This window comes from Eubalaena glacialis, chromosome 2 (genome assembly GCF_028564815.1).
Source record: "Eubalaena glacialis isolate mEubGla1 chromosome 2, mEubGla1.1.hap2.+ XY, whole genome shotgun sequence".
Lineage (NCBI taxonomy): Eukaryota > Metazoa > Chordata > Mammalia > Artiodactyla > Balaenidae > Eubalaena > Eubalaena glacialis.
In genome coordinates, this window is record NC_083717.1 from 98,093,455 (window position 1) to 98,237,633 (window position 144,179).

Sequence of the window (144,179 nt, forward strand, 5' to 3'; positions counted from 1 at the left end):
CATTAGTTTCTTTTATAAGTCTGTGAGTGTCTTTTTCTGTGGAAATATGTCCATTTGTAGCAATCTTAGGATAACAGGTATAAATGATATCATAGGATATCTGTCATTCCCTTTTGACTTACTTAACCTGATATGATTATTTCTAGGCTCATCTGTAGTCCTGAAAACGGCATTTTTCATTTTTTTCCCGAGGCTACTATTCCATTTAGTGTGTATACCACTTCTTCTTTGTCCATTCATCTGTTTATGGACCTTTTTTTTTGCTTCCACGTCTTGGCTATTTCAGTAATGCTGCAGTGCACATTTGCCTGCCTCTGTCTTTCCGATTCTGGTGGTCTTAGGTTACAGGCCCAAAAGGTGCCCTGCCGCGTCATATGGTAGCTCAATTTTTACCTTTTAAAGCAGCTCCATTCAGTTTTTGTTAGTGCTCTTACCACTTTACATCCCACCAGCAGCTACAAGGTACACAGTTCTCTAAAATCCCTTCAGCATTTACAGTTTGTAGACTTTTTGCTGATGGTCATTTGACTGGTGTGAGCTGAAACCTTTTTGGAGGTTGGATTTGCATGTGACTAATAATTCCTTATACTGACCTTTAGGCATGTGCTTTTTATTCTTTTCCTTTTTTTTTTTTAAAGAGTGAGTACAACTTCCCTCTTCATATTGACTTCTTCAAAAACTTGTCAAAGAAAACTTGAATTTTCTTGCCTATTCCCTACCCCAGGGCATGTTTTGAGGGCAGGTGTCATTTACAGCCCTGCAGTCCTTGTGACTATTAAGCAACCATTAGCACTGGGTTTAAAGCTGCTGTTGTGGGAAACAGCCACAAGGCGGCAGCATTATTACGTTCTCACCTCTTGTTACTAGGGCAACAGAGTCTTCCTGGAGGTAGTGTTCCGAGGTTGTAAATTAGAGAGGAGTGTGCTGGGATAAGCCCCCAGAAGTTTATGTCTCCTTACTTATGTTTGTTTTTTAAATTTAATTTCTCTTTCTTATCGGAGTAAATTCGATTAGAGTGTTGTGATTGTCTGGCTGTACAGAATGTGCTCAATGACTCATACATATGTCTGTTCATCTTCGGATCCTGTTACCATGTAATTTTTTACAGAATGTTGAGTAGACCTCCCTTGGTATTTGGCAGGTGTTTCGTGATTATATATTTTATATGTATTGGTGATTATATAATTCATAGAGTTTATATGTTATATGTTTATATACATTTAACATACATTAGTATATGTATGTTAGCCCCATAGTCCTAATTTATCCATCCTCCCACCTTTCATTTTGGCGAACCATTCGTTTGTTTTATAAGTCTGTGAGTGTCTTTTTCTGTGGAAATATGTTCATTGGTAGAAATCTTAGGATAACATGTATAAATGATATCATAGGATATTTGTTATTCCCTTTTGAATAACTTAACCTAATATGATTATTTCTAGGCTCATCTGTAGTCCTGAAAACGGCACTGTTCATTTTTTTCTGAGGCTACTAGTCCATTCGGTACGTATACCACTTCTTCTTTGTCCATTTACCTGATGATGGACATTTTGTTTGTATCCATGTCTTAGCTATTGTAAATACTGCTGCAATACACGATTTTCCATCCCGTGTCTTTCTGATTCTGGCTTTCACAAGTGACAGGCCCAATAGTGGGCCTTCCGGATCATATGGTGACTCAATTTTTACCTTTAAACGCACTGCCATTCTGTTCCTATTATTGGCTGTTACCAGTTTACATCCCACTTAGACCGAGAGGTTACACTATTCTCCACAACTTCTTCAACATCTATTGTTTGTTGACTTTTTGCTGATGGTCATTGTGACTGGTGTTAGGTGATACCTTTGTGTAGATTGGATTTGCATGCGTCTAATAATTCCTGATGTTTTGCATTTCTCAGTGTCCTTTTCATTTTTTTTAAGATTGAGCTGAACTTACAACTTCAAATTGCCTTCTTGAAAAATTTACCGCGTTTGGATTTTTATGGCCATTCCCTACCCCAGGACATTTTTTGAGGGCATGAGTCATTTACAGCCCTGCCGTCCTTGTGAATATTAGTGACCATTAGCAGTAGATTTAAAGCTGCTCTTTGAGGAAACGGCCTTAGGGTGGCAGCATTTCTAAGTTGCCAACTCTGCTTGCTAGGGAAACAGAACCTTGCTGCAAGTTGTGCTTTGAGGTTGCAGATTAGAGTGGAATGTGCCAGGACAAACCCCGATAAGTTTTAGCCTCCTTAATTCTTGTTTGTGTCTTTAAGTTGTAGTTTTTATCAGAGCAAATTTGATTGAAAAATGTCTTTTGTTCTAGGTGTACAGAATCTTGTTCATTTACACATATACATATATCTATTGATCTTTGGGTCCTTTTCCATGTCGGTTATTACAGAGTGTTGAGTAGACCACTCTTGGTATTCCATAGGTCTTTGGGGATTATATTTTTTATATGTATTAGTATATGTGTGTTAACCCCAATATCCTGATTTCTCCATTCCTCACACCATTTCTTTGGCTTAACCATAAGTTGTCTTCTCATTCTGAGATTGTCTTTCTCTATGGAAATATGTTCATTTTTATGAATTTTCAGATAACATACGGGATATCATAGGACATTTGTCTTTCGCATTCTGACTTACTTCACGTTGTGTGATTATCTCTAGGCTCATCTGTGGTGCTGCATATGCCATTCTTTTATTTTTTTCGTGACTGATATTCCATTCTGTCCATATACCACTTCTTCTCTGTCCATTCATCTGTTTATGGACCTTCTTTTGGCTTCCATGTCGTGGCTATTTCAATATTGCTGCAGTGCACATTTGCCTGCCTCTGTCTTTCCGATTCTGGTGGTCTTAGGTTATAGGCCCAAAAGGTGCCCTGCCGCATCATATGGTAGCTCAATTTTTACCTTTTAAAGCAGCTCCATTCAGTTTTCGTTAGTGCTGTTACCAATTACATCCCACCAGCAGCTAGAAGGTACACAGTTCTCTAAAACCCCTTCAGCATTTCTAGTTTGTAGACTGTTTGCTGATGGTCATTTGACTGGTGTGAGCTGAAACCTTTTTGGAGGTTGGATTTGTATGTGGCTAATAATTCCTTGTACTGAGCTTTAGGCATGTCCATTTTTTTGTTTTCCTTTATTTTTTTAAAGTGTGAGTACAACTTCCCTCTTCATGTTGACTTCTTGAAAGATTTGTCATGTGTTGAATTTTCTTGCCTATTCCCTACCCCAGGGCATTTTTTGAGGGCAGATGCCATTTACAGCCCTGAGTCCTTGTGACTATTAAGCAACCATTAGCACTGGGTTTAAAGCTGCTGTTGTGGGAAACACCCACTAGGCGGCAGCATCATTACGTTCTCAACTCTTGTTATTAGGGCACCAGAGTCTTCCTGGACGTAGTGTTCCGAGGTTGTAAATTAGAGGGGAATGTGCTGGGACAAGCCCCCAGAAGTTTATGTCTCCTTACTTATGTTTGTTTTTTAAATTTAATTTCTCTTTCTTATCGGAGTAAATTCGATTAGAGTGTTGTGATTGTCTGGCTGTACAGAATGTGCTCAATGATTCATACATATGTCTGTTCATCTTCGGATCCTGTTACCATGTAATTTTTTACAGAATGTTGAGTAGACCTCCCTTGGTATTTGGCAGGTGTTTCGTGATTATATATTTTATATGTATTGGTGATTATATAATTCATAGAGTTTATATGTTATATGTTTATATACATTTAACATACATTAGTATATGTATGTTAGCCCCATAGTCCTAATTTATCCATCCTCCCACCTTTCATTTTGGCGAACCATTCGTTTGTTTTATAAGTCTGTGAGTGTCTTTTTCTGTGGAAATATGTTCATTGGTAGAAATCTTAGGATAACATGTATAAATGATATCATAGGATATTTGTTATTCCCTTTTGAATAACTTAACCTAATATGATTATTTCTAGGCTCATCTGTAGTCCTGAAAACGGCACTGTTCATTTTTTTCTGAGGCTACTAGTCCATTCGGTACGTATACCACTTCTTCTTTGTCCATTTACCTGATGATGGACATTTTGTTTGTATCCATGTCTTAGCTATTGTAAATACTGCTGCAATACACGATTTTCCATCCCGTGTCTTTCTGATTCTGGCTTTCACAAGTGACAGGCCCAATAGTGGGCCTTCCGGATCATATGGTGACTCAATTTTTACCTTTAAACGCACTGCCATTCTGTTCCTATTATTGGCTGTTACCAGTTTACATCCCACTTAGACCGAGAGGTTACACTATTCTCCACAACTTCTTCAACATCTATTGTTTGTTGACTTTTTGCTGATGGTCATTGTGACTGGTGTTAGGTGATACCTTTGTGTAGATTGGATTTGCATGCGTCTAATAATTCCTGATGTTTTGCATTTCTCAGTGTCCTTTTCATTTTTTTTAAGATTGAGCGGAACTTACAACTTCAAATCGCCTTCTTGAAAAATTTACCGCGTTTGGATTTTTATGGCCATTCCCGACCCCAGGACGTTTTTTGAGGGCATGAGTCATTTACAGCCCTGCCGTCCTTGTGAATATTAGTGACCATTAGCAGTAGATTTAAAGCTGCTCTTTGAGGAAACGGCCTTAGGGTGGCAGCATTTCTAAGTTGCCAACTCTGCTTGCTAGGGAAACAGAACCTTGCTGCAAGTTGTGCTTTGAGGTTGCAGAGTAGAGTGGAATGTGCCAGGACAAACCCCCATAAGTTTTAGCCTCCTTAATTCTTGTTTGTGTCTTTAAGTTGTAGTTTTTATCAGAGCAAATTTGATTGAAAAATGTCTTTTGTTCTAGGTGTACAGAATCTTGTTCATTTACACATATACATATATCTATTGATCTTTGGGTCCTTTTCCATGTCGGTTATTACAGAGTGTTGAGTAGACCACTCTTGGTATTCCATAGGTCTTTGGGGATTATATTTTTTATATGTATTAGTATATGTGTGTTAACCCCAATATCCTGATTTATCCATTCCTCACACCATTTCTTTGGCTTAACCATAAGTTGTCTTCTCATTCTGAGATTGTCTTTCTCTATGGAAATATGTTCATTTTTATGAATTTTCAGATAACATACGGGATATCATAGGACATTTGTCTTTCGCATTCTGACTTACTTCACGTTGTGTGATTATCTCTAGGCTCATCTGTGGTGCTGCATATGCCATTCTTTTATTTTTTTCGTGACTGATATTCCATTCTGTCCATATACCACTTCTTCTCTGTCCATTCATCTGTTTATGGACCTTCTTTTGGCTTCCATGTCGTGGCTATTTCAATATTGCTGCAGTGCACATTTGCCTGCCTCTGTCTTTCCGATTCTGGTGGTCTTAGGTTATAGGCCCAAAAGGTGCCCTGCCGCATCATATGGTAGCTCAATTTTTACCTTTTAAAGCAGCTCCATTCAGTTTTCGTTAGTGCTGTTACCAATTACATCCCACCAGCAGCTAGAAGGTACACAGTTCTCTAAAACCCCTTCAGCATTTCTAGTTTGTAGACGGTTTGCTGATGGTCATTTGACTGGTGTGAGCTGAAACCTTTTTGGAGGTTGGATTTGTATGTGGCTAATAATTCCTTGTACTGAGCTTTAGGCATGTCCATTTTTTTGTTTTCCTTTATTTTTTTAAAGTGTGAGTACAACTTCCCTCTTCATGTTGACTTCTTGAAAGATTTGTCATGTGTTGAATTTTCTTGCCTATTCCCTACCCCAGGGCATTTTTTGAGGGCAGATGCCATTTACAGCCCTGAGTCCTTGTGACTATTAAGCAACCATTAGCACTGGGTTTAAAGCTGCTGTTGTGGGAAACACCCACTAGGCGGCAGCATCATTACGTTCTCAACTCTTGTTATTAGGGCACCAGAGTCTTCCTGGACGTAGTGTTCCGAGGTTGTAAATTAGAGGGGAATGTGCTGGGACAAGCCCCCAGAAGTTTATGTCTCCTTACTTATGTTTGTTTTTTAAATTTAATTTCTCTTTCTTATCGGAGTAAATTCGATTAGAGTGTTGTGATTGTCTGGCTGTACAGAATGTGCTCAATGATTCATACATATGTCTGTTCATCTTCGGATCCTGTTACCATGTAATTTTTTACAGAATGTTGAGTAGACCTCCCTTGGTATTTGGCAGGTGTTTCGTGATTATATATTTTATATGTATTGGTGATTATATAATTCATAGAGTTTATATGTTATATGTTTATATACATTTAACATACATTAGTATATGTATGTTAGCCCCATAGTCCTAATTTATCCATCCTCCCACCTTTCATTTTGGCGAACCATTCGTTTGTTTTATAAGTCTGTGAGTGTCTTTTTCTGTGGAAATATGTTCATTGGTAGAAATCTTAGGATAACATGTATAAATGATATCATAGGATATTTGTTATTCCCTTTTGAATAACTTAACCTAATATGATTATTTCTAGGCTCATCTGTAGTCCTGAAAACGGCACTGTTCATTTTTTTCTGAGGCTACTAGTCCATTCGGTACGTATACCACTTCTTCTTTGTCCATTTACCTGATGATGGACATTTTGTTTGTATCCATGTCTTAGCTATTGTAAATACTGCTGCAATACACAATTTTCCATCCCGTGTCTTTCTGATTCTGGCTTTCACAAGTGACAGGCCCAATAGTGGGCCTTCCGGATCATATGGTGACTCAATTTTTACCTTTAAACGCACTGCCATTCTGTTCCTATTATTGGCTGTTACCAGTTTACATCCCACTTAGACCGAGAGGTTACACTATTCTCCACAACTTCTTCAACATCTATTGTTTGTTGACTTTTTGCTGATGGTCATTGTGACTGGTGTTAGGTGATACCTTTGTGTAGATTGGATTTGCATGCGTCTAATAATTCCTGATGTTTTGCATTTCTCAGTGTCCTTTTCATTTTTTTTAAGATTGAGCGGAACTTACAACTTCAAATCGCCTTCTTGAAAAATTTACCGCGTTTGGATTTTTATGGCCATTCCCGACCCCAGGACGTTTTTTGAGGGCATGAGTCATTTACAGCCCTGCCGTCCTTGTGAATATTAGTGACCATTAGCAGTAGATTTAAAGCTGCTCTTTGAGGAAACGGCCTTAGGGTGGCAGCATTTCTAAGTTGCCAACTCTGCTTGCTAGGGAAACAGAACCTTGCTGCAAGTTGTGCTTTGAGGTTGCAGAGTAGAGTGGAATGTGCCAGGACAAACCCCGATAAGTTTTAGCCTCCTTAATTCTTGTTTGTGTCTTTAAGTTGTAGTTTTTATCAGAGCAAATTTGATTGAAAAATGTCTTTTGTTCTAGGTGTACAGAATCTTGTTCATTTACACATATACATATATCTATTGATCTTTGGGTCCTTTTCCATGTCGGTTATTACAGAGTGTTGAGTAGACCACTCTTGGTATTCCATAGGTCTTTGGGGATTATATTTTTTATATGTATTAGTATATGTGTGTTAACCCCAATATCCTGATTTATCCATTCCTCACACCATTTCTTTGGCTTAACCATAAGTTGTCTTCTCATTCTGAGATTGTCTTTCTCTATGGAAATATGTTCATTTTTATGAATTTTCAGATAACATACGGGATATCATAGGACATTTGTCTTTCGCATTCTGACTTACTTCACGTTGTGTGATTATCTCTAGGCTCATCTGTGGTGCTGCATATGCCATTCTTTTATTTTTTTCGTGACTGATATTCCATTCTGTCCATATACCACTTCTTCTCTGTCCATTCATCTGTTTATGGACCTTCTTTTGGCTTCCATGTCGTGGCTATTTCAATATTGCTGCAGTGCACATTTGCCTGCCTCTGTCTTTCCGACTCTGGTGGTCTTAGGTTATAGGCCCAAAAGGTGCCCTGCCGCATCATATCGTAGCTCAATTTTTACCTTTTAAAGCAGCTCCATTCAGTTTTCGTTAGTGCTGTTACCAATTACATCCCACCAGCAGCTAGAAGGTACACAGTTCTCTAAAACCCCTTCAGCATTTCTAGTTTGTAGACTGTTTGCTGATGGTCATTTGACTGGTGTGAGCTGAAACCTTTTTGGAGGTTGGATTTGTATGTGGCTAATAAATAATTCCTTGTACTGAGCTTTAGGCATGTCCATTTTTTTGTTTTCCTTTATTTTTTTAAAGTGTGAGTACAACTTCCCTCTTCATGTTGACTTCTTGAAAGATTTGTCATGTGTTGAATTTTCTTGCCTATTCCCTACCCCAGGGCATTTTTTAAGGGCAGAGGCCATTTACAGCCCTGAGTCCTTGTGACTATTAAGCAACCATTAGCACTGGGTTTAAAGCTGCTGTTGTGGGAAACACCCACTAGGCGGCAGCATCATTACGTTCTCAACTCTTGTTATTAGGGCACCAGAGTCTTCCTGGACGTAGTGTTCCGAGGTTGTAAATTAGAGGGGAGTGTGCTGGGACAAGCCCCCAGAAGTTTATGTCTCCTTACTTCTGTTTGTTTTTTAATTAAATTTCTGTTTCTTATCGGAGAATATTGGATTAGAGTGTTGTGATTGTCTGGCTGTACAGAATCTGCTCAATGATTCATACATATGTCTGTTCATGTTCGGATTCTGTTACCATGTGTCTTATTACAGAATGTTGAGTAGACCTCACATGGTATTTGGTAGGTGTTTTGTCATTATATATTTTATATGTATTGGTGATTATATAATTCGTAGAGTTTATATGTTATATGTTTATATACATTTAACATACATTAGTATATGTATGTTAGCCCCATAATCCTAATTTATCCATCCTCACACCTTTCATTTTGGTTAACCATTAGTTTCTTTTATAAGTCTGTGAGTGTCTTTTTCTGTGGAAATATGTCCATTTGTAGCAATCTTAGGATAACAGGTATAAATGATATCATAGGATATCTGTCATTCCCTTTTGACTTACTTAACCTGATATGATTATTTCTAGGCTCATCTGTAGTCCTGAAAACGGCATTTTTCATTTTTTTCCCGAGGCTACTATTCCATTTAGTCCGTATACCACTTCTTCTTTGTCCATTCATCTGTTTATGGACCTTTTTTTTTGCTTCCACGTCTTGGCTATTTCAGTAATGCTGCAGTGCACATTTGCCTGCCTCTGTCTTTCCGATTCTGGTGGTCTTAGGTTACAGGCCCAAAAGGTGCCCTGCCGCGTCATATGGTAGCTCAATTTTTACCTTTTAAAGCAGCTCCATTCAGTTTTTGTTAGTGCTCTTACCACTTTACATCCCACCAGCAGCTACAAGGTACACAGTTCTCTAAAATCCCTTCAGCATTTACAGTTTGTAGACTTTTTGCTGATGGTCATTTGACTGGTGTGAGCTGAAACCTTTTTGGAGGTTGGATTTGCATGTGACTAATAATTCCTTATACTGAGCTTTAGGCATGTGCTTTTTATTCTTTTCCTTTTTTTTTTTTAAAGAGTGAGTACAACTTCCCTCTTCATATTGACTTCTTCAAAAACTTGTCAAAGAAAACTTGAATTTTCTTGCCTATTCCCTACCCCAGGGCATGTTTTGAGGGCAGGTGTCATTTACAGCCCTGCAGTCCTTGTGACTATTAAGCAACCATTAGCACTGGGTTTAAAGCTGCTGTTGTGGGAAACAGCCACAAGGCGGCAGCATTATTACGTTCTCACCTCTTGTTACTAGGGCAACAGAGTCTTCCTGGAGGTAGTGTTCCGAGGTTGTAAATTAGAGAGGAGTGTGCTGGGATAAGCCCCCAGAAGTTTATGTCTCCTTACTTATGTTTGTTTTTTAAATTTAATTTCTCTTTCTTATCGGAGTAAATTCGATTAGAGTGTTGTGATTGTCTGGCTGTACAGAATGTGCTCAATGACTCATACATATGTCTGTTCATCTTCGGATCCTGTTACCATGTAATTTTTTACAGAATGTTGAGTAGACCTCCCTTGGTATTTGGCAGGTGTTTCGTGATTATATATTTTATATGTATTGGTGATTATATAATTCATAGAGTTTATATGTTATATGTTTATATACATTTAACATACATTAGTATATGTATGTTAGCCCCATAGTCCTAATTTATCCATCCTCCCACCTTTCATTTTGGCGAACCATTCGTTTGTTTTATAAGTCTGTGAGTGTCTTTTTCTGTGGAAATATGTTCATTGGTAGAAATCTTAGGATAACATGTATAAATGATATCATAGGATATTTGTTATTCCCTTTTGAATAACTTAACCTAATATGATTATTTCTAGGCTCATCTGTAGTCCTGAAAACGGCACTGTTCATTTTTTTCTGAGGCTACTAGTCCATTCGGTACGTATACCACTTCTTCTTTGTCCATTTACCTGATGATGGACATTTTGTTTGTATCCATGTCTTAGCTATTGTAAATACTGCTGCAATACACGATTTTCCATCCCGTGTCTTTCTGATTCTGGCTTTCACAAGTGACAGGCCCAATAGTGGGCCTTCCGGATCATATGGTGACTCAATTTTTACCTTTAAACGCACTGCCATTCTGTTCCTATTATTGGCTGTTACCAGTTTACATCCCACTTAGACCGAGAGGTTACACTATTCTCCACAACTTCTTCAACATCTATTGTTTGTTGACTTTTTGCTGATGGTCATTGTGACTGGTGTTAGGTGATACCTTTGTGTAGATTGGATTTGCATGCGTCTAATAATTCCTGATGTTTTGCATTTCTCAGTGTCCTTTTCATTTTTTTTAAGATTGAGCTGAACTTACAACTTCAAATCGCCTTCTTGAAAAATTTACCGCGTTTGGATTTTTATGGCCATTCCCGACCCCAGGACATTTTTTGAGGGCATGAGTCATTTACAGCCCTGCCGTCCTTGTGAATATTAGTGACCATTAGCAGTAGATTTAAAGCTGCTCTTTGAGGAAACGGCCTTAGGGTGGCAGCATTTCTAAGTTGCCAACTCTGCTTGCTAGGGAAACAGAACCTTGCTGCAAGTTGTGCTTTGAGGTTGCAGAGTAGAGTGGAATGTGCCAGGACAAACCCCCATAAGTTTTAGCCTCCTTAATTCTTGTTTGTGTCTTTAAGTTGTAGTTTTTATCAGAGCAAATTTGATTGAAAAATGTCTTTTGTTCTAGGTGTACAGAATCTTGTTCATTTACACATATACATATATCTATTGATCTTTGGGTCCTTTTCCATGTCGGTTATTACAGAGTGTTGAGTAGACCACTCTTGGTATTCCATAGGTCTTTGGGGATTATATTTTTTATATGTATTAGTATATGTGTGTTAACCCCAATATCCTGATTTATCCATTCCTCACACCATTTCTTTGGCTTAACCATAAGTTGTCTTCTCATTCTGAGATTGTCTTTCTCTATGGAAATATGTTCATTTTTATGAATTTTCAGATAACATACGGGATATCATAGGACATTTGTCTTTCGCATTCTGACTTACTTCACGTTGTGTGATTATCTCTAGGCTCATCTGTGGTGCTGCATATGCCATTCTTTTATTTTTTTCGTGACTGATATTCCATTCTGTCCATATACCACTTCTTCTCTGTCCATTCATCTGTTTATGGACCTTGTTTTGGCTTCCATGTCGTGGCTATTTCAATATTGCTGCAGTGCACATTTGCCTGCCTCTGTCTTTCCGATTCTGGTGGTCTTAGGTTATAGGCCCAAAAGGTGCCCTGCCGCATCATATGGTAGCTCAATTTTTACCTTTTAAAGCAGCTGCATTCAGTTTTCGTTAGTGCTGTTACCAATTACATCCCACCAGCAGCTAGAAGGTACACAGTTCTCTAAAACCCCTTCAGCATTTCTAGTTTGTAGACTGTTTGCTGATGGTCATTTGACTGGTGTGAGCTGAAACCTTTTTGGAGGTTGGATTTGTATGTGGCTAATAAATAATTCCTTGTACTGAGCTTTAGGCATGTCCATTTTTTTGTTTTCCTTTATTTTTTTAAAGTGTGAGTACAACTTCCCTCTTCATGTTGACTTCTTGAAAGATTTGTCATGTGTTGAATTTTCTTGCCTATTCCCTACCCCAGGGCATTTTTTGAGGGCAGATGCCATTTACAGCCCTGAGTCCTTGTGACTATTAAGCAACCATTAGCACTGGGTTTAAAGCTGCTGTTGTGGGAAACACCCACTAGGCGGCAGCATCATTACGTTCTCAACTCTTGTTATTAGGGCACCAGAGTCTTCCTGGACGTAGTGTTCCGAGGTTGTAATTTAGAGGGGAGTGTGCTGGGACAAGCCCCCAGAAGTTTATGTCTCCTTACTTCTGTTTGTTTCTTAATTTAATTTCTGTTTCTTATCGGAGAATATTGGATTAGAGTGTTGTGATTGTCTGGCTGTACAGAATCTGCTCAATGATTCATACATATGTCTGTTCATGTTCGGATTCTGTTACCATGTGTCTTATTACAGAATGTTGAGTAGACCTCGCATGGTATTTGGTAGGTGTTTTGTCATTATATATTTTATATGTATTGGTGATTATATAATTCATAGAGTTTATATGTTATATGTTTATATACATTTAACATACATTAGTATATGTATGTTAGCCCCATAATCCTAATTTATCCATCCTCCCACCTTTCATTTTGGTTAACCATTAGTTTCTTTTATAAGTCTGTGAGTGTCTTTTTCTGTGGAAATATGTCCATTTGTAGCAATCTTAGGATAACAGGTATAAATGATATCATAGGATATCTGTCATTCCCTTTTGACTTACTTAACCTGATATGATTATTTCTAGGCTCATCTGTAGTCCTGAAAACGGCATTTTTCATTTTTTTCCCGAGGCTACTATTCCATTTAGTCCGTATACCACTTCTTCTTTGTCCATTCATCTGTTTATGGACCTTTTTTTTTGCTTCCACGTCTTGGCTATTTCAGTAATGCTGCAGTGCACATTTGCCTGCCTCTGTCTTTCCGATTCTGGTGGTCTTAGGTTACAGGCCCAAAAGGTGCCCTGCCGCGTCATATGGTAGCTCAATTTTTACCTTTTAAAGCAGCTCCATTCAGTTTTCGTTAGTGCTCTTACCACTTTACATCCCACCAGCAGCTACAAGGTACACGGTTCTCTAAAATCCCTTCAGCATTTACAGTTTGTAGACTTTTTGCTGATGGTCATTTGACTGGTGTGAGCTGAAACCTTTTTGGAGGTTGGATTTGCATGTGACTAATAATTCCTTATACTGAGCTTTAGGCATGTGCTTTTTATTCTTTTCCTTTTTTTTTTTAAAGAGTGAGTACAACTTCCCTCTTCATATTGACTTCTTCAAAAACTTGTCAAAGAAAACTTGAATTTTCTTGCCTATTCCCTACCCCAGGGCATGTTTTGAGGGCAGGTGTCATTTACAGCCCTGCAGTCCTTGTGACTATTAAGCAACCATTAGCACTGGGTTTAAAGCTGCTGTTGTGGGAAACAGCCACAAGGCGGCAGCATTATTACGTTCTCACCTCTTGTTACTAGGGCAACAGAGTCTTCCTGGAGGTAGTGTTCCGAGGTTGTAAATTAGAGAGGAGTGTGCTGGGATAAGCCCCCAGAAGTTTATGTCTCCTTACTTATGTTTGTTTTTTAAATTTAATTTCTCTTTCTTATCGGAGTAAATTCGATTAGAGTGTTGTGATTGTCTGGCTGTACAGAATGTGCTCAGTGACTCATACATATGTCTGTTCATCTTCGGATCCTGTTACCATGTAATTTTTTACAGAATGTTGAGTAGACCTCCCTTGGTATTTGGCAGGTGTTTCGTGATTATATATTTTATATGTATTGGTGATTATATAATTCATAGAGTTTATATGTTATATGTTTATATACATTTAACATACATTAGTATATGTATGTTAGCCCCATAGTCCTAATTTATCCATCCTCCCACCTTTCATTTTGGCGAACCATTCGTTTGTTTTATAAGTCTGTGAGTGTCTTTTTCTGTGGAAATATGTTCATTGGTAGAAATCTTAGGATAACATGTATAAATGATATCATAGGATATTTGTTATTCCCTTTTGAATAACTTAACCTAATATGATTATTTCTAGGCTCATCTGTAGTCCTGAAAACGGCACTGTTCATTTTTTTCTGAGGCTACTAGTCCATTCGGTACGTATACCACTTCTTCTTTGTCCATTTACCTGATGATGGACATTTTGTTTGTATCCATGTCTTAGCTATTGTAAATACTGCTGCAATACACGATTTTCCATCCCGTGTCTTTCTGATTCTGGCTTTCACAAGTGACAGGCCCAATAGTGGGCCTTCCGGATCATATGGTGACTCAATTTTTACCTTTAAACGCACTGCCATTCTGTTCCTATTATTGGCTGTTACCAGTTTACATCCCACTTAGACCGAGAGGTTACGCTATTCTCCACAACTTCTTCAACATCTATTGTTTGTTGACTTTTTGCTGATGGTCATTGTGACTGGTGTTAGGTGATACCTTTGTGTAGATTGGATTTGCATGCGTCTAATAATTCCTGATGTTTTGCATTTCTCAGTGTCCTTTTCATTTTTTTTAAGATTGAGCGGAACTTACAACTTCAAATCGCCTTCTTGAAAAATTTACCGCGTTTGGATTTTTATGGCCATTCCCGACCCCAGGACGTTTTTTGAGGGCATGAGTCATTTACAGCCCTGCCGTCCTTGTGAATATTAGTGACCATTAGCAGTAGATTTAAAGCTGCTCTTTGAGGAAACGGCCTTAGGGTGGCAGCATTTCTAAGTTGCCAACTCTGCTTGCTCGGGAAACAGAACCTTGCTGCAAGTTGTGCTTTGAGGTTGCAGAGTAGAGTGGAATGTGCCAGGACAAACCCCCATAAGTTTTAGCCTCCTTAATTCTTGTTTGTGTCTTTAAGTTGTAGTTTTTATCAGAGCAAATTTGATTGAAAAATGTCTTTTGTTCTAGGTGTACAGAATCTTGTTCATTTACACATATACATATATCTATTGATCTTTGGGTCCTTTTCCATGTCGGTGATTACAGAGTGTTGAGTAGACCACTCTTGGTATTCCATAGGTCTTTGGGGATTATATTTTTTATATGTATTAGTATATGTGTGTTAACCCCAATATCCTGATTTATCCATTCCTCACACCATTTCTTTGGCTTAACCATAAGTTGTCTTCTCATTCTGAGATTGTCTTTCTCTATGGAAATATGTTCATTTTTATGAATTTTCAGATAACATACGGGATATCATAGGACATTTGTCTTTCGCATTCTGACTTACTTCACGTTGTGTGATTATCTCTAGGCTCATCTGTGGTGCTGCATATGCCATTCTTTTATTTTTTTCGTGACTGATATTCCATTCTGTCCATATACCACTTCTTCTCTGTCCATTCATCTGTTTATGGACCTTCTTTTGGCTTCCATGTCGTGGCTATTTCAATATTGCTGCAGTGCACATTTGCCTGCCTCTGTCTTTCCGACTCTGGTGGTCTTAGGTTATAGGCCCAAAAGGTGCCCTGCCGCATCATATGGTAGCTCAATTTTTACCTTTTAAAGCAGCTCCATTCAGTTTTCGTTAGTGCTGTTCCCAATTACATCCCACCAGCAGCTAGAAGGTACACAGTTCTCTAAAACCCCTTCAGCATTTCTAGTTTGTAGACTGTTTGCTGATGGTCATTTGACTGGTGTGAGCTGAAACCTTTTTGGAGGTTGGATTTGTATGTGGCTAATAAATAATTCCTTGTACTGAGCTTTAGGCATGTCCATTTTTTTGTTTTCCTTTATTTTTTTAAAGTGTGAGTACAACTTCCCTCTTCATGTTGACTTCTTGAAAGATTTGTCATGTGTTGAATTTTCTTGCCTATTCCCTACCCCAGGGCATTTTTTGAGGGCAGATGCCATTTACAGCCCTGAGTCCTTGTGACTATTAAGCAACCATTAGCACTGGGTTTAAAGCCGCTGTTGTGGGAAACACCCACTAGGCGGCAGCATCATTACGTTCTCAACTCTTGTTATTAGGGCACCAGAGTCTTCCTGGACGTAGTGTTCCGAGGTTGTAAATTAGAGGGGAGTGTGCTGGGACAAGCCCCCAGAAGTTTATGTCTCCTTACTTCTGTTTGTTTCTTAATTTAATTTCTGTTTCTTATCGGAGAATATTGGATTAGAGTGTTGTGATTGTCTGGCTGTACAGAATCTGCTCAATGATTCATACATATGTCTGTTCATGTTCGGATTCTGTTACCATGTGTCTTATTACAGAATGTTGAGTAGACCTCGCATGGTATTTGGTAGGTGTTTTGTCATTATATATTTTATATGTATTGGTGATTATATAATTCATAGAGTTTATATGTTATATGTTTATATACATTTAACATACATTAGTATATGTATGTTAGCCCCATAATCCTAATTTATCCATCCTCCCACCTTTCATTTTGGTTAACCATTAGTTTCTTTTATAAGTCTGTGAGTGTCTTTTTCTGTGGAAATATGTCCATTTGTAGCAATCTTAGGATAACAGGTATAAATGATATCATAGGATATCTGTCATTCCCTTTTGACTTACTTAACCTGATATGATTATTTCTAGGCTCATCTGTAGTCCTGAAAACGGCATTTTTCATTTTTTTCCCGAGGCTACTATTCCATTTAGTCCGTATACCACTTCTTCTTTGTCCATTCATCTGTTTATGGACCTTTTTTTTTGCTTCCACGTCTTGGCTATTTCAGTAATGCTGCAGTGCACATTTGCCTGCCTCTGTCTTTCCGATTCTGGTGGTCTTAGGTTACAGGCCCAAAAGGTGCCCTGCCGCGTCATATGGTAGCTCAATTTTTACCTTTTAAAGCAGCTCCATTCAGTTTTCGTTAGTGCTCTTACCACTTTACATCCCACCAGCAGCTACAAGGTACACGGTTCTCTAAAATCCCTTCAGCATTTACAGTTTGTAGACTTTTTGCTGATGGTCATTTGACTGGTGTGAGCTGAAACCTTTTTGGAGGTTGGATTTGCATGTGACTAATAATTCCTTATACTGAGCTTTAGGCATGTGCTTTTTATTCTTTTCCTTTTTTTTTTTTAAACAGTGAGTACAACTTCCCTCTTCATATTGACTTCTTCAAAAACTTGTCAAAGAAAACTTGAATTTTCTTGCCTATTCCCTACCCCAGGGCATGTTTTGAGGGCAGGTGTCATTTACAGCCCTGCAGTCCTTGTGACTATTAAGCAACCATTAGCACTGGGTTTAAAGCTGCTGTTGTGGGAAACAGCCACAAGGCGGCAGCATTATTACGTTCTCACCTCTTGTTACTAGGGCAACAGAGTCTTCCTGGAGGTAGTGTTCCGAGGTTGTAAATTAGAGAGGAGTGTGCTGGGATAAGCCCCCAGAAGTTTATGTCTCCTTACTTATGTTTGTTTTTTAAATTTAATTTCTCTTTCTTATCGGAGTAAATTCGATTAGAGTGTTGTGATTGTCTGGCTGTACAGAATGTGCTCAATGACTCATACATATGTCTGTTCATCTTCGGATCCTGTTACCATGTAATTTTTTACAGAATGTTGAGTAGACCTCCCTTGGTATTTGGCAGGTGTTTCGTGATTATATATTTTATATGTATTGGTGATTATATAATTCATAGAGTTTATATGTTATATGTTTATATACATTTAACATACATTAGTATATGTATGTTAGCCCCATAGTCCTAATTTGTCCATCCTCCCACCTTTCATTTTGGCGAACCATTCGTTTGTTTTATAAGTCTGTGAGTGTCTTTTTCTGTGGAAATATGTTCATTGGTAGAAATCTTAGGATAACATGTATAAATGATATCATAGGATATTTGTTATTCCCTTTTGAATAACTTAACCTAATATGATTATTTCTAGGCTCATCTGTAGTCCTGAAAACGGCACTGTTCATTTTTTTCTGAGGCTACTAGTCCATTCGGTACGTATACCACTTCTTCTTTGTCCATTTACCTGATGATGGACATTTTGTTTGTATCCATGTCTTAGCTATTGTAAATACTGCTGCAATACACGATTTTCCATCCCGTGTCTTTCTGATTCTGGCTTTCACAAGTGACAGGCCCAATAGTGGGCCTTCCGGATCATATGGTGACTCAATTTTTACCTTTAAACGCACTGCCATTCTGTTCCTATTATTGGCTGTTACCAGTTTACATCCCACTTAGACCGAGAGGTTACGCTATTCTCCACAACTTCTTCAACATCTATTGTTTGTTGACTTTTTGCTGATGGTCATTGTGACTGGTGTTAGGTGATACCTTTGTGTAGATTGGATTTGCATGCGTCTAATAATTCCTGATGTTTTGCATTTCTCAGTGTCCTTTTCATTTTTTTTAAGATTGAGCGGAACTTACAACTTCAAATCGCCTTCTTGAAAAATTTACCGCGTTTGGATTTTTATGGCCATTCCCGACCCCAGGACGTTTTTGGAGGGCATGAGTCATTTACAGCCCTGCCGTCCTTGTGAATATTAGTGACCATTAGCAGTAGATTTAAAGCTGCTCTTTGAGGAAACGGCCTTAGGGTGGCAGCATTTCTAAGTTGCCAACTCTGCTTGCTAGGGAAACAGAACCTTGCTGCAAGTTGTGCTTTGAGGTTGCAGAGTAGAGTGGAATGTGCCAGGACAAACCCCCATAAGTTTTAGCCTCCTTAATTCTTGTTTGTGTCTTTAAGTTGTAGTTTTTATCAGAGCAAATTTGATTGAAAAATGTCTTTTGTTCTAGGTGTACAGAATCTTGTTCATTTACACATATACATATATCTATTGATCTTTGGGTCCTTTTCCATGTCGGTGATTACAGAGTGTTGAGTAGACCACTCTTGGTATTCCATAGGTCTTTGGGGATTATATTTTTTATATGTAATAGTATATGTGTGTTAACCCCAATATCCTGATTTATCCATTCCTCACACCATTTCTTTGGCTTAACCATAAGTTGTCTTCTCATTCTGAGATTGTCTTTCTCTATGGAAATATGTTCATTTTTATGAATTTTCAGATAACATACGGGATATCATAGGACATTTGTCTTTCGCATTCTGACTTACTTCACGTTGTGTGATTATCTCTAGGCTCATCTGTGGTGCTGCATATGCCATTCTTTTATTTTTTTCGTGACTGATATTCCATTCTGTCCATATACCACTTCTTCTCTGTCCATTCATCTGTTTATGGACCTTCTTTTGGCTTCCATGTCGTGGCTATTTCAATATTGCTGCAGTGCACATTTGCCTGCCTCTGTCTTGCCGACTCTGGTGGTCTTAGGTTATAGGCCCAAAAGGTGCCCTGCCGCATCATATCGTAGCTCAATTTTTACCTTTTAAAGCAGCTCCATTCAGTTTTCGTTAGTGCTGTTCCCAATTACATCCCACCAGCAGCTAGAAGGTACACAGTTCTCTAAAACCCCTTCAGCATTTCTAGTTTGTAGACTGTTTGCTGATGGTCATTTGACTGGTGTGAGCTGAAACCTTTTTGGAGGTTGGATTTGTATGTGGCTAATAAATAATTCCTTGTACTGAGCTTTAGGCATGTCCATTTTTTGTTTTCCTTTATTTTTTTAAAGTGTGAGTACAACTTCCCTCTTCATGTTGACTTCTTGAAAGATTTGTCATGTGTTGAATTTTCTTGCCTATTCCCTACCCCAGGGCATTTTTTGAGGGCAGATGCCATTTACAGCCCTGAGTCCTTGTGACTATTAAGCAACCATTAGCACTGGGTTTAAAGCTGCTGTTGTGGGAAACACCCACTAGGCGGCAGCATCATTACGTTCTCAACTCTTGTTATTAGGGCACCAGAGTCTTCCTGGACGTAGTGTTCCGAGGTTGTAAATTAGAGGGGAGTGTGCTGGGACAAGCCCCCAGAAGTTTATGTCTCCTTACTTCTGTTTGTTTCTTAATTTAATTTCTGTTTCTTATCGGAGAATATTGGATTAGAGTGTTGTGATTGTCTGGCTGTACAGAATCTGCTCAATGATTCATACATATGTCTGTTCATGTTCGGATTCTGTTACCATGTGTCTTATTACAGAATGTTGAGTAGACCTCGCATGGTATTTGGTAGGTGTTTTGTCATTATATATTTTATATGTATTGGTGATTATATAATTCATAGAGTTTATATGTTATACGTTTATATACATTTAACATACATTAGTATATGTATGTTAGCCCCATAATCCTAATTTATCCATCCTCCCACCTTTCATTTTGGTTAACCATTAGTTTCTTTTATAAGTCTGTGAGTGTCTTTTTCTGTGGAAATATGTCCATTTGTAGCAATCTTAGGATAACAGGTATAAATGATATCATAGGATATCTGTCATTCCCTTTTGACTTACTTAACCTGATATGATTATTTCTAGGCTCATCTGTAGTCCTGAAAACGGCATTTTTCATTTTTTTCCCGAGGCTACTATTCCATTTAGTCCGTATACCACTTCTTCTTTGTCCATTCATCTGTTTATGGACCTTTTTTTTTGCTTCCACGTCTTGGCTATTTCAGTAATGCTGCAGTGCACATTTGCCTGCCTCTGTCTTTCCGATTCTGGTGGTCTTAGGTTACAGGCCCAAAAGGTGCCCTGCCGCGTCATATGGTAGCTCAATTTTTACCTTTTAAAGCAGCTCCATTCAGTTTTCGTTAGTGCTCTTACCACTTTACATCCCACCAGCAGCTACAAGGTACACGGTTCTCTAAAATCCCTTCAGCATTTACAGTTTGTAGACTTTTTGCTGATGGTCATTTGACTGGTGTGAGCTGAAACCTTTTTGGAGGTTGGATTTGCATGTGACTAATAATTCCTTATACTGAGCTTTAGGCATGTGCTTTTTATTCTTTTCCTTTTTTTTTTTTAAAGAGTGAGTACAACTTCCCTCTTCATATTGACTTCTTCAAAAACTTGTCAAAGAAAACTTGAATTTTCTTGCCTATTCCCTACCCCAGGGCATGTTTTGAGGGCAGGTGTCATTTACAGCCCTGCAGTCCTTGTGACTATTAAGCAACCATTAGCACTGGGTTTAAAGCTGCTGTTGTGGGAAACAGCCACAAGGCGGCAGCATTATTACGTTCTCACCTCTTGTTACTAGGGCAACAGAGTCTTCCTGGAGGTAGTGTTCCGAGGTTGTAAATTAGAGAGGAGTGTGCTGGGATAAGCCCCCAGAAGTTTATGTCTCCTTACTTATGTTTGTTTTTTAAATTTAATTTCTCTTTCTTATCGGAGTAAATTCGATTAGAGTGTTGTGATTGTCTGGCTGTACAGAATGTGCTCAATGACTCATACATATGTCTGTTCATCTTCGGATCCTGTTACCATGTAATTTTTTACAGAATGTTGAGTAGACCTCCCTTGGTATTTGGCAGGTGTTTCGTGATTATATATTTTATATGTATTGGTGATTATATAATTCATAGAGTTTATATGTTATATGTTTATATACATTTAACATACATTATTATATGTATGTTAGCCCCATAGTCCTAATTTGTCCATCCTCCCACCTTTCATTTTGGCGAACCATTCGTTTGTTTTATAAGTCTGTGAGTGTCTTTTTCTGTGGAAATATGTTCATTGGTAGAAATCTTAGGATAACATGTATAAATGATATCATAGGATATTTGTTATTCCCTTTTGAATAACTTAACCTAATATGATTATTTCTAGGCTCATCTGTAGTCCTGAAAACGGCACTGTTCATTTTTTTCTGAGGCTACTAGTCCATTCGGTACGTATACCACTTCTTCTTTGTCCATTTACCTGATGATGGACATTTTGTTTGTATCCATGTCTTAGCTATTGTAAATACTGCTGCAATACACGATTTTCCATCCCGTGTCTTTCTGATTCTGGCTTTCACAAGTGACAGGCCCAATAGTGGGCCTTCCGGATCATATGGTGACTCAATTTTTACCTTTAAACGCACTGCCATTCTGTTCCTATTATTGGCTGTTACCAGTTTACATCCCACTTAGACCGAGAGGTTACGCTATTCTCCACAACTTCTTCAACATCTATTGTTTGTTGACTTTTTGCTGATGGTCATTGTGACTGGTGTTAGGTGATACCTTTGTGTAGATTGGATTTGCATGCGTCTAATAATTCCTGATGTTTTGCATTTCTCAGTGTCCTTTTCATTTTTTTTAAGATTGAGCGGAACTTACAACTTCAAATCGCCTTCTTGAAAAATTTACCGCGTTTGGATTTTTATGGCCATTCCCGACCCCAGGACGTTTTTTGAGGGCATGAGTCATTTACAGCCCTGCCGTCCTTGTGAATATTAGTGACCATTAGCAGTAGATTTAAAGCTGCTCTTTGAGGAAACGGCCTTAGGGTGGCAGCATTTCTAAGTTGCCAACTCTGCTTGCTAGGGAAACAGAACCTTGCTGCAAGTTGTGCTTTGAGGTTGCAGAGTAGAGTGGAATGTGCCAGGACAAACCCCCATAAGTTTTAGCCTCCTTAATTCTTGTTTGTGTCTTTAAGTTGTAGTTTTTATCAGAGCAAATTTGATTGAAAAATGTCTTTTGTTCTAGGTGTACAGAATCTTGTTCATTTACACATATACATATATCTATTGATCTTTGGGTCCTTTTCCATGTCGGTGATTACAGAGTGTTGAGTAGACCACTCTTGGTATTCCATAGGTCTTTGGGGATTATATTTTTTATATGTATTAGTATATGTGTGTTAACCCCAATATCCTGATTTATCCATTCCTCACACCATTTCTTTGGCTTAACCATAAGTTGTCTTCTCATTCTGAGATTGTCTTTCTCTATGGAAATATGTTCATTTTTATGAATTTTCAGATAACATACGGGATATCATAGGACATTTGTCTTTCGCATTCTGACTTACTTCACGTTGTGTGATTATCTCTAGGCTCATCTGTGGTGCTGCATATGCCATTCTTTTATTTTTTTCGTGACTGATATTCCATTCTGTCCATATACCACTTCTTCTCCTGTCCATTCATCTGTTTATGGACCTTCTTTTGGCTTCCATGTCGTGGCTATTTCAATATTGCTGCAGTGCACATTTGCCTGCCTCTGTCTTTCCGACTCTGGTGGTCTTAGGTTATAGGCCCAAAAGGTGCCCTGCCGCATCATATCGTAGCTCAATTTTTACCTTTTAAAGCAGCTCCATTCAGTTTTCGTTAGTGCTGTTCCCAATTACATCCCACCAGCAGCTAGAAGGTACACAGTTCTCTAAAACCCCTTCAGCATTTCTAGTTTGTAGACTGTTTGCTGATGGTCATTTGACTGGTGTGAGCTGAAACCTTTTTGGAGGTTGGATTTGTATGTGGCTAATAAATAATTCCTTGTACTGAGCTTTAGGCATGTCCATTTTTTTGTTTTCCTTTATTTTTTTAAAGTGTGAGTACAACTTCCCTCTTCATGTTGACTTCTTGAAAGATTTGTCATGTGTTGAATTTTCTTGCCTATTCCCTACCCCAGGGCATTTTTTGAGGGCAGATGCCATTTACAGCCCTGAGTCCTTGTGACTATTAAGCAACCATTAGCACTGGGTTTAAAGCTGCTGTTGTGGGAAACACCCACTAGGCGGCAGCATCATTACGTTCTCAACTCTTGTTATTAGGGCACCAGAGTCTTCCTGGACGTAGTGTTCCGAGGTTGTAAATTAGAGGGGAGTGTGCTGGGATAAGCCCCCAGAAGTTTATGTCTCCTTACTTCTGTTTGTTTCTTAATTTAATTTCTGTTTCTTATCGGAGAATATTGGATTAGAGTGTTGTGATTGTCTGGCTGTACAGAATCTGCTCAATGATTCATACATATGTCTGTTCACGTTCGGATTCTGTTACCATGTGTCTTATTACAGAATGTTGAGTAGACCTCGCATGGTATTTGGTAGGTGTTTTGTCATTATATATTTTATATGTATTGGTGATTATATAATTCATAGAGTTTATATGTTATATGTTTATATACATTTAACATACATTAGTATATGTATGTTAGCCCCATAATCCTAATTTATCCATCCTCCCACCTTTCATTTTGGTTAACCATTAGTTTCTTTTATAAGTCTGTGAGTGTCTTTTTCTGTGGAAATATGTCCATTTGTAGCAATCTTAGGATAACAGGTATAAATGATATCATAGGATATCTGTCATTCCCTTTTGACTTACTTAACCTGATATGATTATTTCTAGGCTCATCTGTAGTCCTGAAAACGGCATTTTTCATTTTTTTCCCGAGGCTACTATTCCATTTAGTCCGTATACCACTTCTTCTTTGTCCATTCATCTGTTTATGGACCTTTTTTTTTGCTTCCACGTCTTGGCTATTTCAGTAATGCTGCAGTGCACATTTGCCTGCCTCTGTCTTTCCGATTCTGGTGGTCTTAGGTTACAGGCCCAAAAGGTGCCCTGCCGCGTCATATGGTAGCTCAATTTTTACCTTTTAAAGCAGCTCCATTCAGTTTTCGTTAGTGCTCTTACCACTTTACATCCCACCAGCAGCTACAAGGTACACGGTTCTCTAAAATCCCTTCAGCATTTACAGTTTGTAGACTTTTTGCTGATGGTCATTTGACTGGTGTGAGCTGAAACCTTTTTGGAGGTTGGATTTGCATGTGACTAATAATTCCTTATACTGAGCTTTAGGCATGTGCTTTTTATTCTTTTCCTTTTTTTTTTTTAAAGAGTGAGTACAACTTCCCTCTTCATATTGACTTCTTCAAAAACTTGTCAAAGAAAACTTGAATTTTCTTGCCTATTCCCTACCCCAGGGCATGTTTTGAGGGCAGGTGTCATTTACAGCCCTGCAGTCCTTGTGACTATTAAGCAACCATTAGCACTGGGTTTAAAGCTGCTGTTGTGGGAAACAGCCACAAGGCGGCAGCATTATTACGTTCTCACCTCTTGTTACTAGGGCAACAGAGTCTTCCTGGAGGTAGTGTTCCGAGGTTGTAAATTAGAGAGGAGTGTGCTGGGATAAGCCCCCAGAAGTTTATGTCTCCTTACTTATGTTTGTTTTTTAAATTTAATTTCTCTTTCTTATCGGAGTAAATTCGATTAGAGTGTTGTGATTGTCTGGCTGTACAGAATGTGCTCAATGACTCATACATATGTCTGTTCATCTTCGGATCCTGTTACCATGTAATTTTTTACAGAATGTTGAGTAGACCTCCCTTGGTATTTGGCAGGTGTTTCGTGATTATATATTTTATATGTATTGGTGATTATATAATTCATAGAGTTTATATGTTATATGTTTATATACATTTAACATACATTAGTATATGTATGTTAGCCCCATAGTCCTAATTTGTCCATCCTCCCACCTTTCATTTTGGCGAACCATTCGTTTGTTTTATAAGTCTGTGAGTGTCTTTTTCTGTGGAAATATGTTCATTGGTAGAAATCTTAGGATAACATGTATAAATGATATCATAGGATATTTGTTATTCCCTTTTGAATAACTTAACCTAATATGATTATTTCTAGGCTCATCTGTAGTCCTGAAAACGGCACTGTTCATTTTTTTCTGAGGCTACTAGTCCATTCGGTACGTATACCACTTCTTCTTTGTCCATTTACCTGATGATGGACATTTTGTTTGTATCCATGTCTTAGCTATTGTAAATACTGCTGCAATACACGATTTTCCATCCCGTGTCTTTCTGATTCTGGCTTTCACAAGTGACAGGCCCAATAGTGGGCCTTCCGGATCATATGGTGACTCAATTTTTACCTTTAAACGCACTGCCATTCTGTTCCTATTATTGGCTGTTACCAGTTTACATCCCACTTAGACCGAGAGGTTACGCTATTCTCCACAACTTCTTCAACATCTATTGTTTGTTGACTTTTTGCTGATGGTCATTGTGACTGGTGTTAGGTGATACCTTTGTGTAGATTGGATTTGCATGCGTCTAATAATTCCTGATGTTTTGCATTTCTCAGTGTCCTTTTCATTTTTTTAAGATTGAGCGGAACTTACAACTTCAAATCGCCTTCTTGAAAAATTTACCGCGTTTGGATTTTTATGGCCATTCCCGACCCCAGGACGTTTTTTGAGGGCATGAGTCATTTACAGCCCTGCCGTCCTTGTGAATATTAGTGACCATTAGCAGTAGATTTAAAGCTGCTCTTTGAGGAAACGGCCTTAGGGTGGCAGCATTTCTAAGTTGCCAACTCTGCTTGCTAGGGAAACAGAACCTTGCTGCAAGTTGTGCTTTGAGGTTGCAGAGTAGAGTGGAATGTGCCAGGACAAACCCCCATAAGTTTTAGCCTCCTTAATTCTTGTTTGTGTCTTTAAGTTGTAGTTTTTATCAGAGCAAATTTGATTGAAAAATGTCTTTTGTTCTAGGTGTACAGAATCTTGTTCATTTACACATATACATATATCTATTGATCTTTGGGTCCTTTTCCATGTCGGTGATTACAGAGTGTTGAGTAGACCACTCTTGGTATTCCATAGGTCTTTGGGGATTATATTTTTTATATGTATTAGTATATGTGTGTTAACCCCAATATCCTGATTTATCCATTCCTCACACCATTTCTTTGGCTTAACCATAAGTTGTCTTCTCATTCTGAGATTGTCTTTCTCTATGGAAATATGTTCATTTTTATGAATTTTCAGATAACATAAGGGATATCATAGGACATTTGTCTTTCGCATTCTGACTTACTTCACGTTGTGTGATTATCTCTAGGCTCATCTGTGGTGCTGCATATGCCATTCTTTTATTTTTTTCGTGACTGATATTCCATTCTGTCCATATACCACTTCTTCTCTGTCCATTCATCTGTTTATGGACCTTCTTTTGGCTTCCATGTCGTGGCTATTTCAATATTGCTGCAGTGCACATTTGCCTGCCTCTGTCTTTCCGACTCTGGTGGTCTTAGGTTATAGGCCCAAAAGGTGCCCAGCCGCATCATATCGTAGCTCAATTTTTACCTTTTAAAGCAGCTCCATTCAGTTTTCGTTAGTGCTGTTCCCAATTACATCCCACCAGCAGCTAGAAGGTACACAGTTCTCTAAAACCCCTTCAGCATTTCTAGTTTGTAGACTGTTTGCTGATGGTCATTTGACTGGTGTGAGCTGAAACCTTTTTGGAGGTTGGATTTGTATGTGGCTAATAAATAATTCCTTGTACTGAGCTTTAGGCATGTCCATTTTTTTGTTTTCCTTTATTTTTTTAAAGTGTGAGTACAACTTCCCTCTTCATGTTGACTTCTTGAAAGATTTGTCATGTGTTGAATTTTCTTGCCTATTCCCTACCCCAGGGCATTTTTTGAGGGCAGATGCCATTTACAGCCCTGAGTCCTTGTGACTATTAAGCAACCATTAGCACTGGGTTTAAAGCTGCTGTTGTGGGAAACACCCACTAGGCGGCAGCATCATTACGTTCTCAACTCTTGTTATTAGGGCACCAGAGTCTTCCTGGACGTAGTGTTCCGAGGTTGTAAATTAGAGGGGAGTGTGCTGGGACAAGCCCCCAGAAGTTTATGTCTCCTTACTTCTGTTTGTTTCTTAATTTAATTTCTGTTTCTTATCGGAGAATATTGGATTAGAGTGTTGTGATTGTCTGGCTGTACAGAATCTGCTCAATGATTCATACATATGTCTGTTCATGTTCGGATTCTGTTACCATGTGTCTTATTACAGAATGTTGAGTAGACCTCGCATGGTATTTGGTAGGTGTTTTGTCATTATATATTTTATATGTATTGGTGATTATATAATTCATAGAGTTTATATGTTATATGTTTATATACATTTAACATACATTAGTATATGTATGTTAGCCCCATAATCCTAATTTATCCATCCTCCCACCTTTCATTTTGGTTAACCATTAGTTTCTTTTATAAGTCTGTGAGTGTCTTTTTCTGTGGAAATATGTCCATTTGTAGCAATCTTAGGATAACAGGTATAAATGATATCATAGGATATCTGTCATTCCCTTTTGACTTACTTAACCTGATATGATTATTTCTAGGCTCATCTGTAGTCCTGAAAACGGCATTTTTCATTTTTTTCCCGAGGCTACTATTCCATTTAGTCCGTATACCACTTCTTCTTTGTCCATTCATCTGTTTATGGACCTTTTTTTTTGCTTCCACGTCTTGGCTATTTCAGTAATGCTGCAGTGCACATTTGCCTGCCTCTGTCTTTCCGATTCTGGTGGTCTTAGGTTACAGGCCCAAAAGGTGCCCTGCCGCGTCATATGGTAGCTCAATTTTTACCTTTTAAAGCAGCTCCATTCAGTTTTCGTTAGTGCTCTTACCACTTTACATCCCACCAGCAGCTACAAGGTACACGGTTCTCTAAAATCCCTTCAGCATTTACAGTTTGTAGACTTTTTGCTGATGGTCATTTGACTGGTGTGAGCTGAAACCTTTTTGGAGATTGGATTTGCATGTGACTAATAATTCCTTATACTGAGCTTTAGGCATGTGCTTTTTATTCTTTTCCTTTTTTTTTTTTTAAAGAGTGAGTACAACTTCCCTCTTCATATTGACTTCTTCAAAAACTTGTCAAAGAAAACTTGAATTTTCTTGCCTATTCCCTACCCCAGGGCATGTTTTGAGGGCAGGTGTCATTTACAGCCCTGCAGTCCTTGTGACTATTAAGCAACCATTAGCACTGGGTTTAAAGCTGCTGTTGTGGGAAACAGCCACAAGGCGGCAGCATTATTACGTTCTCACCTCTTGTTACTAGGGCAACAGAGTCTTCCTGGAGGTAGTGTTCCGAGGTTGTAAATTAGAGAGGAGTGTGCTGGGATAAGCCCCCAGAAGTTTATGTCTCCTTACTTATGTTTGTTTTTTAAATTTAATTTCTCTTTCTTATCGGAGTAAATTCGATTAGAGTGTTGTGATTGTCTGGCTGTACAGAATGTGCTCAATGACTCATACATATGTCTGTTCATCTTCGGATCCTGTTACCATGTAATTTTTTACAGAATGTTGAGTAGACCTCCCTTGGTATTTGGCAGGTGTTTCGTGATTATATATTTTATATGTATTGGTGATTATATAATTCATAGAGTTTATACGTTATATGTTTATATACATTTAACATACATTAGTATATGTATGTTAGCCCCATAGTCCTAATTTATCCATCCTCCCACCTTTCATTTTGGCGAACCATTCGTTTGTTTTATAAGTCTGTGAGTGTCTTTTTCTGTGGAAATATGTTCATTGGTAGAAATCTTAGGATAACATGTATAAATGATATCATAGGATATTTGTTATTCCCTTTTGAATAACTTAACCTAATATGATTATTTCTAGGCTCATCTGTAGTCCTGAAAACGGCACTGTTCATTTTTTTCTGAGGCTACTAGTCCATTCGGTACGTATACCACTTCTTCTTTGTCCATTTACCTGATGATGGACATTTTGTTTGTATCCATGTCTTAGCTATTGTAAATACTGCTGCAATACACGATTTTCCATCCCGTGTCTTTCTGATTCTGGCTTTCACAAGTGACAGGCCCAATAGTGGGCCTTCCGGATCATATGGTGACTCAATTTTTACCTTTAAACGCACTGCCATTCTGTTCCTATTATTGGCTGTTACCAGTTTACATCCCACTTAGACCGAGAGGTTACGCTATTCTCCACAACTTCTTCAACATCTATTGTTTGTTGACTTTTTGCTGATGGTCATTGTGACTGGTGTTAGGTGATACCTTTGTGTAGATTGGATTTGCATGCGTCTAATAATTCCTGATGTTTTGCATTTCTCAGTGTCCTTTTCATTTTTTTTAAGATTGAGCGGAACTTACAACTTCAAATCGCCTTCTTGAAAAATTTACCGCGTTTGGATTTTTATGGCCATTCCCGACCCCAGGACGTTTTTTGAGGGCATGAGTCATTTACAGCCCTGCCGTCCTTGTGAATATTAGTGACCATTAGCAGTAGATTTAAAGCTGCTCTTTGAGGAAACGGCCTTAGGGTGGCAGCATTTCTAAGTTGCCAACTCTGCTTGCTAGGGAAACAGAACCTTGCTGCAAGTTGTGCTTTGAGGTTGCAGAGTAGAGTGGAATGTGCCAGGACAAACCCCCATAAGTTTTAGCCTCCTTAATTCTTGTTTGTGTCTTTAAGTTGTAGTTTTTATCAGAGCAAATTTGATTGAAAAATGTCTTTTGTTCTAGGTGTACAGAATCTTGTTCATTTACACATATACATATATCTATTGATCTTTGGGTCCTTTTCCATGTCGGTGATTACAGAGTGTTGAGTAGACCACTCTTGGTATTCCATAGGTCTTTGGGGATTATATTTTTTATATGTATTAGTATATGTGTGTTAACCCCAATATCCTGATTTATCCATTCCTCACACCATTTCTTTGGCTTAACCATAAGTTGTCTTCTCATTCTGAGATTGTCTTTCTCTATGGAAATATGTTCATTTTTATGAATTTTCAGATAACATACGGGATATCATAGGACATTTGTCTTTCGCATTCTGACTTACTTCACGTTGTGTGATTATCTCTAGGCTCATCTGTGGTGCTGCATATGCCATTCTTTTAATTTTTTCTTGACTGATATTCCATTCTGTCCATATACCACTTCTTCTCTGTCCATTCATCTGTTTATGGACCTTCTTTTGGCTTCCATGTCGTGGCTATTTCAATATTGCTGCAGTGCACATTTGCCTGCCTCTGTCTTTCCGACTCTGGTGGTCTTAGGTTATAGGCCCAAAAGGTGCCCAGCCGCATCATATCGTAGCTCAATTTTTACTTTTTAAAGCAGCTCCATTCAGTTTTCGTTAGTGCTGTTCCCAATTACATCCCACCAGCAGCTAGAAGGTACACAGTTCTCTAAAACCCCTTCAGCATTTCTAGTTTGTAGACTGTTTGCTGATGGTCATTTGACTGGTGTGAGCTGAAACCTTTTTGGAGGTTGGATTTGTATGTGGCTAATAAATAATTCCTTGTACTGAGCTTTAGGCATGTCCATTTTTTTGTTTTCCTTTATTTTTTTAAAGTGTGAGTACAACTTCCCTCTTCATGTTGACTTCTTGAAAGATTTGTCATGTGTTGAATTTTCTTGCCTATTCCCTACCCCAGGGCATTTTTTGAGGGCAGATGCCATTTACAGCCCTGAGTCCTTGTGACTATTAAGCAACCATTAGCACTGGGTTTAAAGCTGCTGTTGTGGGAAACACCCACTAGGCGGCAGCATCATTACGTTCTCAACTCTTGTTATTAGGGCACCAGAGTCTTCCTGGACGTAGTGTTCCGAGGTTGTAAATTAGAGGGGAGTGTGCTGGGACAAGCCCCCAGAAGTTTATGTCTCCTTACTTCTGTTTGTTTCTTAATTTAATTTCTGTTTCTTATCGGAGAATATTGGATTAGAGTGTTGTGATTGTCTGGCTGTACAGAATCTGCTCAATGATTCATACATATGTCTGTTCACGTTCGGATTCTGTTACCATGTGTCTTATTACAGAATGTTGAGTAGACCTCGCATGGTATTTGGTAGGTGTTTTGTCATTATATATTTTATATGTATTGGTGATTATATAATTCATAGAGTTTATATGTTATATGTTTATATACATTTAACATACATTAGTATATGTATGTTAGCCCCATAATCCTAATTTATCCATCCTCCCACCTTTCATTTTGGTTAACCATTAGTTTCTTTTATAAGTCTGTGAGTGTCTTTTTCTGTGGAAATATGTCCATTTGTAGCAATCTTAGGATAACAGGTATAAATGATATCATAGGATATCTGTCATTCCCTTTTGACTTACTTAACCTGATATGATTATTTCTAGGCTCATCTGTAGTCCTGAAAACGGCATTTTTCATTTTTTTCCCGAGGCTACTATTCCATTTAGTCCGTATACCACTTCTTCTTTGTCCATTCATCTGTTTATGGACCTTTTTTTTTGCTTCCACGTCTTGGCTATTTCAGTAATGCTGCAGTGCACATTTGCCTGCCTCTGTCTTTCCGATTCTGGTGGTCTTAGGTTACAGGCCCAAAAGGTGCCCTGCCGCGTCATATGGTAGCTCAATTTTTACCTTTTAAAGCAGCTCCATTCAGTTTTCGTTAGTGCTCTTACCACTTTACATCCCACCAGCAGCTACAAGGTACACGGTTCTCTAAAATCCCTTCAGCATTTACAGTTTGTAGACTTTTTGCTGATGGTCATTTGACTGGTGTGAGCTGAAACCTTTTTGGAGGTTGGATTTGCATGTGACTAATAATTCCTTATACTGAGCTTTAGGCATGTGCTTTTTATTCTTTTCCTTTTTTTTTTTTTAAAGAGTGAGTACAACTTCCCTCTTCATATTGACTTCTTCAAAAACTTGTCAAAGAAAACTTGAATTTTCTTGCCTATTCCCTACCCCAGGGCATGTTTTGAGGGCAGGTGTCATTTACAGCCCTGCAGTCCTTGTGACTATTAAGCAACCATTAGCACTGGGTTTAAAGCTGCTGTTGTGGGAAACAGCCACAAGGCGGCAGCATTATTACGTTCTCACCTCTTGTTACTAGGGCAACAGAGTCTTCCTGGAGGTAGTGTTCCGAGGTTGTAAATTAGAGAGGAGTGTGCTGGGATAAGCCCCCAGAAGTTTATGTCTCCTTACTTATGTTTGTTTTTTAAATTTAATTTCTCTTTCTTATCGGAGTAAATTCGATTAGAGTGTTGTGATTGTCTGGCTGTACAGAATGTGCTCAATGACTCATACATATGTCTGTTCATCTTCGGATCCTGTTACCATGTAATTTTTTACAGAATGTTGAGTAGACCTCCCTTGGTATTTGGCAGGTGTTTCGTGATTATATATTTTATATGTATTGGTGATTATATAATTCATAGAGTTTATACGTTATATGTTTATATACATTTAACATACATTAGTATATGTATGTTAGCCCCATAGTCCTAATTTATCCATCCTCCCACCTTTCATTTTGGCGAACCATTCGTTTGTTTTATAAGTCTGTGAGTGTCTTTTTCTGTGGAAATATGTTCATTGGTAGAAATCTTAGGATAACATGTATAAATGATATCATAGGATATTTGTTATTCCCTTTTGAATAACTTAACCTAATATGATTATTTCTAGGCTCATCTGTAGTCCTGAAAACGGCACTGTTCATTTTTTTCTGAGGCTACTAGTCCATTCGGTACGTATACCACTTCTTCTTTGTCCATTTACCTGATGATGGACATTTTGTTTGTATCCATGTCTTAGCTATTGTAAATACTGCTGCAATACACGATTTTCCATCCCGTGTCTTTCTGATTCTGGCTTTCACAAGTGACAGGCCCAATAGTGGGCCTTCCGGATCATATGGTGACTCAATTTTTACCTTTAAACGCACTGCCATTCTGTTCCTATTATTGGCTGTTACCAGTTTACATCCCACTTAGACCGAGAGGTTACGCTATTCTCCACAACTTCTTCAACATCTATTGTTTGTTGACTTTTTGCTGATGGTCATTGTGACTGGTGTTAGGTGATACCTTTGTGTAGATTGGATTTGCATGCGTCTAATAATTCCTGATGTTTTGCATTTCTCAGTGTCCTTTTCATTTTTTTTAAGATTGAGCGGAACTTACAACTTCAAATCGCCTTCTTGAAAAATTTACCGCGTTTGGATTTTTATGGCCATTCCCGACCCCAGGACGTTTTTTGAGGGCATGAGTCATTTACAGCCCTGCCGTCCTTGTGAATATTAGTGACCATTAGCAGTAGATTTAAAGCTGCTCTTTGAGGAAACGGCCTTAGGGTGGCAGCATTTCTAAGTTGCCAACTCTGCTTGCTAGGGAAACAGAACCTTGCTGCAAGTTGTGCTTTGAGGTTGCAGAGTAGAGTGGAATGTGCCAGGACAAACCCCCATAAGTTTTAGCCTCCTTAATTCTTGTTTGTGTCTTTAAGTTGTAGTTTTTATCAGAGCAAATTTGATTGAAAAATGTCTTTTGTTCTAGGTGTACAGAATCTTGTTCATTTACACATATACATATATCTATTGATCTTTGGGTCCTTTTCCATGTCGGTGATTACAGAGTGTTGAGTAGACCACTCTTGGTATTCCATAGGTCTTTGGGGATTATATTTTTTATATGTATTAGTATATGTGTGTTAACCCCAATATCCTGATTTATCCATTCCTCACACCATTTCTTTGGCTTAACCATAAGTTGTCTTCTCATTCTGAGATTGTCTTTCTCTATGGAAATATGTTCATTTTTATGAATTTTCAGATAACATACGGGATATCATAGGACATTTGTCTTTCGCATTCTGACTTACTTCACGTTGTGTGATTATCTCTAGGCTCATCTGTGGTGCTGCATATGCCATTCTTTTATTTTTTTCGTGACTGATATTCCATTCTGTCCATATACCACTTCTTCTCTGTCCATTCATCTGTTTATGGACCTTCTTTTGGCTTCCATGTCGTGGCTATTTCAATATTGCTGCAGTGCACATTTGCCTGCCTCTGTCTTGCCGACTCTGGTGGTCTTAGGTTATAGGCCCAAAAGGTGCCCAGCCGCATCATATCGTAGCTCAATTTTTACCTTTTAAAGCAGCTCCATTCAGTTTTCGTTAGTGCTGTTCCCAATTACATCCCACCAGCAGCTAGAAGGTACACAGTTCTCTAAAACCCCTTCAGCATTTCTAGTTTGTAGACTGTTTGCTGATGGTCATTTGACTGGTGTGAGCTGAAACCTTTTTGGAGGTTGGATTTGTATGTGGCTAATAAATAATTCCTTGTACTGAGCTTTAGGCATGTCCATTTTTTTGTTTTCCTTTATTTTTTTAAAGTGTGAGTACAACTTCCCTCTTCATGTTGACTTCTTGAAAGATTTGTCATGTGTTGAATTTTCTTGCCTATTCCCTACCCCAGGGCATTTTTTGAGGGCAGATGCCATTTACAGCCCTGAGTCCTTGTGACTATTAAGCAACCATTAGCACTGGGTTTAAAGCTGCTGTTGTGGGAAACACCCACTAGGCGGCAGCATCATTACGTTCTCAACTCTTGTTATTAGGGCACCAGAGTCTTCCTGGACGTAGTGTTCCGAGGTTGTAAATTAGAGGGGAGTGTGCTGGGACAAGCCCCCAGAAGTTTATGTCTCCTTACTTCTGTTTGTTTCTTAATTTAATTTCTGTTTCTTATCGGAGAATATTGGATTAGAGTGTTGTGATTGTCTGGCTGTACAGAATCTGCTCAATGATTCATACATATGTCTGTTCACGTTCGGATTCTGTTACCATGTGTCTTATTACAGAATGTTGAGTAGACCTCGCATGGTATTTGGTAGGTGTTTTGTCATTATATATTTTATATGTATTGGTGATTATATAATTCATAGAGTTTATATGTTATATGTTTATATACATTTAACATACATTAGTATATGTATGTTAGCCCCATAATCCTAATTTATCCATCCTCCCACCTTTCATTTTGGTTAACCATTAGTTTCTTTTATAAGTCTGTGAGTGTCTTTTTCTGTGGAAATATGTCCATTTGTAGCAATCTTAGGATAACAGGCATAAATGATATCATAGGATATCTGTCATTCCCTTTTGCCTTACTTAACCTGATATGATTATTTCTAGGCTCATCTGTAGTCCTGAAAACGGCATTTTTCATTTTTTTCCCGAGGCTACTATTCCATTTAGTCCGTATACCACTTCTTCTTTGTCCATTCATCTGTTTATGGACCTTTTTTTTTGCTTCCACGTCTTGGCTATTTCAGTAATGCTGCAGTGCACATTTGCCTGCCTCTGTCTTTCCGATTCTGGTGGTCTTAGGTTACAGGCCCAAAAGGTGCCCTGCCGCGTCATATGGTAGCTCAATTTTTACCTTTTAAAGCAGCTCCATTCAGTTTTCGTTAGTGCTCTTACCACTTTACATCCCACCAGCAGCTACAAGGTACACGGTTCTCTAAAATCCCTTCAGCATTTACAGTTTGTAGACTTTTTGCTGATGGTCATTTGACTGGTGTGAGCTGAAACCTTTTTGGAGGTTGGATTTGCATGTGACTAATAATTCCTTATACTGAGCTTTAGGCATGTGCTTTTTATTCTTTTCCTTTTTTTTTTTTAAAGAGTGAGTACAACTTCCCTCTTCATATTGACTTCTTCAAAAACTTGTCAAAGAAAACTTGAATTTTCTTGCCTATTCCCTACCCCAGGGCATGTTTTCAGGGCAGGTGTCATTTACAGCCCTGCAGTCCTTGTGACTATTAAGCAACCATTAGCACTGGGTTTAAAGCTGCTGTTGTGGGAAACAGCCACAAGGCGGCAGCATTATTACGTTCTCACCTCTTGTTACTAGGGCAACAGAGTCTTCCTGGAGGTAGTGTTCCGAGGTTGTAAATTAGAGAGGAGTGTGCTGGGATAAGCCCCCAGAAGTTTATGTCTCCTTACTTATGTTTGTTTTTTAAATTTAATTTCTCTTTCTTATCGGAGTAAATTCGATTAGAGTGTTGTGATTGTCTGGCTGTACAGAATGTGCTCAATGACTCATACATATGTCTGTTCATCTTCGGATCCTGTTACCATGTAATTTTTTACAGAATGTTGAGTAGACCTCCCTTGGTATTTGGCAGGTGTTTCGTGATTATATATTTTATATGTATTGGTGATTATATAATTCATAGAGTTTATATGTTATATGTTTATATACATTTAACATACATTAGTATATGTATGTTAGCCCCATAGTCCTAATTTGTCCATCCTCCCACCTTTCATTTTGGCGAACCATTCGTTTGTTTTATAAGTCTGTGAGTGTCTTTTTCTGTGGAAATATGTTCATTGGTAGAAATCTTAGGATAACATGTATAAATGATATCATAGGATATTTGTTATTCCCTTTTGAATAACTTAACCTAATATGATTATTTCTAGGCTCATCTGTAGTCCTGAAAACGGCACTGTTCATTTTTTTCTGAGGCTACTAGTCCATTCGGTACGTATACCACTTCTTCTTTGTCCATTTACCTGATGATGGACATTTTGTTTGTATCCATGTCTTAGCTATTGTAAATACTGCTGCAATACACGATTTTCCATCCCGTGTCTTTCTGATTCTGGCTTTCACAAGTGACAGGCCCAATAGTGGGCCTTCCGGATCATATGGTGACTCAATTTTTACCTTTAAACGCACTGCCATTCTGTTCCTATTATTGGCTGTTATCAGTTTACATCCCACTTAGACCGAGAGGTTACGCTATTCTCCACAACTTCTTCAACATCTATTGTTTGTTGACTTTTTGCTGATGGTCATTGTGACTGGTGTTAGGTGATACCTTTGTGTAGATTGGATTTGCATGCGTCTAATAATTCCTGATGTTTTGCATTTCTCAGTGTCCTTTTCATTTTTTTTAAGATTGAGCGGAACTTACAACTTCAAATCGCCTTCTTGAAAAATTTACCGCGTTTGGATTTTTATGGCCATTCCCGACCCCAGGACGTTTTTTGAGGGCATGAGTCATTTACAGCCCTGCCGTCCTTGTGAATATTAGTGACCATTAGCAGTAGATTTAAAGCTGCTCTTTGAGGAAACGGCCTTAGGGTGGCAGCATTTCTAAGTTGCCAACTCTGCTTGCTAGGGAAACAGAACCTTGCTGCAAGTTGTGCTTTGAGGTTGCAGAGTAGAGTGGAATGTGCCAGGACAAACCCCCATAAGTTTTAGCCTCCTTAATTCTTGTTTGTGTCTTTAAGTTGTAGTTTTTATCAGAGCAAATTTGATTGAAAAATGTCTTTTGTTCTAGGTGTACAGAATCTTGTTCATTTACACATATACATATATCTATTGATCTTTGGGTCCTTTTCCATGTCGGTGATTACAGAGTGTTGAGTAGACCACTCTTGGTATTCCATAGGTCTTTGGGGATTATATTTTTTATATGTATTAGTATATGTGTGTTAACCCCAATATCCTGATTTATCCATTCCTCACACCATTTCTTTGGCTTAACCATAAGTTGTCTTCTCATTCTGAGATTGTCTTTCTCTATGGAAATATGTTCATTTTTATGAATTTTCAGATAACATACGGGATATCATAGGACATTTGTCTTTCGCATTCTGACTTACTTCACGTTGTGTGATTATCTCTAGGCTCATCTGTGGTGCTGCATATGCCATTCTTTTATTTTTTTCGTGACTGATATTCCATTCTGTCCATATACCACTTCTTCTCTGTCCATTCATCTGTTTATGGACCTTCTTTTGGCTTCCATGTCGTGGCTATTTCAATATTGCTGCAGTGCACATTTGCCTGCCTCTGTCTTTCCGACTCTGGTGGTCTTAGGTTATAGGCCCAAAAGGTGCCCTGCCGCATCATATCGTAGCTCAATTTTTACCTTTTAAAGCAGCTCCATTCAGTTTTCGTTAGTGCTGTTCCCAATTACATCCCACCAGCAGCTAGAAGGTACACAGTTCTCTAAAACCCCTTCAGCATTTCTAGTTTGTAGACTGTTTGCTGATGGTCATTTGACTGGTGTGAGCTGAAACCTTTTTGGAGGTTGGATTTGTATGTGGCTAATAAATAATTCCTTGTACTGAGCTTTAGGCATGTCCATTTTTTTGTTTTCCTTTATTTTTTTAAAGTGTGAGTACAACTTCCCTCTTCATGTTGACTTCTTGAAAGATTTGTCATGTGTTGAATTTTCTTGCCTATTCCCTACCCCAGGGCATTTTTTGAGGGCAGATGCCATTTACAGCCCTGAGTCCTTGTGACTATTAAGCAACCATTAGCACTGGGTTTAAAGCTGCTGTTGTGGGAAACACCCACTAGGCGGCAGCATCATTACGTTCTCAACTCTTGTTATTAGGGCACCAGAGTCTTCCTGGACGTAGTGTTCCGAGGTTGTAAATTAGAGGGGAGTGTGCTGGGACAAGCCCCCAGAAGTTTATGTCTCCTTACTTCTGTTTGTTTCTTAATTTAATTTCTGTTTCTTATCGGAGAATATTGGATTAGAGTGTTGTGATTGTCTGGCTGTACAGAATCTGCTCAATGATTCATACATATGTCTGTTCACGTTCGGATTCTGTTACCATGTGTCTTATTACAGAATGTTGAGTAGACCTCGCATGGTATTTGGTAGGTGTTTTGTCATTATATATTTTATATGTATTGGTGATTATATAATTCATAGAGTTTATATGTTATATGTTTATATACATTTAACATACATTAGTATATGTATGTTAGCCCCATAATCCTAATTTATCCATCCTCCCACCTTTCATTTTGGTTAACCATTAGTTTCTTTTATAAGTCTGTGAGTGTCTTTTTCTGTGGAAATATGTCCATTTGTAGCAATCTTAGGATAACAGGTATAAATGATATCATAGGATATCTGTCATTCCCTTTTGACTTACTTAACCTGATATGATTATTTCTAGGCTCATCTGTAGTCCTGAAAACGGCATTTTTCATTTTTTTCCCGAGGCTACTATTCCATTTAGTCCGTATACCACTTCTTCTTTGTCCATTCATCTGTTTATGGACCTTTTTTTTTGCTTCCACGTCTTGGCTATTTCAGTAATGCTGCAGTGCACATTTGCCTGCCTCTGTCTTTCCGATTCTGGTGGTCTTAGGTTACAGGCCCAAAAGGTGCCCTGCCGCGTCATATGGTAGCTCAATTTTTACCTTTTAAAGCAGCTCCATTCAGTTTTCGTTAGTGCTCTTACCACTTTACATCCCACCAGCAGCTACAAGGTACACGGTTCTCTAAAATCCCTTCAGCATTTACAGTTTGTAGACTTTTTGCTGATGGTCATTTGACTGGTGTGAGCTGAAACCTTTTTGGAGGTTGGATTTGCATGTGACTAATAATTCCTTATACTGAGCTTTAGGCACGTGCTTTTTATTCTTTTCCTTTTTTTTTTTTTAAAGAGTGAGTACAACTTCCCTCTTCATATTGACTTCTTCAAAAACTTGTCAAAGAAAACTTGAATTTTCTTGCCTATTCCCTACCCCAGGGCATGTTTTGAGGGCAGGTGTCATTTACAGCCCTGCAGTCCTTGTGACTATTAAGCAACCATTAGCACTGGGTTTAAAGCTGCTGTTGTGGGAAACAGCCACAAGGCGGCAGCATTATTACGTTCTCACCTCTTGTTACTAGGGCAACAGAGTCTTCCTGGAGGTAGTGTTCCGAGGTTGTAAATTAGAGAGGAGTGTGCTGGGATAAGCCCCCAGAAGTTTATGTCTCCTTACTTATGTTTGTTTTTTAAATTTAATTTCTCTTTCTTATCGGAGTAAATTCGATTAGAGTGTTGTGATTGTCTGGCTGTACAGAATGTGCTCAATGACTCATACATATGTCTGTTCATCTTCGGATCCTGTTACCATGTAATTTTTTACAGAATGTTGAGTAGACCTCCCTTGGTATTTGGCAGGTGTTTCGTGATTATATATTTTATATGTATTGGTGATTATATAATTCATAGAGTTTATATGTTATATGTTTATATACATTTAACATACATTAGTATATGTATGTTAGCCCCATAGTCCTAATTTATCCATCCTCCCACCTTTCATTTTGGCGAACCATTCGTTTGTTTTATAAGTCTGTGAGTGTCTTTTTCTGTGGAAATATGTTCATTGGTAGAAATCTTAGGATAACATGTATAAATGATATCATAGGATATTTGTTATTCCCTTTTGAATAACTTAACCTAATATGATTATTTCTAGGCTCATCTGTAGTCCTGAAAACGGCACTGTTCATTTTTTTCTGAGGCTACTAGTCCATTCGGTACGTATACCACTTCTTCTTTGTCCATTTACCTGATGATGGACATTTTGTTTGTATCCATGTCTTAGCTATTGTAAATACTGCTGCAATACACGATTTTCCATCCCGTGTCTTTCTGATTCTGGCTTTCACAAGTGACAGGCCCAATAGTGGGCCTTCCGGATCATATGGTGACTCAATTTTTACCTTTAAACGCACTGCCATTCTGTTCCTATTATTGGCTGTTACCAGTTTACATCCCACTTAGACCGAGAGGTTACGCTATTCTCCACAACTTCTTCAACATCTATTGTTTGTTGACTTTTTGCTGATGGTCATTGTGACTGGTGTTAGGTGATACCTTTGTGTAGATTGGATTTGCATGCGTCTAATAATTCCTGATGTTTTGCATTTCTCAGTGTCCTTTTCATTTTTTTTAAGATTGAGCGGAACTTACAACTTCAAATCGCCTTGTTGAAAAATTTACCGCGTTTGGATTTTTATGGCCATTCCCGACCCCAGGACGTTTTTTGAGGGCATGAGTCATTTACAGCCCTGCCGTCCTTGTGAATATTAGTGACCATTAGCAGTAGATTTAAAGCTGCTCTTTGAGGAAACGGCCTTAGGGTGGCAGCATTTCTAAGTTGCCAACTCTGCTTGCTAGGGAAACAGAACCTTGCTGCAAGTTGTGCTTTGAGGTTGCAGAGTAGAGTGGAATGTGCCAGGACAAACCCCCATAAGTTTTAGCCTCCTTAATTCTTGTTTGTGTCTTTAAGTTGTAGTTTTTATCAGAGCAAATTTGATTGAAAAATGTCTTTTGTTCTAGGTGTACAGAATCTTGTTCATTTACACATATACATATATCTATTGATCTTTGGGTCCTTTTCCATGTCGGTGATTACAGAGTGTTGAGTAGACCACTCTTGGTATTCCATAGGTCTTTGGGGATTATATTTTTTATATGTATTAGTATATGTGTGTTAACCCCAATATCCTGATTTATCCATTCCTCACACCATTTCTTTGGCTTAACCATAAGTTGTCTTCTCATTCTGAGATTGTCTTTCTCTATGGAAATATGTTCATTTTTATGAATTTTCAGATAACATACGGGATATCATAGGACATTTGTCTTTCGCATTCTGACTTACTTCACGTTGTGTGATTATCTCTAGGCTCATCTGTGGTGCTGCATATGCCATTCTTTTATTTTTTTCGTGACTGATATTCCATTCTGTCCATATACCACTTCTTCTCTGTCCATTCATCTGTTTATGGACCTTCTTTTGGCTTCCATGTCGTGGCTATTTCAATATTGCTGCAGTGCACATTTGCCTGCCTCTGTCTTTCCGACTCTGGTGGTCTTAGGTTATAGGCCCAAAAGGTGCCCTGCCGCATCATATCGTAGCTCAATTTTTACCTTTTAAAGCAGCTCCATTCAGTTTTCGTTAGTGCTGTTCCCAATTACATCCCACCAGCAGCTAGAAGGTACACAGTTCTCTAAAACCCCTTCAGCATTTCTAGTTTGTAGACTGTTTGCTGATGGTCATTTGACTGGTGTGAGCTGAAACCTTTTTGGAGGTTGGATTTGTATGTGGCTAATAAATAATTCCTTGTACTGAGCTTTAGGCATGTCCATTTTTTTGTTTTCCTTTATTTTTTTAAAGTGTGAGTACAACTTCCCTCTTCATGTTGACTTCTTGAAAGATTTGTCATGTGTTGAATTTTCTTGCCTATTCCCTACCCCAGGGCATTTTTTGAGGGCAGATGCCATTTACAGCCCTGAGTCCTTGTGACTATTAAGCAACCATTAGCACTGGGTTTAAAGCTGCTGTTGTGGGAAACACCCACTAGGCGGCAGCATCATTACGTTCTCAACTCTTGTTATTAGGGCACCAGAGTCTTCCTGGACGTAGTGTTCCGAGGTTGTAAATTAGAGGGGAGTGTGCTGGGACAAGCCCCCAGAAGTTTATGTCTCCTTACTTCTGTTTGTTTCTTAATTTAATTTCTGTTTCTTATCAGAGAATATTGGATTAGAGTGTTGTGATTGTCTGGCTGTACAGAATCTGCTCAATGATTCATACATATGTCTGTTCACGTTCGGATTCTGTTACCATGTGTCTTATTACAGAATGTTGAGTAGACCTCGCATGGTATTTGGTAGGTGTTTTGTCATTATATATTTTATATGTATTGGTGATTATATAATTCATAGAGTTTATATGTTATATGTTTATATACATTTAACATACATTAGTATATGTATGTTAGCCCCATAATCCTAATTTATCCATCCTCCCACCTTTCATTTTGGTTAACCATTAGTTTCTTTTATAAGTCTGTGAGTGTCTTTTTCTGTGGAAATATGTCCATTTGTAGCAATCTTAGGATAACAGGTATAAATGATATCATAGGATATCTGTCATTCCCTTTTGACTTACTTAACCTGATATGATTATTTCTAGGCTCATCTGTAGTCCTGAAAACGGCATTTTTCATTTTTTTCCCGAGGCTACTATTCCATTTAGTCCGTATACCACTTCTTCTTTGTCCATTCATCTGTTTATGGACCTTTTTTTTTGCTTCCACGTCTTGGCTATTTCAGTAATGCTGCAGTGCACATTTGCCTGCCTCTGTCTTTCCGATTCTGGTGGTCTTAGGTTACAGGCCCAAAAGGTGCCCTGCCGCGTCATATGGTAGCTCAATTTTTACCTTTTAAAGCAGCTCCATTCAGTTTTCGTTAGTGCTCTTACCACTTTACATCCCACCAGCAGCTACAAGGTACACGGTTCTCTAAAATCCCTTCAGCATTTACAGTTTGTAGACTTTTTGCTGATGGTCATTTGACTGGTGTGAGCTGAAACCTTTTTGGAGGTTGGATTTGCATGTGACTAATAATTCCTTATACTGAGCTTTAGGCATGTGCTTTTTATTCTTTTCCTTTTTTTTTTTTAAAGAGTGAGTACAACTTCCCTCTTCATATTGACTTCTTCAAAAACTTGTCAAAGAAAACTTGAATTTTCTTGCCTATTCCCTACCCCAGGGCATGTTTTGAGGGCAGGTGTCATTTACAGCCCTGCAGTCCTTGTGACTATTAAGCAACCATTAGCACTGGGTTTAAAGCTGCTGTTGTGGGAAACAGCCACAAGGCGGCAGCATTATTACGTTCTCACCTCTTGTTACTAGGGCAACAGAGTCTTCCTGGAGGTAGTGTTCCGAGGTTGTAAATTAGAGAGGAGTGTGCTGGGATAAGCCCCCAGAAGTTTATGTCTCCTTACTTATGTTTGTTTTTTAAATTTAATTTCTCTTTCTTATCGGAGTAAATTCGATTAGAGTGTTGTGATTGTCTGGCTGTACAGAATGTGCTCAATGACTCATACATATGTCTGTTCATCTTCGGATCCTGTTACCATGTAATTTTTTACAGAATGTTGAGTAGACCTCCCTTGGTATTTGGCAGGTGTTTCGTGATTATATATTTTATATGTATTGGTGATTATATAATTCATAGAGTTTATATGTTATATGTTTATATACATTTAACATACATTAGTATATGTATGTTAGCCCCATAGTCCTAATTTATCCATCCTCCCACCTTTCATTTTGGCGAACCATTCGTTTGTTTTATAAGTCTGTGAGTGTCTTTTTCTGTGGAAATATGTTCATTGGTAGAAATCTTAGGATAACATGTATAAATGATATCATAGGATATTTGTTATTCCCTTTTGAATAACTTAAGCTAATATGATTATTTCTAGGCTCATCTGTAGTCCTGAAAACGGCACTGTTCATTTTTTTCTGAGGCTACTAGTCCATTCGGTACGTATACCACTTCTTCTTTGTCCATTTACCTGATGATGGACATTTTGTTTGTATCCATGTCTTAGCTATTGTAAATACTGCTGCAATACACGATTTTCCATCCCGTGTCTTTCTGATTCTGGCTTTCACAAGTGACAGGCCCAATAGTGGGCCTTCCGGATCATATGGTGACTCAATTTTTACCTTTAAACGCACTGCCATTCTGTTCCTATTATTGGCTGTTACCAGTTTACATCCCACTTAGACCGAGAGGTTACGCTATTCTCCACAACTTCTTCAACATCTATTGTTTGTTGACTTTTTGCTGATGGTCATTGTGACTGGTGTTAGGTGATACCTTTGTGTAGATTGGATTTGCATGCGTCTAATAATTCCTGATGTTTTGCATTTCTCAGTGTCCTTTTCATTTTTTTTAAGATTGAGCGGAACTTACAACTTCAAATCGCCTTCTTGAAAAATTTACCGCGTTTGGATTTTTATGGCCATTCCCGACCCCAGGACGTTTTTTGAGGGCATGAGTCATTTACAGCCCTGCCGTCCTTGTGAATATTAGTGACCATTAGCAGTAGATTTAAAGCTGCTCTTTGAGGAAACGGCCTTAGGGTGGCAGCATTTCTAAGTTGCCAACTCTGCTTGCTAGGGAAACAGAACCTTGCTGCAAGTTGTGCTTTGAGGTTGCAGAGTAGAGTGGAATGTGCCAGGACAAACCCCCATAAGTTTTAGCCTCCTTAATTCTTGTTTGTGTCTTTAAGTTGTAGTTTTTATCAGAGCAAATTTGATTGAAAAATGTCTTTTGTTCTAGGTGTACAGAATCTTGTTCATTTACACATATACATATATCTATTGATCTTTGGGTCCTTTTCCATGTCGGTGATTACAGAGTGTTGAGTAGACCACTCTTGGTATTCCATAGGTCTTTGGGGATTATATTTTTTATATGTATTAGTATATGTGTGTTAACCCCAATATCCTGATTTATCCATTCCTCACACCATTTCTTTGGCTTAACCATAAGTTGTCTTCTCATTCTGAGATTGTCTTTCTCTATGGAAATATGTTCATTTTTATGAATTTTCAGATAACATACGGGATATCATAGGACATTTGTCTTTCGCATTCTGACTTACTTCACGTTGTGTGATTATCTCTAGGCTCATCTGTGGTGCTGCATATGCCATTCTTTTATTTTTTTCGTGACTGATATTCCATTCTGTCCATATACCACTTCTTCTCTGTCCATTCATCTGTTTATGGACCTTCTTTTGGCTTCCATGTCGTGGCTATTTCAATATTGCTGCAGTGCACATTTGCCTGCCTCTGTCTTTCCGACTCTGGTGGTCTTAGGTTATAGGCCCAAAAGGTGCCCTGCCGCATCATATCGTAGCTCAATTTTTACCTTTTAAAGCAGCTCCATTCAGTTTTCGTTAGTGCTGTTCCCAATTACATCCCACCAGCAGCTAGAAGGTACACAGTTCTCTAAAACCCCTTCAGCATTTCTAGTTTGTAGACTGTTTGCTGATGGTCATTTGACTGGTGTGAGCTGAAACCTTTTTGGAGGTTGGATTTGTATGTGGCTAATAAATAATTCCTTGTACTGAGCTTTAGGCATGTCCATTTTTTTGTTTTCCTTTATTTTTTTAAAGTGTGAGTACAACTTCCCTCTTCATGTTGACTTCTTGAAAGATTTGTCATGTGTTGAATTTTCTTGCCTATTCCCTACCCCAGGGCATTTTTTGAGGGCAGATGCCATTTACAGCCCTGAGTCCTTGTGACTATTAAGCAACCATTAGCACTGGGTTTAAAGCTGCTGTTGTGGGAAACACCCACTAGGCGGCAGCATCATTACGTTCTCAACTCTTGTTATTAGGGCACCAGAGTCTTCCTGGACGTAGTGTTCCGAGGTTGTAAATTAGAGGGGAGTGTGCTGGGACAAGCCCCCAGAAGTTTATGTCTCCTTACTTCTGTTTGTTTCTTAATTTAATTTCTGTTTCTTATCGGAGAATATTGGATTAGAGTGTTGTGATTGTCTGGCTGTACAGAATCTGCTCAATGATTCATACATATGTCTGTTCATGTTCGGATTCTGTTACCATGTGTCTTATTACAGAATGTTGAGTAGACCTCGCATGGTATTTGGTAGGTGTTTTGTCATTATATATTTTATATGTATTGGTGATTATATAATTCATAGAGTTTATATGTTATATGTTTATATACATTTAACATACATTAGTATATGTATGTTAGCCCCATAATCCTAATTTATCCATCCTCCCACCTTTCATTTTGGTTAACCATTAGTTTCTTTTATAAGTCTGTGAGTGTCTTTTTCTGTGGAAATATGTCCATTTGTAGCAATCTTAGGATAACAGGTATAAATGATATCATAGGATATCTGTCATTCCCTTTTGACTTACTTAACCTGATATGATTATTTCTAGGCTCATCTGTAGTCCTGAAAACGGCATTTTTCATTTTTTTCCCGAGGCTACTATTCCATTTAGTCCGTATACCACTTCTTCTTTGTCCATTCATCTGTTTATGGACCTTTTTTTTTGCTTCCACGTCTTGGCTATTTCAGTAATGCTGCAGTGCACATTTGCCTGCCTCTGTCTTTCCGATTCTGGTGGTCTTAGGTTACAGGCCCAAAAGGTGCCCTGCCGCGTCATATGGTAGCTCAATTTTTACCTTTTAAAGCAGCTCCATTCAGTTTTCGTTAGTGCTCTTACCACTTTACATCCCACCAGCAGCTACAAGGTACACGGTTCTCTAAAATCCCTTCAGCATTTACAGTTTGTAGACTTTTTGCTGATGGTCATTTGACTGGTGTGAGCTGAAACCTTTTTGGAGGTTGGATTTGCATGTGACTAATAATTCCTTATACTGAGCTTTAGGCACGTGCTTTTTATTCTTTTCCTTTTTTTTTTTTTTAAAGAGTGAGTACAACTTCCCTCTTCATATTGACTTCTTCAAAAACTTGTCAAAGAAAACTTGAATTTTCTTGCCTATTCCCTACCCCAGGGCATGTTTTGAGGGCAGGTGTCATTTACAGCCCTGCAGTCCTTGTGACTATTAAGCAACCATTAGCACTGGGTTTAAAGCTGCTGTTGTGGGAAACAGCCACAAGGCGGCAGCATTATTACGTTCTCACCTCTTGTTACTAGGGCAACAGAGTCTTCCTGGAGGTAGTGTTCCGAGGTTGTAAATTAGAGAGGAGTGTGCTGGGATAAGCCCCCAGAAGTTTATGTCTCCTTACTTATGTTTGTTTTTTAAATTTAATTTCTCTTTCTTATCGGAGTAAATTCGATTAGAGTGTTGTGATTGTCTGGCTGTACAGAATGTGCTCAATGACTCATACATATGTCTGTTCATCTTCGGATCCTGTTACCATGTAATTTTTTACAGAATGTTGAGTAGACCTCCCTTGGTATTTGGCAGGTGTTTCGTGATTATATATTTTATATGTATTGGTGATTATATAATTCATAGAGTTTATATGTTATATGTTTATATACATTTAACATACATTAGTATATGTATGTTAGCCCCATAGTCCTAATTTATCCATCCTCCCACCTTTCATTTTGGCGAACCATTCGTTTGTTTTATAAGTCTGTGAGTGTCTTTTTCTGTGGAAATATGTTCATTGGTAGAAATCTTAGGATAACATGTATAAATGATATCATAGGATATTTGTTATTCCCTTTTGAATAACTTAAGCTAATATGATTATTTCTAGGCTCATCTGTAGTCCTGAAAACGGCACTGTTCATTTTTTTCTGAGGCTACTAGTCCATTCGGTACGTATACCACTTCTTCTTTGTCCATTTACCTGATGATGGACATTTTGTTTGTATCCATGTCTTAGCTATTGTAAATACTGCTGCAATACACGATTTTCCATCCCGTGTCTTTCTGATTCTGGCTTTCACAAGTGACAGGCCCAATAGTGGGCCTTCCGGATCATATGGTGACTCAATTTTTACCTTTAAACGCACTGCCATTCTGTTCCTATTATTGGCTGTTACCAGTTTACATCCCACTTAGACCGAGAGGTTACGCTATTCTCCACAACTTCTTCAACATCTATTGTTTGTTGACTTTTTGCTGATGGTCATTGTGACTGGTGTTAGGTGATACCTTTGTGTAGATTGGATTTGCATGCGTCTAATAATTCCTGATGTTTTGCATTTCTCAGTGTCCTTTTCATTTTTTTTAAGATTGAGCGGAACTTACAACTTCAAATCGCCTTCTTGAAAAATTTACCGCGTTTGGATTTTTATGGCCATTCCCGACCCCAGGACGTTTTTTGAGGGCATGAGTCATTTACAGCCCTGCCGTCCTTGTGAATATTAGTGACCATTAGCAGTAGATTTAAAGCTGCTCTTTGAGGAAACGGCCTTAGGGTGGCAGCATTTCTAAGTTGCCAACTCTGCTTGCTAGGGAAACAGAACCTTGCTGCAAGTTGTGCTTTGAGGTTGCAGAGTAGAGTGGAATGTGCCAGGACAAACCCCCATAAGTTTTAGCCTCCTTAATTCTTGTTTGTGTCTTTAAGTTGTAGTTTTTATCAGAGCAAATTTGATTGAAAAATGTCTTTTGTTCTAGGTGTACAGAATCTTGTTCATTTACACATATACATATATCTATTGATCTTTGGGTCCTTTTCCATGTCGGTGATTACAGAGTGTTGAGTAGACCACTCTTGGTATTCCATAGGTCTTTGGGGATTATATTTTTTATATGTATTAGTATATGTGTGTTAACCCCAATATCCTGATTTATCCATTCCTCACACCATTTCTTTGGCTTAACCATAAGTTGTCTTCTCATTCTGAGATTGTCTTTCTCTATGGAAATATGTTCATTTTTATGAATTTTCAGATAACATACGGGATATCATAGGACATTTGTCTTTCGCATTCTGACTTACTTCACGTTGTGTGATTATCTCTAGGCTCATCTGTGGTGCTGCATATGCCATTCTTTTATTTTTTTCGTGACTGATATTCCATTCTGTCCATATACCACTTCTTCTCTGTCCATTCATCTGTTTATGGACCTTCTTTTGGCTTCCATGTCGTGGCTATTTCAATATTGCTGCAGTGCACATTTGCCTGCCTCTGTCTTTCCGACTCTGGTGGTCTTAGGTTATAGGCCCAAAAGGTGCCCTGCCGCATCATATCGTAGCTCAATTTTTACCTTTTAAAGCAGCTCCATTCAGTTTTCGTTAGTGCTGTTCCCAATTACATCCCACCAGCAGCTAGAAGGTACACAGTTCTCTAAAACCCCTTCAGCATTTCTAGTTTGTAGACTGTTTGCTGATGGTCATTTGACTGGTGTGAGCTGAAACCTTTTTGGAGGTTGGATTTGTATGTGGCTAATAAATAATTCCTTGTACTGAGCTTTAGGCATGTCCATTTTTTTGTTTTCCTTTATTTTTTTAAAGTGTGAGTACAACTTCCCTCTTCATGTTGACTTCTTGAAAGATTTGTCATGTGTTGAATTTTCTTGCCTATTCCCTACCCCAGGGCATTTTTTGAGGGCAGATGCCATTTACAGCCCTGAGTCCTTGTGACTATTAAGCAACCATTAGCACTGGGTTTAAAGCTGCTGTTGTGGGAAACACCCACTAGGCGGCAGCATCATTACGTTCTCAACTCTTGTTATTAGGGCACCAGAGTCTTCCTGGACGTAGTGTTCCGAGGTTGTAAATTAGAGGGGAGTGTGCTGGGACAAGCCCCCAGAAGTTTATGTCTCCTTACTTCTGTTTGTTTCTTAATTTAATTTCTGTTTCTTATCGGAGAATATTGGATTAGAGTGTTGTGATTGTCTGGCTGTACAGAATCTGCTCAATGATTCATACATATGTCTGTTCACGTTCGGATTCTGTTACCATGTGTCTTATTACAGAATGTTGAGTAGACCTCGCATGGTATTTGGTAGGTGTTTTGTCATTATATATTTTATATGTATTGGTGATTATATAATTCATAGAGTTTATATGTTATATGTTTATATACATTTAACATACATTAGTATATGTATGTTAGCCCCATAATCCTAATTTATCCATCCTCCCACCTTTCATTTTGGTTAACCATTAGTTTCTTTTATAAGTCTGTGAGTGTCTTTTTCTGTGGAAATATGTCCATTTGTAGCAATCTTAGGATAACAGGTATAAATGATATCATAGGATATCTGTCATTCCCTTTTGACTTACTTAACCTGATATGATTATTTCTAGGCTCATCTGTAGTCCTGAAAACGGCATTTTTCATTTTTTTCCCGAGGCTACTATTCCATTTAGTCCGTATACCACTTCTTCTTTGTCCATTCATCTGTTTATGGACCTTTTTTTTTGCTTCCACGTCTTGGCTATTTCAGTAATGCTGCAGTGCACATTTGCCTGCCTCTGTCTTTCCGATTCTGGTGGTCTTAGGTTACAGGCCCAAAAGGTGCCCTGCCGCGTCATATGGTAGCTCAATTTTTACCTTTTAAAGCAGCTCCATTCAGTTTTCGTTAGTGCTCTTACCACTTTACATCCCACCAGCAGCTACAAGGTACACGGTTCTCTAAAATCCCTTCAGCATTTACAGTTTGTAGACTTTTTGCTGATGGTCATTTGACTGGTGTGAGCTGAAACCTTTTTGGAGGTTGGATTTGCATGTGACTAATAATTCCTTATACTGAGCTTTAGGCACGTGCTTTTTATTCTTTTCCTTTTTTTTTTTTAAAGAGTGAGTACAACTTCCCTCTTCATATTGACTTCTTCAAAAACTTGTCAAAGAAAACTTGAATTTTCTTGCCTATTCCCTACCCCAGGGCATGTTTTGAGGGCAGGTGTCATTTACAGCCCTGCAGTCCTTGTGACTATTAAGCAACCATTAGCACTGGGTTTAAAGCTGCTGTTGTGGGAAACAGCCACAAGGCGGCAGCATTATTACGTTCTCACCTCTTGTTACTAGGGCAACAGAGTCTTCCTGGAGGTAGTGTTCCGAGGTTGTAAATTAGAGAGGAGTGTGCTGGGATAAGCCCCCAGAAGTTTATGTCTCCTTACTTATGTTTGTTTTTTAAATTTAATTTCTCTTTCTTATCGGAGTAAATTCGATTAGAGTGTTGTGATTGTCTGGCTGTACAGAATGTGCTCAATGACTCATACATATGTCTGTTCATCTTCGGATCCTGTTACCATGTAATTTTTTACAGAATGTTGAGTAGACCTCCCTTGGTATTTGGCAGGTGTTTCGTGATTATATATTTTATATGTATTGGTGATTATATAATTCATAGAGTTTATATGTTATATGTTTATATACATTTAACATACATTAGTATATGTATGTTAGCCCCATAGTCCTAATTTATCCATCCTCCCACCTTTCATTTTGGCGAACCATTCGTTTGTTTTATAAGTCTGTGAGTGTCTTTTTCTGTGGAAATATGTTCATTGGTAGAAATCTTAGGATAACATGTATAAATGATATCATAGGATATTTGTTATTCCCTTTTGAATAACTTAACCTAATATGATTATTTCTAGGCTCATCTGTAGTCCTGAAAACGGCACTGTTCATTTTTTTCTGAGGCTACTAGTCCATTCGGTACGTATACCACTTCTTCTTTGTCCATTTACCTGATGATGGACATTTTGTTTGTATCCATGTCTTAGCTATTGTAAATACTGCTGCAATACACGATTTTCCATCCCGTGTCTTTCTGATTCTGGCTTTCACAAGTGACAGGCCCAATAGTGGGCCTTCCGGATCATATGGTGACTCAATTTTTACCTTTAAACGCACTGCCATTCTGTTCCTATTATTGGCTGTTACCAGTTTACATCCCACTTAGACCGAGAGGTTACGCTATTCTCCACAACTTCTTCAACATCTATTGTTTGTTGACTTTTTGCTGATGGTCATTGTGACTGGTGTTAGGTGATACCTTTGTGTAGATTGGATTTGCATGCGTCTAATAATTCCTGATGTTTTGCATTTCTCAGTGTCCTTTTCATTTTTTTTAAGATTGAGCGGAACTTACAACTTCAAATCGCCTTCTTGAAAAATTTACCGCGTTTGGATTTTTATGGCCATTCCCGACCCCAGGACGTTTTTTGAGGGCATGAGTCATTTACAGCCCTGCCGTCCTTGTGAATATTAGTGACCATTAGCAGTAGATTTAAAGCTGCTCTTTGAGGAAACGGCCTTAGGGTGGCAGCATTTCTAAGTTGCCAACTCTGCTTGCTAGGGAAACAGAACCTTGCTGCAAGTTGTGCTTTGAGGTTGCAGAGTAGAGTGGAATGTGCCAGGACAAACCCCCATAAGTTTTAGCCTCCTTAATTCTTGTTTGTGTCTTTAAGTTGTAGTTTTTATCAGAGCAAATTTGATTGAAAAATGTCTTTTGTTCTAGGTGTACAGAATCTTGTTCATTTACACATATACATATATCTATTGATCTTTGGGTCCTTTTCCATGTCGGTGATTACAGAGTGTTGAGTAGACCACTCTTGGTATTCCATAGGTCTTTGGGGATTATATTTTTTATATGTATTAGTATATGTGTGTTAACCCCAATATCCTGATTTATCCATTCCTCACACCATTTCTTTGGCTTAACCATAAGTTGTCTTCTCATTCTGAGATTGTCTTTCTCTATGGAAATATGTTCATTTTTATGAATTTTCAGATAACATACGGGATATCATAGGACATTTGTCTTTCGCATTCTGACTTACTTCACGTTGTGTGATTATCTCTAGGCTCATCTGTGGTGCTGCATATGCCATTCTTTTATTTTTTTCGTGACTGATATTCCATTCTGTCCATATACCACTTCTTCTCTGTCCATTCATCTGTTTATGGACCTTCTTTTGGCTTCCATGTCGTGGCTATTTCAATATTGCTGCAGTGCACATTTGCCTGCCTCTGTCTTTCCGACTCTGGTGGTCTTAGGTTATAGGCCCAAAAGGTGCCCTGCCGCATCATATCGTAGCTCAATTTTTACCTTTTAAAGCAGCTCCATTCAGTTTTCGTTAGTGCTGTTCCCAATTACATCCCACCAGCAGCTAGAAGGTACACAGTTCTCTAAAACCCCTTCAGCATTTCTAGTTTGTAGACTGTTTGCTGATGGTCATTTGACTGGTGTGAGCTGAAACCTTTTTGGAGGTTGGATTTGTATGTGGCTAATAAATAATTCCTTGTACTGAGCTTTAGGCATGTCCATTTTTTTGTTTTCCTTTATTTTTTTAAAGTGTGAGTACAACTTCCCTCTTCATGTTGACTTCTTGAAAGATTTGTCATGTGTTGAATTTTCTTGCCTATTCCCTACCCCAGGGCATTTTTTGAGGGCAGATGCCATTTACAGCCCTGAGTCCTTGTGACTATTAAGCAACCATTAGCACTGGGTTTAAAGCTGCTGTTGTGGGAAACACCCACTAGGCGGCAGCATCATTACGTTCTCAACTCTTGTTATTAGGGCACCAGAGTCTTCCTGGACGTAGTGTTCCGAGGTTGTAAATTAGAGGGGAGTGTGCTGGGACAAGCCCCCAGAAGTTTATGTCTCCTTACTTCTGTTTGTTTCTTAATTTAATTTCTGTTTCTTATCGGAGAATATTGGATTAGAGTGTTGTGATTGTCTGGCTGTACAGAATCTGCTCAATGATTCATACATATGTCTGTTCATGTTCGGATTCTGTTACCATGTGTCTTATTACAGAATGTTGAGTAGACCTCGCATGGTATTTGGTAGGTGTTTTGTCATTATATATTTTATATGTATTGGTGATTATATAATTCATAGAGTTTATATGTTATATGTTTATATACATTTAACATACATTAGTATATGTATGTTAGCCCCATAATCCTAATTTATCCATCCTCCCACCTTTCATTTTGGTTAACCATTAGTTTCTTTTATAAGTCTGTGAGTGTCTTTTTCTGTGGAAATATGTCCATTTGTAGCAATCTTAGGATAACAGGTATAAATGATATCATAGGATATCTGTCATTCCCTTTTGACTTACTTAACCTGATATGATTATTTCTAGGCTCATCTGTAGTCCTGAAAACGGCATTTTTCATTTTTTTCCCGAGGCTACTATTCCATTTAGTCCGTATACCACTTCTTCTTTGTCCATTCATCTGTTTATGGACCTTTTTTTTTGCTTCCACGTCTTGGCTATTTCAGTAATGCTGCAGTGCACATTTGCCTGCCTCTGTCTTTCCGATTCTGGTGGTCTTAGGTTACAGGCCCAAAAGGTGCCCTGCCGCGTCATATGGTAGCTCAATTTTTACCTTTTAAAGCAGCTCCATTCAGTTTTCATTAGTGCTCTTACCACTTTACATCCCACCAGCAGCTACAAGGTACACGGTTCTCTAAAATCCCTTCAGCATTTACAGTTTGTAGACTTTTTGCTGATGGTCATTTGACTGGTGTGAGCTGAAACCTTTTTGGAGGTTGGATTTGCATGTGACTAATAATTCCTTATACTGAGCTTTAGGCACGTGCTTTTTATTCTTTTCCTTTTTTTTTTTTAAAGAGTGAGTACAACTTCCCTCTTCATATTGACTTCTTCAAAAACTTGTCAAAGAAAACTTGAATTTTCTTGCCTATTCCCTACCCCAGGGCATGTTTTGAGGGCAGGTGTCATTTACAGCCCTGCAGTCCTTGTGACTATTAAGCAACCATTAGCACTGGGTTTAAAGCTGCTGTTGTGGGAAACAGCCACAAGGCGGCAGCATTATTACGTTCTCACCTCTTGTTACTAGGGCAACAGAGTCTTCCTGGAGGTAGTGTTCCGAGGTTGTAAATTAGAGAGGAGTGTGCTGGGATAAGCCCCCAGAAGTTTATGTCTCCTTACTTATGTTTGTTTTTTAAATTTAATTTCTCTTTCTTATCGGAGTAAATTCGATTAGAGTGTTGTGATTGTCTGGCTGTACAGAATGTGCTCAATGACTCATACATATGTCTGTTCATCTTCGGATCCTGTTACCATGTAATTTTTTACAGAATGTTGAGTAGACCTCCCTTGGTATTTGGCAGGTGTTTCGTGATTATATATTTTATATGTATTGGTGATTATATAATTCATAGAGTTTATATGTTATATGTTTATATACATTTAACATACATTAGTATATGTATGTTAGCCCCATAGTCCTAATTTATCCATCCTCCCACCTTTCATTTTGGCGAACCATTCGTTTGTTTTATAAGTCTGTGAGTGTCTTTTTCTGTGGAAATATGTTCATTGGTAGAAATCTTAGGATAACATGTATAAATGATATCATAGGATATTTGTTATTCCCTTTTGAATAACTTAACCTAATATGATTATTTCTAGGCTCATCTGTAGTCCTGAAAACGGCACTGTTCATTTTTTTCTGAGGCTACTAGTCCATTCGGTACGTATACCACTTCTTCTTTGTCCATTTACCTGATGATGGACATTTTGTTTGTATCCATGTCTTAGCTATTGTAAATACTGCTGCAATACACGATTTTCCATCCCGTGTCTTTCTGATTCTGGCTTTCACAAGTGACAGGCCCAATAGTGGGCCTTCCGGATCATATGGTGACTCAATTTTTACCTTTAAACGCACTGCCATTCTGTTCCTATTATTGGCTGTTACCAGTTTACATCCCACTTAGACCGAGAGGTTACGCTATTCTCCACAACTTCTTCAACATCTATTGTTTGTTGACTTTTTGCTGATGGTCATTGTGACTGGTGTTAGGTGATACCTTTGTGTAGATTGGATTTGCATGCGTCTAATAATTCCTGATGTTTTGCATTTCTCAGTGTCCTTTTCATTTTTTTTAAGATTGAGCGGAACTTACAACTTCAAATCGCCTTCTTGAAAAATTTACCGCGTTTGGATTTTTATGGCCATTCCCGACCCCAGGACGTTTTTTGAGGGCATGAGTCATTTACAGCCCTGCCGTCCTTGTGAATATTAGTGACCATTAGCAGTAGATTTAAAGCTGCTCTTTGAGGAAACGGCCTTAGGGTGGCAGCATTTCTAAGTTGCCAACTCTGCTTGCTAGGGAAACAGAACCTTGCTGCAAGTTGTGCTTTGAGGTTGCAGAGTAGAGTGGAATGTGCCAGGACAAACCCCCATAAGTTTTAGCCTCCTTAATTCTTGTTTGTGTCTTTAAGTTGTAGTTTTTATCAGAGCAAATTTGATTGAAAAATGTCTTTTGTTCTAGGTGTACAGAATCTTGTTCATTTACACATATACATATATCTATTGATCTTTGAGTCCTTTTCCATGTCGGTGATTACAGAGTGTTGAGTAGACCACTCTTGGTATTCCATAGGTCTTTGGGGATTATATTTTTTATATGTATTAGTATATGTGTGTTAACCCCAATATCCTGATTTATCCATTCCTCACACCATTTCTTTGGCTTAACCATAAGTTGTCTTCTCATTCTGAGATTGTCTTTCTCTATGGAAATATGTTCATTTTTATGAATTTTCAGATAACATACGGGATATCATAGGACATTTGTCTTTCGCATTCTGACTTACTTCACGTTGTGTGATTATCTCTAGGCTCATCTGTGGTGCTGCATATGCCATTCTTTTATTTTTTTCGTGACTGATATTCCATTCTGTCCATATACCACTTCTTCTCTGTCCATTCATCTGTTTATGGACCTTCTTTTGGCTTCCATGTCGTGGCTATTTCAATATTGCTGCAGTGCACATTTGCCTGCCTCTGTCTTTCCGACTCTGGTGGTCTTAGGTTATAGGCCCAAAAGGTGCCCTGCCGCATCATATCGTAGCTCAATTTTTACCTTTTAAAGCAGCTCCATTCAGTTTTCGTTAGTGCTGTTCCCAATTACATCCCACCAGCAGCTAGAAGGTACACAGTTCTCTAAAACCCCTTCAGCATTTCTAGTTTGTAGACTGTTTGCTGATGGTCATTTGACTGGTGTGAGCTGAAACCTTTTTGGAGGTTGGATTTGTATGTGGCTAATAAATAATTCCTTGTACTGAGCTTTAGGCATGTCCATTTTTTTGTTTTCCTTTATTTTTTTAAAGTGTGAGTACAACTTCCCTCTTCATGTTGACTTCTTGAAAGATTTGTCATGTGTTGAATTTTCTTGCCTATTCCCTACCCCAGGGCATTTTTTGAGGGCAGATGCCATTTACAGCACTGAGTCCTTGTGACTATTAAGCAACCATTAGCACTGGGTTTAAAGCTGCTGTTGTGGGAAACACCCACTAGGCGGCAGCATCATTACGTTCTCAACTCTTGTTATTAGGGCACCAGAGTCTTCCTGGACGTAGTGTTCCGAGGTTGTAAATTAGAGGGGAGTGTGCTGGGACAAGCCCCCAGAAGTTTATGTCTCCTTACTTCTGTTTGTTTCTTAATTTAATTTCTGTTTCTTATCGGAGAATATTGGATTAGAGTGTTGTGATTGTCTGGCTGTACAGAATCTGCTCAATGATTCATACATATGTCTGTTCATGTTCGGATTCTGTTACCATGTGTCTTATTACAGAATGTTGAGTAGACCTCGCATGGTATTTGGTAGGTGTTTTGTCATTATATATTTTATATGTATTGGTGATTATATAATTCATAGAGTTTATATGTTATATGTTTATATACATTTAACATACATTAGTATATGTATGTTAGCCCCATAATCCTAATTTATCCATCCTCCCACCTTTCATTTTGGTTAACCATTAGTTTCTTTTATAAGTCTGTGAGTGTCTTTTTCTGTGGAAATATGTCCATTTGTAGCAATCTTAGGATAACAGGTATAAATGATATCATAGGATATCTGTCATTCCCTTTTGACTTACTTAACCTGATATGATTATTTCTAGGCTCATCTGTAGTCCTGAAAACGGCATTTTTCATTTTTTTCCCGAGGCTACTATTCCATTTAGTCCGTATACCACTTCTTCTTTGTCCATTCATCTGTTTATGGACCTTTTTTTTTGCTTCCACGTCTTGGCTATTTCAGTAATGCTGCAGTGCACATTTGCCTGCCTCTGTCTTTCCGATTCTGGTGGTCTTAGGTTACAGGCCCAAAAGGTGCCCTGCCGCGTCATATGGTAGCTCAATTTTTACCTTTTAAAGCAGCTCCATTCAGTTTTCGTTAGTGCTCTTACCACTTTACATCCCACCAGCAGCTACAAGGTACACGGTTCTCTAAAATCCCTTCAGCATTTACAGTTTGTAGACTTTTTGCTGATGGTCATTTGACTGGTGTGAGCTGAAACCTTTTTGGAGGTTGGATTTGCATGTGACTAATAATTCCTTATACTGAGCTTTAGGCACGTGCTTTTTATTCTTTTCCTTTTTTTTTTTTTTAAGAGTGAGTACAACTTCCCTCTTCATATTGACTTCTTCAAAAACTTGTCAAAGAAAACTTGAATTTTCTTGCCTATTCCCTACCCCAGGGCATGTTTTGAGGGCAGGTGTCATTTACAGCCCTGCAGTCCTTGTGACTATTAAGCAACCATTAGCACTGGGTTTAAAGCTGCTGTTGTGGGAAACAGCCACAAGGCGGCAGCATTATTACGTTCTCACCTCTTGTTACTAGGGCAACAGAGTCTTCCTGGAGGTAGTGTTCCGAGGTTGTAAATTAGAGAGGAGTGTGCTGGGATAAGCCCCCAGAAGTTTATGTCTCCTTACTTATGTTTGTTTTTTAAGTTTAATTTCTCTTTCTTATCGGAGTAAATTCGATTAGAGTGTTGTGATTGTCTGGCTGTACAGAATGTGCTCAATGACTCATACATATGTCTGTTCATCTTCGGATCCTGTTACCATGTAATTTTTTACAGAATGTTGAGTAGACCTCCCTTGGTATTTGGCAGGTGTTTCGTGATTATATATTTTATATGTATTGGTGATTATATAATTCATAGAGTTTATATGTTATATGTTTATATACATTTAACATACATTAGTATATGTATGTTAGCCCCATAGTCCTAATTTATCCATCCTCCCACCTTTCATTTTGGCGAACCATTCGTTTGTTTTATAAGTCTGTGAGTGTCTTTTTCTGTGGAAATATGTTCATTGGTAGAAATCTTAGGATAACATGTATAAATGATATCATAGGATATTTGTTATTCCCTTTTGAATAACTTAACCTAATATGATTATTTCTAGGCTCATCTGTAGTCCTGAAAACGGCACTGTTCATTTTTTTCTGAGGCTACTAGTCCATTCGGTACGTATACCACTTCTTCTTTGTCCATTTACCTGATGATGGACATTTTGTTTGTATCCATGTCTTAGCTATTGTAAATACTGCTGCAATACACGATTTTCCATCCCGTGTCTTTCTGATTCTGGCTTTCACAAGTGACAGGCCCAATAGTGGGCCTTCCGGATCATATGGTGACTCAATTTTTACCTTTAAACGCACTGCCATTCTGTTCCTATTATTGGCTGTTACCAGTTTACATCCCACTTAGACCGAGAGGTTACGCTATTCTCCACAACTTCTTCAACATCTATTGTTTGTTGACTTTTTGCTGATGGTCATTGTGACTGGTGTTAGGTGATACCTTTGTGTAGATTGGATTTGCATGCGTCTAATAATTCCTGATGTTTTGCATTTCTCAGTGTCCTTTTCATTTTTTTTAAGATTGAGCGGAACTTACAACTTCAAATCGCCTTCTTGAAAAATTTACCGCGTTTGGATTTTTATGGCCATTCCCGACCCCAGGACGTTTTTTGAGGGCATGAGTCATTTACAGCCCTGCCGTCCTTGTGAATATTAGTGACCATTAGCAGTAGATTTAAAGCTGCTCTTTGAGGAAACGGCCTTAGGGTGGCAGCATTTCTAAGTTGCCAACTCTGCTTGCTAGGGAAACAGAACCTTGCTGCAAGTTGTGCTTTGAGGTTGCAGAGTAGAGTGGAATGTGCCAGGACAAACCCCCATAAGTTTTAGCCTCCTTAATTCTTGTTTGTGTCTTTAAGTTGTAGTTTTTATCAGAGCAAATTTGATTGAAAAATGTCTTTTGTTCTAGGTGTACAGAATCTTGTTCATTTACACATATACATATATCTATTGATCTTTGGGTCCTTTTCCATGTCGGTGATTACAGAGTGTTGAGTAGACCACTCTTGGTATTCCATAGGTCTTTGGGGATTATATTTTTTATATGTATTAGTATATGTGTGTTAACCCCAATATCCTGATTTATCCATTCCTCACACCATTTCTTTGGCTTAACCATAAGTTGTCTTCTCATTCTGAGATTGTCTTTCTCTATGGAAATATGTTCATTTTTATGAATTTTCAGATAACATACGGGATATCATAGGACATTTGTCTTTCGCATTCTGACTTACTTCACGTTGTGTGATTATCTCTAGGCTCATCTGTGGTGCTGCATATGCCATTCTTTTATTTTTTTCGTGACTGATATTCCATTCTGTCCATATACCACTTCTTCTCTGTCCATTCATCTGTTTATGGACCTTCTTTTGGCTTCCATGTCGTGGCTATTTCAATATTGCTGCAGTGCACATTTGCCTGCCTCTGTCTTTCCGACTCTGGTGGTCTTAGGTTATAGGCCCAAAAGGTGCCCTGCCGCATCATATCGTAGCTCAATTTTTACCTTTTAAAGCAGCTCCATTCAGTTTTCGTTAGTGCTGTTCCCAATTACATCCCACCAGCAGCTAGAAGGTACACAGTTCTCTAAAACCCCTTCAGCATTTCTAGTTTGTAGACTGTTTGCTGATGGTCATTTGACTGGTGTGAGCTGAAACCTTTTTGGAGGTTGGATTTGTATGTGGCTAATAAATAATTCCTTGTACTGAGCTTTAGGCATGTCCATTTTTTTGTTTTCCTTTATTTTTTTAAAGTGTGAGTACAACTTCCCTCTTCATGTTGACTTCTTGAAAGATTTGTCATGTGTTGAATTTTCTTGCCTATTCCCTACCCCAGGGCATTTTTTGAGGGCAGATGCCATTTACAGCCCTGAGTCCTTGTGACTATTAAGCAACCATTAGCACTGGGTTTAAAGCTGCTGTTGTGGGAAACACCCACTAGGCGGCAGCATCATTACGTTCTCAACTCTTGTTATTAGGGCACCAGAGTCTTCCTGGACGTAGTGTTCCGAGGTTGTAAATTAGAGGGGAGTGTGCTGGGACAAGCCCCCAGAAGTTTATGTCTCCTTACTTCTGTTTGTTTCTTAATTTAATTTCTGTTTCTTATCGGAGAATATTGGATTAGAGTGTTGTGATTGTCTGGCTGTACAGAATCTGCTCAATGATTCATACATATGTCTGTTCACGTTCGGATTCTGTTACCATGTGTCTTATTACAGAATGTTGAGTAGACCTCGCATGGTATTTGGTAGGTGTTTTGTCATTATATATTTTATATGTATTGGTGATTATATAATTCATAGAGTTTATATGTTATATGTTTATATACATTTAACATACATTAGTATATGTATGTTAGCCCCATAATCCTAATTTATCCATCCTCCCACCTTTCATTTTGGTTAACCATTAGTTTCTTTTATAAGTCTGTGAGTGTCTTTTTCTGTGGAAATATGTCCATTTGTAGCAATCTTAGGATAACAGGTATAAATGATATCATAGGATATCTGTCATTCCCTTTTGACTTACTTAACCTGATATGATTATTTCTAGGCTCATCTGTAGTCCTGAAAACGGCATTTTTCATTTTTTTCCCGAGGCTACTATTCCATTTAGTCCGTATACCACTTCTTCTTTGTCCATTCATCTGTTTATGGACCTTTTTTTTTGCTTCCACGTCTTGGCTATTTCAGTAATGCTGCAGTGCACATTTGCCTGCCTCTGTCTTTCCGATTCTGGTGGTCTTAGGTTACAGGCCCAAAAGGTGCCCTGCCGCGTCATATGGTAGCTCAATTTTTACCTTTTAAAGCAGCTCCATTCAGTTTTCGTTAGTGCTCTTACCACTTTACATCCCACCAGCAGCTACAAGGTACACGGTTCTCTAAAATCCCTTCAGCATTTACAGTTTGTAGACTTTTTGCTGATGGTCATTTGACTGGTGTGAGCTGAAACCTTTTTGGAGGTTGGATTTGCATGTGACTAATAATTCCTTATACTGAGCTTTAGGCACGTGCTTTTTATTCTTTTCCTTTTTTTTTTTTAAAGAGTGAGTACAACTTCCCTCTTCATATTGACTTCTTCAAAAACTTGTCAAAGAAAACTTGAATTTTCTTGCCTATTCCCTACCCCAGGGCATGTTTTGAGGGCAGGTGTCATTTACAGCCCTGCAGTCCTTGTGACTATTAAGCAACCATTAGCACTGGGTTTAAAGCTGCTGTTGTGGGAAACAGCCACAAGGCGGCAGCATTATTACGTTCTCACCTCTTGTTACTAGGGCAACAGAGTCTTCCTGGAGGTAGTGTTCCGAGGTTGTAAATTAGAGAGGAGTGTGCTGGGATAAGCCCCCAGAAGTTTATGTCTCCTTACTTATGTTTGTTTTTTAAATTTAATTTCTCTTTCTTATCGGAGTAAATTCGATTAGAGTGTTGTGATTGTCTGGCTGTACAGAATGTGCTCAATGACTCATACATATGTCTGTTCATCTTCGGATCCTGTTACCATGTAATTTTTTACAGAATGTTGAGTAGACCTCCCTTGGTATTTGGCAGGTGTTTCGTGATTATATATTTTATATGTATTGGTGATTATATAATTCATAGAGTTTATATGTTATATGTTTATATACATTTAACATACATTAGTATATGTATGTTAGCCCCATAGTCCTAATTTATCCATCCTCCCACCTTTCATTTTGGCGAACCATTCGTTTGTTTTATAAGTCTGTGAGTGTCTTTTTCTGTGGAAATATGTTCATTGGTAGAAATCTTAGGATAACATGTATAAATGATATCATAGGATATTTGTTATTCCCTTTTGAATAACTTAACCTAATATGATTATTTCTAGGCTCATCTGTAGTCCTGAAAACGGCACTGTTCATTTTTTTCTGAGGCTACTAGTCCATTCGGTACGTATACCACTTCTTCTTTGTCCATTTACCTGATGATGGACATTTTGTTTGTATCCATGTCTTAGCTATTGTAAATACTGCTGCAATACACGATTTTCCATCCCGTGTCTTTCTGATTCTGGCTTTCACAAGTGACAGGCCCAATAGTGGCCTTCCGGATCATATGGTGACTCAATTTTTACCTTTAAACGCACTGCCATTCTGTTCCTATTATTGGCTGTTACCAGTTTACATCCCACTTAGACCGAGAGGTTACGCTATTCTCCACAACTTCTTCAACATCTATTGTTTGTTGACTTTTTGCTGATGGTCATTGTGACTGGTGTTAGGTGATACCTTTGTGTAGATTGGATTTGCATGCGTCTAATAATTCCTGATGTTTTGCATTTCTCAGTGTCCTTTTCATTTTTTTTAAGATTGAGCGGAACTTACAACTTCAAATCGCCTTCTTGAAAAATTTACCGCGTTTGGATTTTTATGGCCATTCCCGACCCCAGGACGTTTTTTGAGGGCATGAGTCATTTACAGCCCTGCCGTCCTTGTGAATATTAGTGACCATTAGCAGTAGATTTAAAGCTGCTCTTTGAGGAAACGGCCTTAGGGTGGCAGCATTTCTAAGTTGCCAACTCTGCTTGCTAGGGAAACAGAACCTTGCTGCAAGTTGTGCTTTGAGGTTGCAGAGTAGAGTGGAATGTGCCAGGACAAACCCCCATAAGTTTTAGCCTCCTTAATTCTTGTTTGTGTCTTTAAGTTGTAGTTTTTATCAGAGCAAATTTGATTGAAAAATGTCTTTTGTTCTAGGTGTACAGAATCTTGTTCATTTACACATATACATATATCTATTGATCTTTGGGTCCTTTTCCATGTCGGTGATTACAGAGTGTTGAGTAGACCACTCTTGGTATTCCATAGGTCTTTGGGGATTATATTTTTTATATGTATTAGTATATGTGTGTTAACCCCAATATCCTGATTTATCCATTCCTCACACCATTTCTTTGGCTTAACCATAAGTTGTCTTCTCATTCTGAGATTGTCTTTCTCTATGGAAATATGTTCATTTTTATGAATTTTCAGATAACATACGGGATATCATAGGACATTTGTCTTTCGCATTCTGACTTACTTCACGTTGTGTGATTATCTCTAGGCTCATCTGTGGTGCTGCATATGCCATTCTTTTATTTTTTTCGTGACTGATATTCCATTCTGTCCATATACCACTTCTTCTCTGTCCATTCATCTGTTTATGGACCTTCTTTTGGCTTCCATGTCGTGGCTATTTCAATATTGCTGCAGTGCACATTTGCCTGCCTCTGTCTTTCCGACTCTGGTGGTCTTAGGTTATAGGCCCAAAAGGTGCCCTGCCGCATCATATCGTAGCTCAATTTTTACCTTTTAAAGCAGCTCCATTCAGTTTTCGTTAGTGCTGTTCCCAATTACATCCCACCAGCAGCTAGAAGGTACACAGTTCTCTAAAACCCCTTCAGCATTTCTAGTTTGTAGACTGTTTGCTGATGGTCATTTGACTGGTGTGAGCTGAAACCTTTTTGGAGGTTGGATTTGTATGTGGCTAATAAATAATTCCTTGTACTGAGCTTTAGGCATGTCCATTTTTTTGTTTTCCTTTATTTTTTTAAAGTGTGAGTACAACTTCCCTCTTCATGTTGACTTCTTGAAAGATTTGTCATGTGTTGAATTTTCTTGCCTATTCCCTACCCCAGGGCATTTTTTGAGGGCAGATGCCATTTACAGCCCTGAGTCCTTGTGACTATTAAGCAACCATTAGCACTGGGTTTAAAGCTGCTGTTGTGGGAAACACCCACTAGGCGGCAGCATCATTACGTTCTCAACTCTTGTTATTAGGGCACCAGAGTCTTCCTGGACGTAGTGTTCCGAGGTTGTAAATTAGAGGGGAGTGTGCTGGGACAAGCCCCCAGAAGTTTATGTCTCCTTACTTCTGTTTGTTTCTTAATTTAATTTCTGTTTCTTATCGGAGAATATTGGATTAGAGTGTTGTGATTGTCTGGCTGTACAGAATCTGCTCAATGATTCATACATATGTCTGTTCATGTTCGGATTCTGTTACCATGTGTCTTATTACAGAATGTTGAGTAGACCTCGCATGGTATTTGGTAGGTGTTTTGTCATTATATATTTTATATGTATTGGTGATTATATAATTCATAGAGTTTATATGTTATATGTTTATATACATTTAACATACATTAGTATATGTATGTTAGCCCCATAATCCTAATTTATCCATCCTCCCACCTTTCATTTTGGTTAACCATTAGTTTCTTTTATAAGTCTGTGAGTGTCTTTTTCTGTGGAAATATGTCCATTTGTAGCAATCTTAGGATAACAGGTATAAATGATATCATAGGATATCTGTCATTCCCTTTTGACTTACTTAACCTGATATGATTATTTCTAGGCTCATCTGTAGTCCTGAAAACGGCATTTTTCATTTTTTTCCCGAGGCTACTATTCCATTTAGTCCGTATACCACTTCTTCTTTGTCCATTCATCTGTTTATGGACCTTTTTTTTTGCTTCCACGTCTTGGCTATTTCAGTAATGCTGCAGTGCACATTTGCCTGCCTCTGTCTTTCCGATTCTGGTGGTCTTAGGTTACAGGCCCAAAAGGTGCCCTGCCGCGTCATATGGTAGCTCAATTTTTACCTTTTAAAGCAGCTCCATTCAGTTTTCGTTAGTGCTCTTACCACTTTACATCCCACCAGCAGCTACAAGGTACACGGTTCTCTAAAATCCCTTCAGCATTTACAGTTTGTAGACTTTTTGCTGATGGTCATTTGACTGGTGTGAGCTGAAACCTTTTTGGAGGTTGGATTTGCATGTGACTAATAATTCCTTATACTGAGCTTTAGGCACGTGCTTTTTATTCTTTTCCTTTTTTTTTTTTAAAGAGTGAGTACAACTTCCCTCTTCATATTGACTTCTTCAAAAACTTGTCAAAGAAAACTTGAATTTTCTTGCCTATTCCCTACCCCAGGGCATGTTTTGAGGGCAGGTGTCATTTACAGCCCTGCAGTCCTTGTGACTATTAAGCAACCATTAGCACTGGGTTTAAAGCTGCTGTTGTGGGAAACAGCCACAAGGCGGCAGCATTATTACGTTCTCACCTCTTGTTACTAGGGCAACAGAGTCTTCCTGGAGGTAGTGTTCCGAGGTTGTAAATTAGAGAGGAGTGTGCTGGGATAAGCCCCCAGAAGTTTATGTCTCCTTACTTATGTTTGTTTTTTAAATTTAATTTCTCTTTCTTATCGGAGTAAATTCGATTAGAGTGTTGTGATTGTCTGGCTGTACAGAATGTGCTCAATGACTCATACATATGTCTGTTCATCTTCGGATCCTGTTACCATGTAATTTTTTACAGAATGTTGAGTAGACCTCCCTTGGTATTTGGCAGGTGTTTCGTGATTATATATTTTATATGTATTGGTGATTATATAATTCATAGAGTTTATATGTTATATGTTTATATACATTTAACATACATTAGTATATGTATGTTAGCCCCATAGTCCTAATTTATCCATCCTCCCACCTTTCATTTTGGCGAACCATTCGTTTGTTTTATAAGTCTGTGAGTGTCTTTTTCTGTGGAAATATGTTCATTGGTAGAAATCTTAGGATAACATGTATAAATGATATCATAGGATATTTGTTATTCCCTTTTGAATAACTTAACCTAATATGATTATTTCTAGGCTCATCTGTAGTCCTGAAAACGGCACTGTTCATTTTTTTCTGAGGCTACTAGTCCATTCGGTACGTATACCACTTCTTCTTTGTCCATTTACCTGATGATGGACATTTTGTTTGTATCCATGTCTTAGCTATTGTAAATACTGCTGCAATACACGATTTTCCATCCCGTGTCTTTCTGATTCTGGCTTTCACAAGTGACAGGCCCAATAGTGGGCCTTCCGGATCATATGGTGACTCAATTTTTACCTTTAAACGCACTGCCATTCTGTTCCTATTATTGGCTGTTACCAGTTTACATCCCACTTAGACCGAGAGGTTACGCTATTCTCCACAACTTCTTCAACATCTATTGTTTGTTGACTTTTTGCTGATGGTCATTGTGACTGGTGTTAGGTGATACCTTTGTGTAGATTGGATTTGCATGCGTCTAATAATTCCTGATGTTTTGCATTTCTCAGTGTCCTTTTCATTTTTTTTAAGATTGAGCGGAACTTACAACTTCAAATCGCCTTCTTGAAAAATTTACCGCGTTTGGATTTTTATGGCCATTCCCGACCCCAGGACGTTTTTTGAGGGCATGAGTCATTTACAGCCCTGCCGTCCTTGTGAATATTAGTGACCATTAGCAGTAGATTTAAAGCTGCTCTTTGAGGAAACGGCCTTAGGGTGGCAGCATTTCTAAGTTGCCAACTCTGCTTGCTAGGGAAACAGAACCTTGCTGCAAGTTGTGCTTTGAGGTTGCAGAGTAGAGTGGAATGTGCCAGGACAAACCCCCATAAGTTTTAGCCTCCTTAATTCTTGTTTGTGTCTTTAAGTTGTAGTTTTTATCAGAGCAAATTTGATTGAAAAATGTCTTTTGTTCTAGGTGTACAGAATCTTGTTCATTTACACATATACATATATCTATTGATCTTTGGGTCCTTTTCCATGTCGGTGATTACAGAGTGTTGAGTAGACCACTCTTGGTATTCCATAGGTCTTTGGGGATTATATTTTTTATATGTATTAGTATATGTGTGTTAACCCCAATATCCTGATTTATCCATTCCTCACACCATTTCTTTGGCTTAACCATAAGTTGTCTTCTCATTCTGAGATTGTCTTTCTCTATGGAAATATGTTCATTTTTATGAATTTTCAGATAACATACGGGATATCATAGGACATTTGTCTTTCGCATTCTGACTTACTTCACGTTGTGTGATTATCTCTAGGCTCATCTGTGGTGCTGCATATGCCATTCTTTTATTTTTTTCGTGACTGATATTCCATTCTGTCCATATACCACTTCTTCTCTGTCCATTCATCTGTTTATGGACCTTCTTTTGGCTTCCATGTCGTGGCTATTTCAATATTGCTGCAGTGCACATTTGCCTGCCTCTGTCTTTCCGACTCTGGTGGTCTTAGGTTATAGGCCCAAAAGGTGCCCTGCCGCATCATATCGTAGCTCAATTTTTACCTTTTAAAGCAGCTCCATTCAGTTTTCGTTAGTGCTGTTCCCAATTACATCCCACCAGCAGCTAGAAGGTACACAGTTCTCTAAAACCCCTTCAGCATTTCTAGTTTGTAGACTGTTTGCTGATGGTCATTTGACTGGTGTGAGCTGAAACCTTTTTGGAGGTTGGATTTGTATGTGGCTAATAAATAATTCCTTGTACTGAGCTTTAGGCATGTCCATTTTTTTGTTTTCCTTTATTTTTTTAAAGTGTGAGTACAACTTCCCTCTTCATGTTGACTTCTTGAAAGATTTGTCATGTGTTGAATTTTCTTGCCTATTCCCTACCCCAGGGCATTTTTTGAGGGCAGATGCCATTTACAGCCCTGAGTCCTTGTGACTATTAAGCAACCATTAGCACTGGGTTTAAAGCTGCTGTTGTGGGAAACACCCACTAGGCGGCAGCATCATTACGTTCTCAACTCTTGTTATTAGGGCACCAGAGTCTTCCTGGACGTAGTGTTCCGAGGTTGTAAATTAGAGGGGAGTGTGCTGGGACAAGCCCCCAGAAGTTTATGTCTCCTTACTTCTGTTTGTTTCTTAATTTAATTTCTGTTTCTTATCGGAGAATATTGGATTAGAGTGTTGTGATTGTCTGGCTGTACAGAATCTGCTCAATGATTCATACATATGTCTGTTCACGTTCGGATTCTGTTACCATGTGTCTTATTACAGAATGTTGAGTAGACCTCGCATGGTATTTGGTAGGTGTTTTGTCATTATATATTTTATATGTATTGGTGATTATATAATTCATAGAGTTTATATGTTATATGTTTATATACATTTAACATACATTAGTATATGTATGTTAGCCCCATAATCCTAATTTATCCATCCTCCCACCTTTCATTTTGGTTAACCATTAGTTTCTTTTATAAGTCTGTGAGTGTCTTTTTCTGTGGAAATATGTCCATTTGTAGCAATCTTAGGATAACAGGTATAAATGATATCATAGGATATCTGTCATTCCCTTTTGACTTACTTAACCTGATATGATTATTTCTAGGCTCATCTGTAGTCCTGAAAACGGCATTTTTCATTTTTTTCCCGAGGCTACTATTCCATTTAGTCCGTATACCACTTCTTCTTTGTCCATTCATCTGTTTATGGACCTTTTTTTTTGCTTCCACGTCTTGGCTATTTCAGTAATGCTGCAGTGCACATTTGCCTGCCTCTGTCTTTCCGATTCTGGTGGTCTTAGGTTACAGGCCCAAAAGGTGCCCTGCCGCGTCATATGGTAGCTCAATTTTTACCTTTTAAAGCAGCTCCATTCAGTTTTCGTTAGTGCTCTTACCACTTTACATCCCACCAGCAGCTACAAGGTACACGGTTCTCTAAAATCCCTTCAGCATTTACAGTTTGTAGACTTTTTGCTGATGGTCATTTGACTGGTGTGAGCTGAAACCTTTTTGGAGGTTGGATTTGCATGTGACTAATAATTCCTTATACTGAGCTTTAGGCACGTGCTTTTTATTCTTTTCCTTTTTTTTTTTTTAAAGAGTGAGTACAACTTCCCTCTTCATATTGACTTCTTCAAAAACTTGTCAAAGAAAACTTGAATTTTCTTGCCTATTCCCTACCCCAGGGCATGTTTTGAGGGCAGGTGTCATTTACAGCCCTGCAGTCCTTGTGACTATTAAGCAACCATTAGCACTGGGTTTAAAGCTGCTGTTGTGGGAAACAGCCACAAGGCGGCAGCATTATTACGTTCTCACCTCTTGTTACTAGGGCAACAGAGTCTTCCTGGAGGTAGTGTTCCGAGGTTGTAAATTAGAGAGGAGTGTGCTGGGATAAGCCCCCAGAAGTTTATGTCTCCTTACTTATGTTTGTTTTTTAAATTTAATTTCTCTTTCTTATCGGAGTAAATTCGATTAGAGTGTTGTGATTGTCTGGCTGTACAGAATGTGCTCAATGACTCATACATATGTCTGTTCATCTTCGGATCCTGTTACCATGTAATTTTTTACAGAATGTTGAGTAGACCTCCCTTGGTATTTGGCAGGTGTTTCGTGATTATATATTTTATATGTATTGGTGATTATATAATTCATAGAGTTTATATGTTATATGTTTATATACATTTAACATACATTAGTATATGTATGTTAGCCCCATAGTCCTAATTTATCCATCCTCCCACCTTTCATTTTGGCGAACCATTCGTTTGTTTTATAAGTCTGTGAGTGTCTTTTTCTGTGGAAATATGTTCATTGGTAGAAATCTTAGGATAACATGTATAAATGATATCATAGGATATTTGTTATTCCCTTTTGAATAACTTAACCTAATATGATTATTTCTAGGCTCATCTGTAGTCCTGAAAACGGCACTGTTCATTTTTTTCTGAGGCTACTAGTCCATTCGGTACGTATACCACTTCTTCTTTGTCCATTTACCTGATGATGGACATTTTGTTTGTATCCATGTCTTAGCTATTGTAAATACTGCTGCAATACACGATTTTCCATCCCGTGTCTTTCTGATTCTGGCTTTCACAAGTGACAGGCCCAATAGTGGGCCTTCCGGATCATATGGTGACTCAATTTTTACCTTTAAACGCACTGCCATTCTGTTCCTATTATTGGCTGTTACCAGTTTACATCCCACTTAGACCGAGAGGTTACGCTATTCTCCACAACTTCTTCAACATCTATTGTTTGTTGACTTTTTGCTGATGGTCATTGTGACTGGTGTTAGGTGATACCTTTGTGTAGATTGGATTTGCATGCGTCTAATAATTCCTGATGTTTTGCATTTCTCAGTGTCCTTTTCATTTTTTTTAAGATTGAGCGGAACTTACAACTTCAAATCGCCTTCTTGAAAAATTTACCGCGTTTGGATTTTTATGGCCATTCCCGACCCCAGGACGTTTTTTGAGGGCATGAGTCATTTACAGCCCTGCCGTCCTTGTGAATATTAGTGACCATTAGCAGTAGATTTAAAGCTGCTCTTTGAGGAAACGGCCTTAGGGTGGCAGCATTTCTAAGTTGCCAACTCTGCTTGCTAGGGAAACAGAACCTTGCTGCAAGTTGTGCTTTGAGGTTGCAGAGTAGAGTGGAATGTGCCAGGACAAACCCCCATAAGTTTTAGCCTCCTTAATTCTTGTTTGTGTCTTTAAGTTGTAGTTTTTATCAGAGCAAATTTGATTGAAAAATGTCTTTTGTTCTAGGTGTACAGAATCTTGTTCATTTACACATATACATATATCTATTGATCTTTGGGTCCTTTTCCATGTCGGTGATTACAGAGTGTTGAGTAGACCACTCTTGGTATTCCATAGGTCTTTGGGGATTATATTTTTTATATGTATTAGTATATGTGTGTTAACCCCAATATCCTGATTTATCCATTCCTCACACCATTTCTTTGGCTTAACCATAAGTTGTCTTCTCATTCTGAGATTGTCTTTCTCTATGGAAATATGTTCATTTTTATGAATTTTCAGATAACATACGGGATATCATAGGACATTTGTCTTTCGCATTCTGACTTACTTCACGTTGTGTGATTATCTCTAGGCTCATCTGTGGTGCTGCATATGCCATTCTTTTATTTTTTTCGTGACTGATATTCCATTCTGTCCATATACCACTTCTTCTCTGTCCATTCATCTGTTTATGGACCTTCTTTTGGCTTCCATGTCGTGGCTATTTCAATATTGCTGCAGTGCACATTTGCCTGCCTCTGTCTTTCCGACTCTGGTGGTCTTAGGTTATAGGCCCAAAAGGTGCCCTGCCGCATCATATCGTAGCTCAATTTTTACCTTTTAAAGCAGCTCCATTCAGTTTTCGTTAGTGCTGTTCCCAATTACATCCCACCAGCAGCTAGAAGGTACACAGTTCTCTAAAACCCCTTCAGCATTTCTAGTTTGTAGACTGTTTGCTGATGGTCATTTGACTGGTGTGAGCTGAAACCTTTTTGGAGGTTGGATTTGTATGTGGCTAATAAATAATTCCTTGTACTGAGCTTTAGGCATGTCCATTTTTTTGTTTTCCTTTATTTTTTTAAAGTGTGAGTACAACTTCCCTCTTCATGTTGACTTCTTGAAAGATTTGTCATGTGTTGAATTTTCTTGCCTATTCCCTACCCCAGGGCATTTTTTGAGGGCAGATGCCATTTACAGCCCTGAGTCCTTGTGACTATTAAGCAACCATTAGCACTGGGTTTAAAGCTGCTGTTGTGGGAAACACCCACTAGGCGGCAGCATCATTACGTTCTCAACTCTTGTTATTAGGGCACCAGAGTCTTCCTGGACGTAGTGTTCCGAGGTTGTAAATTAGAGGGGAGTGTGCTGGGACAAGCCCCCAGAAGTTTATGTCTCCTTACTTCTGTTTGTTTCTTAATTTAATTTCTGTTTCTTATCGGAGAATATTGGATTAGAGTGTTGTGATTGTCTGGCTGTACAGAATCTGCTCAATGATTCATACATATGTCTGTTCATGTTCGGATTCTGTTACCATGTGTCTTATTACAGAATGTTGAGTAGACCTCGCATGGTATTTGGTAGGTGTTTTGTCATTATATATTTTATATGTATTGGTGATTATATAATTCATAGAGTTTATATGTTATATGTTTATATACATTTAACATACATTAGTATATGTATGTTAGCCCCATAATCCTAATTTATCCATCCTCCCACCTTTCATTTTGGTTAACCATTAGTTTCTTTTATAAGTCTGTGAGTGTCTTTTTCTGTGGAAATATGTCCATTTGTAGCAATCTTAGGATAACAGGTATAAATGATATCATAGGATATCTGTCATTCCCTTTTGACTTACTTAACCTGATATGATTATTTCTAGGCTCATCTGTAGTCCTGAAAACGGCATTTTTCATTTTTTTCCCGAGGCTACTATTCCATTTAGTCCGTATACCACTTCTTCTTTGTCCATTCATCTGTTTATGGACCTTTTTTTTTGCTTCCACGTCTTGGCTATTTCAGTAATGCTGCAGTGCACATTTGCCTGCCTCTGTCTTTCCGATTCTGGTGGTCTTAGGTTACAGGCCCAAAAGGTGCCCTGCCGCGTCATATGGTAGCTCAATTTTTACCTTTTAAAGCAGCTCCATTCAGTTTTCGTTAGTGCTCTTACCACTTTACATCCCACCAGCAGCTACAAGGTACACGGTTCTCTAAAATCCCTTCAGCATTTACAGTTTGTAGACTTTTTGCTGATGGTCATTTGACTGGTGTGAGCTGAAACCTTTTTGGAGGTTGGATTTGCATGTGACTAATAATTCCTTATACTGAGCTTTAGGCACGTGCTTTTTATTCTTTTCCTTTTTTTTTTTTAAAGAGTGAGTACAACTTCCCTCTTCATATTGACTTCTTCAAAAACTTGTCAAAGAAAACTTGAATTTTCTTGCCTATTCCCTACCCCAGGGCATGTTTTGAGGGCAGGTGTCATTTACAGCCCTGCAGTCCTTGTGACTATTAAGCAACCATTAGCACTGGGTTTAAAGCTGCTGTTGTGGGAAACAGCCACAAGGCGGCAGCATTATTACGTTCTCACCTCTTGTTACTAGGGCAACAGAGTCTTCCTGGAGGTAGTGTTCCGAGGTTGTAAATTAGAGAGGAGTGTGCTGGGATAAGCCCCCAGAAGTTTATGTCTCCTTACTTATGTTTGTTTTTTAAATTTAATTTCTCTTTCTTATCGGAGTAAATTCGATTAGAGTGTTGTGATTGTCTGGCTGTACAGAATGTGCTCAATGACTCATACATATGTCTGTTCATCTTCGGATCCTGTTACCATGTAATTTTTTACAGAATGTTGAGTAGACCTCCCTTGGTATTTGGCAGGTGTTTCGTGATTATATATTTTATATGTATTGGTGATTATATAATTCATAGAGTTTATATGTTATATGTTTATATACATTTAACATACATTAGTATATGTATGTTAGCCCCATAGTCCTAATTTATCCATCCTCCCACCTTTCATTTTGGCGAACCATTCGTTTGTTTTATAAGTCTGTGAGTGTCTTTTTCTGTGGAAATATGTTCATTGGTAGAAATCTTAGGATAACATGTATAAATGATATCATAGGATATTTGTTATTCCCTTTTGAATAACTTAAGCTAATATGATTATTTCTAGGCTCATCTGTAGTCCTGAAAACGGCACTGTTCATTTTTTTCTGAGGCTACTAGTCCATTCGGTACGTATACCACTTCTTCTTTGTCCATTTACCTGATGATGGACATTTTGTTTGTATCCATGTCTTAGCTATTGTAAATACTGCTGCAATACACGATTTTCCATCCCGTGTCTTTCTGATTCTGGCTTTCACAAGTGACAGGCCCAATAGTGGGCCTTCCGGATCATATGGTGACTCAATTTTTACCTTTAAACGCACTGCCATTCTGTTCCTATTATTGGCTGTTACCAGTTTACATCCCACTTAGACCGAGAGGTTACGCTATTCTCCACAACTTCTTCAACATCTATTGTTTGTTGACTTTTTGCTGATGGTCATTGTGACTGGTGTTAGGTGATACCTTTGTGTAGATTGGATTTGCATGCGTCTAATAATTCCTGATGTTTTGCATTTCTCAGTGTCCTTTTCATTTTTTTTAAGATTGAGCGGAACTTACAACTTCAAATCGCCTTCTTGAAAAATTTACCGCGTTTGGATTTTTATGGCCATTCCCGACCCCAGGACGTTTTTTGAGGGCATGAGTCATTTACAGCCCTGCCGTCCTTGTGAATATTAGTGACCATTAGCAGTAGATTTAAAGCTGCTCTTTGAGGAAACGGCCTTAGGGTGGCAGCATTTCTAAGTTGCCAACTCTGCTTGCTAGGGAAACAGAACCTTGCTGCAAGTTGTGCTTTGAGGTTGCAGAGTAGAGTGGAATGTGCCAGGACAAACCCCCATAAGTTTTAGCCTCCTTAATTCTTGTTTGTGTCTTTAAGTTGTAGTTTTTATCAGAGCAAATTTGATTGAAAAATGTCTTTTGTTCTAGGTGTACAGAATCTTGTTCATTTACACATATACATATATCTATTGATCTTTGGGTCCTTTTCCATGTCGGTGATTACAGAGTGTTGAGTAGACCACTCTTGGTATTCCATAGGTCTTTGGGGATTATATTTTTTATATGTATTAGTATATGTGTGTTAACCCCAATATCCTGATTTATCCATTCCTCACACCATTTCTTTGGCTTAACCATAAGTTGTCTTCTCATTCTGAGATTGTCTTTCTCTATGGAAATATGTTCATTTTTATGAATTTTCAGATAACATACGGGATATCATAGGACATTTGTCTTTCGCATTCTGACTTACTTCACGTTGTGTGATTATCTCTAGGCTCATCTGTGGTGCTGCATATGCCATTCTTTTATTTTTTTCGTGACTGATATTCCATTCTGTCCATATACCACTTCTTCTCTGTCCATTCATCTGTTTATGGACCTTCTTTTGGCTTCCATGTCGTGGCTATTTCAATATTGCTGCAGTGCACATTTGCCTGCCTCTGTCTTTCCGACTCTGGTGGTCTTAGGTTATAGGCCCAAAAGGTGCCCTGCCGCATCATATCGTAGCTCAATTTTTACCTTTTAAAGCAGCTCCATTCAGTTTTCGTTAGTGCTGTTCCCAATTACATCCCACCAGCAGCTAGAAGGTACACAGTTCTCTAAAACCCCTTCAGCATTTCTAGTTTGTAGACTGTTTGCTGATGGTCATTTGACTGGTGTGAGCTGAAACCTTTTTGGAGGTTGGATTTGTATGTGGCTAATAAATAATTCCTTGTACTGAGCTTTAGGCATGTCCATTTTTTTGTTTTCCTTTATTTTTTTAAAGTGTGAGTACAACTTCCCTCTTCATGTTGACTTCTTGAAAGATTTGTCATGTGTTGAATTTTCTTGCCTATTCCCTACCCCAGGGCATTTTTTGAGGGCAGATGCCATTTACAGCCCTGAGTCCTTGTGACTATTAAGCAACCATTAGCACTGGGTTTAAAGCTGCTGTTGTGGGAAACACCCACTAGGCGGCAGCATCATTACGTTCTCAACTCTTGTTATTAGGGCACCAGAGTCTTCCTGGACGTAGTGTTCCGAGGTTGTAAATTAGAGGGGAGTGTGCTGGGACAAGCCCCCAGAAGTTTATGTCTCCTTACTTCTGTTTGTTTCTTAATTTAATTTCTGTTTCTTATCGGAGAATATTGGATTAGAGTGTTGTGATTGTCTGGCTGTACAGAATCTGCTCAATGATTCATACATATGTCTGTTCACGTTCGGATTCTGTTACCATGTGTCTTATTACAGAATGTTGAGTAGACCTCGCATGGTATTTGGTAGGTGTTTTGTCATTATATATTTTATATGTATTGGTGATTATATAATTCATAGAGTTTATATGTTATATGTTTATATACATTTAACATACATTAGTATATGTATGTTAGCCCCATAATCCTAATTTATCCATCCTCCCACCTTTCATTTTGGTTAACCATTAGTTTCTTTTATAAGTCTGTGAGTGTCTTTTTCTGTGGAAATATGTCCATTTGTAGCAATCTTAGGATAACAGGTATAAATGATATCATAGGATATCTGTCATTCCCTTTTGACTTACTTAACCTGATATGATTATTTCTAGGCTCATCTGTAGTCCTGAAAACGGCATTTTTCATTTTTTTCCCGAGGCTACTATTCCATTTAGTCCGTATACCACTTCTTCTTTGTCCATTCATCTGTTTATGGACCTTTTTTTTTTGCTTCCACGTCTTGGCTATTTCAGTAATGCTGCAGTGCACATTTGCCTGCCTCTGTCTTTCCGATTCTGGTGGTCTTAGGTTACAGGCCCAAAAGGTGCCCTGCCGCGTCATATGGTAGCTCAATTTTTACCTTTTAAAGCAGCTCCATTCAGTTTTCGTTAGTGCTCTTACCACTTTACATCCCACCAGCAGCTACAAGGTACACGGTTCTCTAAAATCCCTTCAGCATTTACAGTTTGTAGACTTTTTGCTGATGGTCATTTGACTGGTGTGAGCTGAAACCTTTTTGGAGGTTGGATTTGCATGTGACTAATAATTCCTTATACTGAGCTTTAGGCACGTGCTTTTTATTCTTTTCCTTTTTTTTTTTTTAAAGAGTGAGTACAACTTCCCTCTTCATATTGACTTCTTCAAAAACTTGTCAAAGAAAACTTGAATTTTCTTGCCTATTCCCTACCCCAGGGCATGTTTTGAGGGCAGGTGTCATTTACAGCCCTGCAGTCCTTGTGACTATTAAGCAACCATTAGCACTGGGTTTAAAGCTGCTGTTGTGGGAAACAGCCACAAGGCGGCAGCATTATTACGTTCTCACCTCTTGTTACTAGGGCAACAGAGTCTTCCTGGAGGTAGTGTTCCGAGGTTGTAAATTAGAGAGGAGTGTGCTGGGATAAGCCCCCAGAAGTTTATGTCTCCTTACTTATGTTTGTTTTTTAAATTTAATTTCTCTTTCTTATCGGAGTAAATTCGATTAGAGTGTTGTGATTGTCTGGCTGTACAGAATGTGCTCAATGACTCATACATATGTCTGTTCATCTTCGGATCCTGTTACCATGTAATTTTTTACAGAATGTTGAGTAGACCTCCCTTGGTATTTGGCAGGTGTTTCGTGATTATATATTTTATATGTATTGGTGATTATATAATTCATAGAGTTTATATGTTATATGTTTATATACATTTAACATACATTAGTATATGTATGTTAGCCCCATAGTCCTAATTTATCCATCCTCCCACCTTTCATTTTGGCGAACCATTCGTTTGTTTTATAAGTCTGTGAGTGTCTTTTTCTGTGGAAATATGTTCATTGGTAGAAATCTTAGGATAACATGTATAAATGATATCATAGGATATTTGTTATTCCCTTTTGAATAACTTAACCTAATATGATTATTTCTAGGCTCATCTGTAGTCCTGAAAACGGCACTGTTCATTTTTTTCTGAGGCTACTAGTCCATTCGGTACGTATACCACTTCTTCTTTGTCCATTTACCTGATGATGGACATTTTGTTTGTATCCATGTCTTAGCTATTGTAAATACTGCTGCAATACACGATTTTCCATCCCGTGTCTTTCTGATTCTGGCTTTCACAAGTGACAGGCCCAATAGTGGGCCTTCCGGATCATATGGTGACTCAATTTTTACCTTTAAACGCACTGCCATTCTGTTCCTATTATTGGCTGTTACCAGTTTACATCCCACTTAGACCGAGAGGTTACGCTATTCTCCACAACTTCTTCAACATCTATTGTTTGTTGACTTTTTGCTGATGGTCATTGTGACTGGTGTTAGGTGATACCTTTGTGTAGATTGGATTTGCATGCGTCTAATAATTCCTGATGTTTTGCATTTCTCAGTGTCCTTTTCATTTTTTTTAAGATTGAGCGGAACTTACAACTTCAAATCGCCTTCTTGAAAAATTTACCGCGTTTGGATTTTTATGGCCATTCCCGACCCCAGGACGTTTTTTGAGGGCATGAGTCATTTACAGCCCTGCCGTCCTTGTGAATATTAGTGACCATTAGCAGTAGATTTAAAGCTGCTCTTTGAGGAAACGGCCTTAGGGTGGCAGCATTTCTAAGTTGCCAACTCTGCTTGCTAGGGAAACAGAACCTTGCTGCAAGTTGTGCTTTGAGGTTGCAGAGTAGAGTGGAATGTGCCAGGACAAACCCCCATAAGTTTTAGCCTCCTTAATTCTTGTTTGTGTCTTTAAGTTGTAGTTTTTATCAGAGCAAATTTGATTGAAAAATGTCTTTTGTTCTAGGTGTACAGAATCTTGTTCATTTACACATATACATATATCTATTGATCTTTGGGTCCTTTTCCATGTCGGTGATTACAGAGTGTTGAGTAGACCACTCTTGGTATTCCATAGGTCTTTGGGGATTATATTTTTTATATGTATTAGTATATGTGTGTTAACCCCAATATCCTGATTTATCCATTCCTCACACCATTTCTTTGGCTTAACCATAAGTTGTCTTCTCATTCTGAGATTGTCTTTCTCTATGGAAATATGTTCATTTTTATGAATTTTCAGATAACATACGGGATATCATAGGACATTTGTCTTTCGCATTCTGACTTACTTCACGTTGTGTGATTATCTCTAGGCTCATCTGTGGTGCTGCATATGCCATTCTTTTATTTTTTTCGTGACTGATATTCCATTCTGTCCATATACCACTTCTTCTCTGTCCATTCATCTGTTTATGGACCTTCTTTTGGCTTCCATGTCGTGGCTATTTCAATATTGCTGCAGTGCACATTTGCCTGCCTCTGTCTTTCCGACTCTGGTGGTCTTAGGTTATAGGCCCAAAAGGTGCCCTGCCGCATCATATCGTAGCTCAATTTTTACCTTTTAAAGCAGCTCCATTCAGTTTTCGTTAGTGCTGTTCCCAATTACATCCCACCAGCAGCTAGAAGGTACACAGTTCTCTAAAACCCCTTCAGCATTTCTAGTTTGTAGACTGTTTGCTGATGGTCATTTGACTGGTGTGAGCTGAAACCTTTTTGGAGGTTGGATTTGTATGTGGCTAATAAATAATTCCTTGTACTGAGCTTTAGGCATGTCCATTTTTTTGTTTTCCTTTATTTTTTTAAAGTGTGAGTACAACTTCCCTCTTCATGTTGACTTCTTGAAAGATTTGTCATGTGTTGAATTTTCTTGCCTATTCCCTACCCCAGGGCATTTTTTGAGGGCAGATGCCATTTACAGCCCTGAGTCCTTGTGACTATTAAGCAACCATTAGCACTGGGTTTAAAGCTGCTGTTGTGGGAAACACCCACTAGGCGGCAGCATCATTACGTTCTCAACTCTTGTTATTAGGGCACCAGAGTCTTCCTGGACGTAGTGTTCCGAGGTTGTAAATTAGAGGGGAGTGTGCTGGGACAAGCCCCCAGAAGTTTATGTCTCCTTACTTCTGTTTGTTTCTTAATTTAATTTCTGTTTCTTATCGGAGAATATTGGATTAGAGTGTTGTGATTGTCTGGCTGTACAGAATCTGCTCAATGATTCATACATATGTCTGTTCATGTTCGGATTCTGTTACCATGTGTCTTATTACAGAATGTTGAGTAGACCTCGCATGGTATTTGGTAGGTGTTTTGTCATTATATATTTTATATGTATTGGTGATTATATAATTCATAGAGTTTATATGTTATATGTTTATATACATTTAACATACATTAGTATATGTATGTTAGCCCCATAATCCTAATTTATCCATCCTCCCACCTTTCATTTTGGTTAACCATTAGTTTCTTTTATAAGTCTGTGAGTGTCTTTTTCTGTGGAAATATGTCCATTTGTAGCAATCTTAGGATAACAGGTATAAATGATATCATAGGATATCTGTCATTCCCTTTTGACTTACTTAACCTGATATGATTATTTCTAGGCTCATCTGTAGTCCTGAAAACGGCATTTTTCATTTTTTTCCCGAGGCTACTATTCCATTTAGTCCGTATACCACTTCTTCTTTGTCCATTCATCTGTTTATGGACCTTTTTTTTTGCTTCCACGTCTTGGCTATTTCAGTAATGCTGCAGTGCACATTTGCCTGCCTCTGTCTTTCCGATTCTGGTGGTCTTAGGTTACAGGCCCAAAAGGTGCCCTGCCGCGTCATATGGTAGCTCAATTTTTACCTTTTAAAGCAGCTCCATTCAGTTTTCATTAGTGCTCTTACCACTTTACATCCCACCAGCAGCTACAAGGTACACGGTTCTCTAAAATCCCTTCAGCATTTACAGTTTGTAGACTTTTTGCTGATGGTCATTTGACTGGTGTGAGCTGAAACCTTTTTGGAGGTTGGATTTGCATGTGACTAATAATTCCTTATACTGAGCTTTAGGCACGTGCTTTTTATTCTTTTCCTTTTTTTTTTTTAAAGAGTGAGTACAACTTCCCTCTTCATATTGACTTCTTCAAAAACTTGTCAAAGAAAACTTGAATTTTCTTGCCTATTCCCTACCCCAGGGCATGTTTTGAGGGCAGGTGTCATTTACAGCCCTGCAGTCCTTGTGACTATTAAGCAACCATTAGCACTGGGTTTAAAGCTGCTGTTGTGGGAAACAGCCACAAGGCGGCAGCATTATTACGTTCTCACCTCTTGTTACTAGGGCAACAGAGTCTTCCTGGAGGTAGTGTTCCGAGGTCGTAAATTAGAGAGGAGTGTGCTGGGATAAGCCCCCAGAAGTTTATGTCTCCTTACTTATGTTTGTTTTTTAAATTTAATTTCTCTTTCTTATCGGAGTAAATTCGATTAGAGTGTTGTGATTGTCTGGCTGTACAGAATGTGCTCAATGACTCATACATATGTCTGTTCATCTTCGGATCCTGTTACCATGTAATTTTTTACAGAATGTTGAGTAGACCTCCCTTGGTATTTGGCAGGTGTTTCGTGATTATATATTTTATATGTATTGGTGATTATATAATTCATAGAGTTTATATGTTATATGTTTATATACATTTAACATACATTAGTATATGTATGTTAGCCCCATAGTCCTAATTTATCCATCCTCCCACCTTTCATTTTGGCGAACCATTCGTTTGTTTTATAAGTCTGTGAGTGTCTTTTTCTGTGGAAATATGTTCATTGGTAGAAATCTTAGGATAACATGTATAAATGATATCATAGGATATTTGTTATTCCCTTTTGAATAACTTAACCTAATATGATTATTTCTAGGCTCATCTGTAGTCCTGAAAACGGCACTGTTCATTTTTTTCTGAGGCTACTAGTCCATTCGGTACGTATACCACTTCTTCTTTGTCCATTTACCTGATGATGGACATTTTGTTTGTATCCATGTCTTAGCTATTGTAAATACTGCTGCAATACACGATTTTCCATCCCGTGTCTTTCTGATTCTGGCTTTCACAAGTGACAGGCCCAATAGTGGGCCTTCCGGATCATATGGTGACTCAATTTTTACCTTTAAACGCACTGCCATTCTGTTCCTATTATTGGCTGTTACCAGTTTACATCCCACTTAGACCGAGAGGTTACGCTATTCTCCACAACTTCTTCAACATCTATTGTTTGTTGACTTTTTGCTGATGGTCATTGTGACTGGTGTTAGGTGATACCTTTGTGTAGATTGGATTTGCATGCGTCTAATAATTCCTGATGTTTTGCATTTCTCAGTGTCCTTTTCATTTTTTTTAAGATTGAGCGGAACTTACAACTTCAAATCGCCTTCTTGAAAAATTTACCGCGTTTGGATTTTTATGGCCATTCCCGACCCCAGGACGTTTTTTGAGGGCATGAGTCATTTACAGCCCTGCCGTCCTTGTGAATATTAGTGACCATTAGCAGTAGATTTAAAGCTGCTCTTTGAGGAAACGGCCTTAGGGTGGCAGCATTTCTAAGTTGCCAACTCTGCTTGCTAGGGAAACAGAACCTTGCTGCAAGTTGTGCTTTGAGGTTGCAGAGTAGAGTGGAATGTGCCAGGACAAACCCCCATAAGTTTTAGCCTCCTTAATTCTTGTTTGTGTCTTTAAGTTGTAGTTTTTATCAGAGCAAATTTGATTGAAAAATGTCTTTTGTTCTAGGTGTACAGAATCTTGTTCATTTACACATATACATATATCTATTGATCTTTGAGTCCTTTTCCATGTCGGTGATTACAGAGTGTTGAGTAGACCACTCTTGGTATTCCATAGGTCTTTGGGGATTATATTTTTTATATGTATTAGTATATGTGTGTTAACCCCAATATCCTGATTTATCCATTCCTCACACCATTTCTTTGGCTTAACCATAAGTTGTCTTCTCATTCTGAGATTGTCTTTCTCTATGGAAATATGTTCATTTTTATGAATTTTCAGATAACATACGGGATATCATAGGACATTTGTCTTTCGCATTCTGACTTACTTCACGTTGTGTGATTATCTCTAGGCTCATCTGTGGTGCTGCATATGCCATTCTTTTATTTTTTTCGTGACTGATATTCCATTCTGTCCATATACCACTTCTTCTCTGTCCATTCATCTGTTTATGGACCTTCTTTTGGCTTCCATGTCGTGGCTATTTCAATATTGCTGCAGTGCACATTTGCCTGCCTCTGTCTTTCCGACTCTGGTGGTCTTAGGTTATAGGCCCAAAAGGTGCCCTGCCGCATCATATCGTAGCTCAATTTTTACCTTTTAAAGCAGCTCCATTCAGTTTTCGTTAGTGCTGTTCCCAATTACATCCCACCAGCAGCTAGAAGGTACACAGTTCTCTAAAACCCCTTCAGCATTTCTAGTTTGTAGACTGTTTGCTGATGGTCATTTGACTGGTGTGAGCTGAAACCTTTTTGGAGGTTGGATTTGTATGTGGCTAATAAATAATTCCTTGTACTGAGCTTTAGGCATGTCCATTTTTTTGTTTTCCTTTATTTTTTTAAAGTGTGAGTACAACTTCCCTCTTCATGTTGACTTCTTGAAAGATTTGTCATGTGTTGAATTTTCTTGCCTATTCCCTACCCCAGGGCATTTTTTGAGGGCAGATGCCATTTACAGCACTGAGTCCTTGTGACTATTAAGCAACCATTAGCACTGGGTTTAAAGCTGCTGTTGTGGGAAACACCCACTAGGCGGCAGCATCATTACGTTCTCAACTCTTGTTATTAGGGCACCAGAGTCTTCCTGGACGTAGTGTTCCGAGGTTGTAAATTAGAGGGGAGTGTGCTGGGACAAGCCCCCAGAAGTTTATGTCTCCTTACTTCTGTTTGTTTCTTAATTTAATTTCTGTTTCTTATCGGAGAATATTGGATTAGAGTGTTGTGATTGTCTGGCTGTACAGAATCTGCTCAATGATTCATACATATGTCTGTTCACGTTCGGATTCTGTTACCATGTGTCTTATTACAGAATGTTGAGTAGACCTCGCATGGTATTTGGTAGGTGTTTTGTCATTATATATTTTATATGTATTGGTGATTATATAATTCATAGAGTTTATATGTTATATGTTTATATACATTTAACATACATTAGTATATGTATGTTAGCCCCATAATCCTAATTTATCCATCCTCCCACCTTTCATTTTGGTTAACCATTAGTTTCTTTTATAAGTCTGTGAGTGTCTTTTTCTGTGGAAATATGTCCATTTGTAGCAATCTTAGGATAACAGGTATAAATGATATCATAGGATATCTGTCATTCCCTTTTGACTTACTTAACCTGATATGATTATTTCTAGGCTCATCTGTAGTCCTGAAAACGGCATTTTTCATTTTTTTCCCGAGGCTACTATTCCATTTAGTCCGTATACCACTTCTTCTTTGTCCATTCATCTGTTTATGGACCTTTTTTTTTGCTTCCACGTCTTGGCTATTTCAGTAATGCTGCAGTGCACATTTGCCTGCCTCTGTCTTTCCGATTCTGGTGGTCTTAGGTTACAGGCCCAAAAGGTGCCCTGCCGCGTCATATGGTAGCTCAATTTTTACCTTTTAAAGCAGCTCCATTCAGTTTTCGTTAGTGCTCTTACCACTTTACATCCCACCAGCAGCTACAAGGTACACGGTTCTCTAAAATCCCTTCAGCATTTACAGTTTGTAGACTTTTTGCTGATGGTCATTTGACTGGTGTGAGCTGAAACCTTTTTGGAGGTTGGATTTGCATGTGACTAATAATTCCTTATACTGAGCTTTAGGCACGTGCTTTTTATTCTTTTCCTTTTTTTTTTTTTAAGAGTGAGTACAACTTCCCTCTTCATATTGACTTCTTCAAAAACTTGTCAAAGAAAACTTGAATTTTCTTGCCTATTCCCTACCCCAGGGCATGTTTTGAGGGCAGGTGTCATTTACAGCCCTGCAGTCCTTGTGACTATTAAGCAACCATTAGCACTGGGTTTAAAGCTGCTGTTGTGGGAAACAGCCACAAGGCGGCAGCATTATTACGTTCTCACCTCTTGTTACTAGGGCAACAGAGTCTTCCTGGAGGTAGTGTTCCGAGGTTGTAAATTAGAGAGGAGTGTGCTGGGATAAGCCCCCAGAAGTTTATGTCTCCTTACTTATGTTTGTTTTTTAAGTTTAATTTCTCTTTCTTATCGGAGTAAATTCGATTAGAGTGTTGTGATTGTCTGGCTGTACAGAATGTGCTCAATGACTCATACATATGTCTGTTCATCTTCGGATCCTGTTACCATGTAATTTTTTACAGAATGTTGAGTAGACCTCCCTTGGTATTTGGCAGGTGTTTCGTGATTATATATTTTATATGTATTGGTGATTATATAATTCATAGAGTTTATATGTTATATGTTTATATACATTTAACATACATTAGTATATGTATGTTAGCCCCATAGTCCTAATTTATCCATCCTCCCACCTTTCATTTTGGCGAACCATTCGTTTGTTTTATAAGTCTGTGAGTGTCTTTTTCTGTGGAAATATGTTCATTGGTAGAAATCTTAGGATAACATGTATAAATGATATCATAGGATATTTGTTATTCCCTTTTGAATAACTTAACCTAATATGATTATTTCTAGGCTCATCTGTAGTCCTGAAAACGGCACTGTTCATTTTTTTCTGAGGCTACTAGTCCATTCGGTACGTATACCACTTCTTCTTTGTCCATTTACCTGATGATGGACATTTTGTTTGTATCCATGTCTTAGCTATTGTAAATACTGCTGCAATACACGATTTTCCATCCCGTGTCTTTCTGATTCTGGCTTTCACAAGTGACAGGCCCAATAGTGGGCCTTCCGGATCATATGGTGACTCAATTTTTACCTTTAAACGCACTGCCATTCTGTTCCTATTATTGGCTGTTACCAGTTTACATCCCACTTAGACCGAGAGGTTACGCTATTCTCCACAACTTCTTCAACATCTATTGTTTGTTGACTTTTTGCTGATGGTCATTGTGACTGGTGTTAGGTGATACCTTTGTGTAGATTGGATTTGCATGCGTCTAATAATTCCTGATGTTTTGCATTTCTCAGTGTCCTTTTCATTTTTTTTAAGATTGAGCGGAACTTACAACTTCAAATCGCCTTCTTGAAAAATTTACCGCGTTTGGATTTTTATGGCCATTCCCGACCCCAGGACGTTTTTTGAGGGCATGAGTCATTTACAGCCCTGCCGTCCTTGTGAATATTAGTGACCATTAGCAGTAGATTTAAAGCTGCTCTTTGAGGAAACGGCCTTAGGGTGGCAGCATTTCTAAGTTGCCAACTCTGCTTGCTAGGGAAACAGAACCTTGCTGCAAGTTGTGCTTTGAGGTTGCAGAGTAGAGTGGAATGTGCCAGGACAAACCCCCATAAGTTTTAGCCTCCTTAATTCTTGTTTGTGTCTTTAAGTTGTAGTTTTTATCAGAGCAAATTTGATTGAAAAATGTCTTTTGTTCTAGGTGTACAGAATCTTGTTCATTTACACATATACATATATCTATTGATCTTTGGGTCCTTTTCCATGTCGGTGATTACAGAGTGTTGAGTAGACCACTCTTGGTATTCCATAGGTCTTTGGGGATTATATTTTTTATATGTATTAGTATATGTGTGTTAACCCCAATATCCTGATTTATCCATTCCTCACACCATTTCTTTGGCTTAACCATAAGTTGTCTTCTCATTCTGAGATTGTCTTTCTCTATGGAAATATGTTCATTTTTATGAATTTTCAGATAACATACGGGATATCATAGGACATTTGTCTTTCGCATTCTGACTTACTTCACGTTGTGTGATTATCTCTAGGCTCATCTGTGGTGCTGCATATGCCATTCTTTTATTTTTTTCGTGACTGATATTCCATTCTGTCCATATACCACTTCTTCTCTGTCCATTCATCTGTTTATGGACCTTCTTTTGGCTTCCATGTCGTGGCTATTTCAATATTGCTGCAGTGCACATTTGCCTGCCTCTGTCTTTCCGACTCTGGTGGTCTTAGGTTATAGGCCCAAAAGGTGCCCTGCCGCATCATATCGTAGCTCAATTTTTACCTTTTAAAGCAGCTCCATTCAGTTTTCGTTAGTGCTGTTCCCAATTACATCCCACCAGCAGCTAGAAGGTACACAGTTCTCTAAAACCCCTTCAGCATTTCTAGTTTGTAGACTGTTTGCTGATGGTCATTTGACTGGTGTGAGCTGAAACCTTTTTGGAGGTTGGATTTGTATGTGGCTAATAAATAATTCCTTGTACTGAGCTTTAGGCATGTCCATTTTTTTGTTTTCCTTTATTTTTTTAAAGTGTGAGTACAACTTCCCTCTTCATGTTGACTTCTTGAAAGATTTGTCATGTGTTGAATTTTCTTGCCTATTCCCTACCCCAGGGCATTTTTTGAGGGCAGATGCCATTTACAGCCCTGAGTCCTTGTGACTATTAAGCAACCATTAGCACTGGGTTTAAAGCTGCTGTTGTGGGAAACACCCACTAGGCGGCAGCATCATTACGTTCTCAACTCTTGTTATTAGGGCACCAGAGTCTTCCTGGACGTAGTGTTCCGAGGTTGTAAATTAGAGGGGAGTGTGCTGGGACAAGCCCCCAGAAGTTTATGTCTCCTTACTTCTGTTTGTTTCTTAATTTAATTTCTGTTTCTTATCGGAGAATATTGGATTAGAGTGTTGTGATTGTCTGGCTGTACAGAATCTGCTCAATGATTCATACATATGTCTGTTCATGTTCGGATTCTGTTACCATGTGTCTTATTACAGAATGTTGAGTAGACCTCGCATGGTATTTGGTAGGTGTTTTGTCATTATATATTTTATATGTATTGGTGATTATATAATTCATAGAGTTTATATGTTATATGTTTATATACATTTAACATACATTAGTATATGTATGTTAGCCCCATAATCCTAATTTATCCATCCTCCCACCTTTCATTTTGGTTAACCATTAGTTTCTTTTATAAGTCTGTGAGTGTCTTTTTCTGTGGAAATATGTCCATTTGTAGCAATCTTAGGATAACAGGTATAAATGATATCATAGGATATCTGTCATTCCCTTTTGACTTACTTAACCTGATATGATTATTTCTAGGCTCATCTGTAGTCCTGAAAACGGCATTTTTCATTTTTTTCCCGAGGCTACTATTCCATTTAGTCCGTATACCACTTCTTCTTTGTCCATTCATCTGTTTATGGACCTTTTTTTTTGCTTCCACGTCTTGGCTATTTCAGTAATGCTGCAGTGCACATTTGCCTGCCTCTGTCTTTCCGATTCTGGTGGTCTTAGGTTACAGGCCCAAAAGGTGCCCTGCCGCGTCATATGGTAGCTCAATTTTTACCTTTTAAAGCAGCTCCATTCAGTTTTCATTAGTGCTCTTACCACTTTACATCCCACCAGCAGCTACAAGGTACACGGTTCTCTAAAATCCCTTCAGCATTTACAGTTTGTAGACTTTTTGCTGATGGTCATTTGACTGGTGTGAGCTGAAACCTTTTTGGAGGTTGGATTTGCATGTGACTAATAATTCCTTATACTGAGCTTTAGGCACGTGCTTTTTATTCTTTTCCTTTTTTTTTTTTTAAAGAGTGAGTACAACTTCCCTCTTCATATTGACTTCTTCAAAAACTTGTCAAAGAAAACTTGAATTTTCTTGCCTATTCCCTACCCCAGGGCATGTTTTGAGGGCAGGTGTCATTTACAGCCCTGCAGTCCTTGTGACTATTAAGCAACCATTAGCACTGGGTTTAAAGCTGCTGTTGTGGGAAACAGCCACAAGGCGGCAGCATTATTACGTTCTCACCTCTTGTTACTAGGGCAACAGAGTCTTCCTGGAGGTAGTGTTCCGAGGTTGTAAATTAGAGAGGAGTGTGCTGGGATAAGCCCCCAGAAGTTTATGTCTCCTTACTTATGTTTGTTTTTTAAATTTAATTTCTCTTTCTTATCGGAGTAAATTCGATTAGAGTGTTGTGATTGTCTGGCTGTACAGAATGTGCTCAATGACTCATACATATGTCTGTTCATCTTCGGATCCTGTTACCATGTAATTTTTTACAGAATGTTGAGTAGACCTCCCTTGGTATTTGGCAGGTGTTTCGTGATTATATATTTTATATGTATTGGTGATTATATAATTCATAGAGTTTATATGTTATATGTTTATATACATTTAACATACATTAGTATATGTATGTTAGCCCCATAGTCCTAATTTATCCATCCTCCCACCTTTCATTTTGGCGAACCATTCGTTTGTTTTATAAGTCTGTGAGTGTCTTTTTCTGTGGAAATATGTTCATTGGTAGAAATCTTAGGATAACATGTATAAATGATATCATAGGATATTTGTTATTCCCTTTTGAATAACTTAACCTAATATGATTATTTCTAGGCTCATCTGTAGTCCTGAAAACGGCACTGTTCATTTTTTTCTGAGGCTACTAGTCCATTCGGTACGTATACCACTTCTTCTTTGTCCATTTACCTGATGATGGACATTTTGTTTGTATCCATGTCTTAGCTATTGTAAATACTGCTGCAATACACGATTTTCCATCCCGTGTCTTTCTGATTCTGGCTTTCACAAGTGACAGGCCCAATAGTGGGCCTTCCGGATCATATGGTGACTCAATTTTTACCTTTAAACGCACTGCCATTCTGTTCCTATTATTGGCTGTTACCAGTTTACATCCCACTTAGACCGAGAGGTTACGCTATTCTCCACAACTTCTTCAACATCTATTGTTTGTTGACTTTTTGCTGATGGTCATTGTGACTGGTGTTAGGTGATACCTTTGTGTAGATTGGATTTGCATGCGTCTAATAATTCCTGATGTTTTGCATTTCTCAGTGTCCTTTTCATTTTTTTTAAGATTGAGCGGAACTTACAACTTCAAATCGCCTTCTTGAAAAATTTACCGCGTTTGGATTTTTATGGCCATTCCCGACCCCAGGACGTTTTTTGAGGGCATGAGTCATTTACAGCCCTGCCGTCCTTGTGAATATTAGTGACCATTAGCAGTAGATTTAAAGCTGCTCTTTGAGGAAACGGCCTTAGGGTGGCAGCATTTCTAAGTTGCCAAGTCTGCTTGCTAGGGAAACAGAACCTTGCTGCAAGTTGTGCTTTGAGGTTGCAGAGTAGAGTGGAATGTGCCAGGACAAACCCCCATAAGTTTTAGCCTCCTTAATTCTTGTTTGTGTCTTTAAGTTGTAGTTTTTATCAGAGCAAATTTGATTGAAAAATGTCTTTTGTTCTAGGTGTACAGAATCTTGTTCATTTACACATATACATATATCTATTGATCTTTGAGTCCTTTTCCATGTCGGTGATTACAGAGTGTTGAGTAGACCACTCTTGGTATTCCATAGGTCTTTGGGGATTATATTTTTTATATGTATTAGTATATGTGTGTTAACCCCAATATCCTGATTTATCCATTCCTCACACCATTTCTTTGGCTTAACCATAAGTTGTCTTCTCATTCTGAGATTGTCTTTCTCTATGGAAATATGTTCATTTTTATGAATTTTCAGATAACATACGGGATATCATAGGACATTTGTCTTTCGCATTCTGACTTACTTCACGTTGTGTGATTATCTCTAGGCTCATCTGTGGTGCTGCATATGCCATTCTTTTATTTTTTTCGTGACTGATATTCCATTCTGTCCATATACCACTTCTTCTCTGTCCATTCATCTGTTTATGGACCTTCTTTTGGCTTCCATGTCGTGGCTATTTCAATATTGCTGCAGTGCACATTTGCCTGCCTCTGTCTTTCCGACTCTGGTGGTCTTAGGTTATAGGCCCAAAAGGTGCCCTGCCGCATCATATCGTAGCTCAATTTTTACCTTTTAAAGCAGCTCCATTCAGTTTTCGTTAGTGCTGTTCCCAATTACATCCCACCAGCAGCTAGAAGGTACACAGTTCTCTAAAACCCCTTCAGCATTTCTAGTTTGTAGACTGTTTGCTGATGGTCATTTGACTGGTGTGAGCTGAAACCTTTTTGGAGGTTGGATTTGTATGTGGCTAATAAATAATTCCTTGTACTGAGCTTTAGGCATGTCCATTTTTTTGTTTTCCTTTATTTTTTTAAAGTGTGAGTACAACTTCCCTCTTCATGTTGACTTCTTGAAAGATTTGTCATGTGTTGAATTTTCTTGCCTATTCCCTACCCCAGGGCATTTTTTGAGGGCAGATGCCATTTACAGCCCTGAGTCCTTGTGACTATTAAGCAACCATTAGCACTGGGTTTAAAGCTGCTGTTGTGGGAAACACCCACTAGGCGGCAGCATCATTACGTTCTCAACTCTTGTTATTAGGGCACCAGAGTCTTCCTGGACGTAGTGTTCCGAGGTTGTAAATTAGAGGGGAGTGTGCTGGGACAAGCCCCCAGAAGTTTATGTCTCCTTACTTCTGTTTGTTTCTTAATTTAATTTCTGTTTCTTATCGGAGAATATTGGATTAGAGTGTTGTGATTGTCTGGCTGTACAGAATCTGCTCAATGATTCATACATATGTCTGTTCACGTTCGGATTCTGTTACCATGTGTCTTATTACAGAATGTTGAGTAGACCTCGCATGGTATTTGGTAGGTGTTTTGTCATTATATATTTTATATGTATTGGTGATTATATAATTCATAGAGTTTATATGTTATATGTTTATATACATTTAACATACATTAGTATATGTATGTTAGCCCCATAATCCTAATTTATCCATCCTCCCACCTTTCATTTTGGTTAACCATTAGTTTCTTTTATAAGTCTGTGAGTGTCTTTTTCTGTGGAAATATGTCCATTTGTAGCAATCTTAGGATAACAGGTATAAATGATATCATAGGATATCTGTCATTCCCTTTTGACTTACTTAACCTGATATGATTATTTCTAGGCTCATCTGTAGTCCTGAAAACGGCATTTTTCATTTTTTTCCCGAGGCTACTATTCCATTTAGTCCGTATACCACTTCTTCTTTGTCCATTCATCTGTTTATGGACCTTTTTTTTTGCTTCCACGTCTTGGCTATTTCAGTAATGCTGCAGTGCACATTTGCCTGCCTCTGTCTTTCCGATTCTGGTGGTCTTAGGTTACAGGCCCAAAAGGTGCCCTGCCGCGTCATATGGTAGCTCAATTTTTACCTTTTAAAGCAGCTCCATTCAGTTTTCGTTAGTGCTCTTACCACTTTACATCCCACCAGCAGCTACAAGGTACACGGTTCTCTAAAATCCCTTCAGCATTTACAGTTTGTAGACTTTTTGCTGATGGTCATTTGACTGGTGTGAGCTGAAACCTTTTTGGAGGTTGGATTTGCATGTGACTAATAATTCCTTATACTGAGCTTTAGGCACGTGCTTTTTATTCTTTTCCTTTTTTTTTTTTTAAAGAGTGAGTACAACTTCCCTCTTCATATTGACTTCTTCAAAAACTTGTCAAAGAAAACTTGAATTTTCTTGCCTATTCCCTACCCCAGGGCATGTTTTGAGGGCAGGTGTCATTTACAGCCCTGCAGTCCTTGTGACTATTAAGCAACCATTAGCACTGGGTTTAAAGCTGCTGTTGTGGGAAACAGCCACAAGGCGGCAGCATTATTACGTTCTCACCTCTTGTTACTAGGGCAACAGAGTCTTCCTGGAGGTAGTGTTCCGAGGTTGTAAATTAGAGAGGAGTGTGCTGGGATAAGCCCCCAGAAGTTTATGTCTCCTTACTTATGTTTGTTTTTTAAGTTTAATTTCTCTTTCTTATCGGAGTAAATTCGATTAGAGTGTTGTGATTGTCTGGCTGTACAGAATGTGCTCAATGACTCATACATATGTCTGTTCATCTTCGGATCCTGTTACCATGTAATTTTTTACAGAATGTTGAGTAGACCTCCCTTGGTATTTGGCAGGTGTTTCGTGATTATATATTTTATATGTATTGGTGATTATATAATTCATAGAGTTTATATGTTATATGTTTATATACATTTAACATACATTAGTATATGTATGTTAGCCCCATAGTCCTAATTTATCCATCCTCCCACCTTTCATTTTGGCGAACCATTCGTTTGTTTTATAAGTCTGTGAGTGTCTTTTTCTGTGGAAATATGTTCATTGGTAGAAATCTTAGGATAACATGTATAAATGATATCATAGGATATTTGTTATTCCCTTTTGAATAACTTAAGCTAATATGATTATTTCTAGGCTCATCTGTAGTCCTGAAAACGGCACTGTTCATTTTTTTCTGAGGCTACTAGTCCATTCGGTACGTATACCACTTCTTCTTTGTCCATTTACCTGATGATGGACATTTTGTTTGTATCCATGTCTTAGCTATTGTAAATACTGCTGCAATACACGATTTTCCATCCCGTGTCTTTCTGATTCTGGCTTTCACAAGTGACAGGCCCAATAGTGGGCCTTCCGGATCATATGGTGACTCAATTTTTACCTTTAAACGCACTGCCATTCTGTTCCTATTATTGGCTGTTACCAGTTTACATCCCACTTAGACCGAGAGGTTACGCTATTCTCCACAACTTCTTCAACATCTATTGTTTGTTGACTTTTTGCTGATGGTCATTGTGACTGGTGTTAGGTGATACCTTTGTGTAGATTGGATTTGCATGCGTCTAATAATTCCTGATGTTTTGCATTTCTCAGTGTCCTTTTCATTTTTTTTAAGATTGAGCGGAACTTACAACTTCAAATCGCCTTCTTGAAAAATTTACCGCGTTTGGATTTTTATGGCCATTCCCGACCCCAGGACGTTTTTTGAGGGCATGAGTCATTTACAGCCCTGCCGTCCTTGTGAATATTAGTGACCATTAGCAGTAGATTTAAAGCTGCTCTTTGAGGAAACGGCCTTAGGGTGGCAGCATTTCTAAGTTGCCAACTCTGCTTGCTAGGGAAACAGAACCTTGCTGCAAGTTGTGCTTTGAGGTTGCAGAGTAGAGTGGAATGTGCCAGGACAAACCCCCATAAGTTTTAGCCTCCTTAATTCTTGTTTGTGTCTTTAAGTTGTAGTTTTTATCAGAGCAAATTTGATTGAAAAATGTCTTTTGTTCTAGGTGTACAGAATCTTGTTCATTTACACATATACATATATCTATTGATCTTTGGGTCCTTTTCCATGTCGGTGATTACAGAGTGTTGAGTAGACCACTCTTGGTATTCCATAGGTCTTTGGGGATTATATTTTTTATATGTATTAGTATATGTGTGTTAACCCCAATATCCTGATTTATCCATTCCTCACACCATTTCTTTGGCTTAACCATAAGTTGTCTTCTCATTCTGAGATTGTCTTTCTCTATGGAAATATGTTCATTTTTATGAATTTTCAGATAACATACGGGATATCATAGGACATTTGTCTTTCGCATTCTGACTTACTTCACGTTGTGTGATTATCTCTAGGCTCATCTGTGGTGCTGCATATGCCATTCTTTTATTTTTTTCGTGACTGATATTCCATTCTGTCCATATACCACTTCTTCTCTGTCCATTCATCTGTTTATGGACCTTCTTTTGGCTTCCATGTCGTGGCTATTTCAATATTGCTGCAGTGCACATTTGCCTGCCTCTGTCTTTCCGACTCTGGTGGTCTTAGGTTATAGGCCCAAAAGGTGCCCTGCCGCATCATATCGTAGCTCAATTTTTACCTTTTAAAGCAGCTCCATTCAGTTTTCGTTAGTGCTGTTCCCAATTACATCCCACCAGCAGCTAGAAGGTACACAGTTCTCTAAAACCCCTTCAGCATTTCTAGTTTGTAGACTGTTTGCTGATGGTCATTTGACTGGTGTGAGCTGAAACCTTTTTGGAGGTTGGATTTGTATGTGGCTAATAAATAATTCCTTGTACTGAGCTTTAGGCATGTCCATTTTTTTGTTTTCCTTTATTTTTTTAAAGTGTGAGTACAACTTCCCTCTTCATGTTGACTTCTTGAAAGATTTGTCATGTGTTGAATTTTCTTGCCTATTCCCTACCCCAGGGCATTTTTTGAGGGCAGATGCCATTTACAGCCCTGAGTCCTTGTGACTATTAAGCAACCATTAGCACTGGGTTTAAAGCTGCTGTTGTGGGAAACACCCACTAGGCGGCAGCATCATTACGTTCTCAACTCTTGTTATTAGGGCACCAGAGTCTTCCTGGACGTAGTGTTCCGAGGTTGTAAATTAGAGGGGAGTGTGCTGGGACAAGCCCCCAGAAGTTTATGTCTCCTTACTTCTGTTTGTTTCTTAATTTAATTTCTGTTTCTTATCGGAGAATATTGGATTAGAGTGTTGTGATTGTCTGGCTGTACAGAATCTGCTCAATGATTCATACATATGTCTGTTCACGTTCGGATTCTGTTACCATGTGTCTTATTACAGAATGTTGAGTAGACCTCGCATGGTATTTGGTAGGTGTTTTGTCATTATATATTTTATATGTATTGGTGATTATATAATTCATAGAGTTTATATGTTATATGTTTATATACATTTAACATACATTAGTATATGTATGTTAGCCCCATAATCCTAATTTATCCATCCTCCCACCTTTCATTTTGGTTAACCATTAGTTTCTTTTATAAGTCTGTGAGTGTCTTTTTCTGTGGAAATATGTCCATTTGTAGCAATCTTAGGATAACAGGTATAAATGATATCATAGGATATCTGTCATTCCCTTTTGACTTACTTAACCTGATATGATTATTTCTAGGCTCATCTGTAGTCCTGAAAACGGCATTTTTCATTTTTTTCCCGAGGCTACTATTCCATTTAGTCCGTATACCACTTCTTCTTTGTCCATTCATCTGTTTATGGACCTTTTTTTTTGCTTCCACGTCTTGGCTATTTCAGTAATGCTGCAGTGCACATTTGCCTGCCTCTGTCTTTCCGATTCTGGTGGTCTTAGGTTACAGGCCCAAAAGGTGCCCTGCCGCGTCATATGGTAGCTCAATTTTTACCTTTTAAAGCAGCTCCATTCAGTTTTCGTTAGTGCTCTTACCACTTTACATCCCACCAGCAGCTACAAGGTACACGGTTCTCTAAAATCCCTTCAGCATTTACAGTTTGTAGACTTTTTGCTGATGGTCATTTGACTGGTGTGAGCTGAAACCTTTTTGGAGGTTGGATTTGCATGTGACTAATAATTCCTTATACTGAGCTTTAGGCACGTGCTTTTTATTCTTTTCCTTTTTTTTTTTTTAAAGAGTGAGTACAACTTCCCTCTTCATATTGACTTCTTCAAAAACTTGTCAAAGAAAACTTGAATTTTCTTGCCTATTCCCTACCCCAGGGCATGTTTTGAGGGCAGGTGTCATTTACAGCCCTGCAGTCCTTGTGACTATTAAGCAACCATTAGCACTGGGTTTAAAGCTGCTGTTGTGGGAAACAGCCACAAGGCGGCAGCATTATTACGTTCTCACCTCTTGTTACTAGGGCAACAGAGTCTTCCTGGAGGTAGTGTTCCGAGGTTGTAAATTAGAGAGGAGTGTGCTGGGATAAGCCCCCAGAAGTTTATGTCTCCTTACTTATGTTTGTTTTTTAAGTTTAATTTCTCTTTCTTATCGGAGTAAATTCGATTAGAGTGTTGTGATTGTCTGGCTGTACAGAATGTGCTCAATGACTCATACATATGTCTGTTCATCTTCGGATCCTGTTACCATGTAATTTTTTACAGAATGTTGAGTAGACCTCCCTTGGTATTTGGCAGGTGTTTCGTGATTATATATTTTATATGTATTGGTGATTATATAATTCATAGAGTTTATATGTTATATGTTTATATACATTTAACATACATTAGTATATGTATGTTAGCCCCATAGTCCTAATTTATCCATCCTCCCACCTTTCATTTTGGCGAACCATTCGTTTGTTTTATAAGTCTGTGAGTGTCTTTTTCTGTGGAAATATGTTCATTGGTAGAAATCTTAGGATAACATGTATAAATGATATCATAGGATATTTGTTATTCCCTTTTGAATAACTTAAGCTAATATGATTATTTCTAGGCTCATCTGTAGTCCTGAAAACGGCACTGTTCATTTTTTTCTGAGGCTACTAGTCCATTCGGTACGTATACCACTTCTTCTTTGTCCATTTACCTGATGATGGACATTTTGTTTGTATCCATGTCTTAGCTATTGTAAATACTGCTGCAATACACGATTTTCCATCCCGTGTCTTTCTGATTCTGGCTTTCACAAGTGACAGGCCCAATAGTGGGCCTTCCGGATCATATGGTGACTCAATTTTTACCTTTAAACGCACTGCCATTCTGTTCCTATTATTGGCTGTTACCAGTTTACATCCCACTTAGACCGAGAGGTTACGCTATTCTCCACAACTTCTTCAACATCTATTGTTTGTTGACTTTTTGCTGATGGTCATTGTGACTGGTGTTAGGTGATACCTTTGTGTAGATTGGATTTGCATGCGTCTAATAATTCCTGATGTTTTGCATTTCTCAGTGTCCTTTTCATTTTTTTTAAGATTGAGCGGAACTTACAACTTCAAATCGCCTTCTTGAAAAATTTACCGCGTTTGGATTTTTATGGCCATTCCCGACCCCAGGACGTTTTTTGAGGGCATGAGTCATTTACAGCCCTGCCGTCCTTGTGAATATTAGTGACCATTAGCAGTAGATTTAAAGCTGCTCTTTGAGGAAACGGCCTTAGGGTGGCAGCATTTCTAAGTTGCCAACTCTGCTTGCTAGGGAAACAGAACCTTGCTGCAAGTTGTGCTTTGAGGTTGCAGAGTAGAGTGGAATGTGCCAGGACAAACCCCCATAAGTTTTAGCCTCCTTAATTCTTGTTTGTGTCTTTAAGTTGTAGTTTTTATCAGAGCAAATTTGATTGAAAAATGTCTTTTGTTCTAGGTGTACAGAATCTTGTTCATTTACACATATACATATATCTATTGATCTTTGGGTCCTTTTCCATGTCGGTGATTACAGAGTGTTGAGTAGACCACTCTTGGTATTCCATAGGTCTTTGGGGATTATATTTTTTATATGTATTAGTATATGTGTGTTAACCCCAATATCCTGATTTATCCATTCCTCACACCATTTCTTTGGCTTAACCATAAGTTGTCTTCTCATTCTGAGATTGTCTTTCTCTATGGAAATATGTTCATTTTTATGAATTTTCAGATAACATACGGGATATCATAGGACATTTGTCTTTCGCATTCTGACTTACTTCACGTTGTGTGATTATCTCTAGGCTCATCTGTGGTGCTGCATATGCCATTCTTTTATTTTTTTCGTGACTGATATTCCATTCTGTCCATATACCACTTCTTCTCTGTCCATTCATCTGTTTATGGACCTTCTTTTGGCTTCCATGTCGTGGCTATTTCAATATTGCTGCAGTGCACATTTGCCTGCCTCTGTCTTTCCGACTCTGGTGGTCTTAGGTTATAGGCCCAAAAGGTGCCCTGCCGCATCATATCGTAGCTCAATTTTTACCTTTTAAAGCAGCTCCATTCAGTTTTCGTTAGTGCTGTTCCCAATTACATCCCACCAGCAGCTAGAAGGTACACAGTTCTCTAAAACCCCTTCAGCATTTCTAGTTTGTAGACTGTTTGCTGATGGTCATTTGACTGGTGTGAGCTGAAACCTTTTTGGAGGTTGGATTTGTATGTGGCTAATAAATAATTCCTTGTACTGAGCTTTAGGCATGTCCATTTTTTTGTTTTCCTTTATTTTTTTAAAGTGTGAGTACAACTTCCCTCTTCATGTTGACTTCTTGAAAGATTTGTCATGTGTTGAATTTTCTTGCCTATTCCCTACCCCAGGGCATTTTTTGAGGGCAGATGCCATTTACAGCCCTGAGTCCTTGTGACTATTAAGCAACCATTAGCACTGGGTTTAAAGCTGCTGTTGTGGGAAACACCCACTAGGCGGCAGCATCATTACGTTCTCAACTCTTGTTATTAGGGCACCAGAGTCTTCCTGGACGTAGTGTTCCGAGGTTGTAAATTAGAGGGGAGTGTGCTGGGACAAGCCCCCAGAAGTTTATGTCTCCTTACTTCTGTTTGTTTCTTAATTTAATTTCTGTTTCTTATCGGAGAATATTGGATTAGAGTGTTGTGATTGTCTGGCTGTACAGAATCTGCTCAATGATTCATACATATGTCTGTTCACGTTCGGATTCTGTTACCATGTGTCTTATTACAGAATGTTGAGTAGACCTCGCATGGTATTTGGTAGGTGTTTTGTCATTATATATTTTATATGTATTGGTGATTATATAATTCATAGAGTTTATATGTTATATGTTTATATACATTTAACATACATTAGTATATGTATGTTAGCCCCATAATCCTAATTTATCCATCCTCCCACCTTTCATTTTGGTTAACCATTAGTTTCTTTTATAAGTCTGTGAGTGTCTTTTTCTGTGGAAATATGTCCATTTGTAGCAATCTTAGGATAACAGGTATAAATGATATCATAGGATATCTGTCATTCCCTTTTGACTTACTTAACCTGATATGATTATTTCTAGGCTCATCTGTAGTCCTGAAAACGGCATTTTTCATTTTTTTCCCGAGGCTACTATTCCATTTAGTCCGTATACCACTTCTTCTTTGTCCATTCATCTGTTTATGGACCTTTTTTTTTGCTTCCACGTCTTGGCTATTTCAGTAATGCTGCAGTGCACATTTGCCTGCCTCTGTCTTTCCGATTCTGGTGGTCTTAGGTTACAGGCCCAAAAGGTGCCCTGCCGCGTCATATGGTAGCTCAATTTTTACCTTTTAAAGCAGCTCCATTCAGTTTTCGTTAGTGCTCTTACCACTTTACATCCCACCAGCAGCTACAAGGTACACGGTTCTCTAAAATCCCTTCAGCATTTACAGTTTGTAGACTTTTTGCTGATGGTCATTTGACTGGTGTGAGCTGAAACCTTTTTGGAGGTTGGATTTGCATGTGACTAATAATTCCTTATACTGAGCTTTAGGCACGTGCTTTTTATTCTTTTCCTTTTTTTTTTTTTTAAAGAGTGAGTACAACTTCCCTCTTCATATTGACTTCTTCAAAAACTTGTCAAAGAAAACTTGAATTTTCTTGCCTATTCCCTACCCCAGGGCATGTTTTGAGGGCAGGTGTCATTTACAGCCCTGCAGTCCTTGTGACTATTAAGCAACCATTAGCACTGGGTTTAAAGCTGCTGTTGTGGGAAACAGCCACAAGGCGGCAGCATTATTACGTTCTCACCTCTTGTTACTAGGGCAACAGAGTCTTCCTGGAGGTAGTGTTCCGAGGTTGTAAATTAGAGAGGAGTGTGCTGGGATAAGCCCCCAGAAGTTTATGTCTCCTTACTTATGTTTGTTTTTTAAATTTAATTTCTCTTTCTTATCGGAGTAAATTCGATTAGAGTGTTGTGATTGTCTGGCTGTACAGAATGTGCTCAATGACTCATACATATGTCTGTTCATCTTCGGATCCTGTTACCATGTAATTTTTTACAGAATGTTGAGTAGACCTCCCTTGGTATTTGGCAGGTGTTTCGTGATTATATATTTTATATGTATTGGTGATTATATAATTCATAGAGTTTATATGTTATATGTTTATATACATTTAACATACATTAGTATATGTATGTTAGCCCCATAGTCCTAATTTATCCATCCTCCCACCTTTCATTTTGGCGAACCATTCGTTTGTTTTATAAGTCTGTGAGTGTCTTTTTCTGTGGAAATATGTTCATTGGTAGAAATCTTAGGATAACATGTATAAATGATATCATAGGATATTTGTTATTCCCTTTTGAATAACTTAAGCTAATATGATTATTTCTAGGCTCATCTGTAGTCCTGAAAACGGCACTGTTCATTTTTTTCTGAGGCTACTAGTCCATTCGGTACGTATACCACTTCTTCTTTGTCCATTTACCTGATGATGGACATTTTGTTTGTATCCATGTCTTAGCTATTGTAAATACTGCTGCAATACACGATTTTCCATCCCGTGTCTTTCTGATTCTGGCTTTCACAAGTGACAGGCCCAATAGTGGGCCTTCCGGATCATATGGTGACTCAATTTTTACCTTTAAACGCACTGCCATTCTGTTCCTATTATTGGCTGTTACCAGTTTACATCCCACTTAGACCGAGAGGTTACGCTATTCTCCACAACTTCTTCAACATCTATTGTTTGTTGACTTTTTGCTGATGGTCATTGTGACTGGTGTTAGGTGATACCTTTGTGTAGATTGGATTTGCATGCGTCTAATAATTCCTGATGTTTTGCATTTCTCAGTGTCCTTTTCATTTTTTTTAAGATTGAGCGGAACTTACAACTTCAAATCGCCTTCTTGAAAAATTTACCGCGTTTGGATTTTTATGGCCATTCCCGACCCCAGGACGTTTTTTGAGGGCATGAGTCATTTACAGCCCTGCCGTCCTTGTGAATATTAGTGACCATTAGCAGTAGATTTAAAGCTGCTCTTTGAGGAAACGGCCTTAGGGTGGCAGCATTTCTAAGTTGCCAACTCTGCTTGCTAGGGAAACAGAACCTTGCTGCAAGTTGTGCTTTGAGGTTGCAGAGTAGAGTGGAATGTGCCAGGACAAACCCCCATAAGTTTTAGCCTCCTTAATTCTTGTTTGTGTCTTTAAGTTGTAGTTTTTATCAGAGCAAATTTGATTGAAAAATGTCTTTTGTTCTAGGTGTACAGAATCTTGTTCATTTACACATATACATATATCTATTGATCTTTGGGTCCTTTTCCATGTCGGTGATTACAGAGTGTTGAGTAGACCACTCTTGGTATTCCATAGGTCTTTGGGGATTATATTTTTTATATGTATTAGTATATGTGTGTTAACCCCAATATCCTGATTTATCCATTCCTCACACCATTTCTTTGGCTTAACCATAAGTTGTCTTCTCATTCTGAGATTGTCTTTCTCTATGGAAATATGTTCATTTTTATGAATTTTCAGATAACATACGGGATATCATAGGACATTTGTCTTTCGCATTCTGACTTACTTCACGTTGTGTGATTATCTCTAGGCTCATCTGTGGTGCTGCATATGCCATTCTTTTATTTTTTTCGTGACTGATATTCCATTCTGTCCATATACCACTTCTTCTCTGTCCATTCATCTGTTTATGGACCTTCTTTTGGCTTCCATGTCGTGGCTATTTCAATATTGCTGCAGTGCACATTTGCCTGCCTCTGTCTTTCCGACTCTGGTGGTCTTAGGTTATAGGCCCAAAAGGTGCCCTGCCGCATCATATCGTAGCTCAATTTTTACCTTTTAAAGCAGCTCCATTCAGTTTTCGTTAGTGCTGTTCCCAATTACATCCCACCAGCAGCTAGAAGGTACACAGTTCTCTAAAACCCCTTCAGCATTTCTAGTTTGTAGACTGTTTGCTGATGGTCATTTGACTGGTGTGAGCTGAAACCTTTTTGGAGGTTGGATTTGTATGTGGCTAATAAATAATTCCTTGTACTGAGCTTTAGGCATGTCCATTTTTTTGTTTTCCTTTATTTTTTTAAAGTGTGAGTACAACTTCCCTCTTCATGTTGACTTCTTGAAAGATTTGTCATGTGTTGAATTTTCTTGCCTATTCCCTACCCCAGGGCATTTTTTGAGGGCAGATGCCATTTACAGCCCTGAGTCCTTGTGACTATTAAGCAACCATTAGCACTGGGTTTAAAGCTGCTGTTGTGGGAAACACCCACTAGGCGGCAGCATCATTACGTTCTCAACTCTTGTTATTAGGGCACCAGAGTCTTCCTGGACGTAGTGTTCCGAGGTTGTAAATTAGAGGGGAGTGTGCTGGGACAAGCCCCCAGAAGTTTATGTCTCCTTACTTCTGTTTGTTTCTTAATTTAATTTCTGTTTCTTATCGGAGAATATTGGATTAGAGTGTTGTGATTGTCTGGCTGTACAGAATCTGCTCAATGATTCATACATATGTCTGTTCACGTTCGGATTCTGTTACCATGTGTCTTATTACAGAATGTTGAGTAGACCTCGCATGGTATTTGGTAGGTGTTTTGTCATTATATATTTTATATGTATTGGTGATTATATAATTCATAGAGTTTATATGTTATATGTTTATATACATTTAACATACATTAGTATATGTATGTTAGCCCCATAATCCTAATTTATCCATCCTCCCACCTTTCATTTTGGTTAACCATTAGTTTCTTTTATAAGTCTGTGAGTGTCTTTTTCTGTGGAAATATGTCCATTTGTAGCAATCTTAGGATAACAGGTATAAATGATATCATAGGATATCTGTCATTCCCTTTTGACTTACTTAACCTGATATGATTATTTCTAGGCTCATCTGTAGTCCTGAAAACGGCATTTTTCATTTTTTTCCCGAGGCTACTATTCCATTTAGTCCGTATACCACTTCTTCTTTGTCCATTCATCTGTTTATGGACCTTTTTTTTTGCTTCCACGTCTTGGCTATTTCAGTAATGCTGCAGTGCACATTTGCCTGCCTCTGTCTTTCCGATTCTGGTGGTCTTAGGTTACAGGCCCAAAAGGTGCCCTGCCGCGTCATATGGTAGCTCAATTTTTACCTTTTAAAGCAGCTCCATTCAGTTTTCGTTAGTGCTCTTACCACTTTACATCCCACCAGCAGCTACAAGGTACACGGTTCTCTAAAATCCCTTCAGCATTTACAGTTTGTAGACTTTTTGCTGATGGTCATTTGACTGGTGTGAGCTGAAACCTTTTTGGAGGTTGGATTTGCATGTGACTAATAATTCCTTATACTGAGCTTTAGGCACGTGCTTTTTATTCTTTTCCTTTTTTTTTTTTTTAAAGAGTGAGTACAACTTCCCTCTTCATATTGACTTCTTCAAAAACTTGTCAAAGAAAACTTGAATTTTCTTGCCTATTCCCTACCCCAGGGCATGTTTTGAGGGCAGGTGTCATTTACAGCCCTGCAGTCCTTGTGACTATTAAGCAACCATTAGCACTGGGTTTAAAGCTGCTGTTGTGGGAAACAGCCACAAGGCGGCAGCATTATTACGTTCTCACCTCTTGTTACTAGGGCAACAGAGTCTTCCTGGAGGTAGTGTTCCGAGGTTGTAAATTAGAGAGGAGTGTGCTGGGATAAGCCCCCAGAAGTTTATGTCTCCTTACTTATGTTTGTTTTTTAAATTTAATTTCTCTTTCTTATCGGAGTAAATTCGATTAGAGTGTTGTGATTGTCTGGCTGTACAGAATGTGCTCAATGACTCATACATATGTCTGTTCATCTTCGGATCCTGTTACCATGTAATTTTTTACAGAATGTTGAGTAGACCTCCCTTGGTATTTGGCAGGTGTTTCGTGATTATATATTTTATATGTATTGGTGATTATATAATTCATAGAGTTTATATGTTATATGTTTATATACATTTAACATACATTAGTATATGTATGTTAGCCCCATAGTCCTAATTTATCCATCCTCCCACCTTTCATTTTGGCGAACCATTCGTTTGTTTTATAAGTCTGTGAGTGTCTTTTTCTGTGGAAATATGTTCATTGGTAGAAATCTTAGGATAACATGTATAAATGATATCATAGGATATTTGTTATTCCCTTTTGAATAACTTAAGCTAATATGATTATTTCTAGGCTCATCTGTAGTCCTGAAAACGGCACTGTTCATTTTTTTCTGAGGCTACTAGTCCATTCGGTACGTATACCACTTCTTCTTTGTCCATTTACCTGATGATGGACATTTTGTTTGTATCCATGTCTTAGCTATTGTAAATACTGCTGCAATACACGATTTTCCATCCCGTGTCTTTCTGATTCTGGCTTTCACAAGTGACAGGCCCAATAGTGGGCCTTCCGGATCATATGGTGACTCAATTTTTACCTTTAAACGCACTGCCATTCTGTTCCTATTATTGGCTGTTACCAGTTTACATCCCACTTAGACCGAGAGGTTACGCTATTCTCCACAACTTCTTCAACATCTATTGTTTGTTGACTTTTTGCTGATGGTCATTGTGACTGGTGTTAGGTGATACCTTTGTGTAGATTGGATTTGCATGCGTCTAATAATTCCTGATGTTTTGCATTTCTCAGTGTCCTTTTCATTTTTTTTAAGATTGAGCGGAACTTACAACTTCAAATCGCCTTCTTGAAAAATTTACCGCGTTTGGATTTTTATGGCCATTCCCGACCCCAGGAGGTTTTTTGAGGGCATGAGTCATTTACAGCCCTGCCGTCCTTGTGAATATTAGTGACCATTAGCAGTAGATTTAAAGCTGCTCTTTGAGGAAACGGCCTTAGGGTGGCAGCATTTCTAAGTTGCCAACTCTGCTTGCTAGGGAAACAGAACCTTGCTGCAAGTTGTGCTTTGAGGTTGCAGAGTAGAGTGGAATGTGCCAGGACAAACCCCCATAAGTTTTAGCCTCCTTAATTCTTGTTTGTGTCTTTAAGTTGTAGTTTTTATCAGAGCAAATTTGATTGAAAAATGTCTTTTGTTCTAGGTGTACAGAATCTTGTTCATTTACACATATACATATATCTATTGATCTTTGGGTCCTTTTCCATGTCGGTGATTACAGAGTGTTGAGTAGACCACTCTTGGTATTCCATAGGTCTTTGGGGATTATATTTTTTATATGTATTAGTATATGTGTGTTAACCCCAATATCCTGATTTATCCATTCCTCACACCATTTCTTTGGCTTAACCATAAGTTGTCTTCTCATTCTGAGATTGTCTTTCTCTATGGAAATATGTTCATTTTTATGAATTTTCAGATAACATACGGGATATCATAGGACATTTGTCTTTCGCATTCTGACTTACTTCACGTTGTGTGATTATCTCTAGGCTCATCTGTGGTGCTGCATATGCCATTCTTTTATTTTTTTCGTGACTGATATTCCATTCTGTCCATATACCACTTCTTCTCTGTCCATTCATCTGTTTATGGACCTTCTTTTGGCTTCCATGTCGTGGCTATTTCAATATTGCTGCAGTGCACATTTGCCTGCCTCTGTCTTTCCGACTCTGGTGGTCTTAGGTTATAGGCCCAAAAGGTGCCCTGCCGCATCATATCGTAGCTCAATTTTTACCTTTTAAAGCAGCTCCATTCAGTTTTCGTTAGTGCTGTTCCCAATTACATCCCACCAGCAGCTAGAAGGTACACAGTTCTCTAAAACCCCTTCAGCATTTCTAGTTTGTAGACTGTTTGCTGATGGTCATTTGACTGGTGTGAGCTGAAACCTTTTTGGAGGTTGGATTTGTATGTGGCTAATAAATAATTCCTTGTACTGAGCTTTAGGCATGTCCATTTTTTTGTTTTCCTTTATTTTTTTAAAGTGTGAGTACAACTTCCCTCTTCATGTTGACTTCTTGAAAGATTTGTCATGTGTTGAATTTTCTTGCCTATTCCCTACCCCAGGGCATTTTTTGAGGGCAGATGCCATTTACAGCCCTGAGTCCTTGTGACTATTAAGCAACCATTAGCACTGGGTTTAAAGCTGCTGTTGTGGGAAACACCCACTAGGCGGCAGCATCATTACGTTCTCAACTCTTGTTATTAGGGCACCAGAGTCTTCCTGGACGTAGTGTTCCGAGGTTGTAAATTAGAGGGGAGTGTGCTGGGACAAGCCCCCAGAAGTTTATGTCTCCTTACTTCTGTTTGTTTCTTAATTTAATTTCTGTTTCTTATCGGAGAATATTGGATTAGAGTGTTGTGATTGTCTGGCTGTACAGAATCTGCTCAATGATTCATACATATGTCTGTTCACGTTCGGATTCTGTTACCATGTGTCTTATTACAGAATGTTGAGTAGACCTCGCATGGTATTTGGTAGGTGTTTTGTCATTATATATTTTATATGTATTGGTGATTATATAATTCATAGAGTTTATATGTTATATGTTTATATACATTTAACATACATTAGTATATGTATGTTAGCCCCATAATCCTAATTTATCCATCCTCCCACCTTTCATTTTGGTTAACCATTAGTTTCTTTTATAAGTCTGTGAGTGTCTTTTTCTGTGGAAATATGTCCATTTGTAGCAATCTTAGGATAACAGGTATAAATGATATCATAGGATATCTGTCATTCCCTTTTGACTTACTTAACCTGATATGATTATTTCTAGGCTCATCTGTAGTCCTGAAAACGGCATTTTTCATTTTTTTCCCGAGGCTACTATTCCATTTAGTCCGTATACCACTTCTTCTTTGTCCATTCATCTGTTTATGGACCTTTTTTTTTGCTTCCACGTCTTGGCTATTTCAGTAATGCTGCAGTGCACATTTGCCTGCCTCTGTCTTTCCGATTCTGGTGGTCTTAGGTTACAGGCCCAAAAGGTGCCCTGCCGCGTCATATGGTAGCTCAATTTTTACCTTTTAAAGCAGCTCCATTCAGTTTTCGTTAGTGCTCTTACCACTTTACATCCCACCAGCAGCTACAAGGTACACGGTTCTCTAAAATCCCTTCAGCATTTACAGTTTGTAGACTTTTTGCTGATGGTCATTTGACTGGTGTGAGCTGAAACCTTTTTGGAGGTTGGATTTGCATGTGACTAATAATTCCTTATACTGAGCTTTAGGCACGTGCTTTTTATTCTTTTCCTTTTTTTTTTTTTTAAAGAGTGAGTACAACTTCCCTCTTCATATTGACTTCTTCAAAAACTTGTCAAAGAAAACTTGAATTTTCTTGCCTATTCCCTACCCCAGGGCATGTTTTGAGGGCAGGTGTCATTTACAGCCCTGCAGTCCTTGTGACTATTAAGCAACCATTAGCACTGGGTTTAAAGCTGCTGTTGTGGGAAACAGCCACAAGGCGGCAGCATTATTACGTTCTCACCTCTTGTTACTAGGGCAACAGAGTCTTCCTGGAGGTAGTGTTCCGAGGTTGTAAATTAGAGAGGAGTGTGCTGGGATAAGCCCCCAGAAGTTTATGTCTCCTTACTTATGTTTGTTTTTTAAATTTAATTTCTCTTTCTTATCGGAGTAAATTCGATTAGAGTGTTGTGATTGTCTGGCTGTACAGAATGTGCTCAATGACTCATACATATGTCTGTTCATCTTCGGATCCTGTTACCATGTAATTTTTTACAGAATGTTGAGTAGACCTCCCTTGGTATTTGGCAGGTGTTTCGTGATTATATATTTTATATGTATTGGTGATTATATAATTCATAGAGTTTATATGTTATATGTTTATATACATTTAACATACATTAGTATATGTATGTTAGCCCCATAGTCCTAATTTATCCATCCTCCCACCTTTCATTTTGGCGAACCATTCGTTTGTTTTATAAGTCTGTGAGTGTCTTTTTCTGTGGAAATATGTTCATTGGTAGAAATCTTAGGATAACATGTATAAATGATATCATAGGATATTTGTTATTCCCTTTTGAATAACTTAACCTAATATGATTATTTCTAGGCTCATCTGTAGTCCTGAAAACGGCACTGTTCATTTTTTTCTGAGGCTACTAGTCCATTCGGTACGTATACCACTTCTTCTTTGTCCATTTACCTGATGATGGACATTTTGTTTGTATCCATGTCTTAGCTATTGTAAATACTGCTGCAATACACGATTTTCCATCCCGTGTCTTTCTGATTCTGGCTTTCACAAGTGACAGGCCCAATAGTGGGCCTTCCGGATCATATGGTGACTCAATTTTTACCTTTAAACGCACTGCCATTCTGTTCCTATTATTGGCTGTTACCAGTTTACATCCCACTTAGACCGAGAGGTTACGCTATTCTCCACAACTTCTTCAACATCTATTGTTTGTTGACTTTTTGCTGATGGTCATTGTGACTGGTGTTAGGTGATACCTTTGTGTAGATTGGATTTGCATGCGTCTAATAATTCCTGATGTTTTGCATTTCTCAGTGTCCTTTTCATTTTTTTTAAGATTGAGCGGAACTTACAACTTCAAATCGCCTTCTTGAAAAATTTACCGCGTTTGGATTTTTATGGCCATTCCCGACCCCAGGACGTTTTTTGAGGGCATGAGTCATTTACAGCCCTGCCGTCCTTGTGAATATTAGTGACCATTAGCAGTAGATTTAAAGCTGCTCTTTGAGGAAACGGCCTTAGGGTGGCAGCATTTCTAAGTTGCCAAGTCTGCTTGCTAGGGAAACAGAACCTTGCTGCAAGTTGTGCTTTGAGGTTGCAGAGTAGAGTGGAATGTGCCAGGACAAACCCCCATAAGTTTTAGCCTCCTTAATTCTTGTTTGTGTCTTTAAGTTGTAGTTTTTATCAGAGCAAATTTGATTGAAAAATGTCTTTTGTTCTAGGTGTACAGAATCTTGTTCATTTACACATATACATATATCTATTGATCTTTGAGTCCTTTTCCATGTCGGTGATTACAGAGTGTTGAGTAGACCACTCTTGGTATTCCATAGGTCTTTGGGGATTATATTTTTTATATGTATTAGTATATGTGTGTTAACCCCAATATCCTGATTTATCCATTCCTCACACCATTTCTTTGGCTTAACCATAAGTTGTCTTCTCATTCTGAGATTGTCTTTCTCTATGGAAATATGTTCATTTTTATGAATTTTCAGATAACATACGGGATATCATAGGACATTTGTCTTTCGCATTCTGACTTACTTCACGTTGTGTGATTATCTCTAGGCTCATCTGTGGTGCTGCATATGCCATTCTTTTATTTTTTTCGTGACTGATATTCCATTCTGTCCATATACCACTTCTTCTCTGTCCATTCATCTGTTTATGGACCTTCTTTTGGCTTCCATGTCGTGGCTATTTCAATATTGCTGCAGTGCACATTTGCCTGCCTCTGTCTTTCCGACTCTGGTGGTCTTAGGTTATAGGCCCAAAAGGTGCCCTGCCGCATCATATCGTAGCTCAATTTTTACCTTTTAAAGCAGCTCCATTCAGTTTTCGTTAGTGCTGTTCCCAATTACATCCCACCAGCAGCTAGAAGGTACACAGTTCTCTAAAACCCCTTCAGCATTTCTAGTTTGTAGACTGTTTGCTGATGGTCATTTGACTGGTGTGAGCTGAAACCTTTTTGGAGGTTGGATTTGTATGTGGCTAATAAATAATTCCTTGTACTGAGCTTTAGGCATGTCCATTTTTTTGTTTTCCTTTATTTTTTTAAAGTGTGAGTACAACTTCCCTCTTCATGTTGACTTCTTGAAAGATTTGTCATGTGTTGAATTTTCTTGCCTATTCCCTACCCCAGGGCATTTTTTGAGGGCAGATGCCATTTACAGCCCTGAGTCCTTGTGACTATTAAGCAACCATTAGCACTGGGTTTAAAGCTGCTGTTGTGGGAAACACCCACTAGGCGGCAGCATCATTACGTTCTCAACTCTTGTTATTAGGGCACCAGAGTCTTCCTGGACGTAGTGTTCCGAGGTTGTAAATTAGAGGGGAGTGTGCTGGGACAAGCCCCCAGAAGTTTATGTCTCCTTACTTCTGTTTGTTTCTTAATTTAATTTCTGTTTCTTATCGGAGAATATTGGATTAGAGTGTTGTGATTGTCTGGCTGTACAGAATCTGCTCAATGATTCATACATATGTCTGTTCACGTTCGGATTCTGTTACCATGTGTCTTATTACAGAATGTTGAGTAGACCTCGCATGGTATTTGGTAGGTGTTTTGTCATTATATATTTTATATGTATTGGTGATTATATAATTCATAGAGTTTATATGTTATATGTTTATATACATTTAACATACATTAGTATATGTATGTTAGCCCCATAATCCTAATTTATCCATCCTCCCACCTTTCATTTTGGTTAACCATTAGTTTCTTTTATAAGTCTGTGAGTGTCTTTTTCTGTGGAAATATGTCCATTTGTAGCAATCTTAGGATAACAGGTATAAATGATATCATAGGATATCTGTCATTCCCTTTTGACTTACTTAACCTGATATGATTATTTCTAGGCTCATCTGTAGTCCTGAAAACGGCATTTTTCATTTTTTTCCCGAGGCTACTATTCCATTTAGTCCGTATACCACTTCTTCTTTGTCCATTCATCTGTTTATGGACCTTTTTTTTTGCTTCCACGTCTTGGCTATTTCAGTAATGCTGCAGTGCACATTTGCCTGCCTCTGTCTTTCCGATTCTGGTGGTCTTAGGTTACAGGCCCAAAAGGTGCCCTGCCGCGTCATATGGTAGCTCAATTTTTACCTTTTAAAGCAGCTCCATTCAGTTTTCGTTAGTGCTCTTACCACTTTACATCCCACCAGCAGCTACAAGGTACACGGTTCTCTAAAATCCCTTCAGCATTTACAGTTTGTAGACTTTTTGCTGATGGTCATTTGACTGGTGTGAGCTGAAACCTTTTTGGAGGTTGGATTTGCATGTGACTAATAATTCCTTATACTGAGCTTTAGGCACGTGCTTTTTATTCTTTTCCTTTTTTTTTTTTTAAAGAGTGAGTACAACTTCCCTCTTCATATTGACTTCTTCAAAAACTTGTCAAAGAAAACTTGAATTTTCTTGCCTATTCCCTACCCCAGGGCATGTTTTGAGGGCAGGTGTCATTTACAGCCCTGCAGTCCTTGTGACTATTAAGCAACCATTAGCACTGGGTTTAAAGCTGCTGTTGTGGGAAACAGCCACAAGGCGGCAGCATTATTACGTTCTCACCTCTTGTTACTAGGGCAACAGAGTCTTCCTGGAGGTAGTGTTCCGAGGTTGTAAATTAGAGAGGAGTGTGCTGGGATAAGCCCCCAGAAGTTTATGTCTCCTTACTTATGTTTGTTTTTTAAGTTTAATTTCTCTTTCTTATCGGAGTAAATTCGATTAGAGTGTTGTGATTGTCTGGCTGTACAGAATGTGCTCAATGACTCATACATATGTCTGTTCATCTTCGGATCCTGTTACCATGTAATTTTTTACAGAATGTTGAGTAGACCTCCCTTGGTATTTGGCAGGTGTTTCGTGATTATATATTTTATATGTATTGGTGATTATATAATTCATAGAGTTTATATGTTATATGTTTATATACATTTAACATACATTAGTATATGTATGTTAGCCCCATAGTCCTAATTTATCCATCCTCCCACCTTTCATTTTGGCGAACCATTCGTTTGTTTTATAAGTCTGTGAGTGTCTTTTTCTGTGGAAATATGTTCATTGGTAGAAATCTTAGGATAACATGTATAAATGATATCATAGGATATTTGTTATTCCCTTTTGAATAACTTAAGCTAATATGATTATTTCTAGGCTCATCTGTAGTCCTGAAAACGGCACTGTTCATTTTTTTCTGAGGCTACTAGTCCATTCGGTACGTATACCACTTCTTCTTTGTCCATTTACCTGATGATGGACATTTTGTTTGTATCCATGTCTTAGCTATTGTAAATACTGCTGCAATACACGATTTTCCATCCCGTGTCTTTCTGATTCTGGCTTTCACAAGTGACAGGCCCAATAGTGGGCCTTCCGGATCATATGGTGACTCAATTTTTACCTTTAAACGCACTGCCATTCTGTTCCTATTATTGGCTGTTACCAGTTTACATCCCACTTAGACCGAGAGGTTACGCTATTCTCCACAACTTCTTCAACATCTATTGTTTGTTGACTTTTTGCTGATGGTCATTGTGACTGGTGTTAGGTGATACCTTTGTGTAGATTGGATTTGCATGCGTCTAATAATTCCTGATGTTTTGCATTTCTCAGTGTCCTTTTCATTTTTTTTAAGATTGAGCGGAACTTACAACTTCAAATCGCCTTCTTGAAAAATTTACCGCGTTTGGATTTTTATGGCCATTCCCGACCCCAGGACGTTTTTTGAGGGCATGAGTCATTTACAGCCCTGCCGTCCTTGTGAATATTAGTGACCATTAGCAGTAGATTTAAAGCTGCTCTTTGAGGAAACGGCCTTAGGGTGGCAGCATTTCTAAGTTGCCAACTCTGCTTGCTAGGGAAACAGAACCTTGCTGCAAGTTGTGCTTTGAGGTTGCAGAGTAGAGTGGAATGTGCCAGGACAAACCCCCATAAGTTTTAGCCTCCTTAATTCTTGTTTGTGTCTTTAAGTTGTAGTTTTTATCAGAGCAAATTTGATTGAAAAATGTCTTTTGTTCTAGGTGTACAGAATCTTGTTCATTTACACATATACATATATCTATTGATCTTTGGGTCCTTTTCCATGTCGGTGATTACAGAGTGTTGAGTAGACCACTCTTGGTATTCCATAGGTCTTTGGGGATTATATTTTTTATATGTATTAGTATATGTGTGTTAACCCCAATATCCTGATTTATCCATTCCTCACACCATTTCTTTGGCTTAACCATAAGTTGTCTTCTCATTCTGAGATTGTCTTTCTCTATGGAAATATGTTCATTTTTATGAATTTTCAGATAACATACGGGATATCATAGGACATTTGTCTTTCGCATTCTGACTTACTTCACGTTGTGTGATTATCTCTAGGCTCATCTGTGGTGCTGCATATGCCATTCTTTTATTTTTTTCGTGACTGATATTCCATTCTGTCCATATACCACTTCTTCTCTGTCCATTCATCTGTTTATGGACCTTCTTTTGGCTTCCATGTCGTGGCTATTTCAATATTGCTGCAGTGCACATTTGCCTGCCTCTGTCTTTCCGACTCTGGTGGTCTTAGGTTATAGGCCCAAAAGGTGCCCTGCCGCATCATATCGTAGCTCAATTTTTACCTTTTAAAGCAGCTCCATTCAGTTTTCGTTAGTGCTGTTCCCAATTACATCCCACCAGCAGCTAGAAGGTACACAGTTCTCTAAAACCCCTTCAGCATTTCTAGTTTGTAGACTGTTTGCTGATGGTCATTTGACTGGTGTGAGCTGAAACCTTTTTGGAGGTTGGATTTGTATGTGGCTAATAAATAATTCCTTGTACTGAGCTTTAGGCATGTCCATTTTTTTGTTTTCCTTTATTTTTTTAAAGTGTGAGTACAACTTCCCTCTTCATGTTGACTTCTTGAAAGATTTGTCATGTGTTGAATTTTCTTGCCTATTCCCTACCCCAGGGCATTTTTTGAGGGCAGATGCCATTTACAGCCCTGAGTCCTTGTGACTATTAAGCAACCATTAGCACTGGGTTTAAAGCTGCTGTTGTGGGAAACACCCACTAGGCGGCAGCATCATTACGTTCTCAACTCTTGTTATTAGGGCACCAGAGTCTTCCTGGACGTAGTGTTCCGAGGTTGTAAATTAGAGGGGAGTGTGCTGGGACAAGCCCCCAGAAGTTTATGTCTCCTTACTTCTGTTTGTTTCTTAATTTAATTTCTGTTTCTTATCGGAGAATATTGGATTAGAGTGTTGTGATTGTCTGGCTGTACAGAATCTGCTCAATGATTCATACATATGTCTGTTCACGTTCGGATTCTGTTACCATGTGTCTTATTACAGAATGTTGAGTAGACCTCGCATGGTATTTGGTAGGTGTTTTGTCATTATATATTTTATATGTATTGGTGATTATATAATTCATAGAGTTTATATGTTATATGTTTATATACATTTAACATACATTAGTATATGTATGTTAGCCCCATAATCCTAATTTATCCATCCTCCCACCTTTCATTTTGGTTAACCATTAGTTTCTTTTATAAGTCTGTGAGTGTCTTTTTCTGTGGAAATATGTCCATTTGTAGCAATCTTAGGATAACAGGTATAAATGATATCATAGGATATCTGTCATTCCCTTTTGACTTACTTAACCTGATATGATTATTTCTAGGCTCATCTGTAGTCCTGAAAACGGCATTTTTCATTTTTTTCCCGAGGCTACTATTCCATTTAGTCCGTATACCACTTCTTCTTTGTCCATTCATCTGTTTATGGACCTTTTTTTTTGCTTCCACGTCTTGGCTATTTCAGTAATGCTGCAGTGCACATTTGCCTGCCTCTGTCTTTCCGATTCTGGTGGTCTTAGGTTACAGGCCCAAAAGGTGCCCTGCCGCGTCATATGGTAGCTCAATTTTTACCTTTTAAAGCAGCTCCATTCAGTTTTCGTTAGTGCTCTTACCACTTTACATCCCACCAGCAGCTACAAGGTACACGGTTCTCTAAAATCCCTTCAGCATTTACAGTTTGTAGACTTTTTGCTGATGGTCATTTGACTGGTGTGAGCTGAAACCTTTTTGGAGGTTGGATTTGCATGTGACTAATAATTCCTTATACTGAGCTTTAGGCACGTGCTTTTTATTCTTTTCCTTTTTTTTTTTTTAAAGAGTGAGTACAACTTCCCTCTTCATATTGACTTCTTCAAAAACTTGTCAAAGAAAACTTGAATTTTCTTGCCTATTCCCTACCCCAGGGCATGTTTTGAGGGCAGGTGTCATTTACAGCCCTGCAGTCCTTGTGACTATTAAGCAACCATTAGCACTGGGTTTAAAGCTGCTGTTGTGGGAAACAGCCACAAGGCGGCAGCATTATTACGTTCTCACCTCTTGTTACTAGGGCAACAGAGTCTTCCTGGAGGTAGTGTTCCGAGGTTGTAAATTAGAGAGGAGTGTGCTGGGATAAGCCCCCAGAAGTTTATGTCTCCTTACTTATGTTTGTTTTTTAAATTTAATTTCTCTTTCTTATCGGAGTAAATTCGATTAGAGTGTTGTGATTGTCTGGCTGTACAGAATGTGCTCAATGACTCATACATATGTCTGTTCATCTTCGGATCCTGTTACCATGTAATTTTTTACAGAATGTTGAGTAGACCTCCCTTGGTATTTGGCAGGTGTTTCGTGATTATATATTTTATATGTATTGGTGATTATATAATTCATAGAGTTTATATGTTATATGTTTATATACATTTAACATACATTAGTATATGTATGTTAGCCCCATAGTCCTAATTTATCCATCCTCCCACCTTTCATTTTGGCGAACCATTCGTTTGTTTTATAAGTCTGTGAGTGTCTTTTTCTGTGGAAATATGTTCATTGGTAGAAATCTTAGGATAACATGTATAAATGATATCATAGGATATTTGTTATTCCCTTTTGAATAACTTAACCTAATATGATTATTTCTAGGCTCATCTGTAGTCCTGAAAACGGCACTGTTCATTTTTTTCTGAGGCTACTAGTCCATTCGGTACGTATACCACTTCTTCTTTGTCCATTTACCTGATGATGGACATTTTGTTTGTATCCATGTCTTAGCTATTGTAAATACTGCTGCAATACACGATTTTCCATCCCGTGTCTTTCTGATTCTGGCTTTCACAAGTGACAGGCCCAATAGTGGGCCTTCCGGATCATATGGTGACTCAATTTTTACCTTTAAACGCACTGCCATTCTGTTCCTATTATTGGCTGTTACCAGTTTACATCCCACTTAGACCGAGAGGTTACGCTATTCTCCACAACTTCTTCAACATCTATTGTTTGTTGACTTTTTGCTGATGGTCATTGTGACTGGTGTTAGGTGATACCTTTGTGTAGATTGGATTTGCATGCGTCTAATAATTCCTGATGTTTTGCATTTCTCAGTGTCCTTTTCATTTTTTTTAAGATTGAGCGGAACTTACAACTTCAAATCGCCTTCTTGAAAAATTTACCGCGTTTGGATTTTTATGGCCATTCCCGACCCCAGGACGTTTTTTGAGGGCATGAGTCATTTACAGCCCTGCCGTCCTTGTGAATATTAGTGACCATTAGCAGTAGATTTAAAGCTGCTCTTTGAGGAAACGGCCTTAGGGTGGCAGCATTTCTAAGTTGCCAACTCTGCTTGCTAGGGAAACAGAACCTTGCTGCAAGTTGTGCTTTGAGGTTGCAGAGTAGAGTGGAATGTGCCAGGACAAACCCCCATAAGTTTTAGCCTCCTTAATTCTTGTTTGTGTCTTTAAGTTGTAGTTTTTATCAGAGCAAATTTGATTGAAAAATGTCTTTTGTTCTAGGTGTACAGAATCTTGTTCATTTACACATATACATATATCTATTGATCTTTGGGTCCTTTTCCATGTCGGTGATTACAGAGTGTTGAGTAGACCACTCTTGGTATTCCATAGGTCTTTGGGGATTATATTTTTTATATGTATTAGTATATGTGTGTTAACCCCAATATCCTGATTTATCCATTCCTCACACCATTTCTTTGGCTTAACCATAAGTTGTCTTCTCATTCTGAGATTGTCTTTCTCTATGGAAATATGTTCATTTTTATGAATTTTCAGATAACATACGGGATATCATAGGACATTTGTCTTTCGCATTCTGACTTACTTCACGTTGTGTGATTATCTCTAGGCTCATCTGTGGTGCTGCATATGCCATTCTTTTATTTTTTTCGTGACTGATATTCCATTCTGTCCATATACCACTTCTTCTCTGTCCATTCATCTGTTTATGGACCTTCTTTTGGCTTCCATGTCGTGGCTATTTCAATATTGCTGCAGTGCACATTTGCCTGCCTCTGTCTTTCCGACTCTGGTGGTCTTAGGTTATAGGCCCAAAAGGTGCCCTGCCGCATCATATCGTAGCTCAATTTTTACCTTTTAAAGCAGCTCCATTCAGTTTTCGTTAGTGCTGTTCCCAATTACATCCCACCAGCAGCTAGAAGGTACACAGTTCTCTAAAACCCCTTCAGCATTTCTAGTTTGTAGACTGTTTGCTGATGGTCATTTGACTGGTGTGAGCTGAAACCTTTTTGGAGGTTGGATTTGTATGTGGCTAATAAATAATTCCTTGTACTGAGCTTTAGGCATGTCCATTTTTTTGTTTTCCTTTATTTTTTTAAAGTGTGAGTACAACTTCCCTCTTCATGTTGACTTCTTGAAAGATTTGTCATGTGTTGAATTTTCTTGCCTATTCCCTACCCCAGGGCATTTTTTGAGGGCAGATGCCATTTACAGCCCTGAGTCCTTGTGACTATTAAGCAACCATTAGCACTGGGTTTAAAGCTGCTGTTGTGGGAAACACCCACTAGGCGGCAGCATCATTACGTTCTCAACTCTTGTTATTAGGGCACCAGAGTCTTCCTGGACGTAGTGTTCCGAGGTTGTAAATTAGAGGGGAGTGTGCTGGGACAAGCCCCCAGAAGTTTATGTCTCCTTACTTCTGTTTGTTTCTTAATTTAATTTCTGTTTCTTATCGGAGAATATTGGATTAGAGTGTTGTGATTGTCTGGCTGTACAGAATCTGCTCAATGATTCATACATATGTCTGTTCACGTTCGGATTCTGTTACCATGTGTCTTATTACAGAATGTTGAGTAGACCTCGCATGGTATTTGGTAGGTGTTTTGTCATTATATATTTTATATGTATTGGTGATTATATAATTCATAGAGTTTATATGTTATATGTTTATATACATTTAACATACATTAGTATATGTATGTTAGCCCCATAATCCTAATTTATCCATCCTCCCACCTTTCATTTTGGTTAACCATTAGTTTCTTTTATAAGTCTGTGAGTGTCTTTTTCTGTGGAAATATGTCCATTTGTAGCAATCTTAGGATAACAGGTATAAATGATATCATAGGATATCTGTCATTCCCTTTTGACTTACTTAACCTGATATGATTATTTCTAGGCTCATCTGTAGTCCTGAAAACGGCATTTTTCATTTTTTTCCCGAGGCTACTATTCCATTTAGTCCGTATACCACTTCTTCTTTGTCCATTCATCTGTTTATGGACCTTTTTTTTTGCTTCCACGTCTTGGCTATTTCAGTAATGCTGCAGTGCACATTTGCCTGCCTCTGTCTTTCCGATTCTGGTGGTCTTAGGTTACAGGCCCAAAAGGTGCCCTGCCGCGTCATATGGTAGCTCAATTTTTACCTTTTAAAGCAGCTCCATTCAGTTTTCGTTAGTGCTCTTACCACTTTACATCCCACCAGCAGCTACAAGGTACACGGTTCTCTAAAATCCCTTCAGCATTTACAGTTTGTAGACTTTTTGCTGATGGTCATTTGACTGGTGTGAGCTGAAACCTTTTTGGAGGTTGGATTTGCATGTGACTAATAATTCCTTATACTGAGCTTTAGGCACGTGCTTTTTATTCTTTTCCTTTTTTTTTTTTTTAAAGAGTGAGTACAACTTCCCTCTTCATATTGACTTCTTCAAAAACTTGTCAAAGAAAACTTGAATTTTCTTGCCTATTCCCTACCCCAGGGCATGTTTTGAGGGCAGGTGTCATTTACAGCCCTGCAGTCCTTGTGACTATTAAGCAACCATTAGCACTGGGTTTAAAGCTGCTGTTGTGGGAAACAGCCACAAGGCGGCAGCATTATTACGTTCTCACCTCTTGTTACTAGGGCAACAGAGTCTTCCTGGAGGTAGTGTTCCGAGGTTGTAAATTAGAGAGGAGTGTGCTGGGATAAGCCCCCAGAAGTTTATGTCTCCTTACTTATGTTTGTTTTTTAAATTTAATTTCTCTTTCTTATCGGAGTAAATTCGATTAGAGTGTTGTGATTGTCTGGCTGTACAGAATGTGCTCAATGACTCATACATATGTCTGTTCATCTTCGGATCCTGTTACCATGTAATTTTTTACAGAATGTTGAGTAGACCTCCCTTGGTATTTGGCAGGTGTTTCGTGATTATATATTTTATATGTATTGGTGATTATATAATTCATAGAGTTTATATGTTATATGTTTATATACATTTAACATACATTAGTATATGTATGTTAGCCCCATAGTCCTAATTTATCCATCCTCCCACCTTTCATTTTGGCGAACCATTCGTTTGTTTTATAAGTCTGTGAGTGTCTTTTTCTGTGGAAATATGTTCATTGGTAGAAATCTTAGGATAACATGTATAAATGATATCATAGGATATTTGTTATTCCCTTTTGAATAACTTAAGCTAATATGATTATTTCTAGGCTCATCTGTAGTCCTGAAAACGGCACTGTTCATTTTTTTCTGAGGCTACTAGTCCATTCGGTACGTATACCACTTCTTCTTTGTCCATTTACCTGATGATGGACATTTTGTTTGTATCCATGTCTTAGCTATTGTAAATACTGCTGCAATACACGATTTTCCATCCCGTGTCTTTCTGATTCTGGCTTTCACAAGTGACAGGCCCAATAGTGGGCCTTCCGGATCATATGGTGACTCAATTTTTACCTTTAAACGCACTGCCATTCTGTTCCTATTATTGGCTGTTACCAGTTTACATCCCACTTAGACCGAGAGGTTACGCTATTCTCCACAACTTCTTCAACATCTATTGTTTGTTGACTTTTTGCTGATGGTCATTGTGACTGGTGTTAGGTGATACCTTTGTGTAGATTGGATTTGCATGCGTCTAATAATTCCTGATGTTTTGCATTTCTCAGTGTCCTTTTCATTTTTTTTAAGATTGAGCGGAACTTACAACTTCAAATCGCCTTCTTGAAAAATTTACCGCGTTTGGATTTTTATGGCCATTCCCGACCCCAGGAGGTTTTTTGAGGGCATGAGTCATTTACAGCCCTGCCGTCCTTGTGAATATTAGTGACCATTAGCAGTAGATTTAAAGCTGCTCTTTGAGGAAACGGCCTTAGGGTGGCAGCATTTCTAAGTTGCCAACTCTGCTTGCTAGGGAAACAGAACCTTGCTGCAAGTTGTGCTTTGAGGTTGCAGAGTAGAGTGGAATGTGCCAGGACAAACCCCCATAAGTTTTAGCCTCCTTAATTCTTGTTTGTGTCTTTAAGTTGTAGTTTTTATCAGAGCAAATTTGATTGAAAAATGTCTTTTGTTCTAGGTGTACAGAATCTTGTTCATTTACACATATACATATATCTATTGATCTTTGGGTCCTTTTCCATGTCGGTGATTACAGAGTGTTGAGTAGACCACTCTTGGTATTCCATAGGTCTTTGGGGATTATATTTTTTATATGTATTAGTATATGTGTGTTAACCCCAATATCCTGATTTATCCATTCCTCACACCATTTCTTTGGCTTAACCATAAGTTGTCTTCTCATTCTGAGATTGTCTTTCTCTATGGAAATATGTTCATTTTTATGAATTTTCAGATAACATACGGGATATCATAGGACATTTGTCTTTCGCATTCTGACTTACTTCACGTTGTGTGATTATCTCTAGGCTCATCTGTGGTGCTGCATATGCCATTCTTTTATTTTTTTCGTGACTGATATTCCATTCTGTCCATATACCACTTCTTCTCTGTCCATTCATCTGTTTATGGACCTTCTTTTGGCTTCCATGTCGTGGCTATTTCAATATTGCTGCAGTGCACATTTGCCTGCCTCTGTCTTTCCGACTCTGGTGGTCTTAGGTTATAGGCCCAAAAGGTGCCCTGCCGCATCATATCGTAGCTCAATTTTTACCTTTTAAAGCAGCTCCATTCAGTTTTCGTTAGTGCTGTTCCCAATTACATCCCACCAGCAGCTAGAAGGTACACAGTTCTCTAAAACCCCTTCAGCATTTCTAGTTTGTAGACTGTTTGCTGATGGTCATTTGACTGGTGTGAGCTGAAACCTTTTTGGAGGTTGGATTTGTATGTGGCTAATAAATAATTCCTTGTACTGAGCTTTAGGCATGTCCATTTTTTTGTTTTCCTTTATTTTTTTAAAGTGTGAGTACAACTTCCCTCTTCATGTTGACTTCTTGAAAGATTTGTCATGTGTTGAATTTTCTTGCCTATTCCCTACCCCAGGGCATTTTTTGAGGGCAGATGCCATTTACAGCCCTGAGTCCTTGTGACTATTAAGCAACCATTAGCACTGGGTTTAAAGCTGCTGTTGTGGGAAACACCCACTAGGCGGCAGCATCATTACGTTCTCAACTCTTGTTATTAGGGCACCAGAGTCTTCCTGGACGTAGTGTTCCGAGGTTGTAAATTAGAGGGGAGTGTGCTGGGACAAGCCCCCAGAAGTTTATGTCTCCTTACTTCTGTTTGTTTCTTAATTTAATTTCTGTTTCTTATCGGAGAATATTGGATTAGAGTGTTGTGATTGTCTGGCTGTACAGAATCTGCTCAATGATTCATACATATGTCTGTTCACGTTCGGATTCTGTTACCATGTGTCTTATTACAGAATGTTGAGTAGACCTCGCATGGTATTTGGTAGGTGTTTTGTCATTATATATTTTATATGTATTGGTGATTATATAATTCATAGAGTTTATATGTTATATGTTTATATACATTTAACATACATTAGTATATGTATGTTAGCCCCATAATCCTAATTTATCCATCCTCCCACCTTTCATTTTGGTTAACCATTAGTTTCTTTTATAAGTCTGTGAGTGTCTTTTTCTGTGGAAATATGTCCATTTGTAGCAATCTTAGGATAACAGGTATAAATGATATCATAGGATATCTGTCATTCCCTTTTGACTTACTTAACCTGATATGATTATTTCTAGGCTCATCTGTAGTCCTGAAAACGGCATTTTTCATTTTTTTCCCGAGGCTACTATTCCATTTAGTCCGTATACCACTTCTTCTTTGTCCATTCATCTGTTTATGGACCTTTTTTTTTGCTTCCACGTCTTGGCTATTTCAGTAATGCTGCAGTGCACATTTGCCTGCCTCTGTCTTTCCGATTCTGGTGGTCTTAGGTTACAGGCCCAAAAGGTGCCCTGCCGCGTCATATGGTAGCTCAATTTTTACCTTTTAAAGCAGCTCCATTCAGTTTTCGTTAGTGCTCTTACCACTTTACATCCCACCAGCAGCTACAAGGTACACGGTTCTCTAAAATCCCTTCAGCATTTACAGTTTGTAGACTTTTTGCTGATGGTCATTTGACTGGTGTGAGCTGAAACCTTTTTGGAGGTTGGATTTGCATGTGACTAATAATTCCTTATACTGAGCTTTAGGCACGTGCTTTTTATTCTTTTCCTTTTTTTTTTTTTTAAAGAGTGAGTACAACTTCCCTCTTCATATTGACTTCTTCAAAAACTTGTCAAAGAAAACTTGAATTTTCTTGCCTATTCCCTACCCCAGGGCATGTTTTGAGGGCAGGTGTCATTTACAGCCCTGCAGTCCTTGTGACTATTAAGCAACCATTAGCACTGGGTTTAAAGCTGCTGTTGTGGGAAACAGCCACAAGGCGGCAGCATTATTACGTTCTCACCTCTTGTTACTAGGGCAACAGAGTCTTCCTGGAGGTAGTGTTCCGAGGTTGTAAATTAGAGAGGAGTGTGCTGGGATAAGCCCCCAGAAGTTTATGTCTCCTTACTTATGTTTGTTTTTTAAATTTAATTTCTCTTTCTTATCGGAGTAAATTCGATTAGAGTGTTGTGATTGTCTGGCTGTACAGAATGTGCTCAATGACTCATACATATGTCTGTTCATCTTCGGATCCTGTTACCATGTAATTTTTTACAGAATGTTGAGTAGACCTCCCTTGGTATTTGGCAGGTGTTTCGTGATTATATATTTTATATGTATTGGTGATTATATAATTCATAGAGTTTATATGTTATATGTTTATATACATTTAACATACATTAGTATATGTATGTTAGCCCCATAGTCCTAATTTATCCATCCTCCCACCTTTCATTTTGGCGAACCATTCGTTTGTTTTATAAGTCTGTGAGTGTCTTTTTCTGTGGAAATATGTTCATTGGTAGAAATCTTAGGATAACATGTATAAATGATATCATAGGATATTTGTTATTCCCTTTTGAATAACTTAAGCTAATATGATTATTTCTAGGCTCATCTGTAGTCCTGAAAACGGCACTGTTCATTTTTTTCTGAGGCTACTAGTCCATTCGGTACGTATACCACTTCTTCTTTGTCCATTTACCTGATGATGGACATTTTGTTTGTATCCATGTCTTAGCTATTGTAAATACTGCTGCAATACACGATTTTCCATCCCGTGTCTTTCTGATTCTGGCTTTCACAAGTGACAGGCCCAATAGTGGGCCTTCCGGATCATATGGTGACTCAATTTTTACCTTTAAACGCACTGCCATTCTGTTCCTATTATTGGCTGTTACCAGTTTACATCCCACTTAGACCGAGAGGTTACGCTATTCTCCACAACTTCTTCAACATCTATTGTTTGTTGACTTTTTGCTGATGGTCATTGTGACTGGTGTTAGGTGATACCTTTGTGTAGATTGGATTTGCATGCGTCTAATAATTCCTGATGTTTTGCATTTCTCAGTGTCCTTTTCATTTTTTTTAAGATTGAGCGGAACTTACAACTTCAAATCGCCTTCTTGAAAAATTTACCGCGTTTGGATTTTTATGGCCATTCCCGACCCCAGGACGTTTTTTGAGGGCATGAGTCATTTACAGCCCTGCCGTCCTTGTGAATATTAGTGACCATTAGCAGTAGATTTAAAGCTGCTCTTTGAGGAAACGGCCTTAGGGTGGCTGCATTTCTAAGTTGCCAACTCTGCTTGCTAGGGAAACAGAACCTTGCTGCAAGTTGTGCTTTGAGGTTGCAGAGTAGAGTGGAATGTGCCAGGACAAACCCCCATAAGTTTTAGCCTCCTTAATTCTTGTTTGTGTCTTTAAGTTGTAGTTTTTATCAGAGCAAATTTGATTGAAAAATGTCTTTTGTTCTAGGTGTACAGAATCTTGTTCATTTACACATATACATATATCTATTGATCTTTGGGTCCTTTTCCATGTCGGTGATTACAGAGTGTTGAGTAGACCACTCTTGGTATTCCATAGGTCTTTGGGGATTATATTTTTTATATGTATTAGTATATGTGTGTTAACCCCAATATCCTGATTTATCCATTCCTCACACCATTTCTTTGGCTTAACCATAAGTTGTCTTCTCATTCTGAGATTGTCTTTCTCTATGGAAATATGTTCATTTTTATGAATTTTCAGATAACATACGGGATATCATAGGACATTTGTCTTTCGCATTCTGACTTACTTCACGTTGTGTGATTATCTCTAGGCTCATCTGTGGTGCTGCATATGCCATTCTTTTATTTTTTTCGTGACTGATATTCCATTCTGTCCATATACCACTTCTTCTCTGTCCATTCATCTGTTTATGGACCTTCTTTTGGCTTCCATGTCGTGGCTATTTCAATATTGCTGCAGTGCACATTTGCCTGCCTCTGTCTTTCCGACTCTGGTGGTCTTAGGTTATAGGCCCAAAAGGTGCCCTGCCGCATCATATCGTAGCTCAATTTTTACCTTTTAAAGCAGCTCCATTCAGTTTTCGTTAGTGCTGTTCCCAATTACATCCCACCAGCAGCTAGAAGGTACACAGTTCTCTAAAACCCCTTCAGCATTTCTAGTTTGTAGACTGTTTGCTGATGGTCATTTGACTGGTGTGAGCTGAAACCTTTTTGGAGGTTGGATTTGTATGTGGCTAATAAATAATTCCTTGTACTGAGCTTTAGGCATGTCCATTTTTTTGTTTTCCTTTATTTTTTTAAAGTGTGAGTACAACTTCCCTCTTCATGTTGACTTCTTGAAAGATTTGTCATGTGTTGAATTTTCTTGCCTATTCCCTACCCCAGGGCATTTTTTGAGGGCAGATGCCATTTACAGCCCTGAGTCCTTGTGACTATTAAGCAACCATTAGCACTGGGTTTAAAGCTGCTGTTGTGGGAAACACCCACTAGGCGGCAGCATCATTACGTTCTCAACTCTTGTTATTAGGGCACCAGAGTCTTCCTGGACGTAGTGTTCCGAGGTTGTAAATTAGAGGGGAGTGTGCTGGGACAAGCCCCCAGAAGTTTATGTCTCCTTACTTCTGTTTGTTTCTTAATTTAATTTCTGTTTCTTATCGGAGAATATTGGATTAGAGTGTTGTGATTGTCTGGCTGTACAGAATCTGCTCAATGATTCATACATATGTCTGTTCACGTTCGGATTCTGTTACCATGTGTCTTATTACAGAATGTTGAGTAGACCTCGCATGGTATTTGGTAGGTGTTTTGTCATTATATATTTTATATGTATTGGTGATTATATAATTCATAGAGTTTATATGTTATATGTTTATATACATTTAACATACATTAGTATATGTATGTTAGCCCCATAATCCTAATTTATCCATCCTCCCACCTTTCATTTTGGTTAACCATTAGTTTCTTTTATAAGTCTGTGAGTGTCTTTTTCTGTGGAAATATGTCCATTTGTAGCAATCTTAGGATAACAGGTATAAATGATATCATAGGATATCTGTCATTCCCTTTTGACTTACTTAACCTGATATGATTATTTCTAGGCTCATCTGTAGTCCTGAAAACGGCATTTTTCATTTTTTTCCCGAGGCTACTATTCCATTTAGTCCGTATACCACTTCTTCTTTGTCCATTCATCTGTTTATGGACCTTTTTTTTTGCTTCCACGTCTTGGCTATTTCAGTAATGCTGCAGTGCACATTTGCCTGCCTCTGTCTTTCCGATTCTGGTGGTCTTAGGTTACAGGCCCAAAAGGTGCCCTGCCGCGTCATATGGTAGCTCAATTTTTACCTTTTAAAGCAGCTCCATTCAGTTTTCGTTAGTGCTCTTACCACTTTACATCCCACCAGCAGCTACAAGGTACACGGTTCTCTAAAATCCCTTCAGCATTTACAGTTTGTAGACTTTTTGCTGATGGTCATTTGACTGGTGTGAGCTGAAACCTTTTTGGAGGTTGGATTTGCATGTGACTAATAATTCCTTATACTGAGCTTTAGGCACGTGCTTTTTATTCTTTTCCTTTTTTTTTTTTTAAAGAGTGAGTACAACTTCCCTCTTCATATTGACTTCTTCAAAAACTTGTCAAAGAAAACTTGAATTTTCTTGCCTATTCCCTACCCCAGGGCATGTTTTGAGGGCAGGTGTCATTTACAGCCCTGCAGTCCTTGTGACTATTAAGCAACCATTAGCACTGGGTTTAAAGCTGCTGTTGTGGGAAACAGCCACAAGGCGGCAGCATTATTACGTTCTCACCTCTTGTTACTAGGGCAACAGAGTCTTCCTGGAGGTAGTGTTCCGAGGTTGTAAATTAGAGAGGAGTGTGCTGGGATAAGCCCCCAGAAGTTTATGTCTCCTTACTTATGTTTGTTTTTTAAATTTAATTTCTCTTTCTTATCGGAGTAAATTCGATTAGAGTGTTGTGATTGTCTGGCTGTACAGAATGTGCTCAATGACTCATACATATGTCTGTTCATCTTCGGATCCTGTTACCATGTAATTTTTTACAGAATGTTGAGTAGACCTCCCTTGGTATTTGGCAGGTGTTTCGTGATTATATATTTTATATGTATTGGTGATTATATAATTCATAGAGTTTATATGTTATATGTTTATATACATTTAACATACATTAGTATATGTATGTTAGCCCCATAGTCCTAATTTATCCATCCTCCCACCTTTCATTTTGGCGAACCATTCGTTTGTTTTATAAGTCTGTGAGTGTCTTTTTCTGTGGAAATATGTTCATTGGTAGAAATCTTAGGATAACATGTATAAATGATATCATAGGATATTTGTTATTCCCTTTTGAATAACTTAACCTAATATGATTATTTCTAGGCTCATCTGTAGTCCTGAAAACGGCACTGTTCATTTTTTTCTGAGGCTACTAGTCCATTCGGTACGTATACCACTTCTTCTTTGTCCATTTACCTGATGATGGACATTTTGTTTGTATCCATGTCTTAGCTATTGTAAATACTGCTGCAATACACGATTTTCCATCCCGTGTCTTTCTGATTCTGGCTTTCACAAGTGACAGGCCCAATAGTGGGCCTTCCGGATCATATGGTGACTCAATTTTTACCTTTAAACGCACTGCCATTCTGTTCCTATTATTGGCTGTTACCAGTTTACATCCCACTTAGACCGAGAGGTTACGCTATTCTCCACAACTTCTTCAACATCTATTGTTTGTTGACTTTTTGCTGATGGTCATTGTGACTGGTGTTAGGTGATACCTTTGTGTAGATTGGATTTGCATGCGTCTAATAATTCCTGATGTTTTGCATTTCTCAGTGTCCTTTTCATTTTTTTTAAGATTGAGCGGAACTTACAACTTCAAATCGCCTTCTTGAAAAATTTACCGCGTTTGGATTTTTATGGCCATTCCCGACCCCAGGAGGTTTTTTGAGGGCATGAGTCATTTACAGCCCTGCCGTCCTTGTGAATATTAGTGACCATTAGCAGTAGATTTAAAGCTGCTCTTTGAGGAAACGGCCTTAGGGTGGCAGCATTTCTAAGTTGCCAACTCTGCTTGCTAGGGAAACAGAACCTTGCTGCAAGTTGTGCTTTGAGGTTGCAGAGTAGAGTGGAATGTGCCAGGACAAACCCCCATAAGTTTTAGCCTCCTTAATTCTTGTTTGTGTCTTTAAGTTGTAGTTTTTATCAGAGCAAATTTGATTGAAAAATGTCTTTTGTTCTAGGTGTACAGAATCTTGTTCATTTACACATATACATATATCTATTGATCTTTGGGTCCTTTTCCATGTCGGTGATTACAGAGTGTTGAGTAGACCACTCTTGGTATTCCATAGGTCTTTGGGGATTATATTTTTTATATGTATTAGTATATGTGTGTTAACCCCAATATCCTGATTTATCCATTCCTCACACCATTTCTTTGGCTTAACCATAAGTTGTCTTCTCATTCTGAGATTGTCTTTCTCTATGGAAATATGTTCATTTTTATGAATTTTCAGATAACATACGGGATATCATAGGACATTTGTCTTTCGCATTCTGACTTACTTCACGTTGTGTGATTATCTCTAGGCTCATCTGTGGTGCTGCATATGCCATTCTTTTATTTTTTTCGTGACTGATATTCCATTCTGTCCATATACCACTTCTTCTCTGTCCATTCATCTGTTTATGGACCTTCTTTTGGCTTCCATGTCGTGGCTATTTCAATATTGCTGCAGTGCACATTTGCCTGCCTCTGTCTTTCCGACTCTGGTGGTCTTAGGTTATAGGCCCAAAAGGTGCCCTGCCGCATCATATCGTAGCTCAATTTTTACCTTTTAAAGCAGCTCCATTCAGTTTTCGTTAGTGCTGTTCCCAATTACATCCCACCAGCAGCTAGAAGGTACACAGTTCTCTAAAACCCCTTCAGCATTTCTAGTTTGTAGACTGTTTGCTGATGGTCATTTGACTGGTGTGAGCTGAAACCTTTTTGGAGGTTGGATTTGTATGTGGCTAATAAATAATTCCTTGTACTGAGCTTTAGGCATGTCCATTTTTTTGTTTTCCTTTATTTTTTTAAAGTGTGAGTACAACTTCCCTCTTCATGTTGACTTCTTGAAAGATTTGTCATGTGTTGAATTTTCTTGCCTATTCCCTACCCCAGGGCATTTTTTGAGGGCAGATGCCATTTACAGCCCTGAGTCCTTGTGACTATTAAGCAACCATTAGCACTGGGTTTAAAGCTGCTGTTGTGGGAAACACCCACTAGGCGGCAGCATCATTACGTTCTCAACTCTTGTTATTAGGGCACCAGAGTCTTCCTGGACGTAGTGTTCCGAGGTTGTAAATTAGAGGGGAGTGTGCTGGGACAAGCCCCCAGAAGTTTATGTCTCCTTACTTCTGTTTGTTTCTTAATTTAATTTCTGTTTCTTATCGGAGAATATTGGATTAGAGTGTTGTGATTGTCTGGCTGTACAGAATCTGCTCAATGATTCATACATATGTCTGTTCACGTTCGGATTCTGTTACCATGTGTCTTATTACAGAATGTTGAGTAGACCTCGCATGGTATTTGGTAGGTGTTTTGTCATTATATATTTTATATGTATTGGTGATTATATAATTCATAGAGTTTATATGTTATATGTTTATATACATTTAACATACATTAGTATATGTATGTTAGCCCCATAATCCTAATTTATCCATCCTCCCACCTTTCATTTTGGTTAACCATTAGTTTCTTTTATAAGTCTGTGAGTGTCTTTTTCTGTGGAAATATGTCCATTTGTAGCAATCTTAGGATAACAGGTATAAATGATATCATAGGATATCTGTCATTCCCTTTTGACTTACTTAACCTGATATGATTATTTCTAGGCTCATCTGTAGTCCTGAAAACGGCATTTTTCATTTTTTTCCCGAGGCTACTATTCCATTTAGTCCGTATACCACTTCTTCTTTGTCCATTCATCTGTTTATGGACCTTTTTTTTTGCTTCCACGTCTTGGCTATTTCAGTAATGCTGCAGTGCACATTTGCCTGCCTCTGTCTTTCCGATTCTGGTGGTCTTAGGTTACAGGCCCAAAAGGTGCCCTGCCGCGTCATATGGTAGCTCAATTTTTACCTTTTAAAGCAGCTCCATTCAGTTTTCGTTAGTGCTCTTACCACTTTACATCCCACCAGCAGCTACAAGGTACACGGTTCTCTAAAATCCCTTCAGCATTTACAGTTTGTAGACTTTTTGCTGATGGTCATTTGACTGGTGTGAGCTGAAACCTTTTTGGAGGTTGGATTTGCATGTGACTAATAATTCCTTATACTGAGCTTTAGGCACGTGCTTTTTATTCTTTTCCTTTTTTTTTTTTTAAAGAGTGAGTACAACTTCCCTCTTCATATTGACTTCTTCAAAAACTTGTCAAAGAAAACTTGAATTTTCTTGCCTATTCCCTACCCCAGGGCATGTTTTGAGGGCAGGTGTCATTTACAGCCCTGCAGTCCTTGTGACTATTAAGCAACCATTAGCACTGGGTTTAAAGCTGCTGTTGTGGGAAACAGCCACAAGGCGGCAGCATTATTACGTTCTCACCTCTTGTTACTAGGGCAACAGAGTCTTCCTGGAGGTAGTGTTCCGAGGTTGTAAATTAGAGAGGAGTGTGCTGGGATAAGCCCCCAGAAGTTTATGTCTCCTTACTTATGTTTGTTTTTTAAATTTAATTTCTCTTTCTTATCGGAGTAAATTCGATTAGAGTGTTGTGATTGTCTGGCTGTACAGAATGTGCTCAATGACTCATACATATGTCTGTTCATCTTCGGATCCTGTTACCATGTAATTTTTTACAGAATGTTGAGTAGACCTCCCTTGGTATTTGGCAGGTGTTTCGTGATTATATATTTTATATGTATTGGTGATTATATAATTCATAGAGTTTATATGTTATATGTTTATATACATTTAACATACATTAGTATATGTATGTTAGCCCCATAGTCCTAATTTATCCATCCTCCCACCTTTCATTTTGGCGAACCATTCGTTTGTTTTATAAGTCTGTGAGTGTCTTTTTCTGTGGAAATATGTTCATTGGTAGAAATCTTAGGATAACATGTATAAATGATATCATAGGATATTTGTTATTCCCTTTTGAATAACTTAACCTAATATGATTATTTCTAGGCTCATCTGTAGTCCTGAAAACGGCACTGTTCATTTTTTTCTGAGGCTACTAGTCCATTCGGTACGTATACCACTTCTTCTTTGTCCATTTACCTGATGATGGACATTTTGTTTGTATCCATGTCTTAGCTATTGTAAATACTGCTGCAATACACGATTTTCCATCCCGTGTCTTTCTGATTCTGGCTTTCACAAGTGACAGGCCCAATAGTGGGCCTTCCGGATCATATGGTGACTCAATTTTTACCTTTAAACGCACTGCCATTCTGTTCCTATTATTGGCTGTTACCAGTTTACATCCCACTTAGACCGAGAGGTTACGCTATTCTCCACAACTTCTTCAACATCTATTGTTTGTTGACTTTTTGCTGATGGTCATTGTGACTGGTGTTAGGTGATACCTTTGTGTAGATTGGATTTGCATGCGTCTAATAATTCCTGATGTTTTGCATTTCTCAGTGTCCTTTTCATTTTTTTTAAGATTGAGCGGAACTTACAACTTCAAATCGCCTTCTTGAAAAATTTACCGCGTTTGGATTTTTATGGCCATTCCCGACCCCAGGAGGTTTTTTGAGGGCATGAGTCATTTACAGCCCTGCCGTCCTTGTGAATATTAGTGACCATTAGCAGTAGATTTAAAGCTGCTCTTTGAGGAAACGGCCTTAGGGTGGCAGCATTTCTAAGTTGCCAACTCTGCTTGCTAGGGAAACAGAACCTTGCTGCAAGTTGTGCTTTGAGGTTGCAGAGTAGAGTGGAATGTGCCAGGACAAACCCCCATAAGTTTTAGCCTCCTTAATTCTTGTTTGTGTCTTTAAGTTGTAGTTTTTATCAGAGCAAATTTGATTGAAAAATGTCTTTTGTTCTAGGTGTACAGAATCTTGTTCATTTACACATATACATATATCTATTGATCTTTGGGTCCTTTTCCATGTCGGTGATTACAGAGTGTTGAGTAGACCACTCTTGGTATTCCATAGGTCTTTGGGGATTATATTTTTTATATGTATTAGTATATGTGTGTTAACCCCAATATCCTGATTTATCCATTCCTCACACCATTTCTTTGGCTTAACCATAAGTTGTCTTCTCATTCTGAGATTGTCTTTCTCTATGGAAATATGTTCATTTTTATGAATTTTCAGATAACATACGGGATATCATAGGACATTTGTCTTTCGCATTCTGACTTACTTCACGTTGTGTGATTATCTCTAGGCTCATCTGTGGTGCTGCATATGCCATTCTTTTATTTTTTTCGTGACTGATATTCCATTCTGTCCATATACCACTTCTTCTCTGTCCATTCATCTGTTTATGGACCTTCTTTTGGCTTCCATGTCGTGGCTATTTCAATATTGCTGCAGTGCACATTTGCCTGCCTCTGTCTTTCCGACTCTGGTGGTCTTAGGTTATAGGCCCAAAAGGTGCCCTGCCGCATCATATCGTAGCTCAATTTTTACCTTTTAAAGCAGCTCCATTCAGTTTTCGTTAGTGCTGTTCCCAATTACATCCCACCAGCAGCTAGAAGGTACACAGTTCTCTAAAACCCCTTCAGCATTTCTAGTTTGTAGACTGTTTGCTGATGGTCATTTGACTGGTGTGAGCTGAAACCTTTTTGGAGGTTGGATTTGTATGTGGCTAATAAATAATTCCTTGTACTGAGCTTTAGGCATGTCCATTTTTTTGTTTTCCTTTATTTTTTTAAAGTGTGAGTACAACTTCCCTCTTCATGTTGACTTCTTGAAAGATTTGTCATGTGTTGAATTTTCTTGCCTATTCCCTACCCCAGGGCATTTTTTGAGGGCAGATGCCATTTACAGCCCTGAGTCCTTGTGACTATTAAGCAACCATTAGCACTGGGTTTAAAGCTGCTGTTGTGGGAAACACCCACTAGGCGGCAGCATCATTACGTTCTCAACTCTTGTTATTAGGGCACCAGAGTCTTCCTGGACGTAGTGTTCCGAGGTTGTAAATTAGAGGGGAGTGTGCTGGGACAAGCCCCCAGAAGTTTATGTCTCCTTACTTCTGTTTGTTTCTTAATTTAATTTCTGTTTCTTATCGGAGAATATTGGATTAGAGTGTTGTGATTGTCTGGCTGTACAGAATCTGCTCAATGATTCATACATATGTCTGTTCACGTTCGGATTCTGTTACCATGTGTCTTATTACAGAATGTTGAGTAGACCTCGCATGGTATTTGGTAGGTGTTTTGTCATTATATATTTTATATGTATTGGTGATTATATAATTCATAGAGTTTATATGTTATATGTTTATATACATTTAACATACATTAGTATATGTATGTTAGCCCCATAATCCTAATTTATCCATCCTCCCACCTTTCATTTTGGTTAACCATTAGTTTCTTTTATAAGTCTGTGAGTGTCTTTTTCTGTGGAAATATGTCCATTTGTAGCAATCTTAGGATAACAGGTATAAATGATATCATAGGATATCTGTCATTCCCTTTTGACTTACTTAACCTGATATGATTATTTCTAGGCTCATCTGTAGTCCTGAAAACGGCATTTTTCATTTTTTTCCCGAGGCTACTATTCCATTTAGTCCGTATACCACTTCTTCTTTGTCCATTCATCTGTTTATGGACCTTTTTTTTTGCTTCCACGTCTTGGCTATTTCAGTAATGCTGCAGTGCACATTTGCCTGCCTCTGTCTTTCCGATTCTGGTGGTCTTAGGTTACAGGCCCAAAAGGTGCCCTGCCGCGTCATATGGTAGCTCAATTTTTACCTTTTAAAGCAGCTCCATTCAGTTTTCGTTAGTGCTCTTACCACTTTACATCCCACCAGCAGCTACAAGGTACACGGTTCTCTAAAATCCCTTCAGCATTTACAGTTTGTAGACTTTTTGCTGATGGTCATTTGACTGGTGTGAGCTGAAACCTTTTTGGAGGTTGGATTTGCATGTGACTAATAATTCCTTATACTGAGCTTTAGGCACGTGCTTTTTATTCTTTTCCTTTTTTTTTTTTAAAGAGTGAGTACAACTTCCCTCTTCATATTGACTTCTTCAAAAACTTGTCAAAGAAAACTTGAATTTTCTTGCCTATTCCCTACCCCAGGGCATGTTTTGAGGGCAGGTGTCATTTACAGCCCTGCAGTCCTTGTGACTATTAAGCAACCATTAGCACTGGGTTTAAAGCTGCTGTTGTGGGAAACAGCCACAAGGCGGCAGCATTATTACGTTCTCACCTCTTGTTACTAGGGCAACAGAGTCTTCCTGGAGGTAGTGTTCCGAGGTTGTAAATTAGAGAGGAGTGTGCTGGGATAAGCCCCCAGAAGTTTATGTCTCCTTACTTATGTTTGTTTTTTAAATTTAATTTCTCTTTCTTATCGGAGTAAATTCGATTAGAGTGTTGTGATTGTCTGGCTGTACAGAATGTGCTCAATGACTCATACATATGTCTGTTCATCTTCGGATCCTGTTACCATGTAATTTTTTACAGAATGTTGAGTAGACCTCCCTTGGTATTTGGCAGGTGTTTCGTGATTATATATTTTATATGTATTGGTGATTATATAATTCATAGAGTTTATATGTTATATGTTTATATACATTTAACATACATTAGTATATGTATGTTAGCCCCATAGTCCTAATTTATCCATCCTCCCACCTTTCATTTTGGCGAACCATTCGTTTGTTTTATAAGTCTGTGAGTGTCTTTTTCTGTGGAAATATGTTCATTGGTAGAAATCTTAGGATAACATGTATAAATGATATCATAGGATATTTGTTATTCCCTTTTGAATAACTTAACCTAATATGATTATTTCTAGGCTCATCTGTAGTCCTGAAAACGGCACTGTTCATTTTTTTCTGAGGCTACTAGTCCATTCGGTACGTATACCACTTCTTCTTTGTCCATTTACCTGATGATGGACATTTTGTTTGTATCCATGTCTTAGCTATTGTAAATACTGCTGCAATACACGATTTTCCATCCCGTGTCTTTCTGATTCTGGCTTTCACAAGTGACAGGCCCAATAGTGGGCCTTCCGGATCATATGGTGACTCAATTTTTACCTTTAAACGCACTGCCATTCTGTTCCTATTATTGGCTGTTACCAGTTTACATCCCACTTAGACCGAGAGGTTACGCTATTCTCCACAACTTCTTCAACATCTATTGTTTGTTGACTTTTTGCTGATGGTCATTGTGACTGGTGTTAGGTGATACCTTTGTGTAGATTGGATTTGCATGCGTCTAATAATTCCTGATGTTTTGCATTTCTCAGTGTCCTTTTCATTTTTTTTAAGATTGAGCGGAACTTACAACTTCAAATCGCCTTCTTGAAAAATTTACCGCGTTTGGATTTTTATGGCCATTCCCGACCCCAGGACGTTTTTTGAGGGCATGAGTCATTTACAGCCCTGCCGTCCTTGTGAATATTAGTGACCATTAGCAGTAGATTTAAAGCTGCTCTTTGAGGAAACGGCCTTAGGGTGGCAGCATTTCTAAGTTGCCAACTCTGCTTGCTAGGGAAACAGAACCTTGCTGCAAGTTGTGCTTTGAGGTTGCAGAGTAGAGTGGAATGTGCCAGGACAAACCCCCATAAGTTTTAGCCTCCTTAATTCTTGTTTGTGTCTTTAAGTTGTAGTTTTTATCAGAGCAAATTTGATTGAAAAATGTCTTTTGTTCTAGGTGTACAGAATCTTGTTCATTTACACATATACATATATCTATTGATCTTTGGGTCCTTTTCCATGTCGGTGATTACAGAGTGTTGAGTAGACCACTCTTGGTATTCCATAGGTCTTTGGGGATTATATTTTTTATATGTATTAGTATATGTGTGTTAACCCCAATATCCTGATTTATCCATTCCTCACACCATTTCTTTGGCTTAACCATAAGTTGTCTTCTCATTCTGAGATTGTCTTTCTCTATGGAAATATGTTCATTTTTATGAATTTTCAGATAACATACGGGATATCATAGGACATTTGTCTTTCGCATTCTGACTTACTTCACGTTGTGTGATTATCTCTAGGCTCATCTGTGGTGCTGCATATGCCATTCTTTTATTTTTTTCGTGACTGATATTCCATTCTGTCCATATACCACTTCTTCTCTGTCCATTCATCTGTTTATGGACCTTCTTTTGGCTTCCATGTCGTGGCTATTTCAATATTGCTGCAGTGCACATTTGCCTGCCTCTGTCTTTCCGACTCTGGTGGTCTTAGGTTATAGGCCCAAAAGGTGCCCTGCCGCATCATATCGTAGCTCAATTTTTACCTTTTAAAGCAGCTCCATTCAGTTTTCGTTAGTGCTGTTCCCAATTACATCCCACCAGCAGCTAGAAGGTACACAGTTCTCTAAAACCCCTTCAGCATTTCTAGTTTGTAGACTGTTTGCTGATGGTCATTTGACTGGTGTGAGCTGAAACCTTTTTGGAGGTTGGATTTGTATGTGGCTAATAAATAATTCCTTGTACTGAGCTTTAGGCATGTCCATTTTTTTGTTTTCCTTTATTTTTTTAAAGTGTGAGTACAACTTCCCTCTTCATGTTGACTTCTTGAAAGATTTGTCATGTGTTGAATTTTCTTGCCTATTCCCTACCCCAGGGCATTTTTTGAGGGCAGATGCCATTTACAGCCCTGAGTCCTTGTGACTATTAAGCAACCATTAGCACTGGGTTTAAAGCTGCTGTTGTGGGAAACACCCACTAGGCGGCAGCATCATTACGTTCTCAACTCTTGTTATTAGGGCACCAGAGTCTTCCTGGACGTAGTGTTCCGAGGTTGTAAATTAGAGGGGAGTGTGCTGGGACAAGCCCCCAGAAGTTTATGTCTCCTTACTTCTGTTTGTTTCTTAATTTAATTTCTGTTTCTTATCGGAGAATATTGGATTAGAGTGTTGTGATTGTCTGGCTGTACAGAATCTGCTCAATGATTCATACATATGTCTGTTCACGTTCGGATTCTGTTACCATGTGTCTTATTACAGAATGTTGAGTAGACCTCGCATGGTATTTGGTAGGTGTTTTGTCATTATATATTTTATATGTATTGGTGATTATATAATTCATAGAGTTTATATGTTATATGTTTATATACATTTAACATACATTAGTATATGTATGTTAGCCCCATAATCCTAATTTATCCATCCTCCCACCTTTCATTTTGGTTAACCATTAGTTTCTTTTATAAGTCTGTGAGTGTCTTTTTCTGTGGAAATATGTCCATTTGTAGCAATCTTAGGATAACAGGTATAAATGATATCATAGGATATCTGTCATTCCCTTTTGACTTACTTAACCTGATATGATTATTTCTAGGCTCATCTGTAGTCCTGAAAACGGCATTTTTCATTTTTTTCCCGAGGCTACTATTCCATTTAGTCCGTATACCACTTCTTCTTTGTCCATTCATCTGTTTATGGACCTTTTTTTTTGCTTCCACGTCTTGGCTATTTCAGTAATGCTGCAGTGCACATTTGCCTGCCTCTGTCTTTCCGATTCTGGTGGTCTTAGGTTACAGGCCCAAAAGGTGCCCTGCCGCGTCATATGGTAGCTCAATTTTTACCTTTTAAAGCAGCTCCATTCAGTTTTCGTTAGTGCTCTTACCACTTTACATCCCACCAGCAGCTACAAGGTACACGGTTCTCTAAAATCCCTTCAGCATTTACAGTTTGTAGACTTTTTGCTGATGGTCATTTGACTGGTGTGAGCTGAAACCTTTTTGGAGGTTGGATTTGCATGTGACTAATAATTCCTTATACTGAGCTTTAGGCACGTGCTTTTTATTCTTTTCCTTTTTTTTTTTTTTAAAGAGTGAGTACAACTTCCCTCTTCATATTGACTTCTTCAAAAACTTGTCAAAGAAAACTTGAATTTTCTTGCCTATTCCCTACCCCAGGGCATGTTTTGAGGGCAGGTGTCATTTACAGCCCTGCAGTCCTTGTGACTATTAAGCAACCATTAGCACTGGGTTTAAAGCTGCTGTTGTGGGAAACAGCCACAAGGCGGCAGCATTATTACGTTCTCACCTCTTGTTACTAGGGCAACAGAGTCTTCCTGGAGGTAGTGTTCCGAGGTTGTAAATTAGAGAGGAGTGTGCTGGGATAAGCCCCCAGAAGTTTATGTCTCCTTACTTATGTTTGTTTTTTAAATTTAATTTCTCTTTCTTATCGGAGTAAATTCGATTAGAGTGTTGTGATTGTCTGGCTGTACAGAATGTGCTCAATGACTCATACATATGTCTGTTCATCTTCGGATCCTGTTACCATGTAATTTTTTACAGAATGTTGAGTAGACCTCCCTTGGTATTTGGCAGGTGTTTCGTGATTATATATTTTATATGTATTGGTGATTATATAATTCATAGAGTTTATATGTTATATGTTTATATACATTTAACATACATTAGTATATGTATGTTAGCCCCATAGTCCTAATTTATCCATCCTCCCACCTTTCATTTTGGCGAACCATTCGTTTGTTTTATAAGTCTGTGAGTGTCTTTTTCTGTGGAAATATGTTCATTGGTAGAAATCTTAGGATAACATGTATAAATGATATCATAGGATATTTGTTATTCCCTTTTGAATAACTTAAGCTAATATGATTATTTCTAGGCTCATCTGTAGTCCTGAAAACGGCACTGTTCATTTTTTTCTGAGGCTACTAGTCCATTCGGTACGTATACCACTTCTTCTTTGTCCATTTACCTGATGATGGACATTTTGTTTGTATCCATGTCTTAGCTATTGTAAATACTGCTGCAATACACGATTTTCCATCCCGTGTCTTTCTGATTCTGGCTTTCACAAGTGACAGGCCCAATAGTGGGCCTTCCGGATCATATGGTGACTCAATTTTTACCTTTAAACGCACTGCCATTCTGTTCCTATTATTGGCTGTTACCAGTTTACATCCCACTTAGACCGAGAGGTTACGCTATTCTCCACAACTTCTTCAACATCTATTGTTTGTTGACTTTTTGCTGATGGTCATTGTGACTGGTGTTAGGTGATACCTTTGTGTAGATTGGATTTGCATGCGTCTAATAATTCCTGATGTTTTGCATTTCTCAGTGTCCTTTTCATTTTTTTTAAGATTGAGCGGAACTTACAACTTCAAATCGCCTTCTTGAAAAATTTACCGCGTTTGGATTTTTATGGCCATTCCCGACCCCAGGACGTTTTTTGAGGGCATGAGTCATTTACAGCCCTGCCGTCCTTGTGAATATTAGTGACCATTAGCAGTAGATTTAAAGCTGCTCTTTGAGGAAACGGCCTTAGGGTGGCTGCATTTCTAAGTTGCCAACTCTGCTTGCTAGGGAAACAGAACCTTGCTGCAAGTTGTGCTTTGAGGTTGCAGAGTAGAGTGGAATGTGCCAGGACAAACCCCCATAAGTTTTAGCCTCCTTAATTCTTGTTTGTGTCTTTAAGTTGTAGTTTTTATCAGAGCAAATTTGATTGAAAAATGTCTTTTGTTCTAGGTGTACAGAATCTTGTTCATTTACACATATACATATATCTATTGATCTTTGGGTCCTTTTCCATGTCGGTGATTACAGAGTGTTGAGTAGACCACTCTTGGTATTCCATAGGTCTTTGGGGATTATATTTTTTATATGTATTAGTATATGTGTGTTAACCCCAATATCCTGATTTATCCATTCCTCACACCATTTCTTTGGCTTAACCATAAGTTGTCTTCTCATTCTGAGATTGTCTTTCTCTATGGAAATATGTTCATTTTTATGAATTTTCAGATAACATACGGGATATCATAGGACATTTGTCTTTCGCATTCTGACTTACTTCACGTTGTGTGATTATCTCTAGGCTCATCTGTGGTGCTGCATATGCCATTCTTTTATTTTTTTCGTGACTGATATTCCATTCTGTCCATATACCACTTCTTCTCTGTCCATTCATCTGTTTATGGACCTTCTTTTGGCTTCCATGTCGTGGCTATTTCAATATTGCTGCAGTGCACATTTGCCTGCCTCTGTCTTTCCGACTCTGGTGGTCTTAGGTTATAGGCCCAAAAGGTGCCCTGCCGCATCATATCGTAGCTCAATTTTTACCTTTTAAAGCAGCTCCATTCAGTTTTCGTTAGTGCTGTTCCCAATTACATCCCACCAGCAGCTAGAAGGTACACAGTTCTCTAAAACCCCTTCAGCATTTCTAGTTTGTAGACTGTTTGCTGATGGTCATTTGACTGGTGTGAGCTGAAACCTTTTTGGAGGTTGGATTTGTATGTGGCTAATAAATAATTCCTTGTACTGAGCTTTAGGCATGTCCATTTTTTTGTTTTCCTTTATTTTTTTAAAGTGTGAGTACAACTTCCCTCTTCATGTTGACTTCTTGAAAGATTTGTCATGTGTTGAATTTTCTTGCCTATTCCCTACCCCAGGGCATTTTTTGAGGGCAGATGCCATTTACAGCCCTGAGTCCTTGTGACTATTAAGCAACCATTAGCACTGGGTTTAAAGCTGCTGTTGTGGGAAACACCCACTAGGCGGCAGCATCATTACGTTCTCAACTCTTGTTATTAGGGCACCAGAGTCTTCCTGGACGTAGTGTTCCGAGGTTGTAAATTAGAGGGGAGTGTGCTGGGACAAGCCCCCAGAAGTTTATGTCTCCTTACTTCTGTTTGTTTCTTAATTTAATTTCTGTTTCTTATCGGAGAATATTGGATTAGAGTGTTGTGATTGTCTGGCTGTACAGAATCTGCTCAATGATTCATACATATGTCTGTTCACGTTCGGATTCTGTTACCATGTGTCTTATTACAGAATGTTGAGTAGACCTCGCATGGTATTTGGTAGGTGTTTTGTCATTATATATTTTATATGTATTGGTGATTATATAATTCATAGAGTTTATATGTTATATGTTTATATACATTTAACATACATTAGTATATGTATGTTAGCCCCATAATCCTAATTTATCCATCCTCCCACCTTTCATTTTGGTTAACCATTAGTTTCTTTTATAAGTCTGTGAGTGTCTTTTTCTGTGGAAATATGTCCATTTGTAGCAATCTTAGGATAACAGGTATAAATGATATCATAGGATATCTGTCATTCCCTTTTGACTTACTTAACCTGATATGATTATTTCTAGGCTCATCTGTAGTCCTGAAAACGGCATTTTTCATTTTTTTCCCGAGGCTACTATTCCATTTAGTCCGTATACCACTTCTTCTTTGTCCATTCATCTGTTTATGGACCTTTTTTTTTGCTTCCACGTCTTGGCTATTTCAGTAATGCTGCAGTGCACATTTGCCTGCCTCTGTCTTTCCGATTCTGGTGGTCTTAGGTTACAGGCCCAAAAGGTGCCCTGCCGCGTCATATGGTAGCTCAATTTTTACCTTTTAAAGCAGCTCCATTCAGTTTTCGTTAGTGCTCTTACCACTTTACATCCCACCAGCAGCTACAAGGTACACGGTTCTCTAAAATCCCTTCAGCATTTACAGTTTGTAGACTTTTTGCTGATGGTCATTTGACTGGTGTGAGCTGAAACCTTTTTGGAGGTTGGATTTGCATGTGACTAATAATTCCTTATACTGAGCTTTAGGCACGTGCTTTTTATTCTTTTCCTTTTTTTTTTTTAAAGAGTGAGTACAACTTCCCTCTTCATATTGACTTCTTCAAAAACTTGTCAAAGAAAACTTGAATTTTCTTGCCTATTCCCTACCCCAGGGCATGTTTTGAGGGCAGGTGTCATTTACAGCCCTGCAGTCCTTGTGACTATTAAGCAACCATTAGCACTGGGTTTAAAGCTGCTGTTGTGGGAAACAGCCACAAGGCGGCAGCATTATTACGTTCTCACCTCTTGTTACTAGGGCAACAGAGTCTTCCTGGAGGTAGTGTTCCGAGGTTGTAAATTAGAGAGGAGTGTGCTGGGATAAGCCCCCAGAAGTTTATGTCTCCTTACTTATGTTTGTTTTTTAAATTTAATTTCTCTTTCTTATCGGAGTAAATTCGATTAGAGTGTTGTGATTGTCTGGCTGTACAGAATGTGCTCAATGACTCATACATATGTCTGTTCATCTTCGGATCCTGTTACCATGTAATTTTTTACAGAATGTTGAGTAGACCTCCCTTGGTATTTGGCAGGTGTTTCGTGATTATATATTTTATATGTATTGGTGATTATATAATTCATAGAGTTTATATGTTATATGTTTATATACATTTAACATACATTAGTATATGTATGTTAGCCCCATAGTCCTAATTTATCCATCCTCCCACCTTTCATTTTGGCGAACCATTCGTTTGTTTTATAAGTCTGTGAGTGTCTTTTTCTGTGGAAATATGTTCATTGGTAGAAATCTTAGGATAACATGTATAAATGATATCATAGGATATTTGTTATTCCCTTTTGAATAACTTAACCTAATATGATTATTTCTAGGCTCATCTGTAGTCCTGAAAACGGCACTGTTCATTTTTTTCTGAGGCTACTAGTCCATTCGGTACGTATACCACTTCTTCTTTGTCCATTTACCTGATGATGGACATTTTGTTTGTATCCATGTCTTAGCTATTGTAAATACTGCTGCAATACACGATTTTCCATCCCGTGTCTTTCTGATTCTGGCTTTCACAAGTGACAGGCCCAATAGTGGGCCTTCCGGATCATATGGTGACTCAATTTTTACCTTTAAACGCACTGCCATTCTGTTCCTATTATTGGCTGTTACCAGTTTACATCCCACTTAGACCGAGAGGTTACGCTATTCTCCACAACTTCTTCAACATCTATTGTTTGTTGACTTTTTGCTGATGGTCGTTGTGACTGGTGTTAGGTGATACCTTTGTGTAGATTGGATTTGCATGCGTCTAATAATTCCTGATGTTTTGCATTTCTCAGTGTCCTTTTCATTTTTTTTAAGATTGAGCGGAACTTACAACTTCAAATCGCCTTCTTGAAAAATTTACCGCGTTTGGATTTTTATGGCCATTCCCGACCCCAGGACGTTTTTTGAGGGCATGAGTCATTTACAGCCCTGCCGTCCTTGTGAATATTAGTGACCATTAGCAGTAGATTTAAAGCTGCTCTTTGAGGAAACGGCCTTAGGGTGGCAGCATTTCTAAGTTGCCAACTCTGCTTGCTAGGGAAACAGAACCTTGCTGCAAGTTGTGCTTTGAGGTTGCAGAGTAGAGTGGAATGTGCCAGGACAAACCCCCATAAGTTTTAGCCTCCTTAATTCTTGTTTGTGTCTTTAAGTTGTAGTTTTTATCAGAGCAAATTTGATTGAAAAATGTCTTTTGTTCTAGGTGTAC